The sequence below is a fragment of the Haliotis rufescens genome, unplaced genomic scaffold (assembly GCF_023055435.1).
Source record: "Haliotis rufescens isolate VD_foot unplaced genomic scaffold, xgHalRufe1.0.p SCAF_3, whole genome shotgun sequence".
Classification (NCBI taxonomy): domain Eukaryota; kingdom Metazoa; phylum Mollusca; class Gastropoda; order Lepetellida; family Haliotidae; genus Haliotis; species Haliotis rufescens.
The window spans coordinates 15779256-15908548 of NW_025964001.1; the positions used below are offsets into that span (position 1 = coordinate 15779256).

The window sequence follows — 129293 nt, forward strand, 5'->3', positions numbered from 1 at the left end:
CTCTAATAACAACTGGCCTGGCCATCAATCCCTAATTGTACGTCCTGATAAGATAAGCAGTTTTTATAGTAATGTGTCATGACACCATAGACATGATGGACCATGGTAACAGAGTTCATTCAACCAGGGCTCCACCTGCCTCACTACTCAATCGTTCATTAGTAGTGAGTATGGTTTTATGCCACTTTTAGCAATATTACAGCAATATCACGGCAGGGGACACCAGAAATGGGCTTCACACATTGTACCCAAGTTTGGAATTGAACTTGGGTTTTCGGAATGACGAGCTAATGCTTCAACCACTAGGCTACCCGACGGCCTCCGTTCATTAGCAATGTTAATAATAATCAGAGAGATATTCCGATATATGCTTGTTGTTAAAGATACCAGCTACAGGATACATTTTTGTTTATAAATACTGATGGAATCATTATCATGGTCATCGTGAGGAAAACAATAATTTCCTTTTCATCATGTACATTGATATGATTAATATTAACATAATTACCTCAATGTTCACATTCTGCTTTGTTCCCATATGAATAATAAGAGATTACAGTGCAATGACAACAGCTTTTAAGGGCAACTTTCAATAGTTTGATGTTATAAACTTAACAGTTACACAGTGTCAACTTTGATCATTCACGAGGGCAGTTGTGTGATCAGTAAATTATACTACTCAAAAGAAGTTTAAGAAAACCTGATGTTGTCCTGACTATATGTAATCTGTAAAGGCCATGACAGATATGAAAAACATTGGGTTTTCTTAACTTCACTTGAGTAGTATATGTGTGTTTATGTTGCCGTCAGCAACATTCCAGTTATGTCATGGCAGCCTGTTATTAATCAAGGCTGGATGGTTGGGTTGCATCCCCACAGGGTAACATGCCTAGACTGATCCAGCTGCCCCCACTTACTGATGCAAGCTTGCTGAAGCTGACGCAAGACCTACACAGACACGCTCCTTAACTCAGCAGGGGAAGTATTACCCAGTAGCCTTCAATAAGCCCTATGTTAAAGCCATGTTACAGGCCATGGACCTGATGACAATGACTCATTTCACAATATTTGAATTACTTGGCAAGAACTTAGAGGCTTAAATTTATTCTAATTGATTTACTGTGTGGTGGTTAATAAAAGACCTTACTTGTTAGATTTACACCAACTGAGAACACGAGCAACGTCCCCACCACTGGCCAATCCCATTAAAATCAGATCTTAGTTCTTGCTACCGCTAAACAAAGATCTGAGGACATCCCATTACGGGTCACGTCAGAACGACCTTTCGCGAATTTTGACAGACTAATGAAATGACTGACAAGAAATCAACATTGGCCAATCAGAAGGCAGCTTTCTCGAGCTCGCGACTACGCTTCGAAACATATTTTGACGTATTCTCGATTAAAAAAATTAAAACTGATAAGAACATTCTGGAATGGCTCATAGATGGCCTAGATTGTATGGATATAATCATAAAACCCGTAACTGTCGTTTGGAATACCCCGTGTTAAATATATCGTGGTTGCATGATTAGAAAACACATTCCAACTGTCACTTTCATGATCTGGTAAGCGACGCTCTGATTGGTTGGATGAAAGGTCGTTCTGACGTGACCCGTAATGGGATGTCCTCAGATCTTTGTTTAGCGATAGCGAAAACTAAAATCTGTTTTTAATGAGATTGCACCACTGGCCTACAGAGACATGCCACCAGAAGACATAGAGCCTGACCACCAATTCCCCATAAGCTCAGTGCTGGTTCTCATCCCAAATCTGAGGTACTAGGGACCTATATAATATTTAACATTGCATTATGTAAAACTAAGCATTGAATATTCTTCCTTTTTATTGGCCCTGTTATTACAAAAACACACGTAAAATAACAAAGCCTTAGCATTAGTTATAACTATAACATGAACATGTGATGAATTGGAATATTATTTATTCCAATTTTGGAATATTTACTGTTCATCAATGTCTAATTAAGACCTTCAAAAAAACACCAGTAACTCCATGATCTCCTGTCTATTGTGCAAGAGGCTGTCACTTCATAGTGACACTGTTACCATGGTTACAGCATTATTTGTCAGCAAAAGAAAAAAATCTTTATTTCAAAACCTGTCATCTGTAGTTTATCTGACCACCCTCCACTCCAGCATTACACAGGCCAGTAAGTGAATGCTTGTATGTCTGTCATGTGTATCTTTTGTCTTTCCATATCTAGTCAGCATGTACATGATGCAGTAAGGATTGTCTTGTGTGTAACTGTCAGTGACCTGCATCTTAGTAACAATGTTTTTGTACACAGCATCTAATCATGTGCACATCATATATATGATGTATACAGATGCTGTTTTAGCACATGTTTTTTCACTTTGTTTTAATTTCATTTTATTTCTGATATGCAATGAAATCGATTATATCTAATCATAGTAAATTCTACAAATTTCGTAAACATGTGAACAGAGAAGACTTTCCAATATCCCCTTAATTACAGCTGATTTATCTCATGTCATATTGTGTAGAAGCAGTTGCATGGCATACAGCTGAATGATGCTGTAGTCATATTAACCTCATAGAGACAGGCCTACCTTGTTTCACATTACTTTCATAGAGACAGGCCTACCTGGTTTCATATTGCTTTCATAGAGACAGGCCTACCTTGTTTCACATTACTCTCATAGAGACAGGCCTACCTTGTTTCACATTACTTTCATAGAGACAGGCCTACCTGGTTTCATATTGCTTTCATAGAGACAGGCCTACCTTGTTTCACATTACTTTCATAGAGACAGGCCTACCTGGTTTCATATTGCTTTCATAGAGACAGGCCTACCTGGTTTCATATTACTTTCATAGAGACAGGCCTACCTTGTTTCACATTACTTTTATAGAGCTAGGGGCTACCTTGTTTCATATTACTTTCATAGAGACGGGCCTACCTTGTTTCATATTACTTTCATAGAGACGGGCCTACCTTGTTTCACATTACTTTTATAGAGCTAGGGGCTACCTTGTTTCATATTACTTTCATAGAGACGGGCCTACCTTGTTTCATATTACTTTCATAGAGACGGGCCTACCTTGTTTCATATTACTTTCATAGAGACAGGCCTACCTTGTTTCATATTACTTTCATAGAGACAGACCTACCTTGTTTCATATTACTTTCATAGAGACAGACCTACCTTGTTTCATATTACTTTCATCGAGACAGACCTACCTTGTTTACTTATTCGTGAGGCAGCTGGAACTGTAATCCCCTTGTGTTCCTATGATTGAGATGCAATATAAATCCTACACGCTGGGTAGCAGTTACTGGTATTGCCCCAAGCCTTGTAATAGTGCGCATGCGGCCAAGCTCATTTTTTTTATTAAAAGTGATACACTTAATTATTGAAGGGATGTAACGAAGATCAAATGTCACGACTATGCACATCTAATTCAGGCATTGCATGCAAACTGTCATTTCTTCAAATGATTCCACAATAATTTTGTATGCAGTACTTTTTCTCAAATAGGAATAACCAGAATATTTAGCAAAACCATAGTAAATAGTGGCACAGGTAAGCATGTGTAGATGGGTTTTTCAAAAGGTCTTTATCATGTTTATGCCTCTTGGCAGATGGCAAATTGTTATTTATCACTGTCAATTAGTTGGTTGGTTGGTTTGTTGTTTAACGCCACACTCAGCAATATTCCAGAGTTATGACAGCATTCTGTAAATAATCGAGTTTGGACCAGACAATCCAGTGATTAATATCATGAGCATCGATCCACGCACTTGGGATCGATGACATGCACCAACCAAGTCAGTGAGCCTGATCAATCCCGTGAGTCGCCTTTTACGACAAGAATAGTAGCCTTTTACGGCAACACTGTCAATTAAATATATGAATGTGATTTGTATACATAAAGAGGAGTGCATGTGCAAGCACAACAGAAATTGGCGCTGGGACGAGTAAAAATTTACTACCCGGGTACCTACCCCGCTATTACCCGACCTATCCGGGTACCCACTGTAGGTCTCAAGAGATAGGCACAAACTGTCCACTTGGGAAAAATTTGATCGTAGTCCTGGCAAAATGTATTTAGATACACATATAAAACGATCTGGTCATGCATATGCACTGATGTTTACTGCATGAAGTTTTTTCAAACATATAAAAGTCAGAAAGAATTGGGAACATTAGTGACTTGTTGTGTGACCATAGAATTTTAGATAAGATTTGTCATTAAACAATATATCATGTGACTAACCACAGGTTCGGGTAGTCCTGTGGGTACCCGGGTCCTGCTCAGGACCCACCCAACCCGAGTACCCAAGTTACCCGTCCCAGCCCTAACAGAAATCAACTCAAACTTTTTTAAAAACAGAAATTAGCACTTAAGATCCTGGTTTCACCAAAATTCAAAACAGTACCATAAACACATAAAGCTTGCAGTTTCGAATATTTTAGCAAACCTGCACAAAGAAGACACTTATAGCAATAGCTGGATGGTGACAGGTAGACCTAGAAAAAAAATAATCCTGTTAATGAGCTTGATGATTTTCTGGATCTGGATCAACGTCCTTTCTAACAAGGAAAAGTTGAACTCATCTCAGTGCCTGGGGATGTAAAGTAAAGCATGCAACGAGAATACGAAAAGAAACATCACCCCAATATCCTCAATATCGTCGATCAGAGTCCCCTTTTCGCTTATCTTCTTGGCTAGCTTGTCTCTCCACTCAATCCACAACTCAGGATGAGACTGGAAGCGACGGAACAGCAGCAGCTCGAAGCCGTGAAATACGTCCGTCATATTGGACAAAGATCCCGCGAATGTGGTAAGTTACAGCGGGGATTACACGGAGCAGCACCGCCGAGGGCCACTACATGGTTGGGAACTCAAGTGTCAAACATGGAAACAAGTAACCATCAAATCCCTTCTTCCACCCCAAACACGGAAACAGCTGACTACGCCATCTGGTTTAAAGGGAACTAACTCTTGATGCAAGTGCTCGTTGCGTGAACAATCAGCCAATCTCGTCTTTTCCCGTTTGTTTTGCAAATGAGGTCATTGGTGCCGTTTATATTTAGGACCGATGTTTGGGTCTCAATTGTTCCATTGGCCATTACAGGAATTATTTCAAACCAATAACAACTCACGTGGTCAACGTTAATTTCAAAATTCAAATACCATATGTAGTTTTACCTAAAACAACTGTCCGGATATAAGGCAAATAATATACAATATATAAAACTCTAGATACATCGACGGTTACCGAAATGATGGACCCTTGTTTAACCAGAAGAGAGCGAGTTAAAATGGTGGCCGTTTGAAACGTTCCGAGTGTCGTTTTGTAAAATCGAAAAGTCAGTCTGGATTTCACGTAAAATCACATACAGTTTCTTGTCAATCCGTTGAAAATGGAAAAGCGTAGTGATTAGTGCGTTTGCTTGTCGCGCTTAAGACCTAGGTTCGAACAAAGGGTGTTCATTTTGCTAAGCCATTAGTGAGAAATTAAGAGCAAACCCCTTAGCCTGGCCACTAAATAAAAATATCTAATAAAGGTACATATCAGGGATCATATGGCCTAGCTCAACAACTATACTCGTCTACCAAACGTTATGAAAACGTTACTCCCTGTCCATTAAATACAGGAGGCAAAGGATACTAGCAAAGTAGGAGTGAAAAGGGTATAATACCACATGTACCAAATCCTGTTCTTTTTAAACGGCATTTTCTAATAAAGAGTACAGCTGTTATAAACTGACGGTCAAAAGAAAGTATACACTTTCAGGTTGACTATACCAACAAATTATAAGCGTTACATTATCAGAGTATCGATGAAACACCGCAAACGTAAGGTCCAAAACACAACTGTGACACAACAAACACAACGGCATCAAATAACGTCTGACGTTTTATGCTGTCAAGCAGTACATTAATAACCTTGTTATACATATAAGCAATGTCTCCATTTCAAACAATTCACACAATTAAAAGTACAATTTCTGATTCATACTGAAACCTGATAGAAAGTGAGTGAGTGAGTGAGTTGGGTTTAACGCCGCTTTGAACAGTATTTAACGGTATGCTAGCTTTGTGGGAAGGAAAACATGAGCTGATGCAGACATTTACCACTTTGGTGAAACACACGATCACAGATGCTGTTGACATACCAAGAAATATGATGAGATTGAGCCTGGAATTTAAATCCACGATCAAGTTTCTGGCACGCCCAGGGGACGGAACTCTACACAGCATATTAAGGCGCTATATAGACGACTGAACCATACGTGTTCCATGAAAATGCATAGGGATTCCCGACAGAGTGAGTGTAAGAGCCCACAAATGAGGATCGGAGGGGACACTGTGGCCCGGCTGATTGTGTGCCCTCGTGCCCGACTACGCGGGCCGATGCTCATGCTGTCAACCACTGTTTCCCACTTCCAGACTCGTTTTATTACAGGTAATCGTTATATAAACTGCCAGGAAACAATATAACACTCAAGGCAAGTAAGTCTTAAGGGCTCTACAAATTCTAGTATAGCATGTGAAAAAGCTGTCTACTTTTAGAAAACAATTCTCAAAGTTGAACACAATAAGAGGCATTTGCATAAAAGGTTGTTTCGTGTTAAACCTTTATTTGTTGACATATTGTGGTTAGGATCTATCTCCAGTTAACACTTATTTTTGCATATAAGCAACCTAAATTAGGTCTTACCTAGCTCTCTTCATCCTTTTCCATGCAAACCACACGTACTGGATCGGGTTTGTTAGAAGGCATAGGATGGATGACACAGGTGAAACACAGACGGATCTGGGAAATAGTATTGTTCATTGCAGCACTTTATGAGAGGATATTCCTCCTCTTTTATGAAATATTCCATACAAAATTCTAATAGTCACTTTGGAATTTGGACACAAACATATGAAAACTGTTTTCTTACAAACGAAATATGGTTTAAACACAATAGGCTTTCATACTTGTTTGTGATATTCCCAAACTTTCGTATCCATAAGGAAGAGAATTTATGGATGTCAACTTCTTTATCATAATTAACAAGTTGACATCCATGAATTCTCTTCTTTATGTGTATCACTTCTAAATGCCTTTCAAAGACTTTCGTATCCAGTTAAACAAGGTGGGCACGTGTATAATATTAACTAACTCATATGAAAAAGCATTATTTATCAGCTGTCATCTTATATAAGGCATCCCGCATGGAGATAGATTGTGGACAATAACACATACATATTAATTATTAGAAATAGGATTTGTTGAAAACATGTAAATATATACAGTATTTTTATCAGACAGGAGCTAACATAACTATTTGCATCCATAATGTACGAAGAATGTGTGGTTACATATGGCTATAATGTATTTATTTCAGCCAAATGTGGACAAATGTTATGATCACCCGGGCTTGTTTTTTGGTTTCGAAGATTTTTTAGGCCAGGTTCGGTAGAGGTGGCATCGTCAAGGTGAAAGCGTTTGTTCGAGTTCCCTCAGTGTAGCATATATACATGGCGTGACCCGTCGTAGGATTGCTAAATAGTGTGTAACTCTTCTCAAGTCACTCACCCAAAAAGCTGCATGCGATCACACACACCAGTCCTGTTGACAGATCATGTACGTTTTCAGTTTACACCAAAGTATTTGAATAGTCCCACGTAGCAATGTAGTAAATGGAAATACGTATACACCTTTAAACGTGTGTCACTTTTTCAAAAGAAGTACATGTACTTGAGATTTTAAACTTCAATCATTACCCTGTACGAAAGCCCATTGGGAACATCTTGGTATTTTTTCTCTCTTTTAAAAGTCGTAATTACGAGAATAAAGTCGTAATTACGAGTTTTGAATTTATAAAGTCGAAATTACGAGAGAAAAAGTGCTTATAAAAGGCAGTACAAAAGGATGATTCTTCCACTTCCACATGTAACTTGTTGAGTCACTGCACCCGAAACAGTTCTGTTCGTTTGCCCATCGTATGGGTTTACAATTGCCATACCTCTCTCTGTTTACTACAAACTATGGATGTATATAGATGATACTTTATTAATTCATGGTGTTGAAATTCTTCTGTTATCTCTCATTATTATATTGATGTATTAAATAATTTAACGTAAAATACATTTCCCTGGTTGTGTAATCGGAAACTCCATACACACAAATAGATGCTAATTGTAGTGGGTACGTTACAAAGTAATGTGGAAATTATAAAATGTATGTTAATAGTGATATCTTTCCAGTGCAAAAGGTTCATGGTTTGATTTGTTATGAGTAGTTAAATAATACCCAAAGAATCTTATTATAAACTATTTTCTCTCGTAATTACGGCTTTATTCTGGTTATTACGTGTTTTGAAAAGTCGTAATTACGACTTTATTCTCGTTATTACGAGTTTTCAAAAGTCGTAACTGTGACTTTTCTCTCTCGTAATTACGAGTTTTGAAAAGTCGTAATTACGACCTTTTTCTCGTAATTACGACTTTATGCACGTTATTACGAGTTTTGAAAAGTCGTAATTACGACTTTATTCAGATCAAAATCGAAATTGATATGTTATAAAGCGTAAATCATTGCTTAATACATAGGGTTACGAAATTACTTTAGATTTGGGGTACGAAATTGCTCATTTCTTTGGAGTACGAATTCGTTTGGGTTAAGAATTTATATACACCCGAAGATTTTGATTCATGAGCGAAAAATATATTGGTAGGAAACATAGGCAAACTCGTAATTACGACTTGATTCTCGTTATTACGAGTTTTAAAAAGTCGTAACTGCGACTTTTCTCTCTCTCGTAATTCCGAGTTTTGAAAAGTCGTAATTACGACCTTTTTCTCGTAATTACGACTTAATGCACGTTATTACGAGTTTTGAAAAGTCGTATAACGACTTTATTCAGATCAAAATCGAAATTGATATGTTATAACAGCGTTCGAAATACCTGCCTGCCCGACCGTCCGAGACGGGTTGATTTTAACTCGGGCTGAGAGATTTTCAAATCCCCCTGCCCGACGGTCGGGTTATATAACATAGGTGAAAATATTCTAAATATTTCCCGATGATAATTATTATTTCACATGTAAAGATGAATGATAAAATGTAACCAAAAAGAAACCCCGTTAGCTTTTAGACAACCTAACATTTAGCGATGCGCTTATGCTACAAGCAATCAGTTTTCATATTTTTAATTAAATTATCCTGAGAAACATACGATAATAGTGGGCAGGCAGGTTTTGGTCAGGGCTGGCAAGTATTTCAGCTAGCCAGTCCTGTGGTCTGGCTGAAATTTTTGGGAGTTTCATACCCTGGTTATAAAGCGTAAATCATTGCTTAATACATAGGGTTACGAAATTACTTTAGATTTGGGGTACGAAATTGCTCATTTCTTTGGAGTACGAATTCGTTTGGGTTAAGAATTTATATACACCCGAAGATTTTGATTCATGAGCGAAGAATATATTGGTAGGAAACATAGGCAAACATTAATGTTTTCCATTGCGCAGTGTGTAAAGAGAAAAGAGATATTACGTCCCTTCCCTCTACACTAGTTACCGCTTGAGGGCGCTGATGTAGTCCTTCCTCCATTTTCTTCAAGTTCGTCGGAAGCCTGTGAAGGACAAGCATCGAAGTAGGTGCCAGCTTGTTTATGTGGAGCAGAGTTAATTTGTGTTGACACTGTGACATCTATCATAAAATGTTGACGAACTCTAAGCACAAAATTTGAAACGCTAAAATCCATACTCTTATTGAAACGCCGAAACCGGTGACAAGCGACTGGTCCTTCCGTTTTCGTGCAGAATGTGCTCTGTTGATGATTAGATGCCGGTTTACTACGCTGTCAGCAATACATATAGAGTAACAGTGGTTGCAAGGGCTTGCTAGCATGAGAAACGATTCAGGGTGCCCCGTCTTTTACGTTTGAATACGCGATTCACAAAACCCCAAGCACAAAATCCCTAAGAATATGGGCCCGGTGCTAGATCTACTATGAAAGTTAGGTTGTAATTTGTATATTATGCACATTGTATATTATTAATTGCAACGTAGGAAGAGGGTTCAAACGGTTACCATAGTAAAGAAAAGTAACAGGATGCGGTAATTAAAGCATAATGCATTTAGTAAGAGGTCAGCCAAGGCCCCAGCAGGTCAGGCTAAGGGTAGATCGGTGTATACTATGCCAATAGAAGTTTTAACTATTAGGCAAATATAAAGCCTACCTTAGTTCGGAGTATATCTCATGCAGAAAACTTTTACTTACAAATAAAAGAACCTCAAATATATTGTTTGATCATTTATGGAATCCAATCTGTGGTTATCCCTGCACACCCACTATGTCAAAACTGGAATACAGACAACCATCGGCTAGGCCAGGTATTGTAGTTTGACTAGAAGCAATTGGAGACTTCACAGATAGGGAACCTAGTCAGAAAGTATCCAGAATCATGTGGGCTGTTATTGTGGACTCCAAAATATAAATGCTTGCAACAAACAGATCTGATGCGGAAAGATGGCCCATGGATTGTTGCTACTTAGTCATTTCATTATATCAGCATGATCAGTGCCAGGCATTTCCCTTCAGTTTTGACTTTTATTCCTTTGTCATGCTTGTGGCAGAGTGTTTGAAATTATAGTTGCACTTGGATAGCAATTGTGCAGGAGCTCACTTAGGTCATTTTGCTATGTAAATCCATGGATTTTAGATTGCATCATTAATTCAGTAAGACTGGACATGAAGAGAGAAATGCCTAGGGAATGAGATTGAAGAGGCAAGTTTGAATTCAATTAGCTAATAGCTAGGTACATTCTTGTATTTCTGCTACAATGTCATTGAGCTCTTTATTTTTTCTCCAGATGGCGGGTGGAGTGGAACCTGTGCGTTATCCCTACTCTGTAGCAGGAAAGATAAAGCTGTTCCCGTTTAGATTCCACTGGAAAAATGGAAGATTTGTTAGATATTTGTCGTACGCTCTACTTGCGACACTTCCTGTGATCTACAAAATTCACAGTGGAGGTAAGAAATATTAGAATTTGTGTTATGCTAAACAATAAAACATTATTATTTCTACAATATTTGACTTGAAAATAATTTGTAAAAGTTATTTGAGAAAGAAATTCTAAAAAATGGAAAAGAATAAAGTACAATGTATTATGAAAAGTTACAAAAGCTCAGTCAGTGAGCATGGTGAGTAGTAAGATAGATGTTCCTGTACATCAGATCTTATATTACATTTTCAATACTTTGTTCCCTGTTTACAGTGCACTCTCCTGGTAACGTTCGGCAGTGGGATCAAATCAGGAAGAAACGGGAGCGTAAGTGAAATTTCTATTATGAATGTGCACCAATTAGAAACATCCAAGTGAAGATGTTCAACTTGAAGTAGTTTTAAAAATGTTATGAATGTAACATACAATAAGGAGTTTCAAATTATTCATATGTTCTAGACTGTTTTCTTGCACCCAGACATATATGAAAATTATCTATTTTTGTTAAAAAGTGTTAAGGTTTGACCTTATGATATCACCAACATTAGAGAGTCAAAATAACTATTGCAGAATTGTGATTGTCAGTGGACATGTCTGAAATAATAATCATTCTTTTCTTTTCAGACACCCACTTTGATCCTCCTCATTAACTAAGCCATACCTTTAGAAGAAAATCTCCTTCAGTGTACCTCTAGAAAGAAAGGGATGAGAGTGTGACATTTTGTGGTTAATGTACAAAAGTCATTACAAAGTTGTAAATTAAAAGTTTCCAATAGATACTTGTGTTGTGTTATGTGCAGTGTCAATCATCCGTCATTGTGTGTGTGTGTTTGTTGGTTGCTTAACACAACACTTAGAAATATTCCAGCTATATGACAGTGGCCTGTAAATAATGAAGTCTGGACCACACAATATGGTGATTGTTGCTATGAGCAACGATCCACCCCTTTTGGGGTCCATTGACACGCCATCAACCAAGTCGTCGAACCATGACTACCCAAATCCTTTAGTAATTTCTTAAGCCACCAACGATTGCCGGGGACCAATTCAAACCTGGAATCCCGGAGGGCTCATCTGTCAGTGCTCACTATAATCTCAATTAAGTGAGTGAGTTGGCTTTGAACAATATTCCAGTCATATCACAGCATGTCATCTTAAAATGTGAAAGGAAAGCCCGAAGTGATGCTGGTCTCGGACGTTTCCACTTAAGTGAAACCCATAGTGCTGACAAAGCTGGAAACATAATTGGGTGAACCAGGATTCGAACCCACTGGCGTATGTTTCTGGCAGGCCCAAAGCACACAACTCTGCTCAGGGAATTGTGCTGCTTCACACGACTGGGCCCTGTCTACCAAGAAGCTTCCCAAATATGCACACATCACCTCAACATGCATTGATACTACTGATGAGAAATAGTTTATAGTAACACAAAACTACACATGATTCACAGACTATAAGACCTCCTCTGTCTCAGGTGCTCAGCATTAAGGGGCTAAAACAAGGACTTGTTGGCTCTGAGTGGGGTATTCACTCGGCATGGTATTTCAGTGGGCTAGCACAATAAAAATCGACATTAGTCTGGATTAGTAAAAGCAGACATACACATCACTATACTAGTGCAGCAATCTTGAATGAGAAATTAAACCCCATTTCACTTCACCTCACCTCAGCAGACTATAAGTACCGGTAATCCTTTTTGTGATTTTGGTGCAGAATAGGTCCTCTGAATCTGTCGACAAATAATAGATAGTTACAATATGTGTGTGGCCTGTTTTCAAGGTGTTTACAGCATGAAGCTCACAGACCCATTATACCCTGATGAACCTTTGCTCACTGAATCAACTGCTGGTCCAGACAAAGATAGCTGGAGTATTGCTGATAGATCAATGTTCACTCACTATGTTCATTCATGCTGTATTTCAACAAGGACAGAGTTGTGGGCTTGGTATACTGGATAGTGTCTTGCTTGTTACAGCAACAGTGTGGTTCTTTATTAGGTTAATGCCAAGCCTGTTCTTGCATTCATCTCCAGTTGTAAAGCTACAAAACTGTACAAACCTTGTTGGCACTGAGTGAAGCACGTTTAATAGTGTCATAAGGATATCCATTAGTTAACAATTGCAATTCAATGTCTGACACTTTGACATTACATACTGAAGTAGGCAGGGTTCATTTCATGTAATGGCTACAGTTTCAGTGAGGAAAGGGGTATTTCCAATTACAATCATGCTCAAGTATAATTCTGATAAACGTCATGGTCTGCCATGCCCAGGTCTCACTGCAACCCAGTACTCGTCCCACAGTCGAGAAATTACACGTTTTGATTTGCCAAACAATCAGGCAACTTGGGATATTGACTTCCCCTGCACCTCTGTCGTACCCACTATTGGTTATTTTGTCTGTTCATTGAGATGTAATCTCGGGAGTCATTTTTAAGCGTGTGCTTAACTCAATTACATTAGTGATTGTGAGTTCCCTTGCAGACACACACACTTGAGCTTATGTGTGCACTTGCATGATGTGGTTTTCATTGTGATTAGATGCATCTCCAGGGTATTGTAAATGTACACATCAACAATAGCTACATTCATATCAATAGTTCCCTTATTTTTTGTTGGTAGTATAGCTGGGTTATTGTCGAATGCGACGTCAAACAACAGACTGTACACTGTCCTGTGCCTGTGTATTGATGCATCAGGATCACTGCTTGGCTGCATGATCCGTGAAGATCTGGGGTAGAATAGGTCTTCAGCAACCCATGCTTGCCGTAAGAGGCGACTCACGGGATCGGGTGGTCAGTCTTGCTGATTTGGTTGATGCCTGTCATCATATCCCAATTGCGTGGATCCATGTTCATGATGTCAATCACTGGATTGTCTGGTCCAGACTTGATTTTTTACAAACCGCCATCATATAGCTGGAATTTTGCTGAGTGCGGCGTTAAACAACAAACAAACAAAGCATACCATGGCAACAACAAACCCAGATGTGATGTGAAATCTTTATCATTTATTCTGCATTGGTGCACAGTTAGGCAATTGAGGAAAACAAAAACCTTGATACAGATCATCACAATATACAGAGAGGTGAATGTACAAATAAGTGGGTTATGGTATTTGTGCCATTTATTACAAAGAACAGTGGAGAAATACATCCTAGATTGCAGGCCCCATGTGCTTTGAGAACCACAATGGACTTCCATCCTTGGTGAAAATATCCATATGGTCATTTGGGATATTTTGGCACCATTGTTAAACAGATATCACTTTGTGGAAAGAGGGTCAATCAATCAATCAATCAATCATGATAATAATGCTGTGACTTTCATTTTAAGACATCCACATGCCCAAAATAATCAGAACAGTGACACTATTGTAAAATTCCCGTCAATACCAGATAGGGTAACTTGAAGGACAAAGGTGTTTAGATTACCCATCAAAGCATACATTTAACAATTGTGTTGACAAATTTATCAAAAACATTGAGTAAAGTTCATACCCTGGAATTTCTTTAATGGCTACATGAAGTTATGGCCCTGTCTACATTCTTATTAACCAAAACTATGTAGTCAGAACCACAACATTAATGCTTAAAGCAGTCTAGGGTTGAGGCTCATTAAGCTAACTATGGAAGCACATTAATCACGAATCCTACCAGTAATCTCAGGAATAATCAGATCTGCGAGTGACTACAACATACAAATGTACAAGTGATAGTTCATACAAATGTACCATGGAAATCTTGATCCAATCAAGCTTAATGTGATGTTCCTCTCATAGTGGCATGCAGCAGTTAGGCAGCTTGGTCGCTACTGTGAGGGAAGAATTGTTTCCTGCCAGTGGCCTTCTTCAAGTTATAGCAGTAAATAGGTGTTGGGTGTCTCGCGTTAGACATGGTTCTTGTCTTCATAGACTGTGTACAAAATCAACTCCACTGTTTGTCAACCAGTGGAAATCTGGTGAATAGTAGCATTAGACAATGATAACACTGTTTAATTTCTAAGTTTGATAACATTTCCAATATTGACATAGCAAGGCTTGGTTACATAAAGTACATGGATACTATTATCAGCATATTTATCAAATAGGCAATACCTGGAACTTATTTATATAAGAAATTTTAAGCCATAACAATTAGGGCTGGGACAAGTCCAAATTTAATACCCTGGTACCCATCCCCCTATTACCCGACTCTACCCGGGTACCCACTGTCCCCATGTCCGATTTGGAACATTTTTAGCATAGCCCTGGCAAAAGATGTTCAACTTGAAGTAGTTTTAAAAATGTTATGAATGTAACATACAATAAGGAGTTTCAAATTATTCATATGTTCTAGACTGTTTTCTTGCACCCAGACATATATGAAAATTATCTATTTTTGTTAAAAAGTGTTAAGGTTTGACCTTATGATATCACCAACATTAGAGAGTCAAAATAACTATTGCAGAATTGTGATTGTCAGTGGACATGTCTGAAATAATAATCATTCTTTTCTTTTCAGACACCCACTTCGATCCTCCTCATTAACTAAGCCATACCTTTAGAAGAAAATCTCCTTCAGTGTACCTCTAGAAAGAAAGGGATGAGAGTGTGACATTTTGTGGTTAATGTACAAAAGTCATTACAAAGTTGTAAATTAAAAGTTTCCAATAGATACTTGTGTTGTGTTATGTGCAGTGTCAATCATCCGTCATTGTGTGTGTGTGTTTGTTGGTTGCTTAACACAACACTTAGAAATATTCCAGCTATATGACAGTGGCCTGTAAATAATGAAGTCTGGACCACACAATATGGTGATTGTTGCTATGAGCAACGATCCACCCCTTTTGGGGTCCATTGACACGCCATCAACCAAGTCGTCGAACCATGACTACCCAAATCCTTTAGTAATTTCTTAAGCCACCAACGATTGCCGGGGACCAATTCAAACCTGGAATCCCGGAGGGCTCATCTGTCAGTGCTCACTATAATCTCAATTAAGTGAGTGAGTTGGCTTTGAACAATATTCCAGTCATATCACAGCATGTCATCTTAAAATGTGAAAGGAAAGCCCGAAGTGATGCTGGTCTCGGACGTTTCCACTTAAGTGAAACCCATAGTGCTGACAAAGCTGGAAACATAATTGGGTGAACCAGGATTCGAACCCACTGGCGTATGTTTCTGGCAGGCCCAAAGCACACAACTCTGCTCAGGGAATTGTGCTGCTTCACACGACTGGGCCCTGTCTACCAAGAAGCTTCCCAAATATGCACACATCACCTCAACATGCATTGATACTACTGATGAGAAATAGTTTATAGTAACACAAAACTACACATGATTCACAGACTATAAGACCTCCTCTGTCTCAGGTGCTCAGCATTAAGGGGCTAAAACAAGGACTTGTTGGCTCTGAGTGGGGTATTCACTCGGCATGGTATTTCAGTGGGCTAGCACAATAAAAATCGACATTAGTCTGGATTAGTAAAAGCAGACATACACATCACTATACTAGTGCAGCAATCTTGAATGAGAAATTAAACCCCATTTCACTTCACCTCACCTCAGCAGACTATAAGTACCGGTAATCCTTTTTGTGATTTTGGTGCAGAATAGGTCCTCTGAATCTGTCGACAAATAATAGATAGTTACAATATGTGTGTGGCCTGTTTTCAAGGTGTTTACAGCATGAAGCTCACAGACCCATTATACCCTGATGAACCTTTGCTCACTGAATCAACTGCTGGTCCAGACAAAGATAGCTGGAGTATTGCTGATAGATCAATGTTCACTCACTATGTTCATTCATGCTGTATTTCAACAAGGACAGAGTTGTGGGCTTGGTATACTGGATAGTGTCTTGCTTGTTACAGCAACAGTGTGGTTCTTTATTAGGTTAATGCCAAGCCTGTTCTTGCATTCATCTCCAGTTGTAAAGCTACAAAACTGTACAAACCTTGTTGGCACTGAGTGAAGCACGTTTAATAGTGTCATAAGGATATCCATTAGTTAACAATTGCAATTCAATGTCTGACACTTTGACATTACATACTGAAGTAGGCAGGGTTCATTTCATGTAATGGCTACAGTTTCAGTGAGGAAAGGGGTATTTCCAATTACAATCATGCTCAAGTATAATTCTGATAAACGTCATGGTCTGCCATGCCCAGGTCTCACTGCAACCCAGTACTCGTCCCACAGTCGAGAAATTACACGTTTTGATTTGCCAAACAATCAGGCAACTTGGGATATTGACTTCCCCTGCACCTCTGTCGTACCCACTATTGGTTATTTTGTCTGTTCATTGAGATGTAATCTCGGGAGTCATTTTTAAGCGTGTGCTTAACTCAATTACATTAGTGATTGTGAGTTCCCTTGCAGACACACACACTTGAGCTTATGTGTGCACTTGCATGATGTGGTTTTCATTGTGATTAGATGCATCTCCAGGGTATTGTAAATGTACACATCAACAATAGCTACATTCATATCAATAGTTCCCTTATTTTTTGTTGGTAGTATAGCTGGGTTATTGTCGAATGCGACGTCAAACAACAGACTGTACACTGTCCTGTGCCTGTGTATTGATGCATCAGGATCACTGCTTGGCTGCATGATCCGTGAAGATCTGGGGTAGAATAGGTCTTCAGCAACCCATGCTTGCCGTAAGAGGCGACTCACGGGATCGGGTGGTCAGTCTTGCTGATTTGGTTGATGCCTGTCATCATATCCCAATTGCGTGGATCCATGTTCATGATGTCAATCACTGGATTGTCTGGTCCAGACTTGATTTTTTACAAACCGCCATCATATAGCTGGAATTTTGCTGAGTGCGGCGTTAAACAACAAACAAACAAAGCATACCATGGCAACAACAAACCCAGATGTGATGTGAAATCTTTATCATTTATTCTGCATTGGTGCACAGTTAGGCAATTGAGGAAAACAAAAACCTTGATACAGATCATCACAATATACAGAGAGGTGAATGTACAAATAAGTGGGTTATGGTATTTGTGCCATTTATTACAAAGAACAGTGGAGAAATACATCCTAGATTGCAGGCCCCATGTGCTTTGAGAACCACAATGGACTTCCATCCTTGGTGAAAATATCCATATGGTCATTTGGGATATTTTGGCACCATTGTTAAACAGATATCACTTTGTGGAAAGAGGGTCAATCAATCAATCAATCAATCATGATAATAATGCTGTGACTTTCATTTTAAGACATCCACATGCCCAAAATAATCAGAACAGTGACACTATTGTAAAATTCCCGTCAATACCAGATAGGGTAACTTGAAGGACAAAGGTGTTTAGATTACCCATCAAAGCATACATTTAACAATTGTGTTGACAAATTTATCAAAAACATTGAGTAAAGTTCATACCCTGGAATTTCTTTAATGGCTACATGAAGTTATGGCCCTGTCTACATTCTTATTAACCAAAACTATGTAGTCAGAACCACAACATTAATGCTTAAAGCAGTCTAGGGTTGAGGCTCATTAAGCTAACTATGGAAGCACATTAATCACGAATCCTACCAGTAATCTCAGGAATAATCAGATCTGCGAGTGACTACAACATACAAATGTACAAGTGATAGTTCATACAAATGTACCATGGAAATCTTGATCCAATCAAGCTTAATGTGATGTTCCTCTCATAGTGGCATGCAGCAGTTAGGCAGCTTGGTCGCTACTGTGAGGGAAGAATTGTTTCCTGCCAGTGGCCTTCTTCAAGTTATAGCAGTAAATAGGTGTTGGGTGTCTCGCGTTAGACATGGTTCTTGTCTTCATAGACTGTGTACAAAATCAACTCCACTGTTTGTCAACCAGTGGAAATCTGGTGAATAGTAGCATTAGACAATGATAACACTGTTTAATTTCTAAGTTTGATAACATTTCCAATATTGACATAGCAAGGCTTGGTTACATAAAGTACATGGATACTATTATCAGCATATTTATCAAATAGGCAATACCTGGAACTTATTTATATAAGAAATTTTAAGCCATAACAATTAGGGCTGGGACAAGTCCAAATTTAATACCCTGGTACCCATCCCCCTATTACCCGACTCTACCCGGGTACCCACTGTCCCCATGTCCGATTTGGAACATTTTTAGCATAGCCCTGGCAAAATGTATTTAGATACATGTATTAAACAATCTGGTCATTCATACACTGAAGTTGAATTAACTTATATCTTTATTCAACCATATGAAAAATCAGAAGGAATGGGTGCACAGTCAGAAAAAAATGCGAACGTTAGTAACTTGTAGTGTAACCATAGAGTTCTAGATAATGTTTGTCATTTAACAATATATCACGTGACAAACCATGAGTCCAGGTAATCCTGTGGGTACCCGGGTCCTACTCAGTACCCACCCGACCCGGGTACCCGAGTTACCCGAGTTACCCGTCCCAGCCCTAAACAATCACCATAGAAGACTCCTAAGCCATAATTTGCTTAATTTGCATTCAAACCAAATCAAACCACTAAACACCAAGTGATACAGCAAGGACTATTCATCACATGATGATGCCCACTAACTTCCAGTCTGTTTTACTTAGATATTGACATTTAGCGGCACATGTTTTGAAAAACACTTTTAGAGTACTAGAATATTATTCAGAAACACTTGCCAAGGGAATAGAAATAAATATAGAGAATTCATATTTATTCAATTACATGTTTCCTTCCAAAACTCAGTTGTAGTTCCATGCCCTTGTCAACGCTACCAGTAACAAGCAAGCTGAACCCTGTGATTCTGTGGTGAAAAGATTGTGTTTTCTTCTTCTTGCCTCTGAACATCGTAACACTACCTTTCACAACAGTTATCTTACTAAGAACTGGGCAACTCACATCCATATGGTGACAAAAAAGTTCATAGAGTCCAAGCTTCCACAGATTTTCAAACTCTTCAATAATACATACATTTTAAACTTCATGATTTGAAACCAGAGCATAATTGTTTGAGAAGTCAGACTGTTTACTTGTGAGGACCTTTCAGACAATCAGCAGGACACTGTAAGTGAAGAAACATTGTACACTGAAACCGTTATTGCTGAAGAAACCGTGTTGTGTCTGAAGCAGGCAGATCAGGGCTGTGAAAACACAGCTAAAGTACCAAAATGGTGATTCACATTTGCAAAGAAGCAACGCTAGTTCACCTCCACCCATCAAAACATATTGGCATGTGTTTTTTCAATACTTGGTCTAAAGATAAACTTTTTCTCTTGAAACCATGGATGTTAAAAAATAAAATAAAATACATACCGTATTCCACGTAATATGCCCACGGCTATATTTGCTAATACATGTATATTGGCTAGTGAACAATCCCAATTAGCACCCTTTCTGATTGATCAATGTACACAAGACTTATTTATTCATGTATAATACGCACTCCTGTGTCATAAGCACCCTTAATTATGGGCAATTAAATTCTGGATAAATATATCTGTCGTGTATAATACACACAAACTTTTATTTTATATCATTTCAGGCTGTCAGCATAAACCACTAAATTTACAATCTTTCAACTCTGGGTTTTTTCTCCAAAATTTTATTCTAATAAGAGCCCCCTATTTCAAATTTTGAGAGCGCCCTGGGCGCTTATTACGTCGAATACAGTATATAAACAAGATGTATGAAAAATATTTCTCAAAGATCTTGTGTCCTTGAATATGTCACTTTCCATTTTGCATCAATCAACTGTTGTTGTTTTTCTACAAATATTTAATATTTAATAAACAGGATTAAATCGTCTTAAAGCTTTCAGTATTCAATTTTAATCTTTTCCCACACGTTATGGAATTATGGGTAAGCAGATCTTTGAACCAAGTAACCCCAAAATAACCCAAGTGTTCTGAACTTCCTGATGCATATGATGTTTTAATGCTTAAATTAAAAATATACACTGCTACAATGACAGATTAAAAATACCTGGTACTGCATTTTGTGTCTTCAGGAAGACGAGGAGCCACATATTGCCACATACCACACTGGCATACAAGGGAGATAACTCAGGAAATAACATAATACAAATCTGTACATGTAAGATACAGTATTTACATACATATCTGGAAAATGAATCAACAAAACTGAACATCTACAAAAAATAACATGGCAAACCATACATAAATTATATACAAATGCACACATGACATGCAATAAGTGAAAATGATACTACTCAACAATACTACTTAATCAATACTACATGCAGAAGTCAATGGCATTAAATTTGCATCCAGTTCTACAATAACTTGACATCATTGAGGGTTGGCCGAGCTAATAAATACAATTAATAGCTATCTAAACAGTGGTGGTTCAAGACTGATGTCTTAAATGAATATATATGGGAGAGTTCATAAGTTTCTTCCAGGAACAAGATTTAACTGTGTAAAATACCAGTATGTATTCGATATGCAAGTCACCAAATTGTTGAGGTATGTCCTTAACAATAAAGAAAGTTTGCTAACAAACATATTAATATGAATTGTCTTCAGATTCTTGGTGGGGTAAATCTTATCCTATTTCCGCTATCATAGTTCCCTTTTCTGTATACATTGTACTTAACTTAAAGTTTAAAAGGCTTTATTTGGTAACATTAGGTACAGATATTTCAAAGGTTCATAATAGTGACACAAATTACCCAATGAACTCAGTTATTCATAATATTGAACGAAAGCTTACATTGCAAATAAGATATCTAAATTATTGAAACAGCTACACACGGTTTGAGCGTGCACATCAAATCTACCAGAAGCTATAGCAACATTTTACAAATTTCTTCTTCTTTGGTATTATCCATGGTGGGCCGCCATAATACATGGCCAGTCCCTTAACCAACTCTAAACAACCACTGAAACACTCTTCCTACGGTGGCCCATAAGGGACATGGAGTCTGTTTTTCAATATTTTGATGTTTAATTTACTTTTATCTTAACCTTTTGCAAATTAACACAATCTGCCATACAAATATGTGATAAATCATGTATAAAATCATCCGAAAACATAGAAAATGTACTTTTAAGTAGCTTTTGAGTCGCTGAAATGTGAAGTGAAAATGTCAAATTATGGAAAAACAAGACTCCATGTACCGTACTCTCCCAAATGCTGTGTTCATTGAGCTACTTGAAATTCATCAACCTGAAGTGGTTACTTCAAATCATCTTCTTGGTCCAGCTTAATTATTAACAATGCTACAGGAATGTGAAAGGATTTTCAGTTGTGCATACCATGTTTCTGACTTAACAGTGACTGCTGTTTATTAGCATTTTTGCAAGTAAAAGAGAAAATACGATCCATGGTGCAATCTCGTCCTTTCATTTGAGTTACAAAAAGGGCATGGGCGGATACAGTTTTTTTTAAAAGGGGGGTGCACAATTAAGATCTATTTATTGTCTTTGGTGGTAATTTATACAGAAATAAAGATTTTTTTCGAAATAAAAGGGGGGGGGGGGGGGGTGGATCTTAATCATGTATTGCAACTGTATATTTGCAAGCTCATTATTGATGTCAAATACAAATCCCATAATTGATCAAGACGTCTTATTTGACCTACCAACACTGTAAAGAAAACTATTTGTCATGACAACAACGGTTATCCTGACAAAAGACTTGAGATTAGGGAATGTTCATTGATCATCACGGATGTGTGGGTTGGAGTGGGAGAGTTAGACTTAATGCCACACTTAACAGCATTGCAATATGTCATGTCATGGCAGTTTCATGTCGGCAGCAATTCTTGTGTCGTTACCATGGAGATGTCCACCAGTTTGGTGACATGAAGCACCTTGGTCAAACGGGTGCAGGTTGAAGATAATCCAAAACACAAGACAAAATTGGGAAGGGTTGTGTAATAAATTACTAGATTGAGAAAGGTAATGAATTGATATGATATTCATAATGCCAGCTCCCCCAACCTTTATTAAATGACTAGCCTCTATTATCACCTTGACAACTCACTATTACAGTTTATCAAAGAGCATGACTCACATAATTTGGAACCATCCCAATCAGAGACAATTATACTGCAATAAAATTCATGTGCAATGATTTTGATTGGCTACGTTATTTAATTTTGAATCACATTCTTATAGATACTGGAAATTTGGATTCGGGTTAAATTTCTGCAAAATACACGTAGATGTACAAGAATGCTGGTTTTATGTAACAACAGAAAAATATACTACTCAACATCTGATAGGGTTACAGACATATTTCATACTGTTACAAAACTCAACTCATGAAGCCGAAAGTTTGTTCCACTGCAATAGCAAATACTATTTGGGCGATGGAATATCCTAGCAATCAGTCCCCACTTCCAGTAGGAATATCCCCATGAAAAGTTAAATAGATATTTTTGGTGATGAAAAGACAACAAATCGGATACTCTCATCAACATAAACAACTGATTCCCCTGAGTGAAAAAACAATACTATTTATACTAAAATCACACAACTCTCAAAGTTAGTACAGTTGGTTAATAAACATATTACATTACACTGTCAATAATGACAACGAAGTATGTGTTATTACAAAGGTTAGTCCATATCCGAATCATGTCAAATGAAGGTTACTAGTGTTGAAACAACAAATACTGGAAGTGCCCTCAGTGGTCAACTATTACAGTGAGTCCATAACCATGTGATATAAGTATTGTGTATCTAGCATACAATATAGCCCATTATCAACAGACCAGCCAACTACTTACTATATATATATATCTTTCATGAATGATGTGGTTTTACCATATATGTATTGGCAAATTAATATTTTCAAACATGACTGAGACACAGAATAAACCAATATGAACACTTTCATTGAGACAAAAGGTTGGATCTTTATCATGATGAAAAATCATCATGTTCAACTTTATTTACTATATAATATTAATACACTGACTAGAAATGAATTTTTCCAGTAAACATTTTGGACATGTCAAGAATGACCCTACATTTACAATCTTAGTTTGTGGAATGAACTAAACTGAGGAAGCTTTCTTTTACAAGAAAACAATGAACTCAAGCATACATCACCATCAATGCCCTTTGTTTCCTATAAATAGAAAGATTTCAATGACAATGTGAACACTTACTGCTCAGTGTTTGGAATTGTCATAACCCTATGATAAAAGTAAAAAAAATTACAGTGTCCCTTGATTTAAATATACTACTCGAAGTTAAAGAACACATATTTTTTTCATATGACTATAGTTAATCTGTCATGGCATGATGGACTAACTTTAGTCATATGAAAGAGTGAGTGAGTGAGTATGGTTTTACGCCGCTTTTAGCAATATTCCAGCAAAATCACGGCGGGGGACACCAGAAATGGGCTTCACACAATGTACCCATGTCGGGAATCGAACCCGGGTCTTCGGCGTGACGAGCGAACGCTTTAACCACTAGGCTACCCGACCGCCCCTCATATGAAAGAAATGTGTGTGGGTTGTTCTTTAACTTCTTTTCAGTAGTGTACAATGACAGCACACCTCCAGGGCCTCCTTGCTATCAAACACTGCTGTTTTATGTCACAAGATTGAAATTGTTTGTATAATAAATGCCATTTCAAATTAAACACAACAGGAGAAACTTGATCAAAGATCTTTAATCAATGATTCTCAAGAAACATAAACATGGAATGGAATAACCAGCGAGTAGATAACCCCTCAGCATGATAGCTTAAGTAGATCCTGACAAACAACAAATCTTGTGACCTTTCTGACAGTTTGCAATAGACAGATAAAAAAAAAACATGGTCTTTGTGAAGGACAATAATACCACTTCATTAGACGATTAACTTGGTCAGACTAAATGAGGCTGTGTCAGTGGTGTTATTCAAAGACATACATATATGCTATTTCATGGTGCAACCTCTTGTTAGTTGTTTCTGTACTCTAATGCAAATTAAACAACATAAAATAACAAGTTAACTTGTCAAGCCTAATTGTAGTCAACAACAGAGTGAGTGAGTATGGTTTTACACTGCTTTTAGCAATATTCCAGCAATATCACGGCGGGGGACACCAGAAATGGGCTTCACACAGTGTACCAATGTCGGGAATCGAACCCGGGTCTTCGGAGTGACGAGTGAACGCTTTAACCACTAGGCTACCCGGCCACCCCATCAATAACAGACTATAAAAAAGATGATAATCTGGTATCAGTTCCACCTAACATGTGACCTACAAAGCCAGGGTAATTCCATAAAGCTATCACAGCACTACGACTGCAGTACTCCTCCACCTTCACAGACATACAAAAGTCATAGCATTCAGTCAGTGAATTTCCTTTACTGCCCCACTGAACAATATTTCAGTTATAGGACAGTCTGGTGTTAACATGATTTTCATGAAAGCCTGAAGTCACTCAAGTTTTGAATATTACCACTGTAGTGAAACCTATGAGAATAAGTATGGTGCTGACGAACTTGGGAACATGATTATTGGTCAGAGCAAATCAGGGATTCAAACTCCTGATCATAGGTTTCTGGCATGCCTAAGGGAAGACTGGGCCACATATATCCCCTACAGCACTGAGAAGGCTTGTGGAACGGCCCTGCTACATCCTGTACATCCTTGAAGAGACGCCTGCTTTGAGTGAGTGTGAGTGAGTTTAAATTTACGCCGCATTTAGCAATATTCCAGCAATATCACGGCAGGGAGACAACAGAAATGGGCTTCACACATTGTACCCATGTCGGGAATTGAACCCTGGTCTTCGGCGTGACGAGCGAACACTTTAACCACAAGGCTACCCGACTGCCCCCATCTGCTTTGAAAACTGCCGGGTCTGATAGACTTGCAAAATATATAAATGCCTAACTTTAATAGACGCAGGGTCAAAATTTCTAATCATGGATATTCCTTTAGGAAATCAATAAAATAATATTGAAACGAAAGCTGTAATAATACAAAATGCAAATCACACGTCTTATTCAAATTGTATGACCCATCTTCATTGAAGTGTGACAAGTTTACCATTATTATAAAACAGATGCCTGCCTTGAATAAACACAATCTTTGTCTAGACCCTGGGTGACATCTCTGAAATAAATACATACCTGGGCGTCTATTCAAGGAATTACGGTTTACATCAACAGCACAAAATGAAATCAGTAACTCTCACTTACAGTTGTTTATCATGCAACAGGAAACAGTTATAACACTGTCAGTGTCAAATTACAATTACTACAGGTGGAATACCTATATTTCTCAGCGTGAAAACTACTTCCTATACATAGACACTTTTAATAATTGAAATTAATACATAAACACTGATACATTTTCATCAAGGTATTTCATCTGAAAACTGTAGCCATTACGGTGCAGTCATGCAAGTGTAGAGAGCTGTACCTTGTATGCATAAAAGTTAACACATTACAAAAACTTTATGTATGTACTGTTCTCACCCTAACCTCTGTAACAGTGTGTATGCAAGCATGGCATGGTGCTTCACATCCAATAAATGCCAAATAAATTAAATCAAATTATTGGAAGATATAATAAGCTGCAATATGTTTACAAAGCATATATACATGGACATAAGAAAATGTTTTACAAAATAGCCATTTCTCCATTTCACTTATACAAACCTTAGCAAAATGATGACAAAGATATTGAGCAAATCTTATTGAGAAATAGCCTCAATGGTGAAAGGATTGTAAGGTATAAAAGTAATTGGTCAGAGTTTAAGTATTGCTTGCGCTATAAGAAAACTAAACAAACATGGAAAAGTCATTTCTATGAAGTAACAGGACAGTGATATGTATTACTGTAGGACATTCTGCTGGATCCACAAATACTCAGAATCAATATAGGAAAGCTCATTTTTTGCTCTTAGGCCCCTGAAACAATATTTTGTTTTCTCATTTTTCAGGTTAGACTAATATGCAATCATGCATTTTTTTATTAATTCAGTATTCTACCTTCAGTTCTCTAGTGATAGAAATACATGTGCTGGTAACCATGGTAATGTACTTAGAGCTTCCTGCTCCTGCATCAATCTGAATGAAATAAAAGATCTTGATACATTGTTTGAAGAAAGCCAAGGTAGAAACTGGACACTAAAGACTTTTCTTCAGCAAATATCTGGTCGATATCTTTGAGAAAGGAGCAAAATATGCTCTCTAGCCTGGTCAAAACAAACCATATTCTCAACTTGACAGAGCATACCATTTCACATTGATCTTTATAAACCGATGGCAAGTATAACAGGAATTAGTACAAAAGGAAGCATGTGCTGGGCATGCAAATGTCGCCCAGAGATAACAAGAGAAAGTTTGGCAGTCTAGTGGACAGTCATGATAGGATTCCACCTACTGACTCCTATTGTTGACATGAAGTAGTTGAACACAGCAGTATCATTCAGCAATATTTCTGTATATTACTTTTTCCCCCATCCAAATGTGTCCTGTATATTTTTGTATGTATATCATGCCCTCTATTCCAAAATTACTGTTCCGCTTCACATTGAAAAAAATGGCTTTATCTCCAGCCATACATCAACCTTAATATTTTGATCTGCCACTAACAATCTTTTATTAACAAACTTGCTATATTCTATCAGAAGGAATTTGGGAAAGGGAGGTCACCCCGCCCCCTTTCCAGTTAATGAGCACATAATTGTGAACCTATTTTCACATATCTTATACAACAGATAACATATATTGTATTCTCAAAAGAAGGCAGGTGGAAATCTTTGCTCTGAGGCTGAGCATGGAGATGAGAAGTACACAGAAAATATTGATGGCCTATTACTGTAATAACAATAAGTCACTGAAATAACTCTTGATCCATAGCATTTTGTTCTGATCTTCAAAGCACCCATACTAAATGTGTGTGCAAATTTGTTTTTGTTTTTACTAAATGTGGCTTATCATGATATGTTTCCAATAGTGCTATTGTGATATGTGGTCATTTCTGCCCCAGCAGGCATTGCAACAAAGTATACAGGAATAGAAGACAATCACTGTCTTAGGGACTATATGAGCAAGCATAGTACATGGATAAAGGATTTATACCCTAGGCCACAGGAAGTGTGGCAAGGAAAAGTATCAAAGTAACAGTGGTTATATCCCAAGTAACAGTGGTTATATCCAAAGCAACAGTGGTTATATCCAAAGCAACAGTGGTTATATCCCAAGTAACAGTGGTTATATCCAAAGCAACAGTGGTTATATCCAAAGTAACAGTGGTTATATCCCAAGTAACAGTGGTTATATCCAAAGTGCCTGGCTATATCCAAAGTAACAGTGGTTATATCCAAAGCAACAGTGGTTATATCCCAAGTAACAGTGGTTATATCCAAAGTAACAGTGGTTTATCCAAAGTAACAGTGGTTATATCCCAAGTAACAGTGGTTATATCCAAAATACCTGGCTATATCCCAAGTAACAGTGGTTATATCCCAAGTAACAGTGGTTATATCCCAAGTAACAGTGGTTATATCCAAAGTAACGGTGGTTATATCCAATGAAATGCCCAAGTTCATGGCAGTCGTGTAGAATATGAAGATATAGTTCCATCCCTCTCTATCAGTGGAACATTTCAAGACTCACCTACCTAATATAATGCCCATACGATTCTACTCTAACAGTAAAAAGATGAATATTTGTTGTGTTAAACCACAGTCAGCTATATCATAACCTATCATAACCAGATGTAAATTATGAAGTCAGGTCAGAGAAACTGGTGGATGATATTATGACCACTGTCTCACATAGTCTGGGTACGATGACATGAAACCAACAAGGTAGATTTCCCATATTATATGACATGCTAGAATGTAATCTTGAAAGAACAGTCGTAAGGATTCTTATCTCCAAAGATGTTGAAGAAACTGAAGAGTTTCAAAAGACTCCTCTGCTACACTGAAAGTAACCCAGTAGACAACAAACTGTTCACAAGACCACACCTATCAGGACAGGCTGTTATCTTAGAAGATACATCCCCATCTGATGTAAATCTCCATCTGAAGGAACCATCAGAATGAAAGCTTAAGATACAGTATAGCGGTGTTGTGACTTGGTTATCAAGAACTCCTGCTATCAAAGGAAGAGGTATGATAAGGGCCCTTTTTGGCCCCTTTGGGCCCATGTTAAGTCTTAAAGTTGCTGAAAACTTTCAAATATTGGTATGAAAAGTATCAGACATGTTCAAATGGCTGACAACTAGCTCATTTTCTTTGTAAACTTTCTTGGACTTCTGACATAGTCAAATACACAAATATGGCTAAAACAAACAAAAAAGTTACAGTTTTAGAACTTCAAATGAAAGTGTATGAAAAGTAGGAGTTAGTTCATTACATCTATGAAAATCAGCTAGGGTAAAAGATTTGTTCAAATATTAGAAAAATGCTTCATGACAACCGTTAATATCAGTCTTTTGGACACAAGAAAAGGTGTCACAATGCACTATTTGTTTGTTGTGTTGTCGTAAGTAACAAAAAAGCAATTATTGAAATGAAATGAACAAAGTTATGTTCTCATAACAATTTCTAAAAGATTTGCCCCATTCTGAAAATTATGCAGATCCTTTTGGCCCAAAGAGACACTTATCGTACCTTGTCCTTTGTAAAAGGTTAAATTACATTACAAACAAATAAAGGAAATACCCCAAATCTGAGGATAGAAGGTTCATTAACTATACAAATCTAAAAAAACTTTCATTCTATAAAATGTTATTGAATACAAACACTGAAAAAAAAATACATTCCTTCACTGTTGGCCCTTTACAAAATAACATCGATGATATATCCAACAACTGATAATGACCTCTATCATTCACATCTAGTGTACTGGAAGCAATATAAATTTGTCCACTGGGATATAATACTGGTTATCTATCAGTCTGGTGGCCTAGGTAACCAGAATAGGGTTTGAATAGTTGAAGTACAGGTGTACCAAGATCACCTTGAAGTGTAACCTTCACAAAGGACAACTGTGTCACTAAGTACCTTTATGTATCAGTACTATAACAGCAATGTAACAGGTCAAGATGATTACTTGAAGGTTTACATATGATTAGTCTTAAAGAATGTCTGAGACATAATCAAATTCTTAAGACCACAAGAAACTGATTAATATTATTTTATTCTGTAGCTCAAATGACCGAACTAATCTCCAAATATCCCTCAAAAAGCATTAAAAAGGAATTAGTCATTTCAAGAAATACAATCTTGTAAAAATTACTGTCAGCCTTTTCACGTCTGCTGCAGTGTCAATCAATTTATTGTGGCCTGACTTAATTTTGTTCCTATTGTGTCAGACTATTTTGGGGACATATGACAGAAATGGGGTCAAGTACGCTCAAAGACACTAGTGAAAAAGAAACCACATGGATTTTATATCTAAGTTGCATATGAAGATGTGTCGACTTTCTGTCATTACACCCAACCCCTAACCAGGGCTAAGTTGCCCCAAACTTTTACTTAATGGTGGCTGCACATCAACATCAATTTTCACCAGCACCTGGTATACATACAGCAGTCGTTTTGGCAAAACGATTTTGACAATCTCTGTAGTTTGGTTATTACCAAAGTATAATATATATTATATATGAATGAGGAGAATAGCATATTGAATTGGAATTCAACATGTTACTTTTGATCATATGCTCATCACCTGTAACCATGGTAACAATATAATAGTGCAGAGTCTATTTTCTTTGAAAATTCCTGTGCACAGACAAGCGTGTTATCATCATGCTAGAGATAAGTCTGTTAAATGTCCTTAGTGGAACCATACACATGTCATTGAATGTGAATTTATGCAGTGGGAAAATACTGGTTCAGCAACACAACACACTGAACCGTCTGTCACCTACGCAAAGTAGGGAGGTAGATTCTAGCTAAGCTATTACTCACTATACAGTTGTAATTACTCCTTAACACACTTAGATAACCAGTCATACCCACCCTGAGCCAGTCAGGGCCAACGCAGAAGTACCGACAGACACACAGACACACAGACAAACAGGGGGCCTGGCGGCCTGGTCCTGCTGCCACCCACACAACAGCAATGCAGTTAACATCAGTCAGTGTGATCCTGGAAGATGAGCTTCACATAGCCGGGGTCAGATGCAAGAGGTGTGGCACAGAAGGGGCAGATTGCTCGGAAACCATGGCAACCGTGCGGCACAGCCACAAGGCACCAGTATCTAAGGGAAAAAAAATATATAATATGATAGCACAACATTATCATGGAAATTCTTGCAAGGGAAAAAATAATTAATATGATATGAAAGTTTTACACAAATTTATGCTGCCATCAAAGACATAGGTTTATTCTCCACATGGGTTCAATTTGTAAAACATGTTATCAGTGATAAGAGTGGAATTAAACAATCCATCTCACAAATGTTGGTTGGTTGGTTTGTTGTTTAATGCCACACTCATTAATATTCCAGCTATATGACGGCGGTCTGTAAATAATCGAGTCTGGACCAGACAATCCTGTGATTAATATCATGAGCATTGATCCACACAATTGGAATCCATGACATGCATCAACCAAGTCAGCGAGCCTGACCACCCATACCGCTTGTCGTAAGAGGCGACAATCTGAATCGGGTGGTCAGGCTCGCTGACTTGGTTGATGCGCCGTCACAGAGCTGGAATATTGCTGAGTGCGGCGTTAAACAACAAACAAACAAACAAATGAAATTTTGGTATTGATTCCAACATATGCTGCAGATCTTTGGACGAAAATCAGCCTCTGTGAACATGGATATAAATCCCTGCATGGGACAACTCATACAACATTGAGTGACAAGGCCCTTCTTTGTGATCATACATTGATACAAGTGTTGACTACATCTTGGAAAAATGTGTCTGTTGGTTAACAAAGTTTGATCGTCAACTTTCTCAGTTTCTCAGCAAGTAGGGAATCTACAAAGTGAGCACTTTCGCCGGCACAGGTTTTAGCTATACAGTGATAATTCTTCTCTATTGGTAGATGTGGCTTACCTGACTGTGTTTTCCGAGGCCACATGTGCACATGGGATGAATGCATAGGTGGGAGACTCGGCATCCACGTACAGGCTCAACTCACATCCCATCTGCAGCTTCACGAAGGGTCCCACCTGTAACACAACAGGCACAGGTAACTAGCTGTACAGGTGGGATGGGCACAGGTTACTAGCTATACAGGTAGGATGGGCACAGGTTACTAGCTATACAGGTAAGATGGGCACAGGTTACTAGCTGTACAGATAGGATGGGCACAGGTTACTAGCTATACAGGTAGGATGGGCACAGGTTACTAGCTATACAGGTAGGATGGGCACAGGTTACCAGCTATACAGGTGGGATGGGCACAGGTTACTAGCTATACAGGTAGGATGGGCACAGGTTACTAGCTATACAGGTAGGATGGGCACAGGTTACTAGCTATACAGGTGGGATGGGCACAGGTAACTAGCTATACAGGTAGGATGGGCACAGGTTACTAGCTGTACAGGTAGGATGGGCACAGGTTACTAGCTGTACAGGTGGGATGGGCACAGGTTACTAGCTATACAGGTGGGATGGGCACAGGTTACCAGCTATACAGGTAGGATGGGCACAGGTTACTAGCTATACAGGTGGGATGGGCACAGGTTACCAGCTATACAGGTAGGATGGGCACAGGTTACTAGCTATACAGGTAGGATGGGCACAGGTTACTAGCTGTACAGGTGGGATGGGCACAGGTTACTAGCTATACAGGTAGGACGGGCACAGGTTACTAGCTGTACAGGTAGGATGGGCACAGGTTACCAGCTATACAGGTGGGATGGGCACAGGTTACTAGCTATACGGGTGGGATGGGCACAGGTTACCAGCTATACAGGTAGGACGGGCACAGGTTACTAGCTATACAGGTAGGATGGGCACAGGTTACCAGCTATACAGGTGGGATGGGCACAGGTTACTAGCTATACAGGTGGGACGGGCACAGGTTACCAGCTATACAGGTAGGATGGGCACAGGTTACTAGCTATACAGGTGGGATGGACGGAGGTTACTAGCTATACACATGGACGAGTAAAGGTTAATACACATGGAGGACAAGCACAGAAAATCTGGATTTGTAATTGTTAATATCCAACCTTGATATTTAGGAATTCCATCATTTTACAGGGTATAGCAGGGCAACAAAAACTGTTAGCATTCAAAACATATTAAAGAGCATTCATATTATTACAGAGAAAACTATTTCTGTGAAAAAATGCAAGAAAGTTTAAAAGCTATGTAACAAAAACTAAGGATATTGTTTACCTATACGTCCTATTTTATTTCCATAGATGTCTCTTTATGTAATGTGTGTGTGTCTGCTTACATTTTCGCATTAAGAAAATTGGTGTGGAATTTAGGGAGGGTGTGCTTACTTAGGGCGGGGCAAGAAGGCAATATCCTAGTGTCTGGGAGGGGTGCTGTTTGCATGTATTATGGAAATGTGGTGGACATACACTCACAGTGAGACAAAAGGGCAGATCCTAGTGTCTGGGAGGGGTGCTGTTTGCATGTATTATGGAAATGTGGTGGACATACACTCACAGTGAGACAGAAGGGCAGATCCTAGTGTCTGGGAGGGGTGCTGTTTGCATGTATTATGGAAATGTGGTGGACATACACTCACAGTGAGACAGAAGGGCAGATCCTAGTGTCTGGGAGGGGTGCTGTTTGCATGTATTATGGAAATGTGGTGGACATACACTCACAGTGAGACAGAAGGGCAGATCCTAGTGTCTGGGAGGGGTGCTGTTTGCATGTATTATGGAAATGTGGTGGACATACACTCACAGTGAGACAGAAGGGCAGATCCTAGTGTCTGGGAGGGGTGCTGTTTGCATGTATTATGGAAATGTGGTGGACATACACTCACAGTGAGACAGAAGGGCAGATCCTAGTGTCTGGGAGGGGTGCTGTTTGCATGTATTATGGAAATGTGGTGGACATACACTCACAGTGAGACAGAAGGGCAGATCCTAGTGTCTGGGAGGGGTGCTGTTTGCATGTATTATGGAAATGTGGTGGACATACACTCACAGTGAGACAGAAGGGCAGATCCTAGTGTCTGGGAGGGGTGCTGTTTGCATGTATTATGGAAATGTGGTGGACATACACTCACAGTGAGACAGAAGGGCAGATCCTAGTGTCTGGGAGGGGTGCTGTTTGCATGTATTATGGAAATGTGGTGGACATACACTCACAGTGAGACAGAAGGGCAGATCCTAGTGTCTGGGAAGGGTGATGGTTATGTTAGTTATGGTACTACATGTATACAGTTATGGTTGTATAGTGAATATACTCACAGTATGACAAACAGGGCAGTTCCTAGCTGTTAACATTAGTTGTTTAGTGTTTATAATCATTCATAGTAAGACAAAGAGCAGTTCCAGGCGAATTCTGTGGTAAAATTACCCAAATTCTGTGGTAAAATTACCCAAATTCTGCAGCTAAAATTACATCATTCTGCGGTAAAAACAACCATTTCCACCTGATAATGTAACACAAACTCATATCCATAGTAACACTCATATGTACTCATGGTTGATGTAAACATAAGTTTATGTAGTCATAACACTACAAAAACATTTAAAAATGACAAGAATTTATAAAAAAAATTGTTTTATTGTAGGATTCAAATTATGTATGTGTGAATCACATTTTAAACGTTTTGGCATCATGTGAGTGCAAAAATTTATAGAAAAGCTTTAAAAGTTATGAAAAATAGTGTATTGATTGATAAGAACGGGAAAATTCCGCATTCTATTCTGCAATTGTGAGGTAAATTACATTTTCTGCACATCTTTCTGCGACCATGGAATCGTAGAATTAGTCTGGGAATGAAAGAGGGTACATCATAGGTGTTTATACTAGTTACGGTTGCGTAGTGTTCACACTCACAGTAAGACAAAGAGGGCATGTCCGAGTGTCATCTGCATCCTGTTGTCCCCACTCGTGCTTCCCATGGACGTGGCCACACTTGAGATACACGTAGGGTTGCCTCTCTCGCAGGTTGAGCGAGCCTCGTGTCGGCAACACTAGAGTGTTGAGGCCAACTGGGCACTGAGGCCGGCCAGCATTGATCTGTCGCACCATGTGTTCAAACTCATGCTCACTCTGCAACAAACAAAACTCAGTACAAGGACCAGGGCTCCTACCATAAAGAAAGTACTGGCCAATAAATGTGACAACTCCTTTAAGTCTGGCTGATGTGTGTAAGGCAAAGTGTGCAATGAATCTATATCTAAGCTCTTGTGACTTATATAATAGTCAACAGAATGACCATATCAACAAGTTGATAAGCTTAAGTTCCAACAGGCTTCATCGTACTGCTGAGTTGTCTCCCTTTACATGAGCTAACTACACAATATAATGTCATGGCATTGAACGTGTCTTTCATTTAACAAGGGAATATACTAAAAAAAATGTTGAATACAAAACTTGAACATGCCAACACCTGCACTTGTATTTAGTAGACCTACAAAAAGTTGCTACACATGAAAAGTAAACATACAGGTGAGGTGATGAGACCCAGGGCTGATCTCCACACAAGTGTCGCTCCACACAGGTCAACTAGCGTTCCGTCACGCAGGATGTTGTCCTCTTCTAATATCTGCAACAACAAAATGTCAGAAGTTTTACTTTCACGACTCAAGATCTGTGTGAAATATCCCCACGTCAACAAGGGATACCTTTGTGCACAAGATTAATACTGTTATATCTCCGCTTGGCATTGTGATCTCTTGTTGACAACTCAGATCAACTCAAACTTCAACAAACTTGTGTGACTCAAAACGGTCTTTACTACAACATCACGATATTACATCTGCCGCCTTCAACAGCTATCCACATACATCATTAACTACCTCCCCATAGATACTAGTACCTAGAACTTAGTTCAGTTATGACAGCTCTCGATTCCATGGAACGCCGCCATGTTAGGTCATGTGACTAGTTATAATACACTAGCTCCTTACATGCAATACAAAATCCATGCATCGCATGCACCTTTCCACATCAAAACAATAGTAATCTGATTAGCTCTATGAACGTGAAGACACCAAGCTCATCAGAATCTAACAGGAAAGGGTGTTAGTGATGTAGAAATGGAAAAATTATTTGGCATCCACAAATTTACTGTTGGGGAAATGTTTCAGTACAATATTGTACTCTGCTGGACATAATACAGGTTACTGGGCTTGGTCGCCCTGTGGGGATTCTCGGTTAGAATCATCTTCCTAAGGCAAGGGAGTTAACACCCTTGCCGAACTAGGCTGCAATTTTGTGATTCGACCGAAGCGCAACCAGTGGTGATTACGGGTTATGTCCCTTCTATGCCCCTCTTACTGACCAATCAGACATGCCATCATAGCCCGATGGTGTAGGATGCTGCTAATAACATCAATCACTGGACCAAAGCTGTCGGTTTCTCTAAAGAGGATATTTCTGCTAAGGTTTTTACCTGACAACTTTTAAGTGGTGAAGGCCGAGATTCTCGGAGTGGAAACACCCCTCCACCGACAGACACCTCCCGCCACACGCCAGGTTTGGCAGAAGGCGTGAAGCCCCCCGTCGGCTGCATGATGAACACACCGTTGGTGGTCAGGCCGTCGATCTCCTCTCCCGCATACCACTTGACTGCCTTCTCCTGAGACACAACACAGGTTTAGTATTGCATCCTATATGCATATAAATTGAGAATGGACACAGATAATTTGCATTGCAGGTCCTGTGGTAAGCAGAAACGTACATCTGTTTGAATCATTAAACTAATCAAGGTATCAGTGAGGGATTTCCTTCAATCTAAAGTTGAATTCCTAACCTATGAATAGGCTTAAGGCAGTAATTTATGAGCATGTACAATGATTGAACATGATAAATGACATCAGTAAAATTCTTGGACATCAAGTGCCACAGTATGGGCCCTCATGTTCTTGGACCCCCCACACCCTCACTCCCCCCACAATTAGTAATAGGCTCGAAAACAGATAGATCCAGGTAAATCTAATTAATGATTTGAATACGTTATGTGTATCTTTAGGCCCAAATGTGTCTAAAAATATCTACACAAAACATAAACATTGATCTTAAAGTTGAATGCTTGCATCATCACTTGAATCACGCTACTATTCATCTGCTTCATTAAAAATCATGAAAAACTTACACCCAGAAAAATATTTCTGCCTGAATCAAATCCAGCAGCATATATCCTGGCTGTGTATGGTGGGTTTCTGTCCACAAGTATCCTACATGCAAACCGGGATATTGTGCTCTGAGTTATGTTTTCTGTGGTTCCTCGCTGATTCCCAGGAATGGTATCCATGACAACAAAGTCAATTGGATTCTCGGAAGATCGGCCAATCTATATTAAAAGAGAGCAAATACCTGATAACTTGATCCGTACATAACAATAAAGATATTATCAAAGAGGAAACAGAATTTATTTGTTTATTGTTTTATGACACACTCAGCAATATTCAAGCTTTATGATGGTGACCTGTAAATAGTTGTCTAGGTATAGGTGTTAATATGACAACAAGAAGTTACCTGAAACATGTCGGTATCCTCATCCTGCTTGTACTCCACTATGACAGCCTTGTTCCTAGAGAGAGTGTAAGAGACCGAGTGCTGGGCACTATCCTGTACCGCCTGCAAACAAACCACCCACTATAGGTTAGAAGATATTACTTTTTCCGAACAACAATGCAATGTCACCTTGCACACATTCAATTTAAGTAAATTGTTAAGTGTTCTTCCATTTTTTATGCTTTCTTGAGTAAACTGCTAGAATCCAAGGGAGACAACTCTGCTGTTACTCCTGGCATAGGCTGAGCTGATTATGATTGTTGTTGTTGTGTGTTGTTTAACGCCACACTCAGCAATATTCCAGCTATATGACGGCGGTCTGAATAATAATCGAGGATGGACCAGACAATCCAGTGATTGACATCATGAGCAGCGATCCACACACTTGGGATACGATGACATGCATCACCAAGTCTGAGCATGACCACCCAGAAAGTTAGGAACAGCTAAATGTAAGTTTGTTTGTTTGTTACGACGGATACATGGAGTAATACAGCGGACTAGTTTGTGAGAGCTTACAACATGTGTACAACCGTGCATTTCATTCTTGAGTACTATGTCATACAATGGTAAGTTTCTAAAGATGGACACAATGATTGACACAGAAATCTACCGTAAATGCTTGAATAAACGCCTGCCTTGAATGAATGCCTACATTATATGTAAACCTTACCATATTACCTGTCCATGGGACCTTTCAAAATGAACAAGCATGAAATACTCACATCCCCCGCCAATATGATATGTCGGGGGTGTGCAATGCATTAGCTCCTGTGAACTATGTTCACTGGGCCTTTTTGTAAAGAAATATAGTTCGTTTTTCAAGATCTGCTCCGGAAACGAGGACTACCTCCATTTTCAGTCTAAATCAAAGTCGTTGCCATGGAAACTCGAAAAGAATTTTTTTTTTAAATCCCAAACTATCAAAAGGCACCAGTTCACCACTAGATCTATCTATGTGCCAAGTTTGGTGAAGAAATATGGTACGGTTTTCAAGATCTGCTCCGGAAACGAAATGTGACGGCCGGCCGGCCGGAAGGACGGACGGACGGCACCCATTCCTATATCCCCCTTCCACTTCGCGGCGGGGGATAATAAATGTCTGGCGATTTTTCAAGGATTTACAGCAGGTTGGTTCTTCTCTGAGCACAGCATCAAATTAAGTATGAAAGAATGAGTGACAGTAATTCATTGGAACTGATGTCGTGCTGACACTAAAACCCTTGTGAGAGCCATGATGTGCCTCATATGATAAATCCATACAGAACCACACAAAATGACAAAACATATGTAAAATGCAGTCATCCTGAGAGAAGGCAACTTCAGTGAAGCAGTCACTAGATGCTGCTAGCCTTACCTTGGAGGACTGGGGACTAGTGACAAGATGTTTACGGAAGGGCTTGACGCCATTTGCTCGGGATCTCTTCCACAGAATATACTTGCTTCTTCTGCGCCCCTTGTCACCACTAGGCAGGTGCCCATTGTACCTGCAAACACCGAACACGTTAAACTCTTCTGGTTGCATGAATGCAGCAGGGAAAGGAAAGCCTACAGTAGCACAGGTGGTAGACTTTTCACCATTTAAGACAGGACCACTTGTCCTTTTGTCTGAGACTAATCTGAAAAAACTTGTTGTTGTCTCTTTGTTGGTTTGTTGTTTATCGCTGCACTCAGCAATATTCCAGCTATATGTCGGCAGTCTGTAAATAAGCGAGTCTGGACCAGACAATCTAGTGATTGACATCATGAGCATCGATCCACGCAATTGGGATACGATGACATGCATCAACCAAGTCAGTAAGCCTGGCCACCCGATTCCATTAGTTGTCTCTTATGACAAGCACAGTCGCCTTTTACGGCAAGCATGGGTTGCTGAAGACATATTCTACTCCAGATCTTCACAGGTCTCTTACAGTCAACTTTTGTACAAAAACCACTAGTCAGAAATGTGCTATGGACTAGTTGGACATGACAAATGGTGTCTACCCCTGATGAGCACAGGTATGGTGCTGAAGTAAAGGTTGCATTAAATGATTATGATTTGTTTGTTGTTTAATGCCGCAATCAGCAATATTCCAGCTATATGGCGGCAACCTGTAAATAATCGAGTCTGGACCAGACAACCCAGTGATTGACATCATGAGCATCGATCTACCCAACTGGGATACAATGACATGCTCGCCAAGTCTTGATCCTGTTAGTCGCCTCTTAAGACAAGCATGGGTTTATGAAGAACAATTCTAACCAGTATCTTCACGTGTTTAAATAATTATGAAACAGGGCTAAAGTCTGCCCAGAACGTGAGTTAACCCAGGTGTCCTTACCCCAGGACAATGAGCTCTCCATATTTGATGGAGTCCCCACCCTGAGCTGGCTGAGGGCCCTTCTTGGTGGAGACGGACGAGGGGCCCGGGGGAGGCTTAGAAGACACCTCCTGAATGCTGTGTGTAGGTGACTTGGAGGAAATATCTTCACTTGGCCTGAAACACATCACATACAACATATTGAAATGATTTGTTGTTGTCCACTAGTCTTACAATGATAACATAAAGCAAAACTCTTAAAAAGGGCAAATTTCTACTAGTCCTCATATCTTAACTATTGGGCAGTTTGGCAAGGACTATAGGACTAATGTCAGTTTCTAACGCTGGGTATGTATTTTGTTTCTTGCTGTATTTTTATTTAAATATGGTTGAATGAACAGTTCTTTACATAAATCTTTTAGCTGTACATATATAATGTTGTACTGCCTATAATATAGCTTCATTTTCTGTAACAATGTCATCTGCATTGCCGTATAACAGTAGGTGTACATCAACAGGTATGTTATGTACAATATTTTTAAAGCTGTTAAACATAATTTCCCACTGATGACTCAACAATGTACATTCCATGAAATAATGATATGCATTTTCACATGTATTTGAACATGTACAATTCGGGTGATCTTTTATGCCAATTCTATATAAAACATATTTCAATTGACTGCACGTTTATTGCTTTACTCAGCTATATTCCACATATATATGATGGCGGCCTGTAAAATTGCATCTGGACCAGGCAGTCCAGTGTCTGACATCATGATACACACAATTTGAATAGATGACATACAATTAACCAAGCCACTGAGCCTGAACACCCTGTCCACTAGTCGCCTTTTACGACAAGCATAGGTTGCTGGGGACCTATATTCTTACCCGATACCCAGCAGGTTTTTGCAATGAAGCTACTGTCATATTTATTACCATGTCTTCATTTCTTGAAATAATAACCTTACACTGTCTGGGCAGACGCTCTATCAGTGGATTCCACAGAGGTGGTCAATACTACGATGAGTAATTTTCTTCAGTTTCACTTTTCGACACAAGACTCCTAGAGACACAAATTCAAGTGACCTCAATTCAATCTGCTGATGAGGTTTCGTATTGACTTGAAGACTTACAGGGAGAAGATGGGTCAGGTATTAGAAATCTCTCAGTGCCATGGGACCAGATATGGGAGTTGGGGATCAGTCCTTTTTCAGGAGCCCAATTGCACCATATTTATAAAAATAATAAAATACTGGGTCAATGGTTTACAAAATATATCTAATTACTTTCAGCCAGGCACCAGCTGCAAATGACTCACTCGTATTTAATACTGGTAGTAGCCAGCACATACAGTCACGGTTGATCACTGACGGACTTCCAGGTTTTTTAAGACGAGTCTAGAGGACTGGTGTAAACTTCATAATTTGTAGCAAGTCCTGCTTGAATGACACATGTTTACTATGTGTACATTTTCAGTCTGTCTTATTTAGTTTGATTTATAGCAAGTTGAAGCATTGAGAACTGGTTCCATACTATAGTCTAGTCTGAAGTGAGTGAGGTGTGTTTCAGTTGATACAGGTCAATCGTTTATCGCTTTGGTGAATGAGTGAGTGAGTGAGTGAGTGAGTGAGTGAGTGAGTGAGTGAGAGTGAGTGAGTGAGTGAGTGAGTGAGTGAGTGAGTGAGTGAGTGAGTGAGTGAGTGAAAGTGAGTGAAAGTGAGTGAGTGAGTGAGTGAGTGAGTGAGTATGATTTTACATAAATTTTAGCAATATTCCATCAATATGACAGTAGGAGTACCAGAAATGTGCTTCACACATTGTAACAATGTGGAGATTCGAACCCAGGCTTGACTTGCAATCGCTTTAACCACAAGGCTACCCTACCACCCCTTACTTTGGCGAAAGCAATGAGTATGGTTGTGGTGCTGAAAAACCAAGGATCATAATCAGGGTAAATCTGGGATTTGAACCCATTTAAATATGATCATAGCAAGCCTATGGAATGACACTGAGCACAGACACTCCTAGACGACAGGGTGACCCATGACCCCTTAATAAACACATACCGTATTCGACGTAATAAGCGCCCCGCTCTAATAAGCGCCCGCGGTGATATTTGCCACTATACTGGCTAGTGAACAATCCCAATTAGCACCTCTTCCCATTGATCAATGTACACAAGACTTATTTATTTGTGTATAATACGCACTCGTGTGTTATATGCACCCTTAATTATGGGCAATTAAATTTTAGAAAAATATATCTGTCGTGTATAATACGCACAGACTTTTCTTTTGTATCATTTCAGGTACATAAACCTAGAAATTTGCGATCTTTCAACTCTGTTTTTTTCACAAAATTATATTCTAATAAGAGCCCCCTATTTCTAATTTTGAGAGCGCCCTGGGCGCTTATTACGTCGAATACGGTAGTACACACTAGTCTGGTTTTGTCTGGTCAAAAATAAAATATCAGAAAAAATAACCTCCATACTCTGACCTTTGAAATTTGAACCCTGCCTAATACATACTAAATTCTTATTACTACAGGTTCGAGGTTACTACCACACAAAGTTGAAATATCGAGACAATAATTAGACTTTCTACCGCACAGTCTACCATGTTAACATATTGTATGATGGGTATCTGGGTCAAAGAGTTATGGACTGGAGAGCGTTGCTGGGAAACTCAAGAAACATTTCCTTTGGCTTTCTGATACTGATACTGAGATTATGGTGACAGTGATATTTACAACAGTGTTTCTGTCTACAGGGCCATCGCAGGGTTAATACTGTTGGAAGTAATCTATGAAAGCAAAACTAACACTGTTACCATGTTTACTTTGATTAATTGTGCAATGCAGTGAAGTAAAAAGGACATTATTCCCTGCAAATGTCATTATACCTCAAAATGCTCAGAATATTTCAATTTATATCAATACATATTCATTTAAATATAGTTTTTCTTGGAATGTTCACATATAAAGTAATATAAATATCTGATAAACCTGATAAATTGATCATATCTTGATTTTCCCAAAAGATTTGGTTTTGAATATGATAAACAAAGTTTTTCACTTAGATTGTCCACAAATAATGATTGCATCATTCCATGTCTAGTTCATTTTCTTTAAGAATTTTGTAAACATTCTTTAAAGATTCAACACAATGAGCTTGTTGGTTTACAGCGGAGGGGAGTTTGTTGGAAGGCTGCGGAAGCTACTGAGATTATCATACCACCTAAACAGTTGTCACCCAACAGAGGAGTCTGGGCAGCCGTAGCTGTCTGTCATACTTTGTTTCAAGACAAGACACTCACTAAAGACTTGTTGTTATACAAATTACAATAATACAAGAATTACATCATTAGAATTCAAAGAGTGAGTGAGTAAGTATGGTTTTAGCTGCTTTTAGCAATATTCCAGCAATATCACATTGGGGGACACAAGAAATGGGCTTCACACATTGTACCCATGTTGGGAATCGAACCTGGGTCTTCGGCATGACAGGCGAATGCTTTTCTACCGGCCCAGAATTCAAAGGCAACAAAGCTGTCTGTCATACTTTATTTAACGACAAGGCACTTACTTACCATCAACAGTAATACATAATACAGCGTGAGTGAGTGAGTTTGGGTGAGTGCGTGTGTGTGAGTGAGTGAGTGAGTGAGTGAGTGAGTGAGTGAGTGAGTGAGTGAGTGAGTGAGTGAGTGAGTGAGTGAGTGAGTGAGTGAGAAACCATGTGGGGAATCAAACCCATGACTAGCAAACCTTTGCACCGCTGGGCTACCATACCACCCTAAAGTACATGTACACAGCAGAACAAACTGTGCGAACATGATACTGGTTCTGGTAGTGTTCTGGATTCAGTACTCACCATGCCTACAGGCACATGGCTAAATGACTGACAGAAACCCCATCACATATAAGCACTATCAGTTTACACTGATCAAATATCACCCACATCATAAAAAGCCCCCAAAATAACTAATATTAGCCAAAGATTAACTTCTAACAAATATTTGAGCACTTACAAAATTCAAAACATAAAAAGAGGTTAAATTTGAAATCTTGAAAGACAGTAAAATGCTAACACACACCACAACACTCTGACCACCCACCTGAACCTAGCCATGCTTCCTACACCTCCCTCAACAACAATAGCTGTCCAGGGCAATATTTACATAATGCATGATGGAGCAATTCTTCCCATGCTCTGAATATGTTGTACAACACAATTCAATTGTTGATGTCAGTTGGGCGACGGCATTGCGACGTGCCGCATGGCAATACCAGAAACCAGATGTGACCTACAAGTGATCATTCTCCAGGTGTAAACAAAGCGACGAGGCCATATTGTATCCTTATTGTGGAGATGTTAAGGATTGTGAATATTGATGTTCATCACCCTGTACAAGATGAAGTGGATGCTGAATTGTATTATTAAATTCAGTATTCTGCTGTGTTGGCTCTGTGTCTATTTTCAACACAAATGATGAAACTTTAAATAAGTTGTCACGTGAACATCATGTGTGTTCTGTCAAGCATGGGCCAAACATGGTGGTCATTACTGCTCATGTTTTCAACGTTAGCAATTATACTGGTTCCTAAATGTCAGGAATCATTTGCGGACAGAAATCCTTGTATAATTGTAAACATGAAGTTTGCAGCAACCATAAATAAACCTATTTCGTTTACAATTCTGTAGACAAAATGTTTTATTTTATACATAATCATGATAATTGTTAACAAGATTATCTTTTCTCATTTAACAGACACACAATCAAGCCAATCAAGAAAGACTGGACTGACTCTCATACTCTCTACAGAGCATTTCTTCCACGTACATTCTTCTCCATGCTCTGAAGCAAGTAATTCTATTATGTTGGTATACCATGGTATACACTCAACTTAATAGAAAAAGAACCTTCAGCCATTATTTTTTATATGCTGAATCACTGATTCTATTTGTCGAAGTCAAAAGTGGGAGGAGACATTAAAATGAAAAAATAAAGCTGACATCAGCTTCTTTTTTGAAAGTCTCGATCACGAAATGTTTTTACAAATATAGGAGGCTGGGTAAATAAATTCGCCATCTTTAGTGCCATCGTCTGCTGCAAGCTTCAAATTTTGACGAAAAATTCTTAAAGAGTCATGGGATTGTCTGCATTTTCCAGCCCTACCCGGCATAAATCTTAAAATAATATAACATGCAAAAATATTAGCCATTATTAATGAACTTATGGATATTATTTATCATTCAATGGCTAAATATGCAAATGAGATCTCCCAACAGGAACTACTCTAAGTAACCTCTGTACATCGATGTAGTATTAACTTGCTCAAAAACTATTGCACAACATTCTGTAAATGATCAGATAATGGCATCATGATGTGTGAGTGCTCACGTAAACAAAATTAGCTGCAAATCATTTGGCACTATATCATAAATGGGGTAGTTCAACCAGGTTTTATATATTCCCACATGGTTTCTACAGTGAATAGCACAATGGCTTCAAATTTGATTATTTTAAGAATCACATTATATGATAAAAAGATTATTACCCGTGTGTTTCTGTATTGTATTTATCACATATTTCTATTTGGAATATAATATATGTATTACGCTCACCAAATGCTTGCATAATGCAATATTCATTCCTAATATATGATATTTACAATAAAACAGCTAATAATCTCTGTTTAGAATGACTTCATACATTGGTACACATTTCTGTACCTTCATCATTGTTCATCAATGTCTCCCACCAAACTGTACCCCGCGGCTACTCAGATCACAAAACTAAGTTTGGAGCACCAGTCTTATCAACTTTAGTGATATTTCTTCATTATACAGTCAAACACTCTTGTGTCCAACTTTCATGTGTCAAACTTATGGTTGTCTAGAAGTAACAGCTTGATCCCTCCATATTCCTTCTTTATTCATACTTTTTGGTTGTGTCAAACCTCGGAAAACTCAAAGTATTTACGCAGGTCCCTTCAACACAACGGTGTTTGCCTGTACTATCACTTTCATGATATATTTTACATTACAGTATTGTTAAAAAAGTCTATAGATCTTGATTTTAGAGGCCATTTATTAGTACTGCCACAATTTCTTAGGGCAAAAGATATTTCATAATATTTAATAATAAAATACCAAATTCCTCAACTGATACTCATGGGTTGATAGTCCTGATTTGCAAGTCAATTCTACGTGGATGTCTGGGGCTTCTGGGTCTGGCTACCTCGTGTGATCTCCAGCCCTGGTGCGATGTTTGATATGAAAACAAACAACAACCTGCTGGAGATCAATCAAGTCAAACGGGGAGGCAAGCTCCGATCCTGTGTCACAGGTGAAAAAAAATCCACGTGATGAATCCTCTTACAGAAACCTTGACACCCAAAGTGGTATTGTCCCTTCCAACAAGCACACATGCGCTGTTTACAATCTAGATCTACATTGTCACAACTGTTGACCTAAGAAAACTAGAACAATAAAAAAAGCACTGGGTAAACAACATGGCACACTGTTGTTTCCGGCGGTAACACGAAGTGTCAACATAGGCTTTCCTGGCGTGGTCCTGACCAGTGTTAGAGACAGTCTAGTGGACAAGCTCTTGTCCAACCTTGTACACTGATCAATTGTTGATAGGCTTGTAACCCAGGGCTTGATTTAGCTATATTATTGAAAAATGCATCCTAATATTTATGTCTACGTGCACCAAGTGCAGGTCAAAAATTTCAAATTTGTCTGACTAACCCTTACTTGTCCATATAAAATGATCTTTGAACACACTCAATACCGCTAACATTTATTCACCATACCACATCACCAATCCCTGTATTACGTGTAATTTGTCAAGCTTTCTTAACAGGCGTTACATCATCAAACTGTGGGTACTTCAAGAATATGTGCACATGTTCCTATTACATTTTACAGCAATGCGTCAATGATTTGCGACTAGCAGCAGACCGGCCTGTTTCAACTTTCAAAATTTGATGGGACCAGGGCACAACCTGGTTTTGTTTGGTGCAACTTGGTTTTGATGTAGACATGGTGCAAGATAAATCAAGTTCCTTAAATCAAGCCCTGTAATCATATTGAGGGTGATACGATATGTATTGTCATACAAGGGTGTCAATATTACCCTTATTGTGACACACCAAACATTGTTGATGATTGCTATGTCCTCTGAACATAGTAAGAATATTTGTAACAGTGCTGATACAAATTGAACATAATTAGTTTCTCAGTGATCATCATGATCATAATAAGCTGAAAAATACTGGTTTGTTTCTTTGTTTTAAAATGACCTTCATAGAATCATCTTGCATTTTTTTCACGTTTTTTATACATAGTTTTTAAGTTATAAATATACTTTACTTTGTAAATCAAAGTTGATTGTTTAAAAATAAAAATATGATGCAAGCTGAAATCAAGATATTTACTGAATGTCAACCATGACATCGATAGTAATTACAGAATCTCAGCTCATTGATAAAGTCGTAATATGTAATATGTATTAATAATAAGGAATGCACAAGATGCGGAAGTTCTACAATTGATTTTGCAATACATAGTTTGGATATTTTTTTTAAACAAACTTTTCATGTCAGACTTTCTTAAAACTTGGTTTAGAAATCCACCAACTGCAAAGTATTGAAATATGAAAAAAGGAGTGTTATACATATATTTCGCCAACAACAAATAAGTAAAATGTTAAAAAACAAACTCATTTATTGTCGCTATCAAATAAATACACAATATAAAGTACTTAAATTAAAATCTGTTTGAAATTTATCTAAAAAACTACAAAAGACAACAAATTACGCAAATCATAAGATGAAATAAAAAATACATATTTGAAATTTACTGAAATTGGACTTTATATTTTAATAGACCTAACGACCTGATATTTTGGGCCAAAAGTCCAATACCACATCAACAACCACAACCATGGACAAAAACCTCACAGCCTACATTGCTCATAAAGACACACTCAAATCACCAGCTTAACCTTGTAGAATTATATCATGGCCATTGTACATACACAGCCATATTATCTGTAGTATAACCTTGATAAGCCATGGATATGGTCATCACAACCAGCCTAACCTTGTGACAGATTATGTCACGGCGTTGGTTGAGCTCCGTGCAACGGTAGCTGCCATGTCTGGGTCATGTTCACAATATCTGACTGGCCAGAAGTCCATGGTCAGCAACACTTTAGGTGGACAAGAAATCATGGTTATCATCTAAGAGAGTATGTTCCTGGTCACTTGTCTATTTTCAGCATAGTCCCAGACACAGCTTGGCTATGTCCTCTGAACATAGTAAGAATGTTTGTGACAGTGCTGATACAAATTGAACATAATTAGTTTCTCAATGATCATCATTATCATAATAAGCTGAAAAATACTGGTTTGTTTCTTTGTTTTAAAATGACCTTCATAGAAACATCTTGTATTTTAAGTTATAAATATACTTTACTTTGTTAATCAAAGTTGATTGTTTAAAAATCAAAATATGATGCAAGTTGATATTTACTGAATGTCAACCATGACATCGATAGTAATTACAGAATCTCAGCTCATTGATGAAGTCCTAATATGTAATATGTATTAATAATAAGGAATACACAAGATGCGGAAGTTCTACAATTGATTTTGCAATACATAGTTTGCATAGTTTTTTTAAACAAACCTTTAATGTCAGACTTTCTTAAAACTTGGTTTAGAAATCCACCAACTGCAATGTATTGAAATATGAAAAAAGGAGTTAAAACCTGTTGGAAATTTATCTAAAAAAACTACAAAAGACAACAAATTACGGCAAATCATGAGATGAAATAAAAAATACATATGTGAAATTTACTGAAATTCGATTTTTTATTTTTATAGACCTAACGACCTGAATTTTTGGGCCAAAAGTCCAATACCACATCAGCGACCACAACCAAAACCTCAGCCTACAATGCTCATAAAGACACACTCAAATCACCAGCTTAACCTTGTAGAATTATATCATGGCCATTGTCTATTTTCAGCATAGTCCCAGACACAGCTCCATGCTGTTGTTGTTTCGTTGTTTGTTGTTTAATGCCACACTCAGCAATATTCCAGCTATATGACGGCGGTCTGTAAATAATGGGAGTCTGAATCACACAATCCAGTGACTGACATCATGAGCATCGATCTACAGAATTGGCATTCAATGACATGCATCAACCAAGTCAGCGAGTCTGATAACCCGATCCCATTAGTGGCCTCTTACGACAAGCATAGTCGCCTCTTACGACAAGCATAGTCGCCTCTTACGACAAGCATAGTCGCCATTTATGGCAAGCATAGTCGCCATTCAAAGCAAGCATGGATGTTGCTGAAGACTTATTCTAGCCTGAATCTTCACGGGTCTAGCTCCATGTAGATGTAGCAGTCATGTTCACAATATCTGCCCTGGCCAGTAGCCCCCCGATCTGCAATATTTTAGGTGGAAAAGACAAATTTAACACACTACCAGAATAGTGGTTTCAGAACACTTTGTAGTCTGTCTTACAGACCCTGATACAAATATATATCAAATACAGCCCATGCAAGTCTATAGTGTTTGGCAAGTCTAGATCACTGCAGTATCAGGCTGAAAATGAAGAGAGTCACTGGGCTCCTTTTTATTATATTTTTATTAAGATAACTGAACAACTGTTTTTTTATGTACGGTATGTTCATTTCAGAGACTAGATTTTAGTCTAAACACTTTGTTATCAACAGAATAGCTATCGGATCACAGATTTTTTCAGAGGGGGGATGGGATTAATTACAGCAGCCTCAACCAGGTACTTTCGATGTTATGTGAAGAATGTTGGCTTTTCTAAGAAGAGATTCCAGCAAAGTCTGTGTGTCAAGGACAAAAAAAGCACTGATCGATTTGGCCAAATGAACTGAGTATGGTATTATTATTGCTAATGATTGTTATGAAACCCTTAGTAGTCACAAAATATTTCTGGGTGTGACATGTTGGCATAAAAATGTGTCTAAATTTTCATATTTTTTATAATCTCCATTTTTCATGAAAATAGGATCAGCACATCTGTGATACAACAAAATGAAACAATAATGGCTTTACATAAACTTTCACCTTTCCCGTCAGAGTGGAAATACAGTTTACAGTGCCTGTCATTGTTGGCTTACGCCTTCTGTGAAAGAACACATCAGGAGAGCTACGATAAGGAGATAAAATGTATAAAAACTGGTCTGAAATTCTCAAATTCAATTCCATCAGAGTGTTATAAATTCTGACCCTTGGAATGCTTCATTATCAGGGAGTCATCCTGACTTGATAATTTCCTTCTCCATGTTCAAGCTATCAACCACTTATTTGTCTGGTCAAGACTGCTGTGATAGCTTGTAATATTGATGACTTCAGCAGAAAGTAAGGTGTTTATAGACCTAGATAATACTAGACATCCGAAACTATGAATTCCAATCCTCCCCAGACTGATAATAGTCAGATTTCTATCCATATATAACCTGAAGAAGATGATGTTCTCGCTTCAATATTCAAAACGTGTTTCCCTCTACACTGCTGATTGCCAGCTTAAACAGACACTCATTTGCATACATAGTCATATCCAAAGCCCATCTGAGGTTTCTATTTAGGCTTCTCCGACAGAGCAAAGGCAAATAATTTCCTAAAACTACCATTCCACTTTCCCATGAATATATACAAAATTGTCAGCAGAGACGTCAAATGAAATATTCGAGTTTCCCCACAAAGGGTAAATGTCAGGAGTAAGGGCAGTCAATGTGAATGAACTTCTTATAATGAAGCATGAGCCACCAGCACCAGATTGGCCTTTGTTACCGGTGTTAGTTAGCCAAGTCTGGGGATATACTCCACAGATAAACCAACAACAAACCCCAGCATTCCAACACAAGGCCAGACATACATGGATTACCATGCTGGCTAGGTAATTCAGAAGGAAAACCTCTCTTGGCCATATTTTTTTAATTTTTTGTTAACAGATCTTTTCATAACTTTTTTAACTTTTGGGACTGTGAAATATTTTATACACAATATATTTCTCTGTTTAAAATAATTTGTTTTGTTCTAATGCTGATTTAGTTAGCTAGACTTGTCTATTTTTATTATCTAGACTGAATTTGATCATGGATTAATCTTTTTATGAATCCCCTACAGAGGTGGGAAAAAACTCAACTGAACAATGCATTTGCTTTAAGGAAGTTATATCATTATGTTGCCATCTGTGCAGAGTTTGCAAAGCTCATCTAAGTGTTTTAACTCATTACAACTAAAAGGTCTTGCAATTTATTCTATTGTATGCACAATTTCTGTGTGGTGAATATGTAAGTCAAGTGTGCATTCAGTTAATAAAAAACATAGTGCATTTCAGATTTCTTTAGAATCAATGACATCTTTAAACCAATAAAACAAGCTCTTGCCCTATGGTAATCAACCCAAAATGAATAAATGAAATATTTGAAATGACCAGTTCCCATGGTCATGGCAATATGCCAGAAGTATGATTCAAGAAGAAAATTGGCTATTTAAAGGAAGGAGTTAAACTATGAATATTTGCTATAATGGGAAAATGGTGTAACAAACTGATAACTTTTATCACCTGAATTGGAAATCAATGGAATCAACAGAATTGGAATTAGTTTTGTGTGAAGAGAGGACACCATGAGCTAAATCCATCTGGAACTGTCCGCGGTTCATGTTGTCTTTTAGGACTACATTTTGGGTGAGATACTACTTGTCCTTACAACTATTCTTTGATCTCAGACTTAAGGACCAGTTGTGATATCGAACCCTCATAGTGGGATATTTCTCTTATAGATTATAAAAAAAAGCACACCAGATTATCATCTTGATCCTATTGTTGGTCATGGAGATAAAATAAGTATTGATGCTCATTGCTTGTAACGATGTGTAAATGTTCCATACTTATCAATATATATATATAAGTTCAAGTGGCTATATGTGATCTAGATTTTATCAATGTTAAATGTGAGGGGATTTCTGTTTTACATATTTGGTGTGAAGATAAAAAAAACAATGTTATACCTTCAGCCCTCAAGGATTCGTAGCAGTACACAAATGAAAAAATATTTTCCTATGACCCTTATCCTAAAAGGACATGTACAGCTACAAAAGTATGATAAAAAAAGCACTTTTGGGCCCACAGGACCAGCATAATTTAATAAATGTGGAAACCCTTTAGAAACCAACATGGAAGGTATCACTGGTCCTAATATGACAATGAAATTGACTTGGTTCAGTTCATCACTTGTGTTCATATGATGGAGAAATAGACTTGGTTCAGTTCATAACTTGTGTTCATATGATGGAGAAATAGACTTGGTTCAGTTCATTACTTGTGTTCATATGATGGAGAAATAGACTTGGTTCAGTTCATTACTTGTGTTCATATGATGGAGAAATAGACTTGGTTCAGTCCATTACTTGTGTTCATATGATGGAGAAATAGACTTGGTTCAGTCCATTACTTGTGTTCATATGATGGAGAAATAGGCTTGGTTCCGTTCTTTACTTGTGTTCATATGATGGAGAAATAGACTTGGTTCAGTTCATTACTTGTGTTCATATGATGGACAAATAGACTTGGTTCAGTTCATTACTTGTGTTCATATGATGGAGAAATAGACTTGGTTCAGTTCATTACTTGTGTTCATATGATGGAGAAATAGACTTGGTTCAGTTCATTACTTGTGTTCATATGATGGAGAAATAGACTTGGTTCAGTCCATTACTTGTGTTCATATGATGGAGAAATAGACTTGGTTCTGTTCTTTACTTGTGTTCATATGATGGAGAAATAGACTTGGTTCAGTTCATTACTTGTGTTCATATGATGGAGAAATAGACTTGGTTCAGTTCATTACTTGTGTTCATCAGTTCATATGATGGAGAAATAGACTTGGTTCAGTTCATTACTTGTGTTCATATGATGGAGAAATAGACTTGGTTCAGTTCATTACTTGTGTTCATATGATGGAGAAATAGACTTGGTTCAGTTCATTACTTGTGTTCATATGATGGAGAAATAGACTTGGTTCAGTTCATTACTTGTGTTCATATGATGGAGAAATAGACTTGGTTCAGTTCATTACTTGTGTTCATATGATGGAGAAATAGACTTGGTTCAGTCCATTACTTGTGTTCATATGATGGAGAAATAGACTTGGTTCAGTTCATTACTTGTGTTCATATGATGGAGAAATAGACTTGGTTCAGTTCATTACTTGTGTTCATCAGTTCATATGATGGAGAAATAGACTTGGTTCAGTTCATTACTTGTGTTCATATGATGGAGAAATAGACTTGGTTCAGTTCATTACTTGTGTTCATATGATGGAGAAATAGACTTGGTTCAGCTCATCACTTTTCATATGATGGAGAAATAGACTTGGCTCAATTCATCACTTGCAATGTTTCAGCACTTGTCTAACACACTAAATGTTTAGGTAAGGTTAAAATGTCAGCATTTTTTAAAAATTTGGAACATGAGCAAGTCTTTGACCCAAAGCTGATATTTCTGGGAGATAAAAACAGGGTCACAGACTTGCTCAAGGATACATTTTCTATTGAATTTGAAAAATCAGCCATTATTAATTGTTTTGGCCATACTTATCTACAAGATCATGTTAGACTTCAAAAACATTTGAATATGTCTGATAATTTTCATACCAATGTTTGGCAGTGTTCTGCAACTTTACATTATGAAATTGCCAGTGAACCAAAGGCCTGGGCCTCGGACAAGTGGCTAAAGTCACAGACTGTACGGATCAAGTAGTGCAAACTTCAGACTGAAGTCACAGACTATAAATCATAGTGCAGACTTGAAACTGAAGTCACAGACAATGAATCACAGTGCAGACTTGAGACTCGAGTCACAGACTATGAATCACAGTGCAGACTTGAGACTGAAGTCACAGACAATGAATCATAGTGCAGACTTGAGACTCGAGTCACAGACTATGAATCACAGTGCAGACTTGAGACTTGAGTCACAGACTATGAATCATAGTGCAGACTTGAGACTCAAGTCACAGACAATGAATCACAGTGCAGACTTGAGACACAAGTCACAGACTATGAATCACAGTGCAGACTTGAGACTCAAGTCACAGACTATAAATCATAGTGCAGACTTGAGACTCAAGTCACAGACTATAAATCATAGTGCAGACTTGAGACTCAAGTCACAGACTATAAATCATAGTGCAGACTTGAGACTCAAGTCACAGACAATGAATCGTAGTGCAGACTTGAGACTCAAGTCACAGACAATGAATCATAGTGCAGACTTGAGACTCAAGTCACAGACTATAAATCATAGTGCAGACTTGAGACTCAAGTCACAGACAATGAATCATAGTGCAGACTTGAGACTCAAGTCACAGACTATAAATCATAGTGCAGACTTGAGACTCAAGTCACAGACAATGAATCGTAGTGCAGACTTGAGACTGAATCACAGACAATGAATCATAGTGCAGACTTGAGACTCAAGTCACAGACTATAAATCATAGTGCAGACTTGAGACTCAAGTCACAGACAATGAATCATAGTGCAGACTTGAGACTCAAGTCACAGACTATAAATCATAGTGCAGACTTGAGACTCAAGTCACAGACAATGAATCATAGTGCAGACTTGAGACTCAAGTCACAGACAATGAATCATAGTGCAGACTTGAGACTCAAGTCACAGACTATAAATCATAGTGCAGACTTGAGACTCAAGTCACAGACAATGAATCATAGTGCAGACTTGAGACTCAAGTCACAGACAATGAATCATAGTGCAGACTTGAGACTCAAGTCACAGACAATGAATCATAGTGCAGACTTGAGACTCAAGTCACAGACAATGAATCGTAGTGCAGACTTGAGACTGAAGTCACAGACAATGAATCGTAGTTCAGACCTGAGACTGAAGTCACAGACAATGAATCGTAGTGCAGACCTGAGACTGAAGTCACAGACAATGAATCGTAGTGCAGACCTGAGACTGAAGTCACAGACAATGAATCGTAGTGCAGACTTGAGACTGAAGTCACAGACAATGAATCGTAGTGCAGACCTGAGACTTTCTTAAAACAATTATTGATATGATTGTCATGTCTGTTTAAATAAAATATTTAACAAATAAACCAAAATAGTACCTTCACTTTGCAAAATTCACAAATGTTTTGCAATACAAAGTTAAATAAATCTTTTCAAAACTAACAAGTTGTTATGTCTAACATAAATGCACCTCAACTGACTGACAATGAACAAGTGTTGAACTTTTACCTCATTATCCACAAAAATGAAAGATTTCCTGCTACAGTATATTCTTATCCTCAGCGACATCCGAGTGAAGCAAGGCCTTCACACATACACTGCTTCCTCTCTCGGACCATGGTGTAACTCACCTATTGACCTCACAGCAGTGTGGGCCAACTGTAGACATGGCCCAGGTCTCCACAATCACATCCTATATGCTTCCCTCAACAACAGGTCAGCTATGCATGTAAAGTAAGGCCATGGATTTAACAAGTTGGATTATGACTGGCATCTCTACATGCTATTTGCTGTCAACTCATTCTGACATGTGTCGTCTCAGCGAATGAAGGACTACTTACCCGAAACAGAAGCCTTTTTCAACACTTATCATGCTTATAGACATGGGATGATTCATAAGGATTGATTGATTATTGGAAACATATTACCATGAGGTATTAATAAAGAAATTTATATTTTGTTCAGCTGAAGGTTAGAAAATGGTTAAGTAATTCAGACATGTCAACATGTTCCAATAAACATGACAATAAGATGTGTAATGCAAATCTGAATTGCAAACTTAAAGATATATATAGCGGTCACTGGCATGACTGATGAAGAATATAAGTTTTGAATTATCAAGTCTGTTTATTGTCAGTACTCATACTTGTTAGACTAACATCTAGTCTCTGAAATTAACATATTTGACAGATAAAAACAGCTGTTAATTTTAGTTATGAAATATAATAAAAAGGAGCCCAGAGACTCTCTTCATTTTCAGATACTGCAGTAATCTAGACTTGCCAAATATTATAGACTTGCATGGGATGTATTGGATAAATTTGCTTCAGGCTCAGTATGACAGACTAGGTACATGTACTTGTTTCTGATAACAAATGTTTTAAACCTAAAACTCCTAAAATTGAACTTGTTATGTTCTTCATGGCATGAATTAGTTCCCCCCATTTTCTAAGGCTAAACATCCCGGGATGTCAGCACATAATGACCTTGTTTTTATGAAACGTTCCAACCATAATGTAGCAGTAGTAGCAAAGGTAGCCGGCCACATTACAACAAAACATGAGAGCAGCCAATCTCATTTAGCAGCTTAATGAGTCTGAGAGTGAGGTGAGCCAAATGCTATGTTCAACAGTGGCAGGTATGGTGGACTGACCAAGGATCCTAACTTGATTCTAACCCAGGACCAGCAGCTCCCCTCCCCACACATACGATGCCTTGGACCAGCAGCTCCCCTCCCAACACATACGATGCCTTGGACCAGCAGCTCCCCTCCCAAAACATACGATGCCTTGGACCAGCAGCTCCCCTCCCCACACATATGATGCCTTGGGCCAGCAGCTCCCCTCCCAACACATACGATGCCTTGGACCAGCAGCTCCCCTCCCAAAACATACGATGCCTTGGACCAGCAGCTCCCCTCCCCACACATATGATGCCTTGGGCCAGCAGCTCCCCTCCCCACACATATGATGCCTTGGGCCAGCAGCTCCCCTCCCAACACATACGATGCCTTGGACCAGCAGCTCCCCTCCCAACACATACGATGCCTTGGACCAGCAGCTCCCCTCCCAAAACATACGATGCCTTGGATCAGCAGCTCCCCTCCCCACACATATGATGCCTTGGGCCAGCAGCTCCCCTCCCAACACATACTATGCCTTGGACCGGCAGCTCCTTTCCCGACATTACGATGCCTTAGACCGGCAGCTCCCATCCCGACATAATGATGCCTTGGACCAGCAGCTCCCCTCCCAACACATACGATGCCTTGGACCGGCAGCTCCTATCCCGACATTACGATGCCTTGGACCAGCAGCTCCCCTCCCAACACATATGATGCCTTGGACCAGCAGCTCCCCTCCCAACACATACGATGCCTTGGACCAGCAGCTCCCCTCCTGACATTATGATGCCTTGAAACAGCAGCTCACCTCCCCACACATATGATGCCTTGGACCAACAGCTCCCCAACATTTTGATGCTTTGGACCAGCAGCTCCCCTCCCGACATTACGAAGCCTTGGATCAGCAGCTCCCCTCCCCACATTACGATGCCTTGGACCAGCAGCTCCCCTCCCCACATTACGATGACTTGGACCAGCTGCCCTTATTGTTATAACTTTTGTTTAAAACTCTTTCTAAACATGATAAGACCTTTTGACGTTCATCATTAATTTCACTCACTGCAAATAATTATTGTAATCATATCTTTTCATAACTGTGATTGACTTTCTATTTATTACATTGCTGAGACAATAACAGATCAAGATTACTTTCAGAGACTATTTTTAGCATGGCTAGATTAGATGCTGTTGTTAATTTGGCAACAAGAACAATATTGAATACATTAATCCTGTTCCAAGTGTTCCTGACAAGAAATGTCAACACAAAGTTGGAACTGAGCTAATCCAGTGTTTTCAGAGTAATTGATTATGTGACTAGTCTAAATCAGACCACCATGACACAAGCCATGCGAGTCCAGTATATCCATCTGATCAACACTACATAGCTCTAAGATATTAGCATCATTAGAACATCTATAAATGTAACTTTGTCTTTCAATACTTTTGTGACAAGTGTGTCCTAACTCTAAAGTTAACAATTCCTCAATTATTTTGAGAACTCGTGCCCTTAAGTTTTGGTTCTGACAAACAAGAAGAAAATATTCCATTCCAAAAAAACATGTACATATTGTGCTTGAAGTAACATCTGATGGCCATGACAGTGCTGCAGTTTGTGACAGGCATTGTCATTCATCATACAATATCCAGGTTAGAATTGGTCTTCACCAACCCATGCTTGTTGTAAGAGGTGACTAACAGGATCTCGTGGTCAGGCCCTCTGACTTGGTTGGTGCATGTCAGCATATCCGAAGTGCGCAGATAGATGCTCATGTCCGGACACAATTATTTACAGACCGTCATATAGCTGGAATATTGCTGAGTCCAGAAGTGAAATAAAGATAATGGCATGCTTACAACTTCCTCACATGTTTCAAACTATTTGATCAAGAAATAATTTCAGAAGAAAAAAATCATCTGTTTATCAGGGTCATCTAATGAAATATTCGAAAAATCTCTGAACATAACATAAATAGTCAGCCTATATACCAAGTATATCTGCGAGTATAAGACATCAGCTAGCCCACCGGGTCACTTGGCTCACATAATAGTGGACCCTTTACTATTTCTGTTGGCTACAGGCCAAAGGACAAGCTGTTATGTTGACCCTGTTTGAGTACAAAAATACCTGCCTCATTCCCACTTGAACACATGAACAAACTTTGTATTATGAACGGTCCATAACCATACACTCCTAGGAAATGAAAGACTGGACTTTGCTATGTTCATTATTGTTCTATTATAACTAGGGCTGTTCACAATCATTAATTTCATCAGTGATTGACTTGTTTCATTTTCCCACAACCATTACCATCCCTGGATGTAAAACAATGCCTAGCAGAACTAAAAATACAATTTAAACGGTAGATGAACATGTCTGGTGATTTTGTATCTCAAATTTTATATTTGTACTGACCAAGTTTCTTAACACCCATTCATTTACCGGAATTCGCTGAAGGGGTACAATGCAATTTTTTTCTGGGCATAATGCTTTGATCTTTTTTTCCAAAATTCTGAATCCGCTGGCGGGGGTAGGGCATTATACTTGGGTGCACACTATACTCAAGAAAATACTGTACCATGATTACCAAGGAATCAGTAATGAAACCTGTGATGAATCAATTTCCAATCATACCTGTTCATTTTAGTGAATTTGTGTGAAAATGAAATTATAAATTATATGTAAGAAAAAAACAGTTACAGTTTCAATGCATCTTTCAGTACATGTGTTGCAGCTGATAATAAAAGAGTATTAAATAGATTTCCATTTCAATTTATATTTCAATTATATTCTTATATGAAGAATGTTGGGAAAGAATACTAAAAATATGTAAGATTTCTTTCGTCTCATTCATGATTGATAATTAAATTGCCCATTGATTGTTTTTTTTAACTCAACTCCATCTTTTTTCCATAATTCCACACTAGACCCAACATGAACGTGACTGTCACTGTGTTGGCACTAATCAGCCAGCATATCCGACACGTGAACCTGTTGACCTCCGATAACTACCATATCACGCTCGCCCTCTGACACAGCTGTGTCCCACTGCAACGTCATGTGACCTCACAACCACACCTTAATAACACACATAATGCAGGGGAACACAATTGTATAACTTGACCTCCACCACACACTCAACATGTTTCATGCATCTTGACTTCATGTCAAATTATCCTCATATTGTATGTGGTCTGACTCGAACAGTGTATGGTCCATTTATGGATTATAAGGTAAATCATGCCCTCCCTGCAGTAAATAATACATGAACAACAGTTTCAGTGAACCATTTTATCCACTGGAGCTGCTTCAACATAGATTTGGGAAGCAAACACCAATAGCACAATGTCTTCTTGATCAATAGCTGTTGACATCAAAATGATTTTCTGTTCAGCAACTTTATGGAAAAAGTTATCCGAGTTGACATTAATGCGTAAATCACATGCAAAAACTGAAGAATCTCATTAGTCTGTTAATTCCAAGTGAAAATCAAGAAGAACTACTTAATTTCTTTAATGTTTTACTTATAATACCAACCGTTAACCCAAACCAATCTGTAAACTTTTAACCTACTGTGACATGTATACCCATGACCCCTTCCATGACACTTTTACTGGACACTTGTCATTCACTAATTGCCTTCAACTCCTTTTTGAAGTGTGTTGACTTTTCAGTGCCATACAATCAGGCGTTACTCTGATGCAGGACCTGACATACTTCACTCTGAGGAAATGTGAAATGCAATTACCAAGACAACGCTCAATCAAAGTTCTCAAATATGATGCAGCCGAACCATGTTCAGGTAAGTGCCCATTGATGCTTTAAGTAGCCTGGTAGACCAAGTTTTAATATCCCTATGCATTTTGAAGCTATATTATGACTGTCAGGAATGTACCCGTGCATCATTACATGAAATAATGCATAAACTATTGCTTCAAAAACTTTGGACCAATAGACACCATTATGGATTAAGATATAGCATTGAAGGCGACTCTTTTGTAAATACATCTACCCACAGATGCTAGAATTACATTCACTGTTCTTTTCACATAAGTATTTGTTATAAAAATCAAACCTGTCAAAATGGGGCATGACGTCAATCCTGAATGACCTATCAGCTAACAGCATTATCTCAAAAGCTAAGTTCACATTTCGAAATACAACAAGATAATCCTGATAATAATGAATGAAATTCACATACTATGACTGTAACTAGTATGTACATTTCCAAAACAAACAATGAAACACTCATGTCTGTACAAAGGTCACAAAATTTAAAGCCCACTCAGGCTAATCCTGTCAATATTTATGTTAGGATAAAAGCATGGTGAGAAGTACATCAATGGTCTAAAAATAGTAAACACTGATATACTGGTTTTTATGTTCAGTTGTCTCATAAGCTACACTATCTGGGGCTAATTTGCATTTAGCCCATCCCTGTACAAGGCAATACATATACATGTAGTAGGCTTGATTTAGACTGATTTATTGTCTCACCTATGCTGGGACAGTAATAGGCTTAAATCAAGTTAAGTGTTGCATGAAATTATCTGCTGGCAGGACATTAACTTGATGTGTCTTTACTTCCTCAATCAATAATAAGATGATCAGATAGTGACACTGACTGCGGTGATTTTGATATTTTGTACCAAATAATATCAATAAAGTGCTATACACATGTTACACGCTTGAAGACAGTTAACCACCTGCTCATGAATACATATGACTGGTAATTGAGCGATTGATGAGATGTAAGTGGCTTACAATCAAATGGGCCAGTTTCTCTTTACATCAGTCATATTAAGTACATATACAGTACTTTTAAATTTAATTTCCAGCATCTTGGTCTGTGGCCAGTCATGTTAATAAATGATAATGTGTGTATTACTTGTAACTATATACAAACAAAATATGAACATCATTATCACTCTCAGTGAATACTGCTTACAATTTCTGACAAACTGGGTATTAAACTGTTTAATTGGCATTCTAGAAGTAGGTGAGTAAGCCAGAACATGTACAACTTTATGGATAACAACTTCCGGTTAAATGCACATAGCGACGTTTCGTTGTAGATACTTATTTGGCATAAGAATCTACATTGAAACGTTGCTATATGCAATAAACCACACTGTTATCCATAAAGTTGTGTTTTCTTATAATATGAACTGGGTAATTGATTATGTTGTTTTCACATTTAGGTTTGACATAGGGGCCAAAGGGCCAAAGGTCAGGGCAATTTATAAAAACAAACAAACAAGAGCTCCCTATTTGTGTTGTGAATGGAAATGTTGAAAACAATGTATTCATAATGAAGACTTTTTGATCACCAAAATATACTATCATAATCAGTATGCAGCATTACTTTGAACTACTCCCAAAATTATATCCCTTCAGGTTTTCTTCGTCATGCAAGTGGCTATCGTTGGAAATATTTAAAAAATCAGTCAACTGATTATTCGTGAGTTCTTTCATAGCTGAGCTGATAATCATGTCTTTGGAAATACAGCTAAATGTGCAGAGATGCAACACAAACGAGAGCGTAACCTTATAACAAAACTAGTCGTTTGAATCCATACAGAAACTATTGATTCTGAGCTCTTAAATGGAATAGCCCCACATTCCACCTGTTTCTTACAATCTATGAAAACAAAGGCAGGGGTCTAAATTTGACAAAGGTGGAGATTGAACATGTGGAGAAGATTGTATATTTCAAGTGGAAATCGTATTTACCTCTCTTTAGTATCTGGCATGTCCCTTTTACCAGTCTTCTACTAAGAAAGGAAATTTCATCAAAATCCCATCACATGTGGAGAAATAAGGATTAAAAGTCGCAGAATTCTAATGACAACACTTCCATAGAAAATATTACACCGGAAGTAACCCTGACTTAACCTCGCAAGAGGGCGCTGGAAATTGTTTTCAATGTAAAATCTACTTTCCAACCAACTATTTCCCAAAGCACATAGCGTCAGTTGACACATACTGTCTGTCGTTATGTGTAAATGTGCATATGCCAAATATTTAGGTTATAGGTCACCAAATAATCGTTTTGTTTGCTTAGTATTGATAAATCGCAAATTATTGGGTTTGCTCTTTGGAGAAATGATGAACAGCATATGAAAGAACATGGTGTTATTTATGTATAAAAATTCGGTCCTTACCTTGGTAGGTTCCAAGATCGTCTCTTCAGCATGCTGGACTGGGCTGTATCTACAGTTTAAAGCTCATAAACAGCGTATACATCTCATACGTTCCTGGCTGAAATAAACACTCGGGGCCGAAACAGCCCGCGGCACCATATGTGGTATATTGAGGTAAGGCTAGGGTGGGGAAATCACGCTTGCAGGAAATTAGTAAGGAAACGTATGATTTGGATTGTTGGCTACCATGCCATAGTTGATTTATTACAGCAATGATATTACATGGAAAACCGACGATAACTGACCGAATATTTTTTTTATCGGATCCCTGTAGCTATATGCCAGTAAAATTCTCGAGATTTGAGGTGGAAATGGAGTGTATATAAAAATGCTGTACAGACGACAAGATTTGAAGGTGTTGGTTTGCAAAGGTCTTCGTAAAATATTGTGTCACTGTAACATATATATATATATATAAGCGGCGTGTTGTATTCTTTAGCGTGTTCCACCTTTCCTGTCAGAGATGTATGTGTTTTGTGAAGCCCAAGTGTGATGATATGCGGATGTTCCGTATCTGACCTCCACCACAGTTGGTGAAGTGGGGTGGATATTTGTAGCCATGTGACAGCGGGACATCGGGCATCATGGGGGCAGTGAACCCGGGTATCGGTCTGATGTGCAAGCGCTTTATAGAGGGGGTTCTAGTGGCTTTCCATTTCTAGTTCAACTAGTATGTTTAATTTCATATTATGATTGGGACCCCCCCCCCCCCCCCCCCCCTCCAACACACACCATTTCTCTCTCTGTGTTAATAGGTATCATGCAGAAACGCAAAGATCTACACATAGATTCATATATACATAGATGTATATACATACCAAGATATCTATACATGGCGCTTGAGGAAGACCTTTCCTTTGTGCACAATGTGGCGTCGTGAATGGAATTCTCCATACTGTTATTACATCTGCGGTCAACAATAGGAGCACCAAACAGGAGTTCCTATTTTCGATGGGTCGGGTCGAAACGCGTGCAAAATTTGGTAGTAGTGTATTTGGCAATCTAGAAATACATGAGATTTGTTGAAATAGTTTGGTCCCATGATATATTAATTATACAATGTATTCTATTTCTCATGTCAATTTCAATACATTGCTATTTGTATATGTATCATGTTTGGGAGAGGCATTCAGATAAGCAAAATTTGCTTGTTTGCCAATCCCTCCACTTTATGGAAATAAATATGTTTACATCATATACATGACAAATTTCATTAATAATACTACACGGAAGATAAGATACATCAAACCAGAGACCATCTATTATATGGTCTCTGATCAAACGTGACTCTTATTTCAAAGATCTCTAACGATATTGTTTTCTAATCTCTTGGCACGAGCACAAACAGTTGAAATGCGATTGGAGCCATAATTAAGGCTGTTGTCCCAAAACTGGGTGTTTTTTCAATCGTTGTGTCGTATGATGATTTCGATAGTTACACAAGTATCCAACTAGTCGCCACGATAGTAGTACAAGGTCATTCGGAAGTATTCGATGTCAACATATAAACTTGTCGAAATATTTATCGGAAAATCTGAGCCCGAATAAGAGACAAAAATGGATCCCCAGTCTTGGTCGTTGAACAACGCTGAGTTGTTGCAGCAAATTGGAACACTGATGTGGATCAACGACGGCGACGCAAGCACGTTGAAAGATATTACCACTGCACGGATAGGCTACGAGCTGTGGAGTCGGTTAAGTGGGGAAAAGGAAATTGATGCCTTGCGCAATCAAACAATTTTGACGATCTCAAAATATGTGAAAGACCACCCAAAGGCTTCCAAAGAGGAACTGACCAAGGAAGTAGCCAAACAAATATCGGCGTTTGCCCAAAAAGTCGAAAATCTGTGAAAATGAAAGATATCTTTGTCGCTGCATTGAAAATTCTACAGTGCCACTCGCTGGTTGAAGAAATTTTACAAGGCTCAGATTTTTATGTTTCTTCTGATGGACTCAATAATTCTATCGCATGCAACATAATAGCTCGATGTCAACTCCGCAGATATTGTGTTCTAAAGAAGATTTCAGTAGTCTGTACACATGCTTGTGTACCTTTGGTTACCAGATATACACAAGATATTATTTAAAAACAATCCACATGTAACTTGACATTTGTGACAGAAGGCCCTGGCCATCTCCTCGAGTACTCACCAGTGAATATTGATATGCTGTCAAACCAGAAAATGTATCCAGTCAAGTTAATGACATTGTTAACATGGTTAACAAAAATAATCTGGATTACTGATGTTGGGGATGCTGAGCAGCTGTACCCTGGTCAATCTGGTAGAAGCAAAATACACATGTATGAGACTGACGGGCTGATTAACCTGAGACCTTCTTCATTACAACACTGATTGTTCTTGTGACGTTCCATCATGTGCATTGCAATGTCAAGCTGCCACAGAAATACTGCTCATGAGGTGTTACTTAATTTTAAGCATATGTCATGTGTATTGTGCCTCTTGTAATTGTCTTTAAAGGGGAAGTGTACACGCAAAAATCACTTTCTTTCTTTTTCTAAACAAAACGCAATTTTAGAATTAATTAGTATCTGTGTTTGAAAATATACACTCATTTTTTTCACAGTGAACGTAGGAAGCTCACAATAGTGTGAAAATGATATGCCGTTATGAGGCCTTCGTTTTTCGAGCTAAACAGGCCTGAGTTATCCCCCTTAGATTATGACGTAATTGGTGCCAATTCAACTGGGTCCCTGTCTATTCTCAACGCAAAAGATATCAAGTACCAGTTTGCGGTAAAACAACATGGCCTACGACACACTACGGCGCAGTGGTGACTCAGCATAACACTATGCTGGCTGGCATCTGAGACGCTAGAATCACACACCTGGACCTACACCACGTGAAGCGGCTCTAACAAAGCATGATGACGTCATAATGTTTATCAATTGGCACCAATGACGTCATATTGCAAGGGGCATAAGCCATGGTGTTTTTGTTGTGGAAATAGAACACTTGGTAAATGTGAAAAATATAAATCGTTTTAATGCGAAAAATATGTTAATTAATTGTGATATTTTTATATTTTATCTATGACACTTCTATGTTAACACTTTTAATGTGGAAAAAGTACAAGAAAAATAGGTTCATTTCCGTGTGAACTTGCCCTTTAAAGATCTTTATGTTCACACTCAAGAAGTTTCATTTCATGATGTATGTGAAATGTGTGTGTAATAAAACTTTATTATACCTTAGAAACATGGTTTGTTGAACAACTGCGTACAACCAATGAGACTTTAAACCCTTTATAGGCTACTCTACAGGGTTTGCCCTGATGCCGAAAACCGGCGCATTTGACGCAATCTAACGTAACCGCGAAAAACATGCACCATAATTCCCCCATTGTGTTACGTGTGACGTGGATCCTTCGGTCTCTCAAAGTCAATAATTTAATTGCACTACACTGTTGCAATATTAATATCTGTAACAGACATATCCTTTGACAACAAAATATGACAGATATCATCTTTGTTCAATGCATGAAAACCCAATGTCTATAAACCAAACAGTCTAACTGGCAAGTTGACAGTGTCAGACAATCAGAATTAAGTTTCAATACTTGCTCACTGGCAAATATCACTTCCCGATTAATGATAATTAATTTTAGAAGTTTTCCATCAGACAATAATATTACACAGACAAAACTGAAATGTCATGGATTCCATTAAACAATGAATCATTATATCTCAAAGTGCGAGACAACAAGCTGACCACGTTGATGTATGCAAGTCAATTGAATTTGTTGTTCCAGATTATGCTTTGTGGTTAAAAAAACTAACGGATGATTTTTTGTGTACAGTACTGAGTGATATTATATAACAGTTGCTTTCTAAGTTTATTTCAATCTGCAAATAAAATAAATATAGGACTTTATGATTTAATTAGATCACAACTGTATACATAGATAAATATGTAAAATTGGATTTAGAAGCAGGATTAGTGGAAGAAGATGATATTTTTTAGATACGGTATATATATGTTTCCTCCAAGACCAGTACTACAGTGTACTACTGATGAGACTTTAACCCTTAATAGGCTACTCTAGGACCAGTACTTCAGCTTACAACTGATGAGACTTAAACCTGTAATAGGCTACTCTAGGACCAGTACAAGAGTGACCAGCTGATGAGACTTTAACCCTTAATAGGCTACACTAGGACCAGTACTACAGCTTACAACTGATGAGACTTTAACTCTTAATGTGCCACTCTAGGACCAGTACTACTGCACACAACTAATGAGACTTTAACCCTTAATGTGCTACTCTAGGACCAGTACTACAGTGTACAACTGATGAGACTTTAACCCTTAATGGGCTACACTAGGACCAGTACTAGAGTGACCAGCTGATGAGACTTTAACTCTTAATAGGCTACACTAGGACCAGTACTACAGCTTACAACTGATGATACTTTAACTCTTAATGTGCCACTCTAGGACCAGTACTACTGCACACAACTAATGAGACTTTAACCCTTTTTTGTTTCTCTAGGACCAGTACTACAGTGTACAACTGATGAGACTTTAACCCTTAATAGGCTACACTAGGACCAGTACAAGAGTGACCAGCTGATGAGACTTTAACCCTTAATATGCTACACTAGGACCAGTACTACAGCTTACAACTGATGAGACTTTAACCCTTAATAGGCTACACTAGGACCAGTACTAGAGTGACCAGCTGATGAGACTTTAACCCTTAATAGGCTACACTAGGACCAGTACTACAGTGTACAACTGATGAGACTTTAACCCTTAATAAGCTACTCTAGGACCAGTACTACAGCTTACAACTGATGAGACTTTAACCCTTAATAGGCTACTCTAGGACCAGTACAAGAGTGACCAGCTGATGAGACTTCAACCTGTAATAGGCTACTCTAGGACCAGTACTTCAGCTTACAACTGATGAGATTTCAACCTGTAATAGGCTACTCTAGGACCAGTACTTCAGCTTACAACTGATGAGACTTCAACCTGTAATAGGCTACTCTAGGACCAGTACTTCAGCTTACAACTGATGAGACTTCAACCTGTAATAGGCTACTCTAGGACCAGTACTTCAGCTTACAACTGATGAGACTTCAACCTGTAATAGGCTACTCTAGGACCAGTACTTCAGCTTACAACTGATGAGACTTTAACCCTTAATAGGCTACTCTAGGACCAGTACAAGAGTGACCAGCTGATGAGACTTTAACCCTTAATAGGCTACACTAGGACAAGTACTACAGCTTACAACTGATGAGACTTTAACTCTTAATGTGCCACTCTAGGACCAGTACTACTGCACACAACTAATGAGACTTTAACCCTTAATATGCTACTCTAGGACCAGTACTACAGTGTACAACTGATGAGACTTTAACCCTTAATGGGCTACACTAGGACCAGTACTAGAGTGACCAGCTGATGAGACTTTAACCCTTAATAGGCTACACTAGGACCAGTACTACAGCTTACAACTGATGAGACTTTAACTCTTAATGTGCCACTCTAGGACCAGTACTACTGCACACAACTAATGAGACTTTAACCCTTAATGTGCTACTCTAGGACCAGTACTACAGTGTACAACTGATGAGACTTTAACCCTTAATAGGCTACACTAGGACCAGTACAAGAGTGACCAGCTGATGAGACTTTAACCCTTAATAGGCTACACTAGGACCAGTACTACAGCTTACAACTGATGAGACTTTAACCCTTAATAGGCTACACTAGGACCAGTACTAGAGTGACCAGCTGATGAGACTTTAACCCTTAATAGGCTACACTAGGACCAGTACTACAGTGTACAACTGATGAGACTTTAACCCTTAATAAGCTACTCTAGGACCAGTACTACAGCTTACAACTGATGAGACTTTAACCCTTAATAGGCTACTCTAGGACCAGTACAAGAGTGACCAGCTGATGAGACTTCAACCTGTAATAGGCTACTCTAGGACCAGTACTTCAGCTTACAACTGATGAGATTTCAACCTGTAATAGGCTACTCTAGGACCAGTACTTCAGCTTACAACTGATGAGACTTCAACCTGTAATAGGCTACTCTAGGACCAGTACTTCAGCTTACAACTGATGAGACTTCAACCTGTAATAGGCTACTCTAGGACCAGTACTTCAGCTTACAACTGATGAGACTTCAACCTGTAATAGGCTACTCTAGGACCAGTACTTCAGCTTACAACTGATGAGACTTTAACCCTTAATAGGCTACTCTAGGACCAGTACAAGAGTGACCAGCTGATGAGACTTTAACCCTTAATAGGCTACACTAGGACAAGTACTACAGCTTACAACTGATGAGACTTTAACTCTTAATGTGCCACTCTAGGACCAGTACTACTGCACACAACTAATGAGACTTTAACCCTTAATGTGCCACTCTATGACCAGTACTACAGTGTACAACAGTTCCTAATGACACTATAACCCTTAATAGGCTACTCTAGGACCAGTACTACAACTTATAACTGATGCCACTTTAACCCTTAATAGGCTACTCTAGGACCAGTACTACAGTGTACAACCAATGACACTTTAACCCTTTATATACCATTCTAGGACCAGTACTACAGTGTACAAGTGATGAGGCTTTAACCCTTAATAGGCTACTCTAGGACCAGTACTTCAGTGAGGTGAAAGGTGAAATTGGATTTAAAGTCGCGTCCAAGATTTTTGCACCTATATAGTGACGTGCATGCATGTGTGTGTGTGTGTGTGTGTGTGTGTGTGTGTGTGTGTGTGTGCTTGTACTAGTCCGGACTGATGCCGATTTATAGTGCCAGCGCACTGAGATACCATGCCTTAGTTTAACATGAATACCCCTCTCAGACACAGTATACTGACTAGTCCTTGTTTTAGCCCCTTAATGCCGAGCTCCAAACAGGGTAACAACATGTACCATCTTTTAACGTCTATTGGTATGACGCGTCCGGGGACCGAACTCCAGACCTTCCGCTTTCTGGGCGGACGCTCTACCACAAGACCACGGAGGCAGTCCAGTACTACAGTGCTCAACTGATGAAACTTTTACCATTTACAGGCCACTCTAGGAGCAGTACTACACTGTACAACCATTGACACTTTAACCCTTTATATGCCACTCTAGGACCAGTACTACTGTGTACAAGTGATGAGACTTTAACCCTTAATAGGCTACTCTAGGACCAGTACTACAGTGTACAAGTGATGAGACTTTAACCCTTAATAGGCTACTCTAGGACCAGTACTACAGTGTACAACCAATGACACTTTAACCCTTAATAGGCTACACTAGGACCAGTACTACAGTGTACAACTGATGAGACTTTTACCCTTAATAGGCTACTCTAGGACCAGTACTAGAGTGACCAGCTGATGAGACTTTAACCCCTTAATAGGCTACACTAGGACCAGTACTACAGCTTACAACTGATGAGACTTTAACTCTTAATGTGCCACTCTAGGACCAGTACTACTGCACACAACTAATGAGACTTTAACCCTTAATGTGCCACTCTAGGACCAGTATACTCTACAGCGTACAAGTGATGAGATGTTAACTCTTAATAGGCTACTCTGGGACCAGTACTACAGTGTACAAGTGATGAGTTGTTAACCCTTAATAGGCTACTCTAGGACCAGTATACTCTACAGTGTACAAGTGATGAGACTTTAACCCTTAATAGGCTACTCTAGGACCAGTACTACAGTGTACAACCAATGACACTTTAGCCCTTTGTATGCCACTCTAGGACCAGTACTACAGTGTACAACTGGTGAGACTTTAACCCTTAATAGGCTACTCTAGGACCAGTACTACAGTGTACAACCAATGACACTTTAACCCTTTGTATGCCACTCTAGGACCAGTACTACTGTATACAACAATGAGACTTGAAGCCAATATTTTCTTCACACTTAGATCATAAATTGATGCCTTGTTCTTTTTGAAGACTGTATAAATCTTAGAACTTTGTGGAGTTTACTGTCATCAAGCTGGCATAGTTTTCCTCACCAACTGCACACAAACCAACTTAGTGGTGAGATGGTGCCTTTAGCTGATCAGGTACTATAAATTGGAACATGTCGTACATAGATGTTTGTTGTTCAATGCATACTCAGCAAAATATACACAAGCTCTATGACGACTGGATGTAAATAATCAAATCTGGACAATCCAGTGATTGATGTTGTGAACAACGATCCACACTTCCAGGGTACGAGGATCATACCCTGACACACAATCATCCAAGTCACAAAGCCAGACCACCTGATCCCATTGGTCGCCTCTTACGGTTGCTTGGGACCTGTTGTAGCTCATCTACCCGCGGCAAAGGTGTTAACTGACTTTATAAGTCCGGGCGGTCGGGTAGCCTAGTGGTTAAAGCGTTCGCTCGTCACGCCGAAGACCCGGGTTCGATTCCCGACATGGGTACAATGTGTGAAGCCCATATTGGTGTCCCTCGCCGTGATACTGCTGGAATATTGCTAAAAGCGGCGTAAAACCATACTCATTCACTCACTCAATTATAAGTCCAGTTTATAAGTCAGTATTGGTATTCTGTGTTCCATCCATCATACAAATGATATTAATTAGGAGATAAACATACTGTGTTTTCAATGTAGAGCTAGGTTACCTGTAGATTTAACTGCGCTAAATTGAATTTGGAACCGAACATGCAGCGACTAATGGGATCGGGTGGTCAGACACGCTGACTTGGTTGATGCATGTCATCGTATCCCAATTGCGTAGATCGATGCTCATAATGTCAATCACTGGATTGTCTGGTCCAGACTCGATTATTTACAGACTACCGTCATATAGCTGGAATATTGCTGAGTGGGCGTTAAACAAAGAAAACAAAAAAACGAACAGCAGGCTTTCTGCCTTTGCGTTGGTTATAACTGCTGGACATTTTCTATCAAAATACTATCATTTTCAGCAGCTAAAACCACATGGTAAATAAAGTCATGTTAAGTCCCATCAGTAGCGCACAGTCAGAAAGTACTATATTTTCGTCAAGAAGTGGGCTGAAAATATTGCATACTACCCTAAACTGTTTTTGATCAGAACAAATTTAGTGGGAAAACTTTCATGCTTCATACATGAAGGTTGTAACTGGTGTTGTAACATGATGGTCATAATTAGCGATGACTGAGTTAAACAAGGACCCGCACAAAACGCTTGTATATTGTTTTCCTGATGGAGACATATAAAGTGTATATTTAAAAGGAAACAGGAATTCTTTCCAACTGTTTTTTTTAAAAATCCTGCCACTCCACTTCAGATTCCACCAATTTTTTGTAGACCACACTCAAAGGAGCCTTGTTTCGTTTTAGACCTGACTCAATCTCATTAAAATCAGATCTTAGATTTCGCTACCGCTAAACAAAGATCTGAGGACATCCCATTACGGGTCACGTCAGAACGACCTTTCGCGAACATTGACTGACCAATGAAATGACTGACATGAAATCGACATTAGCCAATCAGAAGGCAGCTATCTCGAGCTTTACGGCACTAGTTTCAAAGTGGCGACTATGCTTAGAAACATATTTTGACATATTCCCGATTAAAATTTTTTAAACTGACCAACACAACATTCTGGAATGACTTATTGATGGCCTAGATTGTATGGATATAACCATAAAACCCGTAACTGTCGTTCGGAATACCCCGTGTTAAATATTTCGAGGTTGCATGATTAGAAAACACATTCCGACTGTCACTTTCTGGTAAGCGACGCTCTGATTGGTTGGATGAAAGGTCGTGCTGACATGACATGTAATGGGTTGTCCTCAGATCTTTGTTTAGTGGTAGCGAGAACTAAGATCTGATTTTAATGAGATTGGACCTGACTCCATTAGATCCAGCACTGGCCAAGAGGTTTCAACAGACTAGTTGGAGCTGATGAATAAACTGACGTTGTTTGTTTACAAATGTGGGTAATTGTTCACAGCTTGACACCACCTGGCCTTAAATACATCACCTTATCTTGTGCTAGCTCCTTGCTGTACTGGTATACACAAAATTAATCCACACCTGGTCCTGGTGGTGACATAAGGCTGCTGACACAATATCATAACCTGACCCTTTGTATCTAGGAAATAACTGGGTAGACAATGAGTGGTGGACACGCTTACCACCTTCAAGTTGGGAGCAACAACCAGCAATTAGTGTAATCCAGGAGTGTGTTAACAACACGCTATTGTGACGTTGATTGATATAACACGTGACGTTGCTAATGAATAATGTGCATACTCGTATATGCAAGGGGTCTGCGTATGGTTCTCAGTAGGAAGTGAGAACTTGGAGATGATTACTTGTGGTGTATACAAGTTTACTTTATACAGGTAGATATATACATACAAAAGACACTATGTGCCTAGTGGTAGTGGTTGTTGTCTTGGTGCCCCCGAGCACCCAGCCTAACCCTAGCTAGGCTATGGGTAAGACCCTTCTTCTCTCTCTTTCTCCCCCCCCCCCCCCCCCCCCCCCCCCCCCTCTCTCTCTCTCTCTCTCTCACTGATTTTCATCTCTGGACCAAGGTCACCTGACATTAAGGAAGTCGTAAACAATAAATCATCAGTGACATACTTGCACATCTTGTTCAGGATGGCAGACAGTTGATGTACAATAAAATGGGGATTAACAATTGGGATTATCATCTTATAGATAACGGCAATTGAGTGTTTCAAGGCATATAGATGTCATGGCTCCAGGGTAATTAGTCTTTGGAATTAAATGTTCATTCAGACAATGGTTGTCGTAAATCAGTCGCTATGACAACTTTAACACCATTCTGAACAGTATTCCAGTTACCCGGAACATAATGTCATACCTCTCAGAAAAGTAGTTCAGTTATATAATGTCATACCTTTCAGGAACAGTATTTCAGATATATAATGTCATACCTCTTAGAACAGTATTTCAGTTATATAATGACAAACTTCTATGAACAGTATTTCAGATATATAATGTCATACCTCTTAGAACAGTATTTCAGTTATATAATGAACAGTATTTCAGTTATATAATGACATACCTCTATGAACAGCATTTCAGTTACATAATGACATACCTCTGAACAGTATTTCAGTTATATAATGACATACCTCTGAACAGTATTTCAGATATATAATGTCATACCTCTATGAACAGTATTTCAGTTATATAATGAACAGTATTTCAGTTATATAATGACATACCTCTATGAACAGCATTTCAGTTACATAATGACATACCTCTGAACAGTATTTCAGTTATATAATGACATACCTCTGAACAGTATTTCAGTTATATAATGACATACCTCTGAACAGTATTTCAGTTATATAATGACATACCTCTGAACAGTATTTCAGTTATATAATGACATACCTCTTTGAACAGTATTTCAGTTATATAATGACATACCTCTGAACAGCATTTCAGTTATATAATGACATACCTCTATGAACAGTATTTCAGTTATATAATGACATACCTCTGAACAGTATTTCAGTTATATAATGACATACCTCTTTGAACAGCATTTCAGTTATATAATGACATACCTCTGAACAGTATTTCAGTTATATAATGACATACCTCTTTGAACAGCATTTCAGTTATATAATGACATACCTCTATGAACAGTATTTCAGTTATATAATGACATACCTCTGAACAGCATTTCAGTTATATAATGACATACCTCTATGAACAGTATTTCAGTTATATAATGACATACCTCTTTGAACAGTATTTCAGTTAATATAATGACATACCTCTTTGAACAGCATTTCAGTTATATAATGACATACCTCTGAACAGTATTTCAGTTATATAATGACATACCTCTTTGAACAGTATTTCAGTTATATAATGACATACCTCTTTGAACAGCATTTCAGTTATATAATGACATACCTCTGAACAGTATTTCAGTTATATAATGACATACCTCTTTGAACAGTATTTCAGTTATATAATGACATACCTCTTTGAACAGTATTTCAGTTATATAATGACATACCTCTTTGAACAGTATTTCAGTTAATATAATGACATACCTCTTTGAACAGCATTTCAGTTATATAATGACATACCTCTGAACAGTATTTCAGTTATATAATGACATACCTCTTTGAACAGTATTTCAGTTATATAATGACATACCTCTTTGAACAGTATTTCAGTTATATAATGAACAGTATTTCGGTTATATAATGACATACCTCTGAACAGTATTTCAGTTATATAATGACATACCTCTTTGAACAGTATTTCAGTTATATAATGACATACCTCTTTGAACAGTATTTCAGTTATATAATGACATACCTCTATGAACAGTATTCAATTTTTCTAATGACATACCTCTGAACAGTATTTAAGTTTTCTAATGACATTCTTTTCGGAATGGTATTTTATATATATAATAACACACCTCTCAACATGATGTCTCCCCTCTCTCTGGGGTGGAGACATAATGACACACTTCTCTGAAAGGTATTACAGTTCTATAACAACTTCAGGGGGATTCTGGGGTAGAAGTGTTCCCTAGCAACCTATGCTGGTTGTACAAGGCGACCAAATGGATCAGTGGCAGGCTTGGAGACTTGGTTGGTTGCATGTTTTTGTATCCCAATGCTTGGAATGTTGCTCATGATATCAATCACTGTGTGTCTGTCCGAGACGTGATTATTTATAGGCATACAGACATTTATTACAGGTGGGGGTGGGTCAGAGGTTTCTGATGCACTGATGTACTGAAATGATGATCCTTCCCTAAAGCTTGGCACATTGTCAGATGACCCTCCCCATGTCCTTGTACATTTTTGTCATGACCTCCCCAAAAAGAAAAAAATGCTAAAGTGCTTTACATTTTATCATGCAATGTTTTTCTTTTCACAATCTCATTAAAATCAGATCTTAGTTTTCGCTACCGCTAAACAAAGATCTGAGGACATTCCATTACGTGTCACGTCAGACCGACCTTGCGCAACCTTTGACCGACTGATAGAAGGACTGACAAGAAGTCGACATTAGCCAATCAGAAGGCAGCTTTCTCATGCTTTATGGCACTAATTTCAAATTGGTGACTACGCTTTGAAACATTTTTTTGCCAAATTCTCGATTACAAATTTGAAACCTTAACAAAAGAACATTCTGGAATGGCTTATAGATGGTCTACATTGTATGGATTCAGTCGTTAAACCCGTAACTATCATTCGGAATATCCCGTGTTAACGTTTTCGAGGTTGCATTATCAGAATTCACATTCCAAATGTCACTTTCATGATCTAGTAAGCGACGCTTTGATTGGTCGGATGAATGGTTGTTCTGACGTGACCCCTAATGGGATGTCCTCAGATCTTTGTTTGGCGGTAGCGAGAACTAAGATTTGATTTTAATGAGATTGTTTTTTTCATAATATAATATAAAGCGCTTTTGCATCTTGGCACTGAATACGTGGATCCAGCAAACTGGAACAGAAATCATTAAATGATCAAGACAGAAAACATCATTTAGACACAGCCATTTAATTTTCATGTATTTAACATGTGGTTGCACTCTCCCATCATACATATTTGAACACAGTCAATGATAAACATATACTGATACATACCATACAATATGGTAACACGTCATGTCCTGGAACTGTACATATATCTTACCGAGGCAAGGGAGTTTACTGACAATAAAAGTCCAGTTTCCACCCTTGCTAAACTATGCAGGAATTTCTGAGCTTGATTGTAGCCCGACTAGTGTCTATCAAGAGTTATGTCCCTTCTATATCCCTACTATTGACCAATCAGATTCCGTCTCTCATATCACTTGTATTTGCTTCAAACAAAATGGCGGCGCCCAGTCAAGACCATCTTGTCAATAATCAAAAGGTATATTGTGATAAAACGGGTCTTACTTTGGAGGTGTATGAAATCACATGAGCACCTTGATGAAAACATGCTTTGCACATCCTGCAATCGACCAAAATCTGCAAGGCACTTTACGAACCGGATGTCAATTTCATTACGCGATTTTGATTGGACAATGCATAAATTTGCTAATCCAGGCAAAATATAACTCAATAATTGCAGTCTACTTTGACTTGGGTGGAAACTGGACTTTCACAGTCAGTTAACTCCCCTGCCTAGGGAAGATGGGAGCTTTATTGTAGTGTCCCAATATGTCAACTGTTTCCTCCGGAACCAAAGGTTTGATGCCACTTCGTCAGTATTTCTGATATATCACATATCAGCTCAAGGTGTGAGCAAAGCCTGAAGAAAGGCACATTAAACATGTTACCCAATGCAGGTTTCAGACATTTACAACATTGGTGAACCCATGAGGATGGGTATGGTGCTGACAAACCTACAAACATAATTTGGATGACCTTGGATTGCAACCCACAAACATACGTTTTTGCAAATTGCTGCATGTTCTACGACTGAGCCCCCCCTAAATTCACTGAAAGTCTCGACAATGTCTTCCTGAGGACAGAGACAAAGTAAACATTATAGTGAAGTCTTGATAAGTTAGGCCTACAATCCAGAAGCTTTGTTTAAATATATTGCACTTCCACATTAACATAATAAAGAGAATAACCATGAAAACTAGCTACATTGGAATTAATGTGCACAGAAGGTTATATGATTATTACCGAAAGTACATGTTTAAGAATCAAGTTGAAGATGCTGCACATGGAGATATAGGTATTATAGAGAAAGCTGCTTTCTTATTGGCTGATGTCGACTTCTTGTTTGTCGTTTCAGTGGTCGGTCAAAGTTCGTGAAAGGTCGCTCTGACGTAACCCGTAATGGTATGTCCTCAGATCTTTGCTAAGCGGCAGCGAGAACTTGTATCTGATTTTATTTTAATGAGATTGTACTTATGATATAGAAACACTCAATGGGTAATAATCTATATATCATTTAATGTCATCCTAAAAATAGTCAAAGTTTTTCAGACATATTTTCATTCACTTAAGTAAATTTAAACCTGTGTAGGAATACAATGCCTGAGTTAACAGCCCAATTTATTGTAGTGCCAAATGTTTTGCAGCCATATTTGCTTTGGTTTCATCACACCGATGCATATATAGTAGTTCCTGCTAATTGACCTCATTTGCATATTATAACAATGCACAAAACTATCCATTATACAATAAATCCATTATGTATTGTTCTTACAATGTCTATGATGTATTAAACAATGCCCGTCACCACAATGTATTGACAGGATGTTAGGCTTCATTGCAAACAATCCAATCAGGTAACCAATAGAGGCAAATAATACAAATGAAACATCTCTACTAATAAAAAAAAGCAAAAAGCAAATACCCTTTTGATTGTTGATCTGTCATGGAGAGTAACTGGTAGATCCAAATAACATATGTACCAAAAACATTAATGACTATTCTAGAGAAGGTTTTAGTGATGTTAACACTGGGTTGTTTTTTTGCTGGTAGTTGAAAAAAAACGCTTTTCATTTATATTTCAAATTGATTTTGTTTAATGTATTGTCGGTCAGTTGCTGTTTGAATTACCAAATATAATCTGAAAGTGTAATTCTGCAACATATCTTTGTAGATGAATTTACAGAAATACTTGGCTGATATGAGCCCACATGTCAGGTGAGATAAACATGAACTAAATCTTGCATATCCATTGCACAGGTTCCCTTTCCTCACAGAAAGTAAAAAAAATTTGAAACACATTTTTTCATACGATCCACACTAAGAACACTAACACAGAATCCCTGAGTAAATACAACTGTGTACAACCACTTCAGACAACAGATCATCTCCCAACTCACATGGCATAAATATATCAATGTGACCATCAATGTGACCATCAATGTGACCATCATCTCACAGTCAAAAGCCAGATGGTACCAAAAAAACATGTTTACAAGACAACAGATGTCTCTGAGTTTAGACTGGAATGGCAAAGAAGCATTTGCAGATGTCTTCTCAGATTTAATATTAGTAGTACAGTAGAACACGGATATAACGAACACGGATAGAGCGAACAAATGGATACAACGAACTGTTAAAAAATCCCTGATTTATCTCCTACATGATATCATATAAAATTTACGTATATAACAAACTCTCTACAGCGAACTAACGGATACAGCGAACGGATATCTGATCACCAACAAGCCCATCTATCACTAATTAGTGAAGTGTATAGCGAACTGAGAAATCTCACTCAGTGTCAAGTGTCACTGACAATTAGCTGTACGCAATCAGCGGCGAATCAATACAATCAGTACTGACGGATCAACCTTGTTATACTTAAATGAATGTTATGAAATGTTATCAGTTGAATGCTATGAAGTGATCACTGCTAATACAAGTCAATGCTGCAGTTACGTGTATTGTGTTTTGTTTAATCCAAGATGGCGGACGTTTCCGGGCGAAAACGTCTATAACAAACAACGGATATAACGAACTGATTTCTCCGGTCCCTTGTAGTTAGTTATATCCATGTTATACTGTATAAGAATTAGGGCTGGGACGGGTCGGGTGGGTACTGAGTAGGACCCGGGTACCCACAGGACTACCCGGACCTGTGGTTAGTCACACGATATCTTGTCTAATGACCAAAAGAAATATCTCGAACTCTATGGTCACACTACAAGTCACTAATGTTCCCATACTCTCTGACTGTGCACCCATTCCTTCTGACTTTTCATATGGTTGAATAAAGATATAACTTAAGACAACTTCAGTGTATGCATGACCAGATTGTTCAATACATGTATCTAAATACGTTTTGCCAGGGCTATGGTAAAAAATTCCCAATCGGACATTTTGAGACATCTCTTGAGACCCACAGTGGGTACCTGAGTGGGGTCGGGTAATAGGGGCATGGGTACTCGGGTAGTAAATTGGGACTCGTCCCAGCCCTAATAAGAATGTGCCTACTGTGTTTATACCAGCAAAATAGAAAATAGAAAAAGTGAAATAGAAAACGATTCTCCTGAAATATGGAAAAAAGTATGCATATATTTCTGAAAAGTCAGGCAAATGTAAGGCACTGATCTAGGTGGACATTCATCTGTGAGGCGAACACCCGAGTTTGGCACACTGGACAATTCTGTAGTGGATCTTGTGAACTGGTGCTACTAGAGTTATCTCCCCCTTGATCTAAACCTGCACTACTTGAAGTATGGCTGCCTCCCCCATCTCCTCGACTACTGAAACCACCTTGTTCTTTAACATTTCCTGATTTTTTCTTTCCCACGGCCTTTCCAGCACTTGCAGAGCCACCTTTGTGCTTGACTTTATTGACCCTATCTGTATTTTTCACCTGGTAAGAATCTCCACTGTCATGGCTCCCAACCTTATATTTCTTGGTTGGCGGTAGTATTTCTTCAATGTCACTATCGTCAGAGGAAGAGTATTGTGGCCTCCTTGTCCATGAACTCATTCTGTTCACATTTCCTTTTTTACTTTTACTGGGCACATCATTGGAACTGGAGGAATTGTTTCGCTTGGAGCCAGTACCAGCTTTCTTTGACCTCGATATGTGTTCATTCAGAGAAGATTGACTATTCCCCACATCACAGTCAAGGTCATTTTGATTGGGACTACTTTTGGTTGGGGTAGTGTTATTGTACAAGGATATTCTTCTATAGGGTGGAGATGTGAAATTAGAAGCTGGATTAACCTTTTTGAATAGTGATTTTATTGGACTTGAAATGTCGCTGTCATCTGAAACACACACTGATTTGCGTTTTTTGTGATTGTCTGGTGACTTTTGATGATGTGGAATAAAAGATGATGTTTCTTTGCCCCATGGAGATTTTGATGAAGAACTGTTCTCATTCACCTTACTTGTTGAGCTGCCTTGTTTGGGAGAGTTGGGAGAGGTCATTTTAGCTTCAGTTCCAAACCACTCTTTGATGGACTTGACTGGACTAATTGTATTGTGAAAACTTGGTGATTTAATTTTACTGACATACTTTTCCCCTGGACTGACAGATTTCTTTCTATTTGTATTAGAGCCAGTTTGTGGTGAATTGTTGGTTCTCCTGTTGTTCATCTCTCGTCGAAGTTGTGCAAGAAAACTAGTTCCTTGACCTCGTTCAGCGCCAAGGACATGACCTTGACCTGAGAATTTAACATTGCTTGGCCCACTATCATTAGTGCCGACAGAATTAATATCACATATCTGAGGTCCCCCATCAGAAATTGGGCCAGGCTTCTTACTTGGGTTGGGGCTTGTGGTTTGGTCCCAAATAGTTTTTACCAAAACCCCTGTTGTTCGACTTGGTATTCTGGAATTACCAAGAACAGGGGTTTGTTTCACCCTTTGTGACACATCTCCTTCATGCTTTTCAAACAATTCTTTGTCTCTGTTGACTGAAGGCTTTGGTTCCCTGGTTGGCATGACAACGGAGCTTGATCTGTTATTAAGTGATCCAGCACCATTTATATCTGTGAAGACATGTGAACTTTTGCTTTGGTTTGGGTTTGTTTCTGTAGATGACTTCATACTTCCAAAATTGGGTGGAAGACGAGGAAGTTGAGAATCATCATTGGAAGAGAACTGACTGGAAGATGTCACTGTACTTGAGGGAGGCTTTTTCACAGATGTGACCCTTGACCCGGTCACCTGACCTTGACCCCAGAAACTTCTGATATCAGGACTCTTGACCGTTTTCTTATCTGGAGAACAGAAAACATCCGTTTCAAACTCTTCAGTGGCAGCACATGAGTAATTGACTTTTCTGATTGGTTTGGTTTGGTTTGTTGTTGTTTAACGCCGCACTCAGCAATATTCCAGCTATTAACGGCGGTCTGTAAATAATCGAGTCTGGATCAGACGATCCAGTGATTAATATCATGAGCATCTATCCACGCAATTGGGATCGATGACATGCATCAACCAAGTCAGCGAGCCTGACCACCCGATCCCGTTAGTCGCCTTTTACGACAAGCATAGTCACCTTTAACGGCAAGCATGGGTTGCTGAAGACCTATTCTACACCGGAATTATCACGGGTGACTTTTCTGAAGTAGTAGAGTAACAACACATTCCTATACTACTCAAAAGAAGTTAGGAACACCCAATTCTTTCAATATTACATGTACTATAATATGAAAGAATTGGGTAGTGCTTAACTTCTTTTGAGTAGTATATATAATTCTTCCTTTAATATATAGTTTCACTACAAACTTTGCATTTAGACAACCAAATATTTACATATCAGTTTCTGAAGGTGATGGATCACTCCTTTGTGGTCTTGCATTTGATGTGATTGCAGGGTGAGAAATTAAACCAAATCCTTTAAATATCCATAAAGGGCAGCTCAATAACAACTCAGAGAAGAAAAGATAAAGAGATCATCATACAAAAACTTAATACCAGTGGTAGAAACTAACAGTTTTAGTCCACTAGTCCATATAATGATAACATATAGCAAAATGGCAAATTTCTATTAGTTCTTATGATACCTTAGCTAATGGGCAGTTTGGCAAGGACTACAGGACTATTACCAATTTCTGTTAATACAATGGTATACATAATTCTTTAAGCTACAAATCCCAATTACTATAATTACATTCTACGTTCATTCTACCCAGCTCACCAGGAATGACCTCTTCTTTCTTGCTTTCTTTATCTTTCTTGCCCTTCTTCTGCCCATAACCCTCGGGTTCCTTCACCTTGGTGTACGTCCCCCCACACGTCCTCTGATGGTCCCCCCACCAGGGGTCCCTGGATGAGGGCGCTCGGTTCATGGCACGCTTCACAAAGCCAAAATATGGACGTCTCTTCTGACAGGGCCCGTCACATCGCCACCAGTGCTGCCGATACTCTGCTACTTCATCATGGAAGGTGTGATAAATCTGTCAACAAAATGATTTTGTTGAAGAACCACTGTAGCTAGAGTTAGTGAATAATTACATTTAATGTAAATATAATGTAATGGTTATGATACACAGGCCGGATTAAAACTGTGGTCCACCAAATATGCCCAAACTGGAAAAACAAAAACACTTGACCTGTTCCGAGTACTTTTGGAAGGAATGAACAGATGTTACTAACTCTTATTAGTCCTAATTCAACACAAGTCATCTGTGGCCAGTTTTAGGCTCAGGCAGGTATTGATCTAACCGCGTCAGTGCTATAAATATTGAAGAGCCACCTTAAGTGATTTGTATCACCATTTACAAGAAACTTTAAATTACAAAATAATAATGATTGTTTCAATCAACTTCATGCTTAAGTGGGGCGGTCGGGTAGCCTAGTGGTTAAAGCGTTTGCTCGTCACGCCGAAGACCCGGGTTCGATTCCCAGCGTGAGTACAATGTGTGAGGCTCATTTCTGGTGTCCCCCGCCGTGATATTGCTGGAATATTGCTAAAATCGGCGTAAAACCATACTCACTCACTCACTCACTCATGCTTAAGTGAAACCAACTTTCAACATGAGATACTGCTATGACACCCACTTACTGAGATATTTGTCCCCGTTTCCGTGTTGATTCTGTTCATGTGTTTCTGGAACTCAGGGCCATGGCCATCATGATCCTGATCAAACATATTGGAGACAATAATCAGTCATGGAAAACATACTGATAACAGAAAATCTAGCTCATTGGCTAGACAGGCCTTGTTAACCCCCATAAAAGACGGAAGTCTGTTTGTTGTACTGTTTGTCATACAGCATGCACAGTGGCTTGTCACAACTGAATGTGACACGAGTCCGCCAGCAGTCACAAGATAGATCCGATATTTGTAACTAATGTATATTTGGGATAACACTTTCTTAGTAAAGTACAGATTCCCGTACTTTTTTGGGGTTGAGTCCCATCCAGCATTCAAACCCACACTTGCCAGAGTAAGGCACCTAATCGCCAGCACACAAAGTCAGCGATCTAACCCACTCAGCCACCGAGGCTTCCACAAAAAATGGACAAGTGTGGGTTCGAATCCCGGATGGGACTCAACCCCAAAAAAGTACGAGAATCTGTACTTTACTAAGAAAGTGTTATCCCAAATATAACATTTGTTACATTTGACCACTTTCTAAATGGCATTGTGTATTCATAGCTTTCGGCCATGGGAGCTGTGCCAATTTACACTTGTCAGAGGGGTACTCAAAGTACGTGATCTAGACTACCAGTTGCTGGACTTCCATTTTTGTGGAAGCCTCGGTGGCTGAGTGGGTTAGATCGCTGACTTTGTGTGCTGGAGATTAGGTGCCTCACTCTGGCAAGTGTGGGTTCGAATCCCGGACGGGACCTCAACCCCCAAAAAGTACGAGAGTCTGTACTTTACTAAGAAAGTGTTATCCCAAATATAACATTTGTCACATTTGACCACTTTCTAAATGGCATTGTGTATTCATAGCTTTCGGCCATGGGAGCTGTGCCAATTTACACTTGTCAGAGGGGTACTCAAAGTACGTGATCTAGACTACCAGTTGTCGGACTTCCATTTTTGTGGAAGCCTCGGTGGCTGAGTCGGTTAGATCGCTGACTTTGTGTGCCTCACTCTGGCAAGTGTGGGTTCGAATCCCGGACGGGACTCAACCCCAAAAACATAAGAGAATCTGTACTTTACTAAGTAAGTGTTATCCCAAATATAACATTTGTTACATTTGACCACTTTCTAAATGGCATTGTGTATTCAGATCCGATATTGTCACATTAATACATTTCACCTGAAACAATTCTTTGTAACTTGTGAACATGTGATGACAAAGTCAGTACATATGTCAGGAGTAGGGCTGGGATGGATAACACAGGTACTTGGGTCGGTGGGTCCTGAGTAGGACCTGAGTACCCACAGGATAACCCGGACCGCGGTTAGTCACATGACATATTGTTTATATATGTTTCCAGGCAATATTAGAGAATTTTAGTTGCCCCAATTCAAGGCCTTTTCAAAGCGTTTTATCAATGTATAAAGCGTTCATGAAACTTGAAATACTAAAACCATTGATACAAATCAGATACTAAGTGAATAGCTATTTGAGAGAGCATCCGTGCCACTGTAGCAGCAGTATTACTGCTATAACTGCTTACTTTTCCCAGTCTCTCAATTCCATTTGTACCTTGCAAGAGGTTAAGGTTTTATAAGATACAATTAAAGTCTTACCTTATCATTGTTGGTGACGAACAGGTACGCGTGAATCATCTCATGCTGAAATAACAATAGTGACATGTATCATGAATCTATAGTCCTAACTGATGCAGCACTGCCAAGAAGCATCTGCTCAATCTCTAATACTTATACCAAAGTAAAATTATTTTTCATGAAATGTTAAATTTGATAAGAGTGTATCTGAAAAATAGACGGGTACTATCACTGCATACCAGTAATGTTTCAACCAGGTCTTTCCTCGGTCTCAGTTTCAAAAGCGGCAAACTCAACCGAACAGAGCACAGTCCTCCACGTCTTTCATACACACACAATCCAGCACACCTGAAAAATAGCCAGGATAGGACCATTGATCAATTGTTTAATTCAGTGATAAAAAAAATCAAACTTTTAATCCTCTTCTACATTTCTACTACTCCTGATGATACCTGAAATATTGGGTAGTTTGGCAAGGACTATAGGCCGAGTGACAATTTCCGTCTCAGTAATTATTTTATATCTCGCAGTACACTATTACATTCTTCCTTATCCTAGTCCATCTCAACAGTCCCTGAACCTAATTATTTCCCCTTCTGCCCTTGACCTTACTGCAATGCGAAAGCCCTAAATGAAGCAAGTCTAGATTTTCCATCTCACTGTGGCTCCTTTTCATTTGAAATGGAGTTGCTTGTTTTTGTCAAAATTATAGCTTATTTGACATGCTTGAATAAAACCATAACTTAGTTGACAGTACCTCTGCCTTGATATTTCAGTGATGCCTTCAAATTACAAGGTATGTTATTATCACACTCAACACATGCTCAAATCACTTGTTTGTTTGTTGTTTAACGCTCACTCAGCAATATTCCAGCTATATGACAGCAGTCTGTAAATAATCGAGTCTGGACCAGACAATACAGTGATTGACATCATGAGCATTGATCCACACAATTGGGATTGATGACATGCATCACCCAAGACAGCAAGGCTGACCAACCGATCCCATTAGCCACCTCTTACAACAAGCATAGTCACCGTTAACGGCAAGCATGGGTTCCTGAGGGACCTATTCTACCCCGGATCTTCATGGGTAGCTTAAATCACTGTACATCTTGTAATCACAAGGCAATGGAGGTATTATGGTCTCTTCATAATGGTGGTATTAATGTGCCTTGAAATGTTTGTATGTCATAAAATCCAGACCTGGCAATATAAAGTTTAAATAAATATACATGTATTTAGACTTGCACTGAATATAGGCACCATGAAGACTAGTTGTAATTGGGTGCCATTTTCTTTAATTTAGATTTTGTCATGACTGTGTGTATAATATTATCATCATGCTAATGTACAGACCAGTTCCTCATGTGAATGGTATTTAAAAGAAGAGACCATGTACGGATATCGGCATGTGATCTTTGTATTATAGTTATTATGTGCATATGAAAGCTGATGTTCACAATTCTGACATACAAAGTCATTCTTGGGCTCCATTTGACCTCAATTCCAGCTAATCTACCCCAGAAAAAGCGATCGTTGTACTGCAGGAATAAAGCTCTGATGTCCGGGTTAGGATCTGTCAGCTCCCAAGTTTGGTCAACAATTGATAATGGTGATTTAGAGGGAACCGGTGCCCTTGGTGAAGATGGCGGCGAGACAATGTTATTAGCCGCTTCTCTATCGAATTGTTCTTGTAACTTGCGCGCAAGTTCAAAGTCGCGATCCCCCATAATGTGAAAAGATTCGAATTACAAACACAAAACTGACAACAGGTGTCCGCCATATTAGATTGTCATAGGTGAAGGACGAATGTTAACCTTCAAACGGTATTTTCCTAACAATGTATTACGAATGTAGATTCATGATCGACGCCTTGTACTAAATCAGACCAATTGTTGTAATAATGTTATTTTAAACAAAGTTTATATTTCACAAATAATCAAATCATAAGAAATGTATACTATATTAAATATTATATAGAATGACAGTACTAATTGATACCGATTGAAAATGTTGTTGATTCATTATTTTACGTTTGGCTTAGAATGCAATGTTCTTTTTCAGTATATAAGAGCATTTATTTAGGGGTTATAATTGCAGTCTATTCAAGAGCTGTATACGAAATATATCCGTTATAGGGGGTATATGTTATAGCATAAATCACACCATGATGTTTCAATGAGTACATCATAATCGCGTTTTCCTCTGATCACATACTCGATATTAATGTTTATCGCAAACCAAGATTAATAGATGCGACCAACAAGCTAATGTTTCTCGAGTAATATGTATTTAACTAACAAAATAACAATAATAAGAGGTTATATTAATTTTGGAGTAGGCCCAAACGTTCTAAGGTGCTGCAATTCGATTTGCAGAGAGGCACGCTAGAGCCCTACGATTGTGGGTTCGAATCCCGGCTCGCCCCGATCATGTTTGTAGGTTTGTCAGCACCATACCCGTTCTCATGGGTTTCACCAAAGTTTACAGGATATATTTGTATCAGGGTGTGTATGACAGAAGACATGGCTCTGTCTCAGTAATTCCAAAAAGACTTTTCTCCTGTTTGATGCTACATCAATCAAATTGCCAGTTATAATGCAAACAGAACCTTTAAATTTTGGAGAATTTTATTAAGTAACTTTGAAATCTCTAGCCATAGGAAACATCTAGTTTCTGACATGAACACGTTTTACAGCAAAATAACAGTTGCTAGATTACAGTTAATAAATGTAATTAAAAGGAGCAAAGATATTTTCTTCCTGAAACTGCAGTAATCTAGACTTGCCAAATGTTATAGGCTTGCATGGGCTGTAATGGATATTTTTGTTTCAGGGTCTGTATGACAGAATAGAATCATTCTAACTGCTGCCTCCAAGCAGCTGGTACCCCAAACCTTACTAGAAAATAGATTTGATACTTCCAGCCCTCTAAACTGCCTACCACTGGCAGTGAGAGGGGTGGTGGGTGGGGTGGGGGGTTGTGGTGGTGGTGGTGGTGGTGGTTGGAGCAGTAAACATTCCTGTCACACCCACTTTCAGCAGCATGTCAGTGATGGGTGATAGGAATCTGTACATGTGTTGTGAAATTCCAAGAAATTATAGCTCTGCAGATTTGTTTAGTCTCCGAAATTGAAGAAAATCTCTGGGCTCTTTTTCATTATATTTTATAACTATAATTTAACAAGTGTTTTTTTTCCGTAAAATATGTTCATTTCAGAGACTAGATGTTAGTCTGAAAATGGAGAAAGTCTCTGGGCTCCTTTTTATTATATTGTATAACAATAATTTAACACCTGTTTTTACTGTAAAACATGTTCCTTTCAGAGATTAGATGTTAGTCTAGTGACACGGATATAGCACCCCCAGGGATGGAGGCAGAACAGCGTCGGGCGGGTACTGAGGAAGAGGTCTTGCTACATAACTGAGCAGCATTGTACTAAGACACTGTTGTAGTTAGGCATCTGTCGTTTGTATCTCATACAGACGCCGAAATGAAAATATCCAAAATCTCGAGTCTGTATTTCTCTGAAGATGAAGATAATCTCTGTGCTTCTTTCCATGTTTGTATAATATATTAACGACAAATACCAACCTACAAAGAGATAGTAAAATATTTTCATTTCAGAGACGAAGTGTTAGGCAACCTTGCTTCTTTTTTTTTTAGCTCACATTGATATAGACACCGACAGCTCTATGGTTATCATCAGACATGATGATACAGTACATGTGTTCAAAAGCGGGGCTTGCATTCCTTGCAAATTTGATTGTTTGCTAGCTTAAGTTGTAAGATTATCAAGCAGTTAATGGTTACCCTAATTACCGTCTCTGTTTCACACGGAACGACAATTACTCAGTCTATTTATAGTACACCTATAGTACAATTATTGTACACCACATAGTCCATCCATAAAATTGTTTCACGGTTTGCATGCAAAACTAACTGGTAAGAAGACAGGACTGCCAGCTCGTGTCAACTCACTTAGCAATTTCATACCGTAGTGTCACTTTGTTGGAAATGTGTGCCGTAGTTTTAATTTGGAGTATAAACAATTCATAAATAGCAGAACGGGTCAGTTGTACATGTCACCCAGTGCTTCTTTAATTCATACTGAACGATTGTCTACCTTACACTCTCGATGCTGACATGTTTGCTTATACATTAATTCTAAGGGTTGCTTGCTTGTCATGTTCCTTCAGCAGATTACTGACTAAATAATGATCATGTTATATTCCGTTAGGAAAATAGTATTTCTAAAAACCCTTTCGACCATGTCGTGTTTTTAATGATTATTAAATTCGGTTGACATGTATCATTTTGTTTACTGTATATGGCATACACCAGATTAATTATATGTAAAATAGTATTTAATTACACAATATATTCGTTTAATGACATGCTGATGACCTTAACCTTCTTAATTTATAGCCTCGATCTCAGGACCGGAAGTGTACTATGGCGATGCGACACATACCTTAGCAAAATGACGTGAATTTATAATCTAAACTGTGTTAATTATGGATACTAAGCCAATTTACTCTCCTGATATTTGTTTGGGTAAGTTGAATCTACTGTGTGACCTTTCTCAAGCATACTACATGAAAATTCATCTGATCAGACATACATTGTGAATGATTTATAATGGATTTGACATTTGATTGTCTTGGCAAATGCTTGATATTCGATCAGCAGACAGTTAAAAACACACCCGAGACGGTCACCCCAAACAGGTGTATCGACGGTAACTCCTTGAAGTGACTCCCATAAGTATACTTCAGTATTAGGAAATATTTAGCGAGCAGACTCTCAGAAGGTTGCGATGACAATTAGACAACTGTTGCATCAATAAAACAATCATGAATGTCTATTGATGAGGGGGTGATTCACGTAATGATTAACAGATTAGTAACCCATTCTGTGCATTGCTGTTGTGGTAAGATACTTATGTTTAGATTTCCTGTAGGTTTTTTGTCATTGTGGATACACATGATCATCGAGAGGTGAGGTCTAATTCTCTGTCTCTAGCTTTTACTATTCTATTGTAACTATTGTCAGTCTAGTTCTTTACATAAATGACACATTTTTCATCATTCATGAACATGTCATATTTCTATGGTTATTCTGGTCATTTATATTTCTCTCAGATAAGTAGGTAGGGTAGCTATAAGTATAAAATCATCACAAACCAGCTCATAAAATGTGCATTGTGCCCAAACTTGTCTTTCTAACTATTTCTCATGCCCATGAAGGTTGAACTTATGTTTTGTATTTTGTGTTTGTTAATAAATGTTTTTTGTTGGTAGTGATTTCTGAATTGGCACACCAAGTTTTTGTATGAATCAGCTTATTTGGTTTTATCTCAGTTGATTTTGGTACAAGTTGACTGATTGTCAATGCCATTTTGGCTTGGTCATTGAACATATTGCAAGTGACATGTCGGCCTGAGAGGGTCAAACATTGTAAGGAGGTCTTGTTCTAGTGGTAACCACATTTTGCAGTCAAATGAAGCTAATCACCGATAGATAGTTGATCAGATGGTGGATACAGTATGCTACACACTGGGGTGGTGGGTAGCCTAGTGGTTAAGGAGTTTGTTCGTCCCAGCTAAGGCCATGGCTTAATTTGTATTTCTGATGTCGCTTGCCTTGATATAGCTGGATTATTGCTAAAAATGGTGTAAAGTCCAACTGACCCACTTACCTAGAGGACATTTTCATGATTTTATTGATAGGACATTCTATTATACCATAACCAGCATTGACAAATTTGTTATGGACATTCTGGATGACAATCAGTCAAAGACCTAGAACCAATCTAAAGACCTTACTGTCACCAAGTTACGGGTACACAGGGTTTGGCGCATTTGGTATTCAGCCCTTGGGGTTAGTGAATCTAAAAATCATCAGTGATCTAACTAGTACTACATGTACAACCTTTGTGTCATAAAAACGTACCGACTTGGTTCTTTTTCAGAGCATGCTGTCATTACAATGGTGGTGTATTACTATTTAAATGCTGTACAATGTTTGAAATGGATTAGTTTTGGTATAATAATTATTTGATGGCTGTTCAGTAACCCAGCCATGGCTACAGCAACATTTGTGAAGGTTAAAAGCTGAGACTTCGCAAAAATATATATTCCAAACGATTATTTTCAAGAGATACTATGCTCAAGAAGGTAGATTCTCACTTCACACTTTTGGTGTATGTTGTAGCTTATGCCATGATCATGTTTTTGAAATATCAAGTTGATAAGTCAGATTTATGATGGATGGATGTATTTATTTTAATTCAGTGTATGATATGTCAACAATATATCATGAGGCATACGTCTCCTGGAACCAATCAAAACCTCATCCTAAAACCCCTCTTAGTTTACAACAAGCATATACTTGGTCAATATATATTATTGGTGATGTACTGTACTAATGGAATATTTCCCTTTGAATTACCCATACCTTTATATCTATGGAGCAATTATTTTAGCATGAACAGGTGGTCACAATGATTGCTAATTATGAAGTGGACCAGACACCATGCATGTGTTCATCAATCAGCAGTGGCAGTGATCAGTGTAGCATCCTTGCAGGTGTAGGTGGGAGGACTGTGCCACTTGACACTTCTTTAGAAGGGCTCGATAGTAACATAAGTTTGCTAGTCTGAGACAAGTAAACTGAAAAGGGTACATTATCATCCTCAGTGAAAAAGAAGGGTACAAACCTTTTTGTTATTATCTAGCTAATGAAGAAATGACATATTACCAAGATCATAGATGCACACATTAATGAGTACCCTGTGGCACACTTGAAGGAAAATACATTTCCTTTCCTGTACATAATCATGTGGATAGTTGTGAATTTTGTGTATTGTTTGCTGTCTAAACATGCTTCTACTAGAGATCTTCATTTACAGTTTTGTGTAAACCTGCTACAAGCAGCGATCTTGTATCTGTTTTGTATAATCATAGTGGCTATCACATTAGCCTGCTACAAGGAGTTGAGTAACATTTGTCTGTTTTACAAATTGCCTGCAGTCATGTTCATTGTCGTTGCATAACTGTCTTCCAATTCCAGGAGTGTGGAAATCGAAATAATGTTCACTTGTCCTTGGGCAAGTACACTGTTACTGATCTGGATTCATTCACACAAAGCAGTTGTTGTGCTTCAACAGCAGTAAGCCATTGTTAAACTCACTGTTTAAAAGATAGACTCTGTCCAGACTACTTTGCAATCCTAGCATGTTTTTATTAGATTATAGCCCTCGAAATTTGATTTTTTTTACACCACTAGTAATCAGGCCCAGTGCGCAACTGATTTAACTAGTCATCTGAATGTGTAGCGAACTCAGATTGAGATGACTATTAAACAGAATCAGTGACAGACAGTGAGCATGGTGAACGCAGGGTGAGATTGTTTACAGTTAATGTAATTGCAATCAATTTAGTTTATTTGTCACTGTAGTGTTGGTGTATGCGAGGCCCACGTTACAGCCCCTGCGTTGCGATAGGTACGATACATTACATTACAAGTTATATTGGTATAAAACATGTGAATAATGACAGATTTTAAATGCAGAACGAAAATGTTCAAACTTAATTAAGTTTTGCTGTTCAGTGATTATTCAGAGTGTTTGCCAGTTGAACATGAAAAAGACTTTTTAGGTTTGAACAGTAAACTTTCATTTTGATGTTCATTAGTTTTTAGTTGATCAGTTATTTATTGATAGTAAATCAGTGATGGGCTTTGGTGTCAATTAAGCATGTTAAGGTTAATATGGGTTTGAAAACATGTACCGTATTCAATGTAATAAGCGCTCAGGGCACTCTCAAAATTAGAAATAGGGGGCACTTATTAGAATATTATTTTGATTTAAAGATCGTAAATTTCGTGGTTTATGCTAACAGCCTGAAATGTTTACATACGACAGATATATTTTTCAAGAATTTAATTGCCCATAATTAAGGGTGATATAACAAACGAGTGCGTATTATACACGAATAAATAAGTCTTGTGTACATTGATCAATCGGAAGGGGTGCTGATTGAGATTGTTCACTAGCCAATATCGCTGTGGGCGCTTATTAGAGCGGGGCACTTATTACGTCGAATATGGTATGCGGATTGGGTGAAGCAGTTATGTTTTACAGAGGGAACACGACACACATTAATTCTTACTGTTTGTTAGGGGTGACTGTTGGGGCTATTTTCCCTTTGCGATTGTATTGCAATAGTATGCCAAACCATTGCCATAGTATTAAACCAACTCTAAGGCTTGATAATTATATTAATCAATGTAATAAATTAAATAAAGTATTGCCGGCAATGTCCAAAGTCGTCCATTTTCCTCCTTATCGAGGCTCAAACCAAAGGGAGTAACTCTCATCAGAAGCTGTTGTAATCCTTGTTAATCGGGACACAGCACGTTTAAAATTTGACCAAAAAAACTGAATTTTCTTGCGCATAATATATGTTTTATTTATAATTAATTGAGACTATTGAGACTATCGATCGTTATGCATACTATTGACAATACCATTATTGTTTTAAATTACTATCGAAATACGGGCGGTCGGGTAGCCTGGTGGTTAAAGCGTTCGCTCGTCACGCCGAAGACCCGGGTTCGATTCCCGACATGGGTACAATGTGTAAAGCCCATTTCTGGTGTCCCCCCGCCGTGATATTGCTGGAATATTGCTAAAAGCGACGTAAAATCAAACTCACTCACTCACGCACTCCTATTGAAGTAGTGCAATCTTAGGGTAAACAATTGCAATACATCATTGATGAATGGGCGAATATGTTGTTACCCTCCTATCATTTGTTGTGGTGTATTGTGATACCGGTCGTATCGTCAGTCCATATCTTGATTCATATTGTATCGCAAGATCTCAGGCGATCTCAGATCACACACAAGTTAATATTAATGACAAGCTCAAATGTAATTAAATATTGACTACCAGTTGACTTTCCTGATTTCAAATCAACATAATATTTTATGTTTTCGCATTGTGATGGCTAAATTTAATCATTTTTTAACAAAACGTTCCATAATAGTTACACATGTTATTTTATATTCCACTGTACATGCTGTAGTTCTCACTGAAATGGCACCCAGGATGATATCGTTTGATCATTTCCAATTTGATGCTTTTGATATTGATCTGTTAGCTGCCGCACATCTCATTATGCACTGTTTTACATCGTGTTGTGGTACTTGTTTAACCATTAATTGTGAGTTGATGCCCGAGGGAGTCCTGGGGCAGTATGCCATGTTTACATCATAACCACTATACCATGTAAAGTCTTTGTAAAGGCATTTAGAAGTGATGCACATAAGGAAAATAATTTATGGATCATCATCACCACCACCATCATCATCATCATCATCATCATCATCATCATCATCATCATCAATTCTCTTCCTTAAGTAATTACAAGTTAAACATGTTAAACATTACAATAATAGAAGGTGTCAAAATTAGGAATCAAAATCAGAAGTTTCATAAGGTTGATTAATTATAATCATGATAATTATGTCAAATTTCTGATAGATTCATGCAAAGTCTGTCATGTCTATGGCAACTGTCTGCGACATTGGCAACTAGTCTGAAGGCCCAAGTCTAGTATTAGCAACATTTTGGGTCGAGTAAGCTCAGGTAATAATTGTCCACATAATAACACAAAAATCTGATGAAAATCATGCTGAGAGGCAAGTTCAGCCTGGTAGACTCAAATTGTTAGGCACAGACTGTAGCAACATACATTCAGATAAGCCCTGAGTAAAAACTACCTGTGACAAATTATGACTATTTTTGCTTATTCAGCATTGTCCCATGGTCACCTTGACCTTCATCCTTCAACATGTTAAGTATGTGGCAGACACTGCCACTTGTATGACAGTGACCAGCATGACTAGTGACACACTTTCTTTCAGAGATGGTAATCTCCAACACTGATCAAATTATTCTAATCTAGTTACTGTTATGTCAAAATAGCAAACTCTTAATATTTTGTAGACACGACTGATTGTCTGGGCCAACAAAATATTGATTACTTCACATCATTCTGTATTAACATAAGGTAAACTTTCTGCAAAAATATCCTTGGAGAGAAACCCTTATCTTAGTGTGGTAATTTCTGTGTAATCGCTCTTCAAATGGTGTCACAGTCACAGACATTCATATGTGGTGTCACTCTAGCATCTGTGGATGAATATTTCATGGCTTTAACATTTATCTTTGTTTTAGGAACCAGGAACAAGCAAGGTAACCGTTTGCTTGAACAATCATGGCTGTTGAGTTTCCTCGAGTTTATTTTGGTTTCCTAAGTCATTTGAATTGAGATCAGAAGTCACCAAGTCTTATTCCTCTGACAACCCGGTCCATTTAGTCGCCTCTTGCGACTAGCATAGATTGCTGCCAATGCTGGAGAGCTATACTCCCACTCGAAATGCCCATGGGTGAATAAAGTATTCAGCGTTTGTTCTTTGTTTGAAATTCAAATTCATACATAAATATAAATACATGATAAATATATTTTGTCAAGAATATTACTGTGTGTCTTTCCTGATGCAATATCTTGTTTTTCTGTGTCAGTTCTAGACATTTGTACGTACGACTCGCACATTTCTCTTTGGTGTAAGACCTATACGAAGCATATAAGTCAATGGGTCCTTATTATAACCTGAATGTTACAATAGGAATTTAGGGTGTCCCTTGATTCAAATACTATATGAACAACCCCTAAAGAACCAAGGACCCCCTTATTTTGTACAATGATATTGTTTAAACATGTTAAAGGACATTACTACATATCCATGTTTTGTTCATGTTGTTAATTTGTTTATCTGTTGGATTTCACTGGGAATGGTACCACTGGGATTGGCACTGTATCCAACTAGCTTCAGGCTAATCATAGTAATGATCTATAAGCCTGAGTAAAAGTGTGGATATTCCACTGGTAATTTAAACATACATTTGCCATAAAAATGTTCAACATTTAATTGTCAACAGTGGCGTCATCTAGCATTGTGATTGGGATCCTTGCAGTGTAGTTGCATGTGATGACACAAGTTATATTTATCCATATGCCTTATTAAGATACTGTTGGATGTAATACTTCATCCATTGATGTATCGCTGTCACAAGACTTGGTCAGTGGACCGTGTGGAGCATGATTGAGGCACTTGGAAGACCGTGTTAACACTGTCAATTAGGTTCTTTGTTAGTAGTGAATGGAGGATTAATTTATTATGAAAGGACATGTCCTGTCATGATGACAGGCTCTTTTACTGATGACTATTGAATATAGAAGGAAATTGGCAATGAAACTGTTCCTGAATAGACCTGATTTACTGCTGATAGAATTCCTTGGTTCAACAAGTTCCAAGTTAAACAGACTTCATTGATTCTTGTAGCCACTTTTCAGTTATATTAACTACCTGTATGGACATACTGTGTGTTTGAAAAAAGTTATTCATGCAAAAACCCATGACACTACATGATACGGGACATAAGAAGTGTTTATTATACAGTAAACTATGTTTATAACGAACTCAAAGGGACCACTAATTTTAGTTCGTTATAATATAACCATAGTTTGTTATAAGGATAATTACAGTAAATGGCTGGGATAAAATAAACAGTTTGTTATATCTGTCAGCTTGTTATAAGCATGTTTGTTTACTGTATTAATGAACGATTGTTCAGGTACACACTTGATTCTGTTGGCTTGAAGACTCTGATGTAGTTTAAGGAAGGTTAGCGGTTTGATCCCCTTGGCTGCGTCATACCAAAAGACATTCAAAGATGGTACTTGTCACCATAAAACAAGGACTGGTGGGCTCAGAGTCTGTCCACTGTGTTTGAGTGGGGTATTCATGTTAAACTGCGGCATAGTATCTCAGTAGGCTAGCACTATTAAAGCAGTATAAATCTGAACTATCTGAAGACACATCACAGCATGGTGGTATATAAGTGCAATGGTTTTGAATGCAACATTAAACCCAATTTCTCCACACCCCTTTTGGCATGATTGGTATACCAGAGTTAATATTATTATATTATAAAGGTTTTACTCTGCAGTCAGTATAGTTATGTCACAGTTTCCTGTAAATAATTGAGTCAAGATCAAATAAACCAGTGGTTGATAGCATGAGTAACAAGTATGCTGCAATGGTATGATGACACAACCTTGTCACAATTCCGACCTGTTCATTTTCAGTTACCTCTTATGAGGAGCATAGCATGCAAGGGTGTTGCTAATAGAAACTAGTAAACCAATATGGATGCAATGAATACCTTTTGCAAGTCCAATTGGATGCAAAAAAGTAGGGAAGTGGGAAGGATTGTACCTAAAAATTAAATTGAAGAATGTAGGTAAGATTTATCTTTCAGAAATATGATCAATGTTCCAACAATCCATGTACTGTTTCTTTCATTCAATCACAAAGTTTTCATTCAAACAAGGAAATCCCATCTGTACATGCTGTAGTAAGCAATGGTAAGCATTAGGCATCACATGTTTTGTATAGTAATTTCTGTTGGTACAGTGGTCACATTGGAACCCTCATTTTAATTCTTGAGGCCCCACAATGTATTACCGAGAGTTCCTAAGAGAGACTAAGGTAAATCCCTGCTTGACACTGAGACATGTAAGATCAAGTAGTGCCCTCTTCTTAATACATAATGTTCAAAACATAATTATCCATTAGTGTGACAACTCTGAAATGAATTGTGGACTAGTTTGATTCTCAAGGTGTCTACCCCACCTTGATGTAAAGTATTACAACTATACAAACATGCTCAAGTTCTCTGTTAGGTGATCATTTCACATCTAAATTTGCAGTACGGCTGTGCTCTGTAGCTCTACTTAAGTCTTGTTTCATCCTTAGAAGACTTCAGGGTTGGGAAATGTTTATTTGAACAAATATCCTCTATGGCTTCATCAACAGCAACATCTAAGTATCGCTAAACTTTCCAAGCTTTAAGCCAGTCTCAGACAACTTGTGCGATTGGGGCGATATTTATTTGACATTTACGCACCGAAAATAGCTGAAATGTTAGACTTCTATTCACAAAGAGGTCTTTCTTCACCGATGTCTCATAACAGGCATGATAAGAGGCACTGGCAACTGAAACTAACCATTGTAACAGTCCGTAACCATTGGTTACAATTTCCTTTTGGTGTATATTTGTGCAGTTGAAATAATGACAATTGTTCCATTTAAAGGTCAGTGTGTATCAGGAAGTGTATCAGTGTTGGGCAACTTATTTTTGTGTCCAGTTTGTCTGTTCCTCTCTTGTTTCACGTGCTGATCATGTGCTTCCAGTGTTGTCTTGTTATTACCGGTGTTGGGCGGTCGGGTAGCCTAGTGGTTAAAGCATTAGCTCGCCACACCGAAGACCTGGGTTCGATTCCCGACATGGGTACAATGTGTGAAGCCCATTTCTGGTGTCCCCCCGCTGTGATATTGCTGGAATATTGCTAAAAGCGGCGTAAAACCATACTCACTCACTATTACCAGTGTTGTTATTTTTTAATGGCATTGCGCATGACCACTGAAGACTTGCTATCCAAGAGACACCTGTGTTTAAAATTTTTGGTTTGTTTGTTTGGTCCTTGAAGTTAGCTGCTAGTTCAGCAGCGATAGAAGCTAACAGTTTTAGTCCACTAGTCATTGTAATGACATGTAGCAAAACCTATAAAAAAGGCACATTTCTATTAGTCATTATAATAACCTATCGGGCAGCTTGGCAAGGAGGTCAGGACTAGTGCCAATTTCTGTTGCTGAGTTGATAGTATTTAAATCTATTGAGCTTTAAATCTTTAATTTTTAACATAATGTGATAACGACCCCTTGACGTCATGCTTCATTTTGAATGCTGATAATCATGATAATGGATAATTTTTTCGAAGAAAATGCTTGTTATATGTTTTAACTGAAAATTTCCCTTGTGGGAAAAGCAAATATGATTAGTATTGTATATTTAATTAATGCTTTACATGGCTGTAGTTGCAGATGTCTGTAGTCTGTGCCAAAAGCTTTTATCAGGCTACAAGGCTTGTTTATGCCTACAGGCATGCCAAGTCTGAATTAGTCTTTTCAAATCATTTCTGTAGATTTTAGTGTTGATGTATGGAGAAATATTAGCTGTTCAAACCAGAAAGGAAGAAGCTTTACTAGACTCTGGCTTCAGACTTGTGGCTATGGTTGCAGACTGTGTCAGTAATTAATGTTTCTCACATGTTCCAATTATTCGAATGGTAAAGCCTCTCCATGTGTCTGGTGCTTCCATGGAAGGCAAATAATGTGTGTGATGCCAGAGCTTGATCATTGCTTGATTATAAGGTGCTTTGTGAAACAGCGTGAGGGTATTGGAATGATTGTGATAGGCAGAGCTAACCACGCTTACCATGCTTACAGACATCCTGGTAAGATTGTGGTCATGACATATTGATTTGTTGGAAGGAAGAAGCCTCTTACAGCTTGATTAGTTGCTGCAAGTGTTGGAGGGCATGGGCATATTGTGATGTGATGCAAAATTCACCCACGTTGACGGCAGACCTGCTTGACAATTGTGAACAGTAAATGATATGTTTCAAATTCTAGAGATATGGAGGTCGTGGTTTCAAATTGTTTACTTCCTTGATTATGGAATCAAGGGATTTACAACATCAAGATCATGTCCATGTTACCATGGTTACAAGCAGCTGAAATTATGTCCGGTTTCAGTTTTTTAATGTAATTATTTAGGTAGATTTGTTGTTTTTGTATGCCTTTTTATGTCCATAAATAACAAGCTATGGACAACAGCATGTTTGTCTTGTTTACTCTTGAATGAAAGTTTGAATAAACAAGCTGATATCCATGTCATTACTTGTATACCATCCCCATGAAGATCCGGGTAAAATTGGTCTTCAGCAACCCATGCTTGCCGTGAAAGGCAATTATGCTTGTCGTAAGAGGCGACTAAAGGGATCGGGTGGTCAGGCTCGTTGACTTGGTTGATGCATGTCATCGATCCCAATTGCATGGATCGATGCTCATGATGTCAATCACTGGATTGTCTGGTCCAGACTCGATTATTTACATATAGCTGGAATATTGCTGAGTGCGGCGTTAAAACAACAAACCAACCAGCCTTGTGTACCAACCTCCAGAATGCTGATGGTACATGTATTACTAAACCATACCTGAATACCCCAGACTTAAGATTAAGATTATTATAAATCTATTGCTGTACATAAACCCCTTGTGAAATGGGAGTTTAAACTGGTTAGAATGTTGTTGTTTTTAAAATATATGTATGTGGATGATTTTTCTGTTTACCGTGGTTAGTGTTTCTCAAACCAAACACAGCAAACTAAAACAGTCTTGAATATGTCCCCTTTGATTGAGCAGGGATGTGGAGTGAGTGAGTGAGTTGTGTTTAGCGCTGCTTTTAACAGTATTCCAGTTATATCGCGGCTTGTCAGCTTAATGTGGGAGGAAAGCCCGAAGTGATGCAGGTTTCAGACGTTTCAGTGTGCGAGCTTAGCCTCAATTTTGTAATTGATATCTTTTCCCGTAAAAACCAAGCCTTGTTCTCAAGTGCGACCTACAAACAGTAAATACAATTTGCTAGCAGATGACATATTCACTCTATAGTCTCTGTCAACTGGAGTTTTTAAACAGAGGTTTTTACTGAAACAACTCTTTGTACTTTTATTAGCTTTCCATGTTACAAAATATATTCACTTGATATTAATGCTTTTCACCTGGACAATAAGGTTTATTCATTTCATGATGAGGATCATCTTTTTTAAAATTGTCCCAACTTTATGCATACCTGACAAGGACGACATGGGCTACCATTATGATACGATGCCTTACATTTTTCTCAGGAGGAATACCATTATTTTTTCTTGTTGACTTGTTGGATGGCATAAATGCACATACATTCACAAGATGCAAAAATTCTACAAGCGCTTAAACTTCTATATAATATTAATGCATACACAAGTCTTATTTCCACTTGAAAATTCATTAGTTTTAGAAGTGCCAGAATTCCAATATGTTCATACCTTTCTTGACAAATCTCCAGTGGTGTCACTTGGAAGTTGCATCATGATAAATAGTTAGTAAGAGACTGGTATTCCAAGTGAGTTCAAAGAAAATAACAGTTGAAACACATGATTTAGCTATGACTGAGCATAAAACTGCAATAGCCAAGGTATAATCCAAAAGTAATCGTCCACCACAACAGTAAAAGTAGTATACCATGGTATACTGCTACAGCAGCTGATAGGTTTGAGCCAATCATTTTACTGATAGAGGTCACGTGACTAAAATCTTGACTACTTCCGATGCTGCGAAGGGTTACTTTCCCTAATTAAAACTAACAAACCAATACATATTTAAGATTTAAGTTCTGATTTATTTAAGTGCAAATGTCTGTTCAGTGTGATAACACTGACAAACTATGTCCAGACAACTTAAGACAGAAAGAACCAAATGTCAAACACCACAACCTGTAAACCATCAGTTTCGACCCCTGACACACAAATTAGTCCCTCAATGACATATCAGTCAACTCAAATTTAAACAAACGGTGTTAAACTGCCCTAAAGTAACATATCTGTCACAAGAATGTGATGCTATCAGTAACGTGCCAGATTTATTTATGTTTCTGGCCGCTCTGTGTGGGACTTCTTGGTCACTTCGAGGGGGAAACTGGGGACTGTCTTTTATCCAATTAAAAACATGTTTACATTTGTAGCTCCTCCTATTTTAAGTTGGAATTAGTAACCTTAGTGATCAGTGATTGCAGGAAACATAGGAATTGGCCACTCCTCCCTTTAAGATAGATGGAACCCATATTTTTGTGAATGACTTCTACCCTGTGAGAGAATATTTTGAGGTCACGTGACTTCAATAAACATGTTCTCACAGCCTCTACAGTGCATGGATGGGTTATATTTAGGTATTATTTTGATAAATTGACATATGTGGAAATGGGAAATATATGAAAACATTACATGTACATATAGGATTTGTAATTAAAGGTTTATATGAGGTAGGTGTAGAGCCAAGGATTTTTCACTTCCTGTGACAGGGGCTGTGACGTCACTATGGGGTCTTTAGCATTGAATCTATTTATAACCTGTGTGAAAGCGAGGCTTGGTTTTCATCTATAAGCGGTAACTTAGGCTGAGCTCGCACACTTGTTTACCACTTCGGTGAAACCCACGAGCACGGGTATGGTTTCTGGCGTGCCCAAGAGACGCAACTCTGCACAGCGAATCGCAGCGCCTTAGATGGCTGGGCCACCCGTGCCCCCTCAGGGGTGTGGCAATATCAGATGTGTGAACTTGTCTCTGAACAACTGAACAGTAACAATTCTCTTGTCCAGAGACAATGTCCACTTGTTCATATTATTCATATTTCTGGTAGGAACATTGATGAATCAGTTTTCGTATCTGTACTGGCTAGCGACCAGTTATCGCCGAGGACCAATTATCGTCAACTCCCCGTTATAGTGCGCATGTGGTTGCATCTCATTTTACTTTTGCCCGTTTTCATTAGACACATGTTAGAAGAAAGAAATATTTATCCTAAAATGATGAACCAAACAGTCTCTTCAGATACTTAAAAATTTGTATAACTGAAGCGGTGCACGTTATGACGTGGCATGTGCTGTTAAGACGATGGCGATAACTGGTACAGTAAATTGATGGAAAAGTTCTATTTCCACTGTTCCACTATATTCCCTATCGTAGTGTTATAGCAGAAATCACATGAGTCTTATTCCACGGACAGAAATAAGCTCCTTTGCCCGTAGTTTCACAAAAATTAAAGTTATTGGTACAGTCAACTTTGGAATATGTCAGAAATAACATGAAAGAAATAGCAGTAACTGATCGGTGATCAGTGTGGCTTTTCCCACCACAAATAATGAATTCATCCATTGTTTGACTGTAATCAAATGAAGAACAGACATGACTTCTTACAGTATGTTGCACAAATTGGCTTCCTTGTTCTCTGTTCAACCAATCAGAGAGTGTGTCCTAAATGTAAATGAGAACAAGGAAGTACCGGTAGACAATACACTGCCGTCAGTGGGATTGGTCATAGTCGCGATGTTTACACTTGTTCAAAGCTATATATAGTACTTGTTATGAATATGTTATCAAAATCGGGCATGTCAGGCACTGATTTTCCACATCCCTGTATAAAGAATAACCTGCTCGCAAATACACGTTACCAGTTTTTGATGAAATAATGTTCAAAGTCCCTTGCCTAAGCTCATAGTGGCCCAGTCAGCAAAGGCAGCACCATTCTCCATGTTCTCTGTGCAGAGTTACATCCCTTAGGTGCTTTAGGAAACTATGAGTGTTGGTTCGAATCAAAGTTTGCCTTGATTACGTTTCTAGATCTGTCAACACCATACCTGTGCTCAAAGATCTATTCCGTTCGACCCAGCCCACTTACTCACAGGCTCTTCTCTAAATCTCTGAATTTATCGGTTATCATGGTTGTAGGTCCGCGGTATTACTGGTAACCCAAGATATAAAGTACTAATCAATAATGAATACTTATCTCAATACATTTGGAAAATACCGGTATATTACGTTTTCAAAATCATGCATGTCTTCTTCTTGTTGGAAAAGTTTACATATGTGACAACAATTGACAAGGTCAATTGAAATTATGAAATTAAGAACTGTTTCCTGTAATAGAAAAAGCTGAAATATTGTCTGTTACACATCCAACGTCCAACAAAATAGGAAGTTGTCCAAAATGTGAGGGCAAGTTTTTATGTTCAGGTTCATAACCAGTTTCAGATGGACATGATGAAAGAACACATGCAATATGTTGTGGAACGTATCACCATTATGAATCGTTATTGCAATAAATTGCGATACGAAATTCAGGCCATTCTCCATCACTAGTATCTGTATGTCATGTTGCAGCACACTGAGATGGTGGAACACAATGGGTTAAGTGGCATCAGTGCGGTGGATAGCCCAGCGTGGGGAGGCAGAGGACTGTCCACAGCATGACCACTGAAGACTTGCTACAGCCTAACCAGGTCGTCAAGGACCGATGGAAAGTCGTAAGTAATCATTACGGTCGTTTAAACAGGGACTAGAAATCAATAAAGTCTGTACCCATGAGTGATCAGGACTTTTTCATTTGTTATCTTGCTCCTCGTGACTTGACTTGTTTGGTACATGGCGTCAAAGTCGTATTTATTAATTTACATACTGGCAGTTGTTGCTTGTTTGTTCTCCAGTGATCAACATTCATTACATTAAGAGACAAGGCAACCCAAAATATATGTGTTCCCTATTTCAACCTAACAACAAAACAGGGAAGGGAGGTCGGGGGTTTACTTTTTAGCTCACCTGACTGAACAGCAAGTGAGCTTATGTCATGTCCTGTTTGTCTGGCGTCCGGCATCCAGCTTCCGACATGTATCAGGCTTTTTCGGTAAACATATTCTCCTTAGAAAACATTGAACCCACGAAGCTGAGACTTCACATACTTGTTACCACCAGTGATGACACCCCAGCCAAATTTATATAACCTATGCATGGCCATCACACTTTGTTTTAAGTGTAAATTCTAAGAGATTGGGTATATATATGTAGTGAATAGTGGGGATCAACATATATATTCCGTTCTTAGGGGTATTTAAATTTGACCTTGATTTGACCTTTGCTGTTCGACCATATTCAATATTGAAAGCTTGTGGCAAGTGGTCAGTCATTTTGTTTGAAAAATGTAAAAGATGGTATATGTGTCATTAGTATTTGGGCTCAACAAATATGTTCTGTTTTTTGTGATATCTTATTATTTTGATCTTCATTTGAATTTGAGCTTGAAAGTGCTTCTATATTCTCTCAGAATGCATTTCTTGGTGCTGTAAACATCATCTGAGATATATCTGGACCAATGAAGCTGAATCTTATCATACTTGTTCCCACCAGAGATGACACCGGGATTTGTTTAAGATGTTCAAGTTTGATTTCCAATACTGCTATGCCAGCATTGTTTTTTTCTTCTGTGATTTGTGGTTGACATAAACATGATAAAGAAATATGTTGACTACATAGTCAGGTGAGCTACAGTGCCGTTGCGCTATTTCTTTTTCTTTATATGACAGGTATATCTGTAGTGAACCACAAAATCTTTATGCAAGTGGCATAAAATGTGGACAATACTAAGATGAGGGGTGGTAGAGTAGCCTAGTGGTTAAAGTGTTTGCTTGCCATGCTGAAGACCCTGGTTCGATTCCCCACATGGGTACAATGTGTGAAGACCATTTCCGGTGTCCCCCCGCTGTGATCTTGCTGAAATATTGCTAAAAAGGGCGTTAAAACCAAACTCACTCACTCAATAACTGGATGGAGATAAAATCTATGTTGCAACTCAAGATAAAAGAGAGAATATTTAAGGGGTGGGGCTCCAGGTTAGTAGGGTGTGGAAACTGGACACACCCATTTTTGGGGTGAGCAATGTAAGTTGTTGTGTTTTGTGATGTACTGATGATTGATGATAAGTCCTGGTACTAATGCAAGAATTTTAATTAATTTCAGATCTTTATTTGGTCAACTTCTCATATATTCATGATTATACACCATCACAAACACAACAAACAGCATTAATATCTAACCTATCAGGCATTTCATTTAACAAAAAGCAATATTTTTGTTGACTTGGATTTGATAAGTGTGTTAAAAGCTTTTAAGATTGGCTGTGACAAGCATTCGCTACATCATATACATGAGGGTGCCAACCCCCACTTGGTATGCTTGATACCCATCTCTCTAAGTGGTATTCTGGATGCAGCGGTGCAGTACGCTGAATGCCATGCAATGTTTATGTGGTACACTGATGCCAATATTTCAACATTGAAATTCCTTTCTTTTTTGCAAAGAGTCACAAATCAATAAAATATTTAGCCATAAGCTGATGAGCTTGAATCCCAGTATAATATACTTGAAACCAGCTGTGTATACTGATAGAACTCAAGAGTTCTTAATTTGGACATGTTGGATGCCAAGATCAATTGACTGGTATGCCATATGCCTAGACTAGGGAGGGGCACATACATGTGGAATGTGGTGTATCACACATCACCTTATCAGGTTTATGGATAAAGAAAATGAGTTGGGAATATCTTGTCTAAAGGTAAAAATATGCATTGTTTATCTTGTTGAAATTGATCATGTCTTAGGCTTGTATCCTTAAAAGATTATTTTCTGTTACCATGGTTATAGTGATGAATTCATATCCACTCAGGTTATATTTTTTAATATTAAAGGCTAGTTTATTTTGACATCTTCCATGTTGAAGTCTGTTGCATGTATTATCTTATCTACACTTTAGACAAAGAAGATTGGTGGCGGCGGGTTTGGGGAGATTTACGAGGCGTCAGACATGGTAACGAAAGAAGCAGTGGCTCTGAAGCTGGAGTCAGCCAAGCAGCCCAAGCAGGTGCTCAAGATGGAGGTGGCTGTGCTCAAGAAGCTGCAAGGTACAAATCCACAAGCTGCCACAGAAGTAGAAACTAACAGTTTTAGTCCACTAGTCCTTATAATCATAACATAGAGCAAAACCCTTAAAAATGACGAATTTCGACTATTCCTTTTGATACCTTAACTATTGGGCAGTTTGGCAAGGACTACAGGACGAGTGCCAATTTCTAACGCTGCTGCCATGTGTTTCATGTAATTGCTTATGATATTCTAATACCCTGTGGTCTAAGGCTCCAATATTTGCTGTGCAGAGTTGCATCCCTTAGCCATGAAAGGATACGCTGATCCTGGTTCAAATCCCACATTCGCACTGATTATGATCCATGGTCTGTCATCCTACCTGTGTGTGATGATTTTACCAAAGTGATAATTGTCTATGTCCTGTTATTTAAGCTGTGTTTTAACTGAAATATTGATCAAGGTGACATTAGTCCCAACTCACTTATGGCAGCAGATTGTTTGAAAGGGTGTTGACGTCAACAAGCGTATTGTCATGATGTGAGAAGGGACAATCAAACTCAGTTGATTAACCTCAAAGATTGAACTGTGCATGAACTTTTCTCCATAACATTAATGTCCTCCTGACTGACCCCATTATTGTCTTGTCAGGTCGTGATCATGTCTGTCGCTTCATCGGCTGTGGTCGAAATGAGAGGTACAACTACGTGGTGATGTCCCTACAAGGCAAGAACCTGGCCGAGCTGAGACGCAGTCAGCCACGTGGTTGTTTTTCTCTGAGCACCACACTGAGACTAGGGGCGCAGATTCTAAAGGCCATTGAGTCCATCCATGAAGTGGGCTTCCTCCACAGGGATATTAAACCAGTGAGTGAAGCTTCATTGGTTGCCGGTAGTGGCATGCATGATTGCTGATGGAGAACTGTTAAAGGCTCGATAAGAGACTGTTGTCCAGTAATGAAAATTAATATTTAATTGCTGTTCATTGTAGTGAGTCAAACACACCTTGGGTCTTCTTGATGAACACTCTGTTGCTCTTTTGTATGGATTGGCTATCTTTAGTGAGTTCATGGCTGATTAGTTAGATTAGTGATTTTTTTCTTAAGGAAGAGAATTTATGGATGTCAACTTCTTTATTATGAGGAACACAATGTTTAGGAGTATATGCTTACTCCTTCGTCACCATAAATTCTCTTCCTTATGTGTATCACTTCTAAATGCCATTCAAAGACTTGATTTTTGTCTTGGTTTAATAGTTGTTCATGACTTCTAATTGTTCATTTATTGAGCTGTATTCTGCAAGTACAAGTATGCCCTAAAAATGACGAATTCTCAAACAAAATGATGAAAGCAGTCTTCAGGTTTTCTGTTATAGAAGGGAATCCCGCAGAAATTTTGATTCCAAGGGCACCCATGTCAAACGTCCCAGCTAACCTTAGCTTGTGGAAAGAGGCAATTAAAATGGTTTGAGTGGTCAGGCATGGTTATGTATGGTCAGTAACATGTCATTGTACCTGACATTGTTGGATGTTGCTGGTCAACTACTGGAGAGAGCAATCTAAGGTGGAAAATGTTGTACCCAATCCCGTTCACTTCTTGTGAACATATGTATTTATTTTAAAATCGAGGTACCTTTTGATTTTCATGCTTTTTAATATTGGACACTGTTTTGCCCTTGTTGCCATTAGCAGTGTTTGAAATTAAGTCAGGGTGGCCCAGTCTAAGGCGTCGTGATTCGCTGTGCAGTGTTGCGTTCCTTGGGGTTGCCAGAAACCTATGATTGTGGGTTCGAATCCCTGTTTGCACACCCTGGATGTGGGTGTGGGTGTGGGTGTGGGTGTGTGGGCGTGGGTGTGGGCGTGGGCGTGGGCGTGGGCGTGGGCGTGGGCGTGTGCGTGTGTGTGTGTGGGGGTGGTTGGGCCCTGAAACAGGACAGTAGTACTAACATCCATAATGTCAACACACATTTCTTCTTCCATTTCAGTCCAACTTCTCCATGGGTAAATCTGCAAACCACTGCCGCAAGGTTTATATGCTGGACTTTGGTCTAGCCCGCCAGTACACGACTGCCACAGGGGAGGTTCGACCACCACGAGCTGCAGCCGGCTTCCGGGGCACAGTCAGATATGCCTCTGTCAATGCTCACAAGAATAAGGTAGGGCTGAGTGTACGGAGACAGTCAGATATGCCTCTGTCAATGCTCACCAGAATAAGGTAGGGCTGAGTGTACGGAGACAGTCAGATATGCCTCTGTCAATGCTCACAAGAATAAGGTAGGGCTGAGTATAGGGAGACAGCCAGATATGCCTCTGTCAATGCTCCCCAGAATAAGGTAGGGCTGAGTGTAGGGGGACGGTCGGATATGCCTCTGTCAATGCTCACAAGAATAAGGTAGGGCTGAGTGTACAGAGACAGTCAGATATGCCTCTGTCAATTCTCACCAGAATAAGGTAGGGCTGAGTGTAGGGGGACGGTCAGATATGCCTCTGTCAATGCTCACCAGAATAAGGTAGGGCCGAGTGTATTCCGGTAGTCTGGAACTGCTTTGAGACTACAACATGGTGATAATGTGATCAGTGTAGACAGAAATTACATATTGTCTTGTATTCGGCATATTATTCACAAAGATAACTACCAGTAATCATGGTAATTCCAGTATCATGGTGAGGTAATTGTCTAAAGGGACATAACTCTTATAACCTGTAATCAGTCTTATATTGATTATAAGGAAACCCCCACACCCAGTTCTTTCCAAGGGAGATAACCTGCCAAAATTGAACTGAAGCCTCACAAAATGCTTACTTCATTATTTTAGGAGATGGGTCGTCATGATGACCTGTGGTCTCTGTTCTACATGCTGGTTGAGTTCGTGGTGGGTCAGTTGCCATGGAGAAAGATTAAGGACAAGGAACAAGTGGGCACAATGAAAGAGAAATATGATCACACACTGCTGCTGAAAAACATGCCTTCGGAGTTCCGCACCTTCCTGGAACACATTCAGTCCCTGGACTACTACGACAAGCCCGACTATGCTCTCCTGCACAACCTGTTTGAACAGTGTATACGGCGCAAGTCCATCAAGGAAGTGGATCATTATGACTGGGAGAAGCCCTTTGTTGACATGTCTGTCGCGACCACGACCTCACAACCTGTGGCCATCAAACAGACTGCTGGGGGACAGGGGTATGTACATAACATCATAGAGTTAAACATTAATTTTACAGTATTTACAGTGACAAATCTTATGAATAATGATCATGGAATTCAGAGTTACATTGTCCATTTAAGGGAAAGCAGCTGCATATCTAATCTGATTTTGTGTTTCTTTGTGCTGAGTGGATGTACAAGTCTCACATGTTTATGAATCTAGATTGACTGTGATGCAGCTATGTGCACAATGTGAGCTTATGTCATAACCATGACACCGCCTCCGTGGTCTTGTGGTAGAGCGTCCGCCCGGAGAGGGGAAGGTCCGGGGTTCGATCCCCGGCCGCGTAGTACCAAAAGACGTTAAAAGATGGTACTTGTTGTTACCCTGTCTGGCGCTCGACATTAAGGGGCTACAAGAAGGACTGGTCGGCTCGGAGTCAGTATACTGTGTCTGAGTGGGGTATTCATGTTAAACTGCGGCATGGTATCTCAGTGAGGTAGCACTATAAATCGGCATCAGTCCGGACTAGTACAAGCAGCCACACACACACACGTGCATGCACGTCGCTATATAAGTGCAATAATCTTGGACACGACGTTAAACCCAATTTCACCTCACCTCACCTCACCTCACCTCACCATAACCATGGCAAAACAGGGCCGTAATGTACCCTATGCTTGCCATACAAACTGATTATGGTGAGGAAATGTGGTTGTATGACCAGGACAACATACAAGGCGATCTTAGTATAAGTTAATGTTAAAGTATGAGAGTTACAGTTGTGTGAGAGTGAGTGAGTGAGTGAGTGATTATCATTTTACTCCGCTTTTAGCAATATTCCAGAAATGTCATGCCGGGTATTACCAGAAATGGGCTTCACACGTTGTACCCATGTGGGATGACGGGCGAATGCATTAACCACCTGGCTACCCCACCAATGCCCACGATTGTGTTGGAGCTAAGATTAATTTGTGAACAGGCTTGTGACATAGTAACCTAACAGTGTGGGGCTTTGTTCAATATCATCCATTGGTTTATTTTTGGGGTAAGGTTCAGTTACTTACAGGCTTCTGGTTAGTTCTAATATTGCTGATTTTCCTGCTCCAGATTTGATAACACTTAAGCTGTCTGTTGTGTTATACCCTTTCTCTTGCTGAGTCAATTCTCGGGCACATAGGGGTCTTTAAAATCCAAGATCTCACATGAACAGGCTAATTCAATTCAATGATCTTTTGACAGTAACTTACAAGTTGGTCCTAACACACCTGGACATGGCGCCACTGAACTGATTGACGAGAACCTGAGCTACAACCAGGAGGATGAGGAAAACCTAAAGAAACAGCCGGGTGACCTGATTATCGGGGACAATAAGTACCCGCGAGAGATGGACAACAAGCTGTGGGAAGAGAAAGTGGAGATCATCTTGTCACAGAAAGCTGACGTTGAAAAACAGGACGGAAAATACGAGGCTGAGCAGAAAGGAAAGGAGGAACTTGAAGGTGAAGGTCAACAAAAGGAAAATGGCAGCAAGGATAGTAAGAGTAATAACGGTGTGTTGATTGAAGAGAAGGAAGCAGCTGATGACATTGCTCCTATTCCAACGTTCAGGATATCGGAGATGGTGGGTGGGGAACAAGGGATGAGGAAGATTTCGGAACAGGTGGAGAGATCTTCGTATCTGAAAAAGTTGGGAACAATCAGTACTGACCGGAACAGGGAAGATGGGAACGAGGAGAAGGAATCCTTAAAGCAGAAGGATACAGCAGTGTTGATACACTTACCACAGCATAATCAAACTCATGGCGTTGGTGCTACACAAAATCTTGTTCTGGCTAATCAGGTGGAGCAGGTTCATATATCTGATAATAACGCTAGACAGGTAGATGATATTGTAGAAGACAAAGTGGTAGAAAAAAAATTAGTTAGAAATGTGACTATAGATGTTGACGATGACCAATTGGATGACAATGGGTGCAATATCAACGACAACCTCCCAGATGTGACCTTCCCAGTCAGTCGGGCACCTCTCACGTTTGCCTTGCAGACGGATGATAAAACTCACACTGCTGCAGATGACAATGCAGACGAAATGGCTACTCGAGCTGCTCCGTTTACAGTTGCCAGTCAGTGGATTGGTATGTCAGCGTTCGGCTCGAGTGGCGAGGAGAGTGACGATGACCAGTCGGAGGAGGAGAGTGCTGCCCGAGGAGGAGAGGTGAAACTCCGGTGGCCGAAGGGTCGGTCTAAGAGAGGCCAGACTAACACTCTAGCAGATGGGGATGACATGAACTATGACAGCGTTGCCAGGAATTCATTGGTATTCCTGGATGATAAGGGGGAGTCGAAAGATGCGTGCCGTGGTTCGCTGGTGTTTGATGAGGATGAAGATGAGGATTTTTTTGCTCAACTGAAACAGCAAGGTGTTCAAGCAGAGGATCATGAAGGGAAAGCAATGCCAAAATCTCAAGGTGTGTTCGGTTCGGGAAGTCTGCAGAGAATCAGCAGTTTTGAGAATAAAGACGATATAAACAGCAATAAGCAGAGTAACTTCTCTAGTCCAAGGAAAATGCCAGAAAAACTGGCCAAAGATATAGGCAATCGGATTGGATCCCCACTCAAACAAAGCCCTGGTAGTCCATCAAAGCTTTTGTTCAAAGGTCGAGAATTGTCCAGCGATGACAAGAAATCGGGTAAAGTGCATTCAAAGCTTGTTGCAACAGGTAAGCCACCTCCATATCAGAGTTCCAAGAAGGACAAGAATATGGAAGAAAAATTTAAATACTCGACTCATGCAGACAGTAATTCTAGAGACTTGGATGATGTCCTGAAGATGAGAGACAATGTTCACGGCTCCCGAGATAGGTTAACAGATAAGTATCAGCTGGAGGATGTGAAGGAAGTTGTAAACCGAGAGATAAGTACAGAGGCTGTGGACATTTTGCATCCGCACCTAAATTCAAATATCAATAGTGCTTTCTCAAGCCAGGCTAATAGATCTCCCCGTGCTTCTGACGCTCTATGCAATGAAAAAAAAATGCCAAGCACCGGTTCCGCTGAGGATAGACAAGGTAAACAGTCTGGCTTATCCGCGAGGCACTCTCCCGCCAAAAGACGATCAGCTTCAGCACCACGCCTAGACTATTTATCCCAGGATGCCACAGATGCCCTCCGCAGCGTCACGCCCCTACAGCTTGATGCTGACAACCGAGTCCCAAAACCACCTCCAGGGATGGCCCCCAAGAATGCTGTAGTCACCGCAAGGTAAGTGTTGATATTGTCCCACCTGACACCCCGACACTTCATTCCGTCACATGACAGTAGCGTTTTTGGAACTGAGCCGTAACTATGGTAACAGATGTAGGAGTAACTTGTGCATCTTTTCTAGTGTACTGATGGAGGAATGTAATTATGAGGATCCTCGTGCTCTTTGTGTTGTAACAGTTTGAAGCGTTTGAACCTTTTTCATGACATTGTTTTTTTTTACTGTTGTATAAAATGTAACGGGTAGCAAGTAGAGTAAGCTGTCTTATGTCATGTAGAACTAGATATAAACACAAAAATCTACCTGACCCCTACACTTTCTCCACTGAAGTTTGCTGCAATTTTTGTTCAGTTTTTAAAGAACTGCAAGTAGTTCTAGTGCATTTTATGTTTTGATGGTAATATTGTTTAGCTGTCTGTTGCACAACCAGCTTTTTGTGTTGACAACTGCCTTGTCTTGTGTTGATATAGATGACCAGACCACATTCCCCAGTAACACAGATAGTGAACATATAGCAAGTTTAATGTTTTAGTTGGCTTTTACCAATGTTTACAACAAAAAAACATTACATATATTTCAATCGTAATAAATTTTCAATTTCTCTTCTGTATATTTAAACAGTTGATAAAGTTTTTTTATTAAACAGTTTATTTTTCTCAATAATATCACAACAAGCATTTACATTTCAAGCTTATATTGATCTTTTAATATTTTGTTTGAAAGACATGTAGACTTAAAGACTGTTTATATTTCATACCTGTCTGAAAAAAACATTAAAAATATAACATTCTTTTACTCACCTGTTTAAACAATAGTAGCCTCTATTATATGTGGTTGTGACTTCCCTTTTCAGTTTGGGGAAGTTTTTGCACTGCCTTTTGTTTTGCAGGCGGCGGCGATACAAAGTGGCCTCGGCTAACACCAGCCCCCGTGAGCCCGCGTCACCCTGAGCATGGCCATTCGCTGCCTTCCTTCTTTCCTGTTGTGTTTTGTGATCATCTCCATCTTCTTTATAGACTTTGTGGTTTTCCCACTGCTAGCTTCCGACGCTCAGAATTAGGTAAACGCATGTTTTACTCAGTTTGCTGACACCACATTTTGTTTGTCATTTGAGATGTTAGTAGTTAACGAATACATGCATGGTTATTTTTTAGTTTGTTTTTTTAGTTTCAAGTTTCAAGAGGTGATTTTTGTTGACTGCTGTTTCTTAGCACCGTGTCCTGAACTGTCTCTATTTTGAACGAGGTCCGATGATAATGATTTGGATAATTATTATTTTTAGCCTTGTTTCCCCCTGGGAAGAATTAATGCAAGATATATTAGAAAAGAATATTATAATAGATTATTGATCTGCTTGCTTGCTATTGATAATTGTATTGGGTTACTATTACTATTTAAAGGTCAAATATGTATCTTACTGCAACTATTAATGCTATTGTCCTGTAGTGCTTCTTACTGTTTACTGATATTGCCTGCATTCGTAGATCGGGCATTATTTTTAGATTTGATTGACACGATTCAGTTGCAGATCAGTGCATGAGGTAAAAAATAATAAGATATTTTTTTAGAATATTTCTGGCATCCTACGGGGATGATTCCTGAGAATGATATTGGTACTGTTTCCAATATTCTCAATATGAGTTCAAGAACTGTTTAAGAAACTGAACTGTTTGTTTTGTGTGAAAAAACACCAGATTTTCCTACCAAATAAAATTGTAGCCATTACTTGATAAGGAACTATCAATGGCAGCAACTCATCCTTAAGACGACATTAACAAAACCAATTCTTGCTGTTTGACTTACACTGCAGTATGCAAATATCTATGGATGCTGATGTTTATGTAATGTGACAAGGGTGGTGGGGTATATAGCTTTGTCATTAAGCATTGACACATTATGCTGAAGATCGGATAACTCACCACATGGGTACAATGTAATTATGCGAAGCCCATTTCTTGTTGCTGAATGCTGCTGAATTATTGCTGAGGGCAGTGTAAAACCTCGATCACTTGATGTAATGAAGCTGAAAACTACTGAATGTAGGATTCCTGCAAATCACCCTCTGTATACAACCGATGTACTGTTCTTGTTCAAAGCGGCATCAGGATCTGGCTATTGTTTCATAATGTAATATTACACTGCCATCTGTCATAGCTCCTGTCGTTTAGCATATATCGTCACTACGTTATAGCTAAGGGTGACTTTGGGGTATTTTCACTACTGCGATTGTATTGTGATAGTTGTCAACCAACTTTAAGTCTTGATGGTTGTATTTAATCAATAATATAAAAATGAATAAAGTAAAGTAATGTCGAAGTCGAATGTTGTCCTCCTTGGCTACTCAAACCAAAGGGAGGTAACTCTTAATCTGAAGTCTACATTATCCCCATGCTAATCAACACAGGGTTTTAAGTTTGACTGTAAGAACTAAGTTTTCTGTTGCTTTAAACCAGGGTAGCAGTAGTTTGTAAATATATAGGGTTGTCTCCTCCAAAACTGCAAGTCATGTCACAGATTATTGCTTCTCCATACACCTCTTACTTGTAAATGTAGATCCGACTCTCGGTGACAGGTATCAAGATTAACCTTTATCATTTTATTTTCAGCATTATCACCTAAACCTTGATTACCCAGTGTATTATGTCTCCATTCTATTGTAATAAATACCCTGAAACCATTCGTTACCATAGCTTTGTTTGGAAGTGACGCCACTGCCTCTACCTCTCTTATCACTAGCCTAGCACAGAGTTTCTATTGCTCATGAGACTGAAATAGGAAAACCCATTGAAATTGTATGTTCTGAATGAAGTGTATAGATTAACGCTACCAGATGTTCCCAATTGATTATGAGGAATGAGTAGCAAGGCGAGTCAAATATTGGTTTTTGTCCCCACGTGTTTCCAAAACATGAAGGAACAGTGAACGGGGAATGGTGATGGTGGTCTTGTTAAGGTGAGACCGAAAACGAAGTAGCAGGATCCATGGTATTTGTCATAGTAGAATGGAGATTTAATGCACTGGGTAACAGAATGATTATAACCATGTATCATTGCATACATTTCATTCCTCGAACCCTTGCTCATTATCCTGGGGAAGTTACGACAGCCAGTATTTCTGCACAGTGCTACAAGATGACAATCACATTATTAAACACAAGCTTCATGGTTGATCAGATGGAGTGGTTCATTGGCCAAAATATAACATTCACTCACAAGAACGTGTCAGAGTAGACTTACGCTTAGTCTCTGAAAATAAATAAATAAATTAAAAAATTAAAAAATTAAAAAAAGAAAAGAAAAATGAATGAATGAATGAATGAATGAATGAATGAATGAATGAATGAATGAATGAATGAATGAATGAATGAATGAATGAATGAATGAATGAATGAATGAATGAATGAATGAATGAAAAGCCCCGGTGAGATGGGAGATTCCTGAACCTGGGAAAATCTAGACTTGCTTCGTTTAGGGCTATAGAACTATAGTTAGGGCTGGGTGGGAAAATAATATGGCTCAGGGACTGTGAGACAGGCTAGTGTCAGAGCTGTAGTTTCGATGCATTGGGTTTCAGGCAAGGTGATCAAAGGGTTCAGGATGAAGTCAATGTGTTCAGTGATGTAGGTTATTGTATTCTGTCTGTGGCTCAAATCAGGAATAGCATTTTTTACAGATCTACAGTTTCAATCTGGGGATTCATGGCTTCTCTTCAGTTCATTTTCAGTTACCACGTTTGTGTTGCTATTTCAGGATTCTTGTTTGCATTTCAAACAGCTTTAGTTTAAAGATATTATATCTATATTTTCAGGAGTGATGTCGATGATGAGGAGGAGGGCACAGTCACAGCATCTGGGTAACAGCAGGTTAACATATCTTTGGAGTAACCTCGTCGGAGATGCGACGCTGAAATAACCTTGGCAGAGATGTAACTTTGAAGTAATGTCGGCGGAGACGTAAGGCTGGAGTGACATCGTAGTATGAGTATCGATGTATCTTTGAAATAACACGAGGAGCGATGTGACATTAATGTCATGAAGATGTTTCACAGAAGAAATGTCAGTATGAGAAGATTCTACAACTTAACCACATTAACAACTCGAAGCTCCTGACAGGGTTGAACTCAGCTCCTGACAGGGTCCAATAATTTCACGTCTGCTGTATTGTTTTGATGACACTATTTTGCTTGAAAGAGTAATGTGTTTGAGAAAAACAAGAATTTTGCAATATGATGACATATATGAAATGTTTGGATCGAATTCAATTATTCCATATTGGTAAAGACAGTATATTTAATATCAGAATCGTGGTTCCTTCTCAATCAAATTTGGCTAATTTAGATTGATGTGTCAGTATCATCTGATACTGAATATCAATATGGCTGCAACTTTGGTGTTCATTATTGAAATCAGAATTAGAGGGCACAGATGTGAATGATAAACTAATTCTGTAGCTTCAAGACAAATGGAGTGTTATTTTTCCATCTAGAGTTGAAAACATCAATTGTGATCTCTTGCGAATAATAATTGCAAGATCTGATACGAACTGCTGTCGCTTGTGTCTTCTGTCACTGCTGCTGCCACCATCATGCCTGCCCCTCCACAGCTTGCATCATGTCCTTGTCTAGGCTATATGTCTCATAGCAACATGCCTGGCGTACACGCTGGGCTGTCATTGGTCTGTTAGCTCTCATGTAGTCATGTAGGGTGGTAAATATGCAGTGGTTAAAAAATATGTACCTATTAAGTCACTGACTCATAATAACACAGCTCTGACTTGCTTTTAGACATTTACCAATGACCATTTTACCAATCCATTCTGAACAGTTTTTGACCTGCCACTATATATTATAACATCTTAATCACTTAACACAAAGAAAGACCCAATCTCATTAAAATCAGATCTAAGTTCTCGTTGCTGCTTAACAAAGATCTGAGGACATCCCATTACGGGTCATGTCAGAACGAGCTTTCGCAAACTTTGACTGATGACGAAATGACTAACAAGAAGTTGACATCAGCCAATTAGAAAGCAGCTTTTTCGAGATTTACAGCACTCATTTCAAACTGGCGACTTCCATTTCAGACTACGCTTGAAAAATATATTGACACAGTTCTTGATTAATATTTTGAAAACTGAACAAACGAACATTCCGGAATGTCTAATATATGGTTGCAATTGTATGTCAGTGCTTCCAATGTACTGTGCAATGCCTCCTCCGTTCAAATGTTTCTCCCATGGAAGCGAGAGATGGACGATAATTTTGATGGAATCAAACGTATGGGCCGTAAGTTCGTAACTGTCATTGGAATACCCTGTGTTAACGTTTTCGAAGTTGCATGGTTAGAAAACACATTCTGACTGTCCCTTTCATGATCTGTTAAGCAACGCTTTGATTGGTCAGATGAAAGGTCCTTCTGACGTGACCCGTAATGGGATGTCCTCAGATCTTTGTTTAGCAATAGCGAGACATTAGATCTGATTTTAATGAGATTCTTTTTTTCATAATATAATATAAAGCTCTTTTGCATCTTCATGATCTTGGCACTGAATACCTGGATCCAGCAAACTGGAAAAGAAATCATCAAATGATCAAGACAGAAAACATCATTTAGACACAGCCATTTAATTTTCATGTATTTACCAGAGAAATACCAGACTATCACCTACTGTTCCTTACATCAATGAATATGACATGTCGTGAATTCCACATTTTATATTTGTAATTTAAAGTAAAAGATGCCAAAGGCAGGATGAGTCAATGACTTTTGAGAAAATGTTTTTGAATCAATGCATTGGTCTGTATACATGCTCTCTTGCACTGTAGTTTGTTTCGTCTGTAGGTCTCATGCACTGCGCTCTCATTGGTCAGCTCTAGTACACTGTGTTCTCATTGGTCTGTTAGCTCTTATGCAATGTGCTCTCATTGGTCGATTAGCTTTCCAATTCACCATAGTCTCATTTGATAGTCTTGTTATTCTTGTTTGCATTCTCATGAACTATCGTCTCATTGGTTGAAAAAATATCACTGTCTGTTCTGTTACGTATAAATGAATTTATTACGTTCCATGTTGATATGAATTGTTTTCTGTTGTTATATCTAGCCATATTGGTTCATGATGTGATACATGTGAAGCGAAAGTCTGCCTTATAGTCAGCAATATGTTGTGCCAAAGCTATAGTATGTTGGCCAGAGCCTGAGTTCTCGGTTTCCTGTTTTGTTACTACATTTCAATATTTTATAAACATTTTCTGTTCATTTGTTATGCCTGTCCTTTAGTTAAGTAAACTAATAGAGAGATTCATTAGCGTGAAGTGGTATTCCCCCACTGTATCTTCAGTGTTTCTTGTGAAGGATAACATATGCTTGATCAGAGGAGTGTCAGTATTAATATTGTGTTTTTTCTTTCAAATTTGATTTTTATTTACATTATTTTGTGTTCACATTCACACATTACAAATTGATGTACGTGAATTGTTTTGGTACATGCTTGATGAAGTAAGCACCTGAAGTCTGTTCCTTATGTGCAGAATAACTTAATTGGATGATAGCTTCTGTTTATGTGTATACTCTGCTGGAACCATTGGAAGCAGATATTGATTCAGCGTACAAATGTACATTGTGATTTAACTAAAACACTGTTCAAAGGGGCGTCAACCTCACATACTCACAAAGGGTAGCCTTGCTTCATTTAGTTTGAATTTGTATGAAGGCCGTTGGTGTATCACGAAATTCAATGCATGTGCAATATTGTTAGATAGAATATAGAGGTGCTTACTCCATCAGGAATGTTTGTGTCAGTCCTCAATTCCCTTGATAAAAACCAAAGTAAAAGGTTTGTTTCAGAAAGATATGAATTATTACATGTACACATGGGGTACTGGAGTCTCCTCTGATGCAATAGGGAGGACAATCTAGAAATTGTATCCATCTGTGATAGTATTACTTTTATAGGATTAGTGTTGTTTTATAAGTAATGTGGGATGTATTTTATTGAGAAATTTCATTCTTTGTTAAATCACAATCTTCAGTTTTGCTTTAACGTTATTGTCGCATTGATTAATTTCATGTCTCATGTTTCGTCTGTGCTAACATAACATGATGTATGTCGTCATGTACGAACTCAACTGAATTTATATCATCATGACTGATGTGTTGGCCTCAGATAATGATGTGACAGATAAAATTAACATTTTGTGTACAGTATTGGAAAACTCACATCCACAGATTTATGTAAAGACTTTGAAAACTTTCACTTAATTAGAAACTTGTTAATTAGAAAGTGCACCATTGTTCATGATGATGGTTGTGTTACTAACAGAAACTATAATCAGATGATGATAATAATAATTGATGATGTTTGTGGTTATGTTTCGTAATGTCATAAATTAGGAATTTAATTTTCTTTTGAAAACTTAGTACATCCATCATTATGTGTACTCCCTAAGTATTTAAAAATCAAAATGTAGCAGTCTACCAAATATTTTGGGTTTGATCATAGCATTGTACCAAATACACACATGAATCATCATTGAGCATCAGTTTCATCAACTTGTCCATTATCCAAATGGCAAATTTTCCTCTGGTTGTGTCCCCTGGTCCAAGACGACCTTGTATACATTGCATTCAACACGCCATGTTTTGTCCTAATAACTTCCTGTTTGCTCATGCCATGGCCCCCTGGGAAGGCTCCATGTGTACAGATGTATATATTCCGATTTCCCCACATGCTGGCGTAGGCGGTTCAGAGCTAGTAGCAAGTAGAGCACTGCAGATTTCACCATCGTTAATCGACACAAGTTTTGAACAAACACTGTCTCTTCTTGCCATGTTTCCGGTGGGAATTATGTGAAATAATGACAATTTGTGATGGTATCCAATATGAATATTGACATAAATATTATGAGCCTACTTATGAATAATTCATTGATTGCAAACTTTTCCCCCCGCATTAAATAAATATGAAACAATTGAAGTGACAATGGAGTTAATCAGCTCACTTCAGGCAGACGTCAAGAGACAAAGCTCAGCTTACTGAGAGTACAATTGCATCAACAGATACTAACCTATACTTACTACCTGATTAGAAACATTAAAAAATATTACAGCCTTTTGAACATCATTAAGATTACAATATAGATGATAAAATATAAAATATATTTTCAACCGATAATTGTTTTGATTGTCCAGATCAATTGATTATGTGATCACTTGATCAATATCACTAGCACTGGAATCTGACGGATGGAATTAGGACCTGCCAGTCTTTATCACTGGAAAAAGAATGCATTCATCTCGTACACATCAAAAACCAGAGTTTCAGGTATACAAATCAGGGTCAACAAATATTGTTTCAACCCGATTTGTTGACCATAGCGAAATAATAGTTTGAAAATATTTCATATATAATTATTACTGTGTTTCAACTGAATTATTATTTGATGTCGTGAAAATGTAATGAAGACACAGTCCTGTAACCAATTGTAATTTGAATGTACCTGACTTTGGATTTTAGTTATGCCCCGAAATTTAGCCATGCTAGGTTTGTTAACATAACTGACTGACTGAAGACTGAAAAACAAGACATTTCTTTGTAATTGTCCCTTTATCATGTTAATATTGTTCTTGCATTTTGTAAGCTTACTCGCAGTTCAATGTCAAACAATCAATTCATAAGCAGTTAGTAGTTGTGATTTTGCCCCAAGATCATAACCCTAATTGTCATCAGTTGCATAATTGTGCTTGTATGTGTGATAGTTGTCTTTTACCACTGCATTTTCTAGAGTTTGATCTCCATTTTATTGTATGAATTATTATAAATGCCTTGAAATATGATTGTGATAATTCGATTTCTTAGTCTACTCCTATGTGATATGTTCCGGGGATGAAATCAAAGTGGGTGGGCTTACACAATGTCTTTAGGATGGCAGGAACTAGAGTGATGTGTGTGATGAATGGCTGTTGATTTCAGAAGCATTTGATAAAGTGTGTAATATTTGGGTTTCAGTGTACGTCACTTTTAGCATTGTCATGTTGCGTTAGAAGATGCTGGGATGTGGATGTCATGTGGAGTTAATCCGGGTTACAAACTGAGGCTTGGATGCGTTTAACGTGTGTCCCAGGGCCCCATTCCACAAAGTCATCTTAGCGCCACGATGATCTTAGCCTAGGTTAAAGTATGGGTGAGCTATGATCACCTTAGCGCTAAGATCGCTTTGTGACAGGGCCCTAGGGTTAGCCCTGCTATACTTTATCTAAGGCCACCTTTAGAGTTCAAATAAGGACTATGACAAAAACACTCTACTATCACTCTGATTTTCATTCTCTGTGCAATGGTTTAATGATAGCATTAGCTGAATTTGTAACATTGTAGGTATCTGATGAATATTTATATGAATAAGAATATGAATATTGTATGTTATATTTTCGTTCAGAAAAATATTTGTTGAAGCATAATAGAGTTGTCTCCCCTAGATGACAAAGCAGTCACTGAGGCTAGCCTTGACGTAGTGTATTAATGCAACATGGTGTCTACATCCCAGGTTGTGTATGAACATAGACCTGATAATATTCTACACAACCTTACATCATGTTTTACAGTCTTATAGTCTTAACTGGTGTAGCACAAGACGACCTTTTCCGGTCACTCAGGTGTCCAGAAATGCATTGCAATTTGCCACCACAGTAAACATAAAACGCATTTATGCCTCGATTGACTTACTTTTTTAGTCTCACCTGTCGGCGGTTCGCAGATTTATGTATTTTATAAATGTTTTTGCGGCAGATTTGTTGCATCCATCCTGTGTGTGGATGAAGTGTATTATCAGGTCTGATGGCCATGTCGTGTGAGGTCATGAGTGAATCATCATTTCTGTAATGTAATCATTCGGGCACGTCGTCTTTGCATTTATCATATTTACCTCTTTGTTCCCATACCCGAGATAAATGAGAAGTGTATACATATGTGTAACGATGTGTAATATTGTACCTGCCATACTGACTGTTGTTCCTGCTTGTATGAAGATAGCCATGTTTCTTTGTCCAGGATGTGTATATTTAGTTTGGATTGTATATTGAGTTGTACAATATCATGTGTATTGGACCATATGTCTTGGGTAGACTTTCCAGCCACATTTAATCAGTATTTCGCTACATCTAAGTCAGTATATGTAGTATTCGTAAAGGTCATGTTACGCTGTATCACACTGAGAGAGCCAGAATACATATCTCTGTCTGTGATAGACACTCACCTTTTATAGGAGTAGATACCTGTTGTGGCCAGCATAATTCACCTGCTGTAATCCACACTGACAGAGGGCCATAGCATTGCCTGGTACCAGTGCTTGGAGAGGCCTTTCATCGTACCCACACTGATAGAGGTCCATGGTACCTCCTGGTATCCACACCGACAGATTCATGGTACTGCCTGGTACCAATAGTGATCCATGGTAGCCCCTGGTACCCACACCGACGGGTCCATAGCGCCCCCTGGTGCCCACACTGAGAGGTCCATAGTGCCACCTGGTGCCCACACTGACAGGTCCATAGCGCCCCCTGGTACCCACACTGAGAGGTCCATAGTGCCCCCTGGTGCCCACACTGAGAGGTCCATAGCGCCCCCTGGTACCCACACTGAGAGGTCCATAGGGCCCCCTGGTGCCCACACTGACAGGTCCATAGCGCCCCCTGGTGCCCACACCAACAGGTCCATAGCGCCCCCTGGTACCCACACTGAGAGGTCCATAGCGCCCCCTGGTGCCCACACCAACAGGTCCATAGCGCCCCCTGGTGCCCACACTGACAGGTCCATAGCGCCCCCTGGTGCCCACACTGAGAGGTCCATAGCGCCCCCTGGTGCCCACACTGAGAGGTCCATAGCGCCCCCTGGTGCCCACACTAAAAGGTCCATAGCGCCCCCTGGTGCCCACACTGAGAGGACCATAGCGCCCCCTGGTGCCCACACCGACAGATCCATAGCGCCCCCTGGTGCCCATACTGAGAGGTCAATAGCGCCCCCTGGTGCCCACACCGACAGGTCCATAGCGCCCCCTGGTGCCCACACTGACAGATGTTGATGTGGATCAGTACACATCCTAATAACAAGAATCCACTGAAAGTCATTCAGGTTTGACTTAGATGCACCAAGAATCTTTAGGAGAGAAACCGACATTCATCTTGAATATAAATACAAACTCTCATGGACTGATAAAATCAGTTTCTCATGAATTACCCATTCTCGATAATAATAATAATCAGGTTGGTTATATTTTCTGTTTTTAGACAAAATCAGTGGCTGCAAAACTGACACATCTACAGATTCTGGTGTGACATTGTTCACTCATTGTACAATGGCTAATTAATAATTAATTAGAGCTCATATCATTAGCCTTAAATTAGCAGCTTGGGGAACAAGTTATAATTGGCTTCTATGTAAGTTCTGTAATTGTCCTGTGGTGTACATTTGCATCAACATGTTTTTTCTTGTGGAAGAAAATCTATACTTATTGCTGATTGGCTGTTAACATTCAGTTGTCAACAAGATAATTGTCAGGATATGCTAGACAATTAATGTGTTTGAACACATGGAAAAGTTGATGCATATATTGTCAGAAGTAATATTTGTGATTTAATAATAATGGCAAAATATTTCTTACTTGGTGTAAGGTCTGTGTTGGATCATGATGGACAGTGTATCTGGATAATTTTACACACTATAAATGTGATACATTCTCTTGAAGAATTGCAAGATAAGTGGCAAGTCTTTTTTGACTTAAAACAAATAAGTATGATTATTTCAATAATTTTGACATTTATGGGAATGGCAATTTAGTTTCAATTGACTTGTGGCAGTTCTTACTAAGGAGCTGTTTGTCAAGGCATAATCATAATGCATTTTAATGTTAGTTGTGATATATCTGATGACTGACCTCTCACAAGGGCACACAACTGTTGTATGCTATAAGACTTGTTAAACCAAAGTTTCCTAGCCAACCCCTTCTTCCTGAAAAGTAGTACAAAACGGAAGTACTTCAGCTGTGACACGGCACTGGTTGAGAGCATCCCAGACTGATAGATTCTTATCTCATCATATCTCTAGATATTTAATGGTATACTATGGATGCAGATACCTTCAAAGGCATTGTTTTCCAAACAAATTTTTTATATCAACCTACGAAATATCTTATGTTGTGCAGGGCATGGGTGGTTCAGTCATCTAAAGCACCACAGTTTGCTGTGCAGAGTTGGGTCCCTTTGCCGTGCCAGGAACCTACGATGTGGGTTGGAACCCTAGGTTTCTCCTGATTATGGTTATAGGTTTGTTGGCACCATAAATTTCTAAGCCAGCCTTTCCTCCCACATCAAGCTGACATGCCTTGATATAACTGAAATACTTATCAAAGCGGTGTTAAACTCAATCAGTCACTGTTATACCAGAAGCATGATCAAAGGTGCCCAGCATGAAGCAATGTTTGCTTCTAGTCGACGGTGCCTGTAGTTGCCACCTAGTAATTGTCATGCTTTCATGATGGACATCTATTAGTCTCACAAAAAAACATATCAAGCAAGATGCTCTTCCACATTTTAATATTTTGTGATGAGTCTGGGTCAAAATAGTTGCCTGGTAGCCCATGTTAGTCGTAGGTACAGATACTGGGTAGAGGCTGGGTGGTTCCAGGGTGGGACCCGACTAATTGTGTCATCATACCCTGAACACATGATTGCTGTTCACGCTATCGACCCGTGAAGAGCCGGGGTAGTATAGTTCTTCAGCCAGACATACTTGCTGTATAAAGTGGCTATGCTTGTTGTAAGAGGCGACTTACGTGAGTGGGTGGTCAGGCTCGCTGACTTGGTTGATACATGTCATTGTATCCCACTTGCGTGGATCGATGCTCATAATGTCTATCACTGGATTGTCTGGTCCAGACTTGAATATTTACAGACCGCTGTCATATAGCTGGAATATTGCAGAGTGCAGCGTTAAACAACAGACAACGCCAACAACTGTTTACGCTGTCAACCACTAGTTGGTATGTACCAGACGTGATTATTGGCACTACTATGATATGGCTGTAATGTTGATGCCTACAGTGTGGTACAACATTCGCTCACCCAGTCACAGCAGTACTGCATTTATAAGGTGTAAAAGCTATTCTCTCACTGTAACTAAGGTGCTTATTGGGTTTAATACAGTATTTCATGTCTGGCAGCCGTTCCTCACATCTTAAGCAAAGTCTATTAATCTTCTAATGCTGCTGTCTTTTTGTTAGGGCCAAGATGTACTTGCTATGAAGGTTATGGATCAATCATGTCCAGTAATGATACATTTCCTTGTTGTTTGCACATATCAGTGTGACCACACACACAGGCCATAAGGCAGAGTTATATTATTTTCTAAGGGTGTTGAAAAAAGTATCAGAAATGATGCAAATAAGTATTTCTGTAATTGCCAAACGTAGGTAAGATCCAAAGATATTGGACTTCCATTTGTTGTGTTGTGACTGTCAGAGCAGAGAAACACTGAGTACACTTGTGTCGAGAATGTTTCATATTTTTTGTTAGGGATACTGAACATCATCAGAACTTAGAAAATATAGTTTGTAACAAAAGAGAAGAGGTCTTTGAATGCTACGGAACTTGTATAGAACCAACTGTCAGATATGTTAGATATAATGGTAATATCCCCATGACAACAGTTTGTCGGTTCATCTAACTTTCTTTGACAGTATTGGGTTGGAAAGGTTACAATATGTTTTTATTTGAAAGAAGATGCCTTTTGTCAGGAGACTTTTTTTATTGTCTTAGGTGTAGCCATGGAAACAAAGTCAAACTTAACTGCTAGCAGGGGTGACTTTTTTATGGAATCCATCTTGAAGACTGTTCAAGGTGTCTCCATTTGCACATATCAATCAAGCGCAAGCGGTCCAGTGGTGTCTTTTAAAAATTACAATTTTGCCTTTTTTGTAAAATTTGCGTTTCCTTTAAAACAGGTTTAAATTGTTCTATTAGCATATGCCTTGTTTCTGAAGCCTAAATCAAATATTTTCCACTTAACCAAAGGATGTATTGGTTCATTTGGCAGTTAGAACCTTTCACTTCCTTTATTGTGTTTCCATGGAAACAAGATAAACTGTGTTCCACAGATCTGATTGAGCTCTAGTTCAGACTGCATTTACTTGTTTTCGTTTGTCAGAGCTATCTGGCTTTCACCTGCTCCATATATGATTATAGACTTTAAACAACTACATGCATACAAGGATGGTAGGTGATGTAGACAACTTTATCATATTATTGTACCAGTGAAGCTAAGAAACCATTTATGTTTCAAACAAATCAAATTAAAAGATTGTAAATGTTTAAGAATCAGGTATGCCCTGCATGTATCAAGCTTTGCAATAAACATCTATTCCAAGGATCCCACTAGTTTTAACAGTTAAGTGGCATTTATACTCACTGAGAAACTGTGACTGTTTCATACTTCATGTATTAGTTCATTGTGTAAATACCAGTACTGTTGCCACAAGAAGTATTGCCTTGTGACATTTGTTCATTTAACTCACAAACAAAGCCATCATTTTAAGCCTACATTATTTCCTTACCATACCTCGCCCTGACTCTTTTCTAGGTTTGTCAGCACCATACTCCTGCATGTGGATTTCACCCAAAACGTCCGAGGCCTGTATTACTTTGGGCTTTCCTCCCACATTAAGCTGACACGTCATGATATAACTGGAATATTGCTTAAAGTGGCGGTAAACCCAACTCACTCACTCTTTAATATACTGTATGGGGTACTGCTTAAGCCGCAGCTTTAAATATTTCATGTCTTGTTTAGACTGTAGAACATATTATTATGGATCTCAAGAAAAGAAATACTTGATCTGTCTTGAATGCAAATTCAGCTTTATTTTCATCATTGATGGGTGATGAAAATGTGGTTTTGATTACATGTGGAAATATTTTACCATATGTTTTACTTCAATCATAACAAGAGAAAGAAGTATTTTTTATAAATACAGAACCTTGGGGAAATGTTTGGAACTGGAAGTAAATGAAGAGTTGAAGTGTCTGGTCACAAGACGTTGGTGTTGCTTTTTTTGTGGGAGCTTTGATATTTATGGCTTAATCATTTGTCAGTACTTCAGTTCGAGTAGAATCGTTTCATCAAAACACCTACACACAACTGAAAGTGCTTTACTGTGATGGGTTTTAGTGACTTTAAGAGAAGTTTAGAATTGTGATACCAAATTCAAAGCAAGTATTCTGGAACAGAAGTGCCATTACAGTATTGTGGGATCTGTTTTGGAAATGTATCGTTCTCCGTCTCCCAAGTGTCAGCTTGGCAGGAGTTTTACCCTTCTTGCTTTCAATATTAAGCTGTAATGACAGTGTCATGATATTTGGACCTTCGTCTGAATTTATTTTCAACTCCTGCATAATTTCTTTGGAATCTTTTTTCAGTTTTCTCCACATATATAGCACTGTCTGAGACCTCTTTTTGTCTCCACAGACTCTTCACAAGTATGGGATCTCGCCATTCAATGCATGTTTAAGATTTTAACCAGGAATGTTTTGAGTTAAGTGACGACATTTTAGATATTTCACGATTTTGACAAAAGGTTGTATATTTGTGTGACATTTCTGGTCTGCATCAGTGTTGAATTAAGGGAATTTGTGTAAACCTCTTGAACTGTTACAGACAGTTTCAACAGTGACTGATTTTATGTCTTGTGGCTTGTTCAGCTTTGTTGTGTTCCCGACGGACACTTGTTATTGCTAATCTATGTACAGCAGATACTAGCTATTGATTTAGTTATGGAAAATATTAAAAAATATCAAATGCTGAAATAAATATGTCAAACTATTGATAATGTTTGTTTTGTATCGTCTGTTTATATAAATAGAGGCATGGGTGGTTCAGTGGACCAAGGTAAGACAGTTTGCTGTCGAGTTGGATGTCTTCTATGTGTAAGAATCCATTGGGTTGTGGGTTCAAATCCTACATTCATCTGAAGTCAGCTCATAAACATCTAGCCCCCCTTTTAACAATACCATGGGGCGGTTGGGTAGCCTAGTGGTTAAAGCGTTCGCTCGTCACACCGAAGACCCAGGTTCGATTCCAGACATGGGTACAATATGTGAAGCCCATTTCTGGTGTCCCCCGCCGTGATATTGCTGGAACATTGCTAAAAGCGGCGTAAAACCATACTCACTCACTCAACAATACCTTGCAAAGCATTATTAAAACAATTCTCAGTCACAATGTGTATGCCCCAAATTACAAAAATAGAATCGCGGAACCAGCCGAGACTGTTTTGTTGATACAACTTTGCCCTATCAGATGATGCAAATTATTTATTTCAAGGCACCAAGAGACAATTCCAGATCCTACTTGAACCTTCAGGAACAAGTAGCTCAAAACTTTCACCAAATGACTTCAATGGGAGTTCAGTCCCCTACAATTTTTACTGATGCAATGCATAAGGGACCCCCACTTCACGTGCATGTACAATCATTGCATCACAAGGCCACAAACAAATGTCTTAGACGTGTACAATTTGGGGCTGGGATAAGTCCAAACTTACTACCCGGGTGCCCACACCCCTATTACCAGACACTATCCCCTGCAGGTCTCAATTAAGTGATACAATGTAGGTACAAAATGTCCGATTGGGAATAGTTTGACCATACTCCTGGAAAAATGTATTTAGATGTACAGGTCTTAATTAACGATCCGGTCATGCATACACTGAAGTTTTATCTTTATTCAAACAAGTCC

General features: G+C 38.7%; 5 protein-coding genes across 8 annotated transcripts in view; 2 read left to right on the plus strand and 3 right to left on the minus strand.

Annotated features, from left to right (window-relative positions):
• The window catches only part of LOC124134881, an 18741-nt gene extending 13782 nt beyond the window's left edge, over positions 1-4959 (minus strand). The window contains exon 1 of the mRNA XM_046499971.2: positions 4659-4959. Within this exon, the coding sequence (XP_046355927.1) occupies positions 4659-4802 (144 nt within the window). The 5' untranslated portion in view covers positions 4803-4959. The remainder of the gene's footprint in view (positions 1-4658) is intronic.
• Positions 4960-9482: 4523 nt separating this feature from the next.
• LOC124134882 lies at positions 9483-15642 on the plus strand. Of its 2 annotated transcripts, none has more exons than XM_046499972.2 (4): positions 9483-9634; positions 10858-11017; positions 11263-11316; positions 15490-15642. In XM_046499972.2, the coding sequence occupies exons 2-4, from the start codon at positions 10858-10860 to the stop codon at positions 15513-15515; spliced, it is 240 nt and encodes a 79-aa protein (XP_046355928.1). In that variant the 5' UTR covers positions 9483-9634; the 3' UTR covers positions 15516-15642. The 2 variants fall into 2 exon arrangements, with proteins under 2 accessions (XP_046355928.1, XP_048259764.1); XM_048403807.1 differs by lacking the exon at positions 15490-15642 and adding an exon at positions 11614-11766.
• Positions 15643-24297: 8655 nt separating this feature from the next.
• LOC124134884 (protein pellino-like) lies at positions 24298-62209 on the minus strand. Its single transcript, XM_046499975.2, has 10 exons — positions 62059-62209; positions 39889-40044; positions 38922-39051; positions 37526-37627; positions 37143-37340; positions 36441-36626; positions 35493-35591; positions 34880-35095; positions 31955-32070; positions 24298-31146 (listed from the first exon to the last, which is right to left on the minus strand). The coding sequence occupies exons 1-10, from the start codon at positions 62076-62078 to the stop codon at positions 31020-31022; spliced, it is 1350 nt and encodes a 449-aa protein (XP_046355931.1). The 5' UTR covers positions 62079-62209; the 3' UTR covers positions 24298-31019.
• A 13841-nt stretch (positions 62210-76050) lies between these two features.
• Positions 76051-86412, minus strand: LOC124134883 (DNA-dependent metalloprotease SPRTN-like). Its single transcript, XM_046499974.2, has 6 exons — positions 86097-86412; positions 84860-84968; positions 84642-84686; positions 82995-83069; positions 82128-82386; positions 76051-81204 (listed from the first exon to the last, which is right to left on the minus strand). Exons 1-6 carry the CDS (start codon positions 86351-86353, stop codon positions 79553-79555), a joined length of 2397 nt encoding a protein of 798 aa, XP_046355930.2. The 5' UTR covers positions 86354-86412; the 3' UTR covers positions 76051-79552.
• Positions 86413-89054: 2642 nt separating this feature from the next.
• On the plus strand, positions 89055-118168 carry LOC124134885. 3 transcript variants are annotated; one of them, XM_048403808.1, is made up of 9 exons: positions 89055-89180; positions 103576-103718; positions 105998-106145; positions 106756-106970; positions 108088-108258; positions 108919-109286; positions 110494-112515; positions 113406-113576; positions 116324-118168. In XM_048403808.1, exons 2-8 carry the CDS (start codon positions 103662-103664, stop codon positions 113464-113466), a joined length of 3042 nt encoding a protein of 1013 aa, XP_048259765.1. In that variant the 5' UTR covers positions 89055-89180; positions 103576-103661; the 3' UTR covers positions 113467-113576; positions 116324-118168. The 3 variants fall into 3 exon arrangements, with proteins under 3 accessions (XP_048259765.1, XP_048259767.1, XP_048259766.1); XM_048403810.1 differs by lacking the exons at positions 89055-89180; positions 103576-103718; positions 105998-106145; positions 106756-106970; positions 108088-108258 and adding an exon at positions 108347-108376; XM_048403809.1 differs by lacking the exons at positions 89055-89180; positions 103576-103718; positions 105998-106145; positions 106756-106970; positions 108088-108258 and adding an exon at positions 108472-108494.
• The last annotated feature ends 11125 nt before the right edge of the window (positions 118169-129293 follow it).

Bases quoted from the DNA above. Each gene is read 5' to 3' on its own strand.
- LOC124134884 (XM_046499975.2), bottom strand. From the start codon at position 62,078: ATGCCAGATACTAAAGAGAG. The intron at 36,627-37,142 runs GTAAGTTTTTCA...GTTGTGTCTCAG, and splicing joins GCAGAAATATTTTTCTGGGT to GAGAAGGCAGTCAAGTGGTA. The intron at 35,592-36,440 runs GTAAAAACCTTA...TTGTTGTTGCAG, and splicing joins CACCACTTAAAAGTTGTCAG to ATATTAGAAGAGGACAACAT.
- LOC124134882 (XM_046499972.2), top strand. From the start codon at position 10,858: ATGGCGGGTGGAGTGGAACCTGTGCGTTATCCCTACTCTGTAGCAGGA. The intron at 11,018-11,262 runs GTAAGAAATATT...CCCTGTTTACAG, and splicing joins CTACAAAATTCACAGTGGAG to TGCACTCTCCTGGTAACGTT. The intron at 11,317-15,489 runs GTAAGTGAAATT...TTTTCTTTTCAG, and splicing joins AATCAGGAAGAAACGGGAGC to ACACCCACTTCGATCCTCCT.
- LOC124134883 (XM_046499974.2), bottom strand. From the start codon at position 86,353: ATGGGGGATCGCGACTTTGAACTTGCGCGCAAGTTACAAGAACAATTC. The intron at 84,969-86,096 runs GTATGTCAGAAT...GCTATTTTTCAG, and splicing joins TGGAGCCCAAGAATGACTTT to GTGTGCTGGATTGTGTGTGT. The intron at 81,205-82,127 runs GTGAGCTGGGTA...TCTGTTCTCCAG, and splicing joins GAAAGAAGAGGTCATTCCTG to ATAAGAAAACGGTCAAGAGT.
- LOC124134885 (XM_048403808.1), top strand. From the start codon at position 103,662: ATGACCACTGAAGACTTGCTACAGCCTAACCAGGTCGTCAAGGACCGA. The intron at 106,146-106,755 runs GTACAAATCCAC...TTGTCTTGTCAG, and splicing joins TGTGCTCAAGAAGCTGCAAG to GTCGTGATCATGTCTGTCGC. The intron at 108,259-108,918 runs GTAGGGCTGAGT...TCATTATTTTAG, and splicing joins TCAATGCTCACAAGAATAAG to GAGATGGGTCGTCATGATGA.